We start from the raw sequence: 108,996 nt of genomic DNA, 5'->3' as shown, positions 1-108,996 counted from the left end.
AAATAAAACATTAAAAAAAAAAATTAAAAAAAAAAAAAAAAAAGAAACTACAGACACAGAAGCTCTGAAAACTGGGTAAAAGTTACCCTTTTGTAAGAGACATTTACATTTACAAGGGAAGTCTCTGTTTGAAAGAATGTCTCCCTCTCTGTACCAGGAAGAGAAGGATGATTCTAAATTTCCAGAAACTGTCAGTGGAAAAGACCATTTACCCTTTAGTTAACTTACCCTGCATAACAGCCTTGTTCACTGTGCTTTTCCTGGTGACCTCACACGACTGCTTTACACACTCAACATCTTCTTTTGTCTTTAGCTATGGATGTCATTTTAATTGCTGGTTTGGGCCATTTCAGGGAGTTATTTAGTTTTCCTGGATCTCCCTCATGTCTATGGAAGGTATACATGTTTACTAAACATTTATTTGTTTTTCTCCTGTTCATCTGTCTTACTTTAGGGGGTATCTCAGCCAAGAACCTAGAAGAGTAGAGGGAAAATTATTTTTCTTCCTCCCGCTTTAGTTAAATATTTAAATTTTTTTAATTTTTTTTTAATTTTTAATGTTTTTTATTTATTTTTGAGAGTCAGAGAGAGAGAGACAGCGTGAGCAGGAGAGCGTCAGAGAGAGAGGGAGATACAGAACCCGAAGACAGGCTCCAGGCTCTGAGCTGGCAGTCAGCACAGAGCCCAACTAGGAGCTCGAACCCATGAACCATGAGATCATGACGAGTTGAAGTCGGACACCTAACCGACTGAGCCACCCAGGAGCCCCAAGTTAAACATTTTAAGGATTGAAAAAGGTAGTGTTTGAGAATAAGTCATGGTTTAGTGGACAATAAAATTAGGAAGAGTGGGGTCAAACTATTTTTATTTTATTTTATTATTATTTATTATTTTCTAATGTTTATTTACTTTTTGAGAGAGAGACTGAGCACAAGCAGTGACCCTTAGGAGGCAGAGAGAGAGGGAGACACAGAATCTGAAGCAGGCTCCAGGCTCTGAGTTGTCAGCACAGAGCCTGATGCGGGTCTCGAACTCACGGACCACAAGATCATGACCCGAGCTGAAGTCAGACGCTCAACTGACTGAGCCACCCAGGCATCCCTATTTTATTAAAAAAATTTTTTTCTTCTATTATTGTTTTTTTTAAACTTACATCCATGTTAGTTAACATATAGTGTAATAATGATTTCAGGAATAAAATTTAGTGACTCATCACTTACATATAACACCTAATGCTCAACCCAACAAGTGCCTTCCTTACTGCCCCTTGCCCATTTAGCCCATCTCCCTATCCAACACCCCTCCAGCAACCCTCAGTTTGTTCTCTGTGTTTAAGAGTCTCTTATGTTTTGTTCCCCTCCCTATTTTTGTATTATTTTTGTTTCCCTTTCTTTATGTTCATCTGTTTTGTATCTTAAATTCCACATATGAGTGAAGTCATATGATATTTATTTTTCTCTGACTTATTTTACTTAGCATAATACACTCTAGTTCCATCCATATTGTTGCAAATGGCAAGATTTCATTCTTTTTGATTGCTGAGTAATACTCCATTGTGTGTGTATGTATGTATGTGTGTGTGTGCACACATACACACACACACACACACACACACACCACATCTTCTTTATCCATCCATCAGTCAGTGGACCTTTGGGCTCTTTCCATACTTTGGCTATAGTTGATTGCGCTGGTGTAAACATTGGGGTGCGTGTGCCCCTTTGAAGCAGCACTCTTGTATCCCTTGGATAAATACTTAGTAGTTTTCGCTGCTGGGTTGTAGGGTAGTTCTGTTTGAGTGGGGTCAAATTTTAAAGGATGTTAAAAATCATATTACATATAGGGAATGTGAAGTAAAATTTAATAGTTGTTTCTCCCCTACCTTATTGTATGTTTACTTATATATTACAAGGAGAGAACATTTTTAAGAAATGGAATCCAAGGTTACTGTTATTAGGTTAGTGATAAAAGCTGTTTTGACCGGGAGTCTGCATATACAGCTCCTTTTTACGTAAGAAAGAACAGGTAAGTTTCCATATTCAAAGTTGAGCAGTTAAATATATTAAATATCAAAATGTATAATTATAAAATTAGTTTTGTGAAGCAAACCTTCAGATTTGACCTTTAGTGTTTATATGTTAGCTGTTCCGTTTACATAGTCAGTTCTTTTGCAAGTTATTAGTAAGATTGAGAAGTTTGATTCGAGGTGTTGTGATTTCCACGTTCTGTGGCGCAAGTTGACTGTCCTTGTGGCTACACTGTCACGGAGTTCCTGGGGACGGCAGCCAGCTGTGACCCCCTGAGCTAACGGAGATGCACAAACACTGCCGGGCGCTCCCTTAAATCCGTGTTATTGTTCTCTGCTTTTAGTTCCACCACCCAAGACCGTCAAACCCCCTGAGGATCAGCTGAAGTCTGAGAACCTCGAGGTGTCCAGTTCCTTCAACTATAATGTGCTGCAGCATCTCGGCCAGTTCCCCCCCCTCATGCCCAACAAGCAGATCGCGGAGTCGGCCAGCAGCAGTAGCCAGCAGGGCGCGGGGGGCAGCAAGCCTGCCATGTCCTATGCCAGCGCTTTGCGGGCCCCTCCCAAGCCCAGGCCCCAGCCCGAGCAGGCCAAGAAGAGTAGCGACCCTCTGTCTCTGTTCCAGGAACTTAGCCTGGGGAGCTCATCAGGCAGCAATGGCTTTTACTCCTATTTTAAATAATCACTTTTTTTCCCCCCTCAAGGGCGAATGTTTTGATTTCTGTTTGTATGAATAGAATTAAGATAGTTGGACTTCATCTGTAGATGCACAGTTCCCTTTGTTTTAATATTAAATATGTTCTCACTTAATTGCTTTGCTGCTAGACTTGCAACTAATTTTTTAAAAGTATATTCCATTATTTTGCATTTTTGACGTGAGTCTTTCGACAGCTTTTATGTAGAATAAAAATATTTTTAAATTTGTGTATTGTTACATATGTTTGCATCAAGCTAGCAGCTAAGAGTTAATTGTGAAACTATAAAAAAAAAAGAAAAAAAAACTTTGTCTAAAATGTATTTAAAAAGAAAAAAAATTGTAAGTAGCATTTACATTTATTCAATAATATTACCATATGCTGGGTTTCTGTACCAGAAATGGCCAGTTGATGTACAAATGTATGTTATTTTTGCTTAAATTCATTTAAAATTTTTTAAAATAAAGGGGCAGCATCTTCTAAATACTTTAAGTTTTATCAGTTTTTGTTTTTTTTTTTTTTGGTGACAAGATGCTGCATTCTAAAACTTTTATAGTTTTAGACTCTGTATGATGTGCTGTTGTAATCTCCATCCACTGTAGGATAGAGTCAAAGGCATTCTTTGCAGATGTATTTTGTATGCCACTGTTTTTTGTAACATGAAAAAACATTGGCATAGTTAGTTATTTTTTGGACAAGCTGTACTTCAAGCTTGTTTTTAACGTTAATTTGATAGTGAGTGTGTGTGTGTGTGTGTGTGTGTGTGTGTGTGTGTGTGTGGTTTTTTTTTTTTAAACAAATCATGAAGCTGAAAAATTTTTAGGATTGTTGGTGCTTAGTAGACTTGATAACTATTTTAAAAATGCGTGAATTTAGTAAAATCCTTTTTTTCTCACTATGCATGTGTAAATGTTTGTAATCTGGCTTTCTCCCCCTCCAGTGGTATAAAGAATTGTGCCGCTTTAAGGTTTGTTTTTCTTTTTCCCCCTCGAGTAAAAATTTTGGTACCTTATTTGATGTTTACATTAAAATGTGACATTACTCATGGCAATTCAGATATTTTGCTACCTGTTTTGTTTAAGGAACATCATTAAAAAGATAATGTTTGTCCAACATGTATCAAAATTCATCAAAATCTGGGGCAAAAAACTACCCTTGTTTTTCATGTCTTTGGATTCTTACAAAATAATCCCGCTGAACTTGTATACAAATACAAAATTTAAGTAGCCATCTTAAATATTCTACAGTCTAAAAATGGTTTTGAATGAACTTTGGGAGAATCCAAAGGAAAACATTTGCCCTCTTAAAACTTGTGATCTTGTAACTCCCTTGAAACAGCGCATGCCCTTATTGTTTTCCTGATTGAGTAGCTCTACTTTCTGTACTTCAGAGAGATCTTGAAACTACAGTATAACTTTTTGTTATTGTTGATTTGTTTTGTTTTGAAATAAGATAAAGTCTGGAACCATTGCTAGTGAACCAGTGAATCCTGATGACCCATTCAGACATAGTTTTCTGGAGGACTCCTTTTGAATAGGCCACCCTGTATTCACAGGACGGTTTTTGAAACGGGGTTGAAAAGTGGTCCCAGGGGTAAAGAAGACCCTCACATCTCTTCCGTGGCGGGAGTTTTACTGCTGTCGGCCAGCCACAGCCCCTGTAAGCCTTAGACAGTGTAGGAGAAGAGAATGCCTTTAGTTAAGGGTTCGCAAGCCTGCAGGAAGAGGAACAGCCCCTGTTTTCTTCGGTTCTGTCCTTCTGCTTAGAGCGAGGGCTGTGGGTCTCCCTGTGAGGCCGCGGCTGGAGGCCTGTGGGCTGGAGACGTGGTAATAGTTCGTATAAACCACAGCTGGAAAGCAGAGGCAGCAAGTTACAGCACCACATGTTCTCTGTGTGATGTCAGACCTTTAACTGTGTCACATTTTCCGCAACGTAACTGTAGTCACAAGGAGTTTTTGTATTTCGACTCTATGACGAAACTCGAGATAGAGCCCAAATTAAAATTAGATCTTCCTGATGGGAGGATGTCTGTGAAAAATCATTTTCCAACCATGATTCTTCTCCCCTGCAATGCAAGTCAGATAAATGTTTAAGAGCATTTTGAGACTATGAAGACAGACTTGGCATGTCAAGGCTTTTAGTTAATTCCTTGTCATGGAGTAATTGCCTGATTTTCTGTTTTCCATACTTGAACCTTTAAAAACAATATCAGTTTTAAATTATTTGTATTTATATTTAAAGAGGTCAGGTGCACACCCCACCACGTTATGTAAAGATACCGATGTTGGAAGCCTGGGAGAAGGAAGCTGCTAAGTTGTTGTGACGTCCCTGTTTTAAGAAGTTATTTACAAAAAACTAAAAATATTAGCTACTTATTAGTTCCCCGCTCTGCTGTGACCCAGTGTTCCTCATCTTCTAGTTCTTAACAGGGGAGCCAAGGATTTGGATATTGTTTCCATCTCCTGCCCTTTCAGATTCTGTTTCGAATGTGTGTGCTAACTCATTTACTCTTCCTCGGTGTTACTTCATGCCGTCTTTCCGGCCGGGCTTTGAATCTGTTATTTATGCGTAACATGGCCTGAAGGATCTGAGCAAGTCTTAACCGCAGGACTCGTAAGAAGGTTCTGACTCGTAAGTTTCTGTTGGGATGAGGCGTGGCTTCCGAGTACTGCTCCCGCTGCTTGGGTGGTACCACTCCCGCCGGCTGGGTGCTCCTTGGGTAGGAATTAGCAAGCGCCCACAAAGCAGACTGAGCAAACAACTGACATGCTAGATTCTCAACCTTAGTGTTCAGATGGAACTGCCTTTTTTTTTTTTTTTTTTTTTTTAAGAAAACTTGATGTTAGCTCTTGGATGATACCAAGTATTACCAGCTTCCTTTTCTTCCAGTACAGTTTTTTTTTTTTTTTTTTAACGCATCTCGCTTTTTACTTTCAGTGCTACTTGAGATTTGGTGGATAGAATTTATAGAGTATTTGTGCTAAAGTTTTTTTTTCTTTGCTGATCTAAAAATAATATTTTTAAGATTTGAAAAACCTCATTCAGTGTGACGTGGGTATTTTCTGGTGTTGCTTTTCAAAGGGGCTTTGGTTCCTATTTTGGCACATGCTTTGCCAAATTGTTACAGCAGAGCTTTGTTTCTGATTAATCAGTAGTTAATTATTGACCGTTTAAACTAACGTGACCTTAATTTTCCTTTCCTCAGACAGATAACGCTTTCTATCCAGGTCATTTTGTATATGTGAAATAACAAACTGCTCTGCGTGGTTTTTTTCATGAGAGATTCTAGAATAAGTTCAGGTTCGGTGTAAACATCAATTGGTCTTTGCAGTTCAAAGAATTGCAGAATAAGTAAAATAAGCAGAATTCCCACTGAATAAGCATTACCTAATTAAACATAGCAATCTCCAAGACCTATTTGTGAAAATAGTTCCCTTGTTTATGGAGGCGTTGAAATTGCTGAGAAAGCTAACTGAATTTCCTCACTTTGAGACAGTTAACATATAGTCTTATCTTGTTCTAGTGTAGTTACTTTACATGTTTAATATTTTTCATGTATCTGCATCTTGAGAGCAAAACCATAAGTATATGAGAATATATCTCTAGCTCCCTTGCTAGAGAGAGCCACCCTGGCCTGAGAGCCAGGGTGTGAACAGTTTCAAGACAAATTTTAGATTTCAGCTGTTGTTATTAAGAAAATCAGATTTACTGAAATAGTCATTTAAGAAGAGACACCTGTTATACTTAGATAATGTTTCACATTGGAGTTGTCCTTAAAAAGGTAATCCCAGAAAAAGTTTAAGAACACATGACTGAAACCTTAAATATACTGAAAGATATAAATTGCTGCCTTAAAATGTTGTTTAGGCTACTGTCCTTTTTTTTTTTTTCCTTCTAACCCCACAAAGGTAGTAATTTGTCCTTTATGATTTACCGTGATTTATCATCATTTCTTGTGAGCCGCCCCCCCCAACATAAGAGAACCCTTAATTTCTCCCACCACCCTTTGTGTCTTCCTAAATCTCAAAGCAAATGTATTAATAGATCTGGTTTTTCTCTCCCCTCTTTGCCACAAACTACCCAATAACTAGAAATCATGGATAACGTTCTACGATTTCTTGTTCAGACATAGTGACGTTGTTCTGTTATAAAGCTACCGACCGTCATGGCAGAGTAAAGGGCATGCCAGTCTTCCGAGTGCTCGTTCTACTAGGCGTCTCGCATTTCCCTTCTACTTGAAGTTGGATACTTATTTGCTGAGATTTTACTGTAAAGCTGCTAACTTCACACTTAACTACTTTCATACATCTGTTTAATTAGCAGTTTCAAGACCGTTGTTAAAAGGAGTGAATCTTACTAACATTTAACATTCTTCTAAGACACATTCAGAAAATGTATTGTTGTTACTTTAAACTAGAACATCAAACATTAAAAAAGTGAGACATTTTTAATGTAACGTTTGAGATTTTAGAAATGATGGAACATATCTACTTTGGAATAAACTTTAAGGAAACAGTCACAGAAGTTTCTAAATTTTTTTGAAGGGAGGTACCTGATAGAAGAATCAAGACTTAGTAATGTGAGCTGTGGTTAAATCCCAAACCCAGTTATACAGTAGTCTGAAGCTTCTAAAACTGAAGCGTGAAGAAAACCCAGAGACATTCATATACATATAGTTTCAGTAATCAGAGTATTAGACCAGACTTTATTTGCAATTTGTTCAACAGAGAGATTTTATTTTGATACAAATATTAAGCATAAAGCATAGTAAGTTTTATATAATTCTATGAGTTCGTTAAACAATATTATGGAATTTTCATTATGTTCTGAGGGTATCTTTGTAGCTCTTTCTACACCTCATATGGGAGGCCTCTTCTGTATTTTATTTTGCATGTGACTGCCTGCCTCAGAACTATGTCTAGGAGGGGAAATCAATATCGCTTCTTTAAAAGAAATTTGGTTTTTTGAAATGAAATTTTTCATTAATACTTTGGTGTTTGAGAAGTAAAAGGGGGTAGCAAATAGTTTCAACACAGAAGTCACCCAATAGCGTCTGTTTAAAACTATGTCCTGTTGTACGAGTTTAGAAGTTGGAGCAGGGGAGAGCAGTGGCTCTCAGACTTGAGCCAGCATCAGAATTTCCTGGGGGTCTCCCTGAACTCCGGACCGCCGGACCCCACCCCAGAGTTTCTGATCCCAGGCTGAAGCCTGAGCATTTGCATTTGCAGCAAATCTTCAGGCGATGCTGCTGCCGCTGCCGCAGGAACCACACACTTTGAGAGTCGCTGGTCTAGAGAAAGACGGAAGGTCTTTCCTAACTTGCATTTCTTTACTCAGTGTGAACAACTGGTCACTTGAGACATCTTAATAATTCTGATGCCACGAGTGGAACATTCATGGAGAAAGATCTCTAAGGAGTGACCAGAGCCTCTGGATTGGCCACCGCCACTGCCCCCCCTCCAACTGCCAACCCCCCCCAAAGGTCTGTGCATACTTGTCTATCTTAGGGTGCAGGCGCTCATTCCTTTCTCGGGTGAGTTTGGTTTTGGGTACCTTGCAGCCCGGGCTTTGTTCGGAAGCTGTGCTTAGACTTGGTCTTGATGTGTACACGTGGAGGTGAGAATTGTAAAAGGAAGCCATCAGAGCATCACGAGAGGCGCCACGTACAGGAGGCCCCATCTCAGGGTGGCAGTGGCATGGGGGATGGGAAACAGTAGGTAATCCCCAAGTGATGTGTTCGTAGTTCTTATGGCTTTTTTTGGTGGGGGTGGGAGGGTGGGGATGAAGGTAAGGGATTTGCTTTTCAAATGATGTGTTTCTCAGGTTGACAAAGTTATTTTGGATACTCTGCCATGCCGGCAGGTGTTAGGGGAGCCTGAAGCGTTGCATATGGCAGAAAATGGATAATTGTTTCTGATTACTTTGCTACTTTAAAAAAAAAAAATCCATATATGTTTGCAAAAACAGTCTAGGGGAAATCTCCCAGCTACACAGCATGAGTTATTCATAACCATAGGTGCACATGTATGAGCAAGTTATTTTTGAGAAAGAAACTGCCTATAATACGATAAATCTGACAAGTCTTTCTAAAATTCATATATTACTGTCATTGTTGTTAATGCTCTCCCCCACCCCCACCCCGGCCTGCAGCTTAAGGGGCACTGGGCTCTGCCTCTGGTTTTTAACTTGGCTCTGAATTAACTGAGATATTAGAAAGAGAAAAAATATTTTAAGGTAATAGATTATAGGACGGCTTAGATGTAGACGCACACGCGGAAAGTACCCTAGAGCGCACGGACTTCCTCCTTGAGAGGCTCGATGACCTTCAGTGGGGCTGTCTCTATGTTCAGCACAGGTTACTTTGTCCATTTCCGACTCACAGGGAGCTCTGGTTTATTTACATTTTGCTTTGCACGATGCCTTGGCTACGAAGACCGCTTTCTGCCTTTCAATAGGTCAGAGGGCTCTTGTGTCCAGGTTGAAGTCCCCACGTGTGGGTTCTGCCTGAGAATATTTCTCAGCCCTGCATCCCCCCATACGGAGGAAGGGTCTTGGATTTCCATATATCCAGGCCATGCCTGCTTCCCATCAGTCCATGTATGTGACATTGTACTGTATCCGCTCTCTGTGCCAGTCATCTGACCTGATTCTTTGAACCCATGAAGGTACTGGTTATATGTAGTAGCTGTATCCTAGGTAAAGATGGTGATTAAAATACCTCTCCTCTAAATTATAAAGGTAATGGGTTTTGCATTTTATTAAATGGGTCCTGTTATTAGCGACAGGTGGTTGTTGTTTTGTTTTAATGCTTCAAAAATACAGTTTTTGTTCAGCTAACTTCATACAATCACTTAGTAAATGCATACGGCGTCTTATTTTGTCAAGCCTTCTGAGAGGGAGGCTACATATGAGATGGTCTGTTTCCACCTCTTCAGAGGACCAGTTGTATAGCCATCAAATAATCATAATTTCTGGCGAGAGTATAATAATTATTTTTTCTTTTAACGATACCTCTTCTGAGAGGTTCTGATACCTAAAGAGTTTATCCTTAAAAGTAAAAATGACTTTGTACCATAAAATAACCCCAAAGCCACTCTCTAGGGTCTTTTTCTTTTCTTTTTCTTTTTTTTTTAAATCGTTTTCTAACCAGGTTTTGGAATTACTTTAGCTGCTTTGGTTCCTTAGAACAAATTTTTCCATTTGGGGGCGGGGGGGGGGGCTACAGTTCTTACATTGTGATCATTGTCTCAGTGAAGTTCTTTTGTCTTAAAAGATTCATGGTAACACAAAATGTATTTTACTGCTACAACTAAAATGTATTTATAATAAAATGCCTTTTTAATAATTTGGAGATGTGTTTATTACATGTGAGCCGCAATCCTCTGCTTCCTTTTACTTTTATGATCAAAGGTCTGACAGCAGTTAGGTATAGCTCTCTGCCTTTATTTGTGGTACTGATCAGTGAAACTAGCCCAAAGTAACAACTCCGTGTTAATTTGCAAAATTCAAACCAGTTTCTGGAAATCTGCAACTTCACTTAAATCTCTAAACCCCAGCAGCAGCAAAGGCCTAAAGGCCCAAGGTGTTACCCGCAGGGGGTCGGCGAGAAAAAAACGTGCCCTTCCTGAGCTGCCTTTCTACACAGATTTAGGAATCGGGAAAAATCACCAGAGTCCCTTGTCGATGCTGGGTTTGTGCAGCCCGGAATTTATTTCAGAACTTGTAAACCTAGTTTATGTCAATATACTATATGGGTATAGTAACACGCCACACAGTGGTGTGACAAGCATTAATTCAACGATCTCCCCCCCCACTCCCACCCCCAAAATGCTGGCTGTGCAGAACCTGGCCCTGAGTCAGGGTCTTATTTTTGTTGGGGAAATAATTCTTTGTATCGGCCATGATGCGATTTTGAGAAGCGTTAGCAGGTCACAGAATGTGTTGTGTGCCCCGGCTATTTTATTTTGAACATCCCATTAATGTGGCATCATAAATCTAACTTGAATATACTGTGCCTGAAGTTTGTAAATGGAAGCGGATAGGGCCATCATCCTTTCCCAAGGACGATGTATAATCCTTCCTTGTAGCAGTGAGTCCATTTTTAAGCCAAGGATCTTGCTTTCTTTGAGTCGAATTGATATGATGTGACATACATCATCTCTGGGTTTGGGAAAGAGAAACACTTCTTTACATAGAAATCAAATGGACTTGGAGGCCTCCTGGGCTGCCGTCTGCTCTACACGAAGTAACCCGGGCCCATCTTCAGTGGGAAAATGCAGATAAGACTGTCAGGTGCTCCTCCCCTTGCCGCACCGGTGCCGCACCCCCCCCCCCAAGGCATTTTTCTGAGACTGATATTAGTGTGAAAGTTCGTGAGAAAATATAATTTCATCCTAACTGCAAGGCGGGGCCGTTGTGAGTGGTGTGCCATTCAAGCACAAAGGTGGAAAGTTGGCCTAGGGCAGGGAGAGCGGGAATGGGCTGGTTACACTGCAGCATCCAAATAAATATCGCTGTGGTTGGTTTCAAGCGGCTGAAGACCCCCTTAGTCTGAAATGGACTCTGCCGCTTGACTTACCCAGTGTTGTCCAAATAAACCACTCCCCTAGTGGGAAAGGAAATCCATTCCTCAGGTTTGAGGAACCCTATCTTTAAAAAAGTATATATTTTTTTAATGTTTATTTATTTTAGAGAGAGAGAGACAGAGTATGAGCAGGGGAGGGGCAGAGAGAGACGGAGACACAATCTGAAGCAGGCTCCAGGCTCTGAGCTGTCGGCACAGAGCCCGAGGCGGGCCTCGAACTCACAAATGGTGAGATCATGGCCTGAGCTGAAGTCAGGCCCCTAACTGACGGAGCCCCCCAGGCGCCCCGAGGACCCCCATCTTGACTGCATTGCCTCTCAGTCCATCCTACCACCTGCAGCCAGAATTACTTTCCTGAAACAGAGCTAATCATGCCACTCTTCTGAGACGCCTTCAGTGGTTTCCCGTCACACCCTGAATTTCTTAGCTGGACGCGGGAGGCACCCCTCTTACCACCCCCCGACAAGTCTTGTTCCCAAGTATTACATACAGCAAGCTAAATCAGACCGCTTGCCATTCTTCCCTGGAGGAGTCCTTGACTTTTTGGGGGCATGCCTTCAGCACTCACACCTCCAACCCCAGGTTTACTTCGGGGATCTCTACTCACTATTGAAGGCTGTAAACTCCACCTCCCGTAGTCACTAGTTGGAATTAGCCCCTTTTCGCTCTGCATGCAATTAAGCCTTATACTTCTGTCATGGTTTGTGTATTACAGGTAGGAGCGTGTGAGTTTCTGGGTGGCAGAGATCATGTCCTATGAACTCTAAACCTACTGACCCTATGCCTTTTGCATAGCAGGCCCTCGGACGCTTGCTGAGCTGGCTGGCTCCCAGGCTTGGATTGATTGGATTGAGAGAGGAGCCTCAGACTTCCCCCTCCCCCTCCCCCTGACGTCCTTTGCCAGTGCTGGATGGCCAGTTGGCGACTGGGTAGGTGCATGGCCTAGAGCCGCAGGAGGAGGGAGCCGTCCTGTGCGGCCACGCCCCCACCGTCTCCGCACAGCTCCCCGAGCAGTGACAAAGCCTTACATTCCACCGGTATTTTGTGTCTTGCCAGGTATTACTGCTTAGATCCCTTAGATTGACAGCTTCACCGTGGTTATGTCAATTTTGATGGATGCTGCCTACTTCAGCACAGCCCCGTCTGCAGGCACATACCTACCATGCAGCGTTTCGGGAAAGCGATGAAATGGCCCTTTGTCAGAAGCCAGCTCTGGCTGATTGTTAATCCACAGAGGGAGGTAATTAAATTGAATAGAAGCTGCAGCCCGCAAAATCCATGGTATTCTCCCTCCTTAGCTCAGTAAAGTCGGTGCTCCGCAAATTGATTTGAACCACTGTTTCAGGAAACGGCTGCTAATCCCCAGCAGAAAGTGGCTCTGGTGAGGTGCTCAGAGGAGCCAGCCAAGGACTCTGGAAGGTGGGCGTGGCCGGCGGGTGCAGGGCACCCCGCTCCGTGCACCCCTGCAAAGGAAACCAGTGGTGAGATGCTGTTTGCTGACTAATCGGACAGAAAAATAATCGGAGCATCTGATGGCGAGCCTTCTGGATGTGAGCAGAGTGCCTGGGAGTTTGGAGACCTTGCAAGGGAAGCTTGGAAACGTTCTAATGAGTGTTGAGCATTTTGTCCCCTTTATGTACAAAAGCCACCAGGGAGCCACAAGGGAAGGGGCTGAAGTCACAGAGTGGGGGGCTTTTCTCCGTGCCCGCCCTTCCCACCCACCTGCTGGTCAGGTCTTTCATCCATTTGGAATCCAGACCCGTCCGTGTTGTCACGAAGCCAAACGCCCGCTCTAGGCTGAGGCTCTTTTTCTAAGAGAAAGTTTTGAGGATGCAATCCTTTTAGCTGTGTGACCCGGCTTAATGCTGGTTACATAACCCGAGACAAAAACGGAGGGTCGTTGGAAGGGGGGTAAGCTTTATCTGATGGATCAGACCTCCTCGGGGTGGCGCCATGGGCCTCTGAGGACCCACATAATTCCTACTGGGCTAGGTTCGCTAACAGGGAGGAAGATAAAACTATTTTGAAGAAAACGTTGTGATCTAGCGTAATTGAAAGTAGTTTTGAGCCTTCCAGCAAAGCACTTCTGGAAATCTGTTCTTGCGGACTGTCAGCTGGTGTGCTCTAGCCCAGAGAGTCGCCTCAGCTGGGAGATCTGTGACCATGTGCTCCGTTAGAGAGAGTCCAGCTCGCTGGGTCTCATGCATCACGAGCCGCTCTGGCTGCGGCCAGCCAAGGCCAGGGAGCCGGCTCGCCCAGGAGCCCTGTCAACCCCCCCTCGCTTCTAGAGGCCTTGCTGCACTCCCTGGCCGTTTCCCGCGGGGCCATCCTCTCCACCCGTCTCCTGCCTCCACTGCCTTCTAGCTCATGCACCTGCTCAATGCGCCAGTGGGTCCCCAGGGCACCGTGTGCTGGCTGCCGTGCGGAGGGTTTGGAGAAAGGACTGGTGTGGGGAAGGTTCTAGCTGCTGGGATAATTCTGAAGAAAATGCAGCCCTTCTCTTCAAAGGGTTTATAATCTGGCCAGGCACGAAGACATGATGAATCGCTTACGGTGGGGTAAGTAGCGGAAACATGAGCACAGCGTCAAGGGCACATGAAGGAGGGAAGCATGAATTTTGCATGAGGGGTTGAAGAACATGTCACCCTGCGATGTCTGAGCCGGGCTCCGCGGAATAAGTGGGACTTCAGCAGGCTCGGGAAAGGGCGCAGGCCACATGCCCCTTTGTGCAGGTCTGCAGCCAGACCCCACAGAAGTTCAGGGTTTTTTTTGTTTTTAATCTTTATTTTTGAGAGAGAGAGAGAGAGAGAGAGAGACAGCATGTGAGCGGGGGAGGGGCAGACAGAGAGGGAGACGCAGAATCCGAAACAGGCTCCAGGCTCCGGGCTAGTTGTCAACACAGAACCCGATGCGGGGCTCGAACTCACAAAACACGAGTTCATGACCTGAGCTGAAGTTGGACGATCAACCAACTGAGCCGCCCAGGCGCCCAACACAGCACTTCAGCTGTAAATCATCTGCCATCGAACTGCAAGTCCCTAAAGGACGGGGCCTCATTATGTCCTGGGTTAGCACAGTGCCCAGCATGCAGTGTTGATACTCAGTGAGGCAGACGGAGTAATGGTCCCCAAAGATGTCCACATTCAAGTCCTCGGAGCCTATGAACATATGCCCACGTCCGAATCCCTGGGACCTGATACATTTTGTGGATAAAGGGACTTTGCAGGATAAGTTAAGAGCCTTGAGACGGGGAGATTATCTTGGATTATCTGGACGGGCCCAGTGTCATCACAAAGGTCCTACCAAGAGGCAGGCAGGAAGGTCAAAGTCAGGGAAGTAGATGAGATGACAGAAAGAGAGGTCGGAAGGACGCACGGACCCAGGTAGGTGGGTGTCTCTGGGAACTTCACACCTGGAGCCTCCATGGGGAGCCATGTCTGCTCGCGCCTTGATCTTAGCCTTACAAAGATCATTTCAAACTTCTGACCTCCAGATCTGTCAGAGAATAAATCTGTGTTATTTTTACCACGAAGTTTGTGTGATTTGTTACAGCATCAAAAGGAAGAAAATATAATCAAAAGCATGTATTTGCTTGAGGGAAGGACATCCCTTGTGTAAAAGATGTGAACGGGCTTGGCGTGTTTGGAAAACCTTTTCTCTCGGTGGCCAGTGCGCAGGACACAAGTGGCAGAGAGAGGGAAGCAGAGGCTGGCCGCGGGGGGCACCGGGGGGCAGCAGGGGAGCAAGACCGGGGTGCGGGTTTGGGAATCATTTCAAAGCAGAATCTGTGAGGGGTGGCTCGGTGAGCGAGCCGGGAGTCAGTCCACAAACCTATAGCAATTGATGGCTTGAGCGAACAGGCGGATAAGGTGCCATTAAAATGAGGGAACAGAAAGCCCAGAATAGGTTTGGATAAGAAGTCAGAGGTCGGGTCCGGACTTAGGTTTCTGGGGTGGTCTGGGACGTCTGGGGTGCAGGCAGGCGCCTGTGGGAACTGACACCCACAACGGAAGACGGGCTGGAGACGCAGGCTGGGATGCAAGTCACAGGTTTTAAGTTTATTTTTTGAGAGAGAGAGAGAGCAAGAGCCAGGGAAGTGCAGAGAGACAGAAAGAGAGAGAGAGGGAGAGAGAATCCCAAGCAGGCTCCACACCGTCAGCACAGAGCCAACGTAGGGCTCAAACTCACAGAATGTGAGCTCATGACCTGAGCCAAAACCAAGAATCAGATGCTTAACGTAATGAGCCACCCAGGCGCCCCAGGAGTGTCATGTCTTAGAAACTGCAATGTGAGATGGAGGAGCCAAAGATGCGGAAACGTGGAGACACCCAAGCTTAGGTGGTAAAAATAGGAACGTTGTAAAGAGAAAGAGAACGAAGAGAAAATGCGGGGAGTTTTACGAGGGAGCAGAGACCCAAAGTACAAAACGCTACTGAGAGGGTCTAGGAGAAGGTGGCCTCCAGGAGAGCATCTTGGGGGGTGCAAGTCTTGGGGGGGCGCAAGACGGACGCCATGGCTGGAGGTGTGGGTGCAAAGCCAATCAGTGGTGACGAAGAATTATTTCAGGACACGCATGCGCCGACAGGAGGTGGGAGGCGAGGAGGAAGACCCGGTAGCAGGGACGCTTCCGGTCCTAATGCTGTCTAGCCACTCTCCCCACCTGCCATCCCTGAGCCTTCAGCTGTCTCTCCTCGGTGCCCCCAGGAGTCTGCCTTCGAGTACCACTTGCTTCCTCAAAAACCTTTCCTGGCCTTCCAGAAGATAAGCCATGGAAACTTTATTTTAAGGAGATTTTTCTTTCTTTCTTGAACTTTTCCGAGTAATGAATGCATGATTTGCTTCATGGAATGCAGCTGGGAAGGAATCTTAAAGATCATCTAATGAAGATTTCCAAGCATTGTAAGCAACAGAACCCCTTTCTCAAACGGTCTACAGTTAGAATCTAAATATATATATAATAAGTAAAGTCGGCATTTTACTTTTATAAATTCCTTTCGTGAATACAGTTGATAATGGCTTCTTGTAAACTCAATTCATTAGAGCAATCATGATATTCTGAAGAACACAAGCCTTTGAAATTCGAATGTCTGAAAGATACAGTCTCATACCTCAATATAACCCTGTTTTACTTACTTATTAAATTTTTTAAAATGTTTATTAACTTTTGAAAGAGAGACAGAGCATGAGTGGGGGAGGGGCAGAAAGACAGGAAGACACAGAACCCAAAGCAGGCTCCGGGCTCTGAGCTGTCAGCATAGAGCCTGACACGCAGCTTGAACTCACGAACCGGTAGATATGACCTGAGCCGAAGTCAGACACTTAACTGGCTGAGCCACCCAGGTGCCCTGATTTTATTTATTTTTTTTTAATGTTTAATATTGAGAGAGAGTGTGTGAGTAGGAGAGAGGCAGAGAGAGGGAGACAGAATGGAAAGCAGGCTCCAGGCTCTGAACTGTCAGCACAGAGCCGGACTCAGGACTGAAAATCATGGACTGCGAGATCACGACCCAAGCCAAAGTCAGACACTTAACCGACTGAGTCACCCAGGCGCCCCAACCCTATTTTATTTTGTTTGGGTTGGACAATAAGAGCAAACATTGTGACTTATGAAGACAAACAGTGGTATACTCACTGGTACCATTTGGTGTGAGCAGACTTGCATAAATTTGAGTTTACAAACAAAAGTCCTAATCCCTAAAGCACAGACAAGAAATTGAAATGCATGCCGGGAAATGTATGAAGAGCCATTGTGTTACGATCTCCCTAGGAGGAAGTTACAGCCCCAGTTTTAAGTCTAACATGCTGCTAACATGATGCACAGAACATAGATCAGTGCATGTTAGTTTAGTTCCAGTTAAACTGGAGTCCAGTATCTGTGCAGCTCGCCAACGACCTTCCAGAACCACGCATTGGTCTCTTCAGGAAGCTGGGACCCAGCAAGATTGAACCCATATTACACGGCAAGACAGCGTACAGCTCAGTTTCGGGGAGGAGAAAAGAATGTGGTTCTGATTTTTTGCTTCACTGCTTACTAGCTGTGTGACCCTGGGTTACTCAACCTCGCTGACTCAGTTTCTTCATCTGTTAAATGGGGATAACAGTGGCTAACATTCAGGGTTGTTGTGAGCCTTAAGGGAGAAAACACACGTCAGGTGCTTGACTCGGCTTAACTGCCCGCATTATCACTCAAGTGAATTTTACAGTGAGTTTTTTTTTTTTTTTAATTTTTTTTAATGTTTTATTTATTTCTAGGAGAGAGACAGCATGAGTAGGGGAGGGTCAGAGAGAGAGGGAGTCACAGACTCTGAAACAGGCTCCAGGCTCTGAGCTGGCAGTCAGCACAGAGCCCGACGCGGGGCTCGAACCCACGAACCGCGAGATCATGACCTAAGCGAAAGTCGGAAGCTTAACCAACTAAGCCACCCAGGCGCCCCTACAGTGAGTTTTTAAATGCGTAAGTCATGTTTCCTGAGGTGAGGGTCCATACAATGTGTAGCCCCAGAGAACAGTAGGGGACTCTGGTCCAACATGAGCTAGTCAACTGTTTGCTGGTGAGGAAACTGAGGCTCTGAGAAAGTCCACAGCTGCCCTGGTCTAGAATTCCCCATCACACCCCAGGTCTGGCACATAGTAGGGCCTCAGAGATGAAGGTAATTGAGGGTATACCTTGGCATGGGAAACTGAACTCAGCGCCCTCATCAATTCAAGTGGAATCCTCTAGTGACTGGCAACCCCCTGGGGTCTTTACCCCACTCAGAAACCTGCATTCATTGCTTCCCTCAAAGCAATTTATTGTCCCTCCTTCCCTCCATGCTGCCTCCCTTAAGGCACCTACTGTGCATTGGGCCTCCAGTCCGGCAGTGGATGCGCCAGCCAGCTCTGCTCTTCGCGCGCTTTCAGCCTGTGTTGGAAGCAGACCTTGAGCGGGGCAATGAGAAGAGTGATGTGTGTCAACATAGCCTTTGCCATCGAGGCCACGGGGGCTCCTTGGGTGGAGGGACGGAGCCAGGTCTCTTGGGTCTTGAGACATCTATCTGAAGAAGGCGAGAAGGAGAAGCCTCTTTCAACCAGATCTCCCGTGTCTGCCTGCAGCGGGAAGTCACACTTCAGTGAAACCCACACAACTGTCGTTCTCTGGTGTTCCTGGAGCCCAGCTCCAGTTTCCTCCCCCTTAGACCCAGGAGATTATACACGGCTGCATCCCTGCCTCTCGGATGCTTCCAGCTAAACTTCATCCTTGACTTCATGAGCTTCATTAGGGCTTTGAAACGCTTAGCGCCTGGTGGCCCCAAGGCTCTTGGAAATTTGCCTGTAACCATAGCACTCTGGGGCCGTGAGGTGGGAAGGGTGTCTGCTGTTTAAAGTGGTGACTTGGGAATTTGTTTTTGAGCTCCCTAAGCTCCGAGCCCAGGACTCTCAGGTCGCGGCTGTGAATCCCCCATTCTCCATTCCTTCGTGGGGGTTACCAGGGCCACTTGGTGGGTGAAAAGAGAGGCAAGCCTATGGGCACCTGGGTGGCTCAGTTGGTTGAGTGTCCATCTCTGGCTCAGGTCATGATCTCACGGTTCGTGGGTTCGAGCCCCACATCGGGCTCTGGACTAACAGCTCAGAGCCGGGAGCCTGTCTTCGGATTCTGTGTCTCCCTCTTTCTCTGACCCTCCCTTCTCTGCTCATGCTGTCTCACTCTCTCTCAAAAATAAATAAAACATTTTAAAAAATTAAAAAAAAAAAGAGAGGCAAGCCTAAACCCAAATCAACACACATTTGCAAGAGGCCATCGGGTCTTTCCTGTTCGGGCCGAAGGAGAGAGTATCGCCCCTTGTAATGGCAATTATCTCAACTTTCCTCACCACGCAGGAATCACACCTTGTTGGTGGGGGTGGGGTGGGGATTAATTTATGGCCTCGGCGCTGCCAAGGAAAAACACCATGAAATATGGGCTAGAGGGGACCATGGCCAGCTGCACCCTCAACACCAGTAACCGGTGTAATAGATGTGTTCCATATCGTGGGTTTATGAGTACCTTATCTCTACTCCAGATCTCTTCTGAAAGTGAGCAGGGTATACATTAGGGATGAAGTTGTAAGTAAAATATTTGATCAAAATGGGACAAGTCATAGTGGTGGAGAAAACATTGCGGTGGGATGTGACCAAAATCCATTTTATTGGGGCAGCCAGGAAAAAAGGAGTCACACAGACATCCTTGAAAGTTTTAGTCTCAAGGAGGGGCTAGTAAGAACCAAGCCACTGGCCAGGACCTACTTACTGTGTGTTAGCCAATGAGGGTGAGATGTCTCTGTGCCCCCCTGGCCGCCTAGTCACTGGGCAGAGGTCAGACTGACTGGCAAAGGGCCCCCTGGTTAGACGGGGGCGGGGGGGTGGCCAGCAGCCTTGGTTCTCAGTCCTGTTCCGATGCCAGTGAACCAGGTCGCAGGAAGCAAGCCTTTCCCTGCCCTTCAGGTTTCTTTGTACGCTGGGGACAGTTGTGGTTATTTGCCACCTCCATGCCAAGCCAGAGGAGCATGACACGACAGGAAAAATCAATAATACGGTCCTGTCTTCATGTAAAATGTCGATATTGTGCTCATCATGGATATTTTGCAATAATTTTGATTTAAAAAATGTCACACTTGGGGCGCCTGGGTGGCTTAGTTGGTTAAGCGCCCGACTCTTGATCTGGGCTCAGGTCATGATCTCGCGATTCATGAATTCGAGCCCCACGTCGGGCTCTGCCCTGACAGTGCGGAGCCTGCTTGGGATTCTCTGTCTCCCTCTCTCTCAGCCCCTCCCTCCACCCTCTCTCTCAAAATCAATAAGTAAACATTAAAGAGTTTTTGTAAATGTCACACTTAGTATACGTCCAGAAGAATTGCAAACAGAGTCCCCAGAGCCCCAAAGACATACTTGAACGTCCATGTTCCCAGCAGCATTCCACAGTAGCCAAAAGGTGGAAACACCCAAGCATCCATTAACGGATGAATGGATAAGCAAACCATGATACGGTCCTACAGTGGAGTATTACTTAGCCTTAAAGAGGGAGGAGGATCTGACACAGGCTACAACATCGAGAACCTTGAGGACATTATGCTAAGTGAGATAAACCAGACAGAAAAGGACAGATACTGTAGGGTCCCGCTTACACGAGGTCCCTAGAGTAGCCAAATTCATAGAGACAGGAGAGTGGTGGTTGGCGGTTGCCAGTGGCTCGGGGGAGGGGCGATGCAGAGTTGCTTGGCGGGGACAGAGTTTCATTTTGGGACAATGAAAAGAGTTCGGAGATGGGTTGCCTAACGCTGTGAATGGATTCAACATTATCGACCTTAAAAAGGGTTAAGATGGTACATTTCATGCTGTGTGTATTTTACCACAATTAAGGAAAAACATCTCACTTTCAAATATGTATCTCGATGACGGAATTGCTAGTCCTGGCTCCTCGTGGAATCCAGTGAATTCTAAAAAGCTGAGAGAGTGAAGGTGTTAGGAAATCTTGGCCCGGCAGCCGTTAAATTCACACCCACCCAGGCAAGGACTCAGGACCCCCCGCCCCGTGTGGCTGCTTCATTTTCAGGCCCTGGGGGCGTGGCCTGGCTGCGCCCTGGCTCCCAGGTCCAGGGGATGCCCTGAATCGCCACCAGACCTAAGCAGAGCAAGACTGACCAAGTGCCCATTCCGGACCGCGTTCCGGGCAAGCGTAGGTCCGTGGAGAAAAAGTTGGTGTCTTTCATTGGCTTGGTTGATCTGTTTCTCTTGGCATGAGGCTCTGTTTTGCTTGATGGCGGTATGTTTTTCTCCACAGCAGCAGCGGGAGCAGATGCGGTAATGACAGGCTCTCTGGCAGCTACCCTCTGACCCTTTTGTCTGCAAAGTAGTTTTGGCCACACCTGTCTCTCTCAAAAGAGTTCAAATTCTGCGAAGACATAGGATTCTGTGCAGTTGCGATTGCACTCAGACGTGGTCCCTGGTGCAGAAAACACAGGCACCCACGTGGGAATATAAAATGCCCGGCAGTCTAACTCTGGTAAAAGGAATAATAATGATGATGATGATAAGACAACAGCACTGACTTCCAACATGGGAGTTTGCAGGATGGGGTCATCTATCTGTCTTCCTTCCTACTCGTAAACCGTGGCCGCTGGCTGGCCCAGACTTTCATTTTCCTATTCTCCTACCTGGAGCACACTTATCCCGGGTTCTGGCTTTTGTCTCTTTGGGACAGTGTCCTGCTGGTGGCTGTAGGACGTCAGCTGTGTGGACTCTTTGACAGCTCACCTGCCAGCCTCCCTTCTCTGCGGCTCCCAGGCTTTTGCTCTGTGACATTTATGTCACCCTGCTCACTTTGACCCTTCTGCTTTCACAACCATGTACCAGACATTTGCATTGTCCCTGGCTGGAAAGGAGGCTGGGCTGTGCCCTCTGTCCCCAGGGCTCCTCAGCCACGCCTGCAAGTCCAGCCCAAACCCCCGAGATGATAGAGAAGAATCTTTTTTTGTTTTAATTTTTAAAAAGGTTTTATTTCTTTTTGACACACACACACACACACACACACACACACACACAGAGTGTGAGCGGGGGAGGGTCAGAGAGAGAGAGGGAGACACAGAATCCGGAGCAGGCTCCAGGCTCTGAGCTGTCAGCACAGAGTCCGATGCGGGGCTTGAACCCACAAACCGTGAGATCGTGACCTGAGACGAAGTCAACTGACGGAGCCTCCCAAGTGCCCCTGAGAAGAATTTTGACAAGCCCACCACGGCCACCACCCAGATGCCCCCAGACTCACACTTCTTGCTTTTAAATTGTTCTAAACAACGAACGAGTCTCTTTCCTCTCACGCGACAGACGGGAACAGATTGGGGTTAACGGACTCACTGACGAGCGTAGTTACTCCAGAACAGGGCTCCACAAACTTTTCTCATCAAGGCCCGGGGGGTGCGAGCCAGTCTGCCACAGTTCATCCTGGACCCTTCCCTATTGTTAAAGTCGATGACTGATTACAATCTGCCCCTGCCACCTGAGTGACTTTATTTTTCTTTGACAGTTTCAATAAAACTTTATTTTCAGACACTGAAATTGAAATACTTTCCAAATGTAAAATATTCTTCTTTTGATTTTTAAAAGCCATTTAAAATTGTAAAAAAAAAAAAACCCCAAAACCAAAAACACCACTGTTCTTAGCTTGTGGCCCGGCTGACAACAGGTGGTGGGCGAGGTCAGGCCCACAGGCTGTAGTTTGCAAGCCCTGCTACAGAAGAATTAGCGCAACAGACTTCCGGTGCCAGTTTGGGGCACGGAGCACGTGGATCCTCTTTGCCAACTGTGTCTGACTTAACGTTTCTGAGTGCTGGGTAAATATGGTGGGATTCTGGAAGGTTGAAGAGCGCCATTTAATGACATTCCGCGTAATCCTAAGTGTCTAACTGCTAAGCCCGGCTTCCTGACGTTCCTTGTAACAAAAATCCAGGGTCTGAAATCAGACACGTGTGGTTGTGGAGTTCGGCTGCTGTGTTAGCACTTGGATGCCAGCGTGCCCGGGCTCTGGAAATAACCCCTCCTTATTTTGAACACCCTCGCCTAGTCAGATGGTCTCTGGTTTCTCCCAAAGAAGATCTCAGGGTCCAGAGATCCAAGCTGGAATTCAGAACCTCTAAGTTTTATTGGTAAACAGGACCTCATCGCCCTCTCCAGCTCTCTGCAAAAGTCCCTGACATGCCCCCGGGGGGTGGGGAATGGTGGGGACTTGCTTTCCTTTCTCCTTCAGGGTCATGGGGCCCCTGGGGCGTGGTCAGGAATCCAAGCAATTTCTGTGCAAGGTGCAAGGAAAAAAATACGTGTTCAAAGAGCTTTTATTTCAAACCACAGTCAGGTTCCACGCAGTTAAAAAAAAAAGTGCTCCTCGGGCATCTTGGAAACCCAGGAGGGGACGTTCAGTTCACTGGAAAGGGTGTATCTTGTCCCAGAGAAGGAGGGGGTGGTTGGCCCTGGGGCCAAAGCCCAGAATTGGTAAATGAGCACAGGGCGTCCCTACGGGGCTAACAGAGGGCAACTGGGCCCAGCTTATCAAAGACACCTGGCTCAGTGGGGACAACTGTGACCTCCAGGGGAAGGTCTCCCTCACCTGTGCACCTGCGAGCCTTGCCTGCCTGCCTCCCTCCCACGTGGGCAAGTCAGGGTCAGGTCCACTCGCTGGATTCCCGGGGGGAGCCTGTCACAGCCCAGAGAAGGGCTCAGAGAGAGCAGCAGCGGCGGCGGCTGTCGTGGGGTAGGTGGGACCGGGGAGAGGGGAAGCTCCCGCCTCCTGTCTAGAACGTTCTGGGCCAGGCTCGGCTTCCCGAGGGGAAAGCCCCGATTGGGGGGGGGGGGTCCTGGAGGGCTAGTGCTCGGGCTCGGCGTCCATGCAGGACTCCCAGGGGTTCTGGGGCATTCGAGGCAGGGAGAAGAGCAGCAGGGCCAGGCCGCCGAGGAAGAGGAGGATGAAGGCAGAGCAGGCGCAGGCGAAGGACCAGGAGTAGTAGTACTCGATCCAGACGGTGTGCTCGCTGTCGATCATGCGCTTCACCGACTGCCGCGTGACCTCCACCGACACGAAGATGCACAGACCTGCGGGCCGAGGCTGGCCTTCAGGGCCCCCTGCCCAGACCGCCCCCTCCCCGGGCCCAGCGGCCGCGCCTCTTCCCTCGCTCGCTGCGCTAGCAAAGCGCGGGGCAGTCACTACCCCCCCTCCCCCCACACTGTGCCAGACGCACGGAGGCTGAGCGCTGCCCAGGGTCGCGGAAAGCAGGGTGCCGCCCCCCAGCCCCAGCCGCACCCCCCCCCCCTCCCGCGCTACCTGCGAACGCGTAGAACATGGACGCCGGCCTCAGCAGGTAATCCCGCTTCTTCCTGAAGGACAGAAGCGCGCAGCTGGTCCCCATGATGATGAAGCCGAGGCTGAAGACGGCGATGGCGGCAGCCGAGATGCTGTACTCTGCGGGACAGGAGGGCAGGTGCGGCGCGGCGGCTCAGCGGCGGCTGGAGGGGTGGGGGTGGAGGGCGCAGTGCCGCGCGCCCTTGCGCCCATTTCACTGGAGAGCACACTGAGGTTCCCAGGCGAAACCCTTCTCCCAGAGTCACGCGGAGGGTCAGGGGCTGGGCCGGGATGGCAACAAACCTTCCCTTCCCACGCCCTGTGTGGGGCCCTGCGCTGCGGGTCCCAACCCCCGGGGGAGGGAGGGGAACAGAGGCCTGCGAAGCCGGCGGGAGCCATGTGGCCGGAGACCTTTCTGGAACGGAAAGCTTCCTGCGAGCCATGGGGCAGAGGGCTTTGGGTGGTCTGGCCTGGGACACCAAGCGGCCGCGGGAAGCGTGGCTTGTCTCAGGGCCGCGCGCGTGATCGTGTGCGTGTGTGCGTGCGCGCAGTGTGTGGCACGTGGGGATCTTGTGTGCGAGCTCACACGCCGTGCAAGGGGTCTTCGCGCACGTGCCGAGGTGCTTCCGGGAAGGCCCCCGGGGCGCACATGCTCCCGGACCCCCAGGCGTCCCCCCCCACCCCCCGCGTCCCTGCTGTCCTGATGCCCCGGGGGTGACAGGGGGGCCAGGGCGGGAATCAGCTGCGCCACCAGCCCTGAAAACCCGTGCAGGGGCTCTGAGGACTCGTTCCAGTTCCCCGTCGCTCCCGCCTCCCTCGGCCTGGTGGGAAGATGTACTCCTTCTGCGGGCGGGTGTGGGGCACCGGGAACCGCCTCTGCGCCGCCGCTCCCAAGCCCGGATGGATGGAAGCTCAGGACCGAGGCCCCTGGCGCTGCGCTCCCGGGGGTGGGGGGAGAGGGGGCGGGGGACAAGGGGAGCTCGATCCTGACGCGTCAGGATGAACTCCTTGCCATCCAGGTACCAGATAAGGGAATCCTTTGTGCCCAATGATTTTCTGGCTCCGCAGCCTGTGACAGAGATCGCCCTCCCCTCCCCTCCCCTCCCTGATTTCCCCCAGAGGCTCACCTTTCTGAGTAGTGACTTCGAAGATCTCCGAGGTCTCGCCTGGGTTAAAATGCCTGAAGTAGGAACAGTTTTTCTCTGCAAAGGAGGGAGGCGGCCTGTGAGTTGAGAGATGGGGCCTGCAGCCCGGCCAGAGGCTCCAGGAAAAGAGGGCGGTCAAGGTCGATTTCACCTTGAATCGGGGCTGAAACACTTGAATCGGGGCTGTTTCTCGGACCCTTAGACCAAAATTTCAGTAGGGGAAGGGGGTTAAGAAGCCGTCTTGGGGCGTCTGGGTGGCGCAGTCGGTTAAGTGTCCAACTCTCCCTCCTCGGGTCATGATCTCGGGTTGGTGAGTTTGAGCCCCGCTGACAGTGCAGAGCCTGCTTGGGATTCTCTCTCTGCCCCTTCCCTGCTTGTGTGCTCTCTCTCTCTCAGAATAAATAAACTTAATTTAAACTTATTTTTTTTTTTTTAAAGAAGCCAAGAGATCTTCAGGAAGCAAAGGCTGACCCTGACAATTGGGCATATAGTACTGTGGGTACTCAGCCCATTAGACAGATGGGATAACTGAGGTTCAGCGCTCGGTTTGTCAGGGGGTACAGGGAAGACCATCAACAAAGGGCCAAATGGTGGTTCTCACCTGGGGCTCATTCTGCCCCCCAGGAGACATGGGGCAAAGTCTGGAGACATTTTTGGTGTTACAACTGGCAGGCGTGCTAGTAGGTAGAGAGAAGCCAGGAATACTGCTCAACGGCCTACAGCTTTGGACAGCCTTGCACAACATAGAATTGACCCGCCCCAGTATATCAATAGGGTGAGGCGGAGAAAGCCTGGTCACACCAAAATCTAGGGCTGTGTTTTCTGTCACTATCCAGGTCCATTCTGACACACTGGGACTGATGGGGAAGGATGTTTTTCAAAAGCTTTCCAGAAGATTCTGATGCTCCGCCACTTTGGGAAGCCCTGTTCCCTTAAAATGCCCCACAAAGAGCCTTTCTGAGTAGGTCATCTGGATGGACTTGGGTGCAGCATAGAGACCTCCATTCAAGGGCCAAATGTGACCATATGTCTTTTCATCGGGCCCTTGACACCATGGCCCAGACAACACTTCCTGGCGAGCTGTTTGTTCTACATCATAATGTCAGAAAAGCCACAGAAGATTTGTGAACAGTGGGACCGAAAATCTGGATTTGATGGTGGGGGGCCAGGGGAAGGACCCAGAACAAAGAAATTCATGCTGGTTTTAAATACAATTTCAGGCATAATTTCTCTTCCATTTTTCTCCTTTAATTTCTCTTGTAACTTGACATACTTTAAAACCAAATGAGTTCTTCTCGCTTGTTGAAAACAGTTCAATGTTCTTTACTCCTTCTTTAGGAAGTAGGTGAATGGTTTTTTTAAAAAAATAGTTTCTTAAAAAAAATCAAATTGGGTTGCTTTTTATTTGTGGGATGTCCTTCATTGCTTTCTTTTTCCTGTGGGTCCGTGGCCCCTTCACTCCTAGTTTAGATGGTGTCTAGTATGTGCATTCATTTCTTCCCTTTTGGGCTACATGTAAATTACGAGAATACGATTATTGATGTCTGTTCCTTGTGGAAGTGAACTTGAGGTGTTTCCAAAGTCCTAGCTTTCATTGGGATGCAGGCTTTCTTCTGTCTGACCTAAATCATCTTATTGCCACTTAAGCCTATGGCCTCCCACTCTTTCCCCCAACCCCCAACATCAGGGTTATTGCTACTCCCTGGCGGAGAAAGGAAATGACCCCTGGAGATGAGCCTGTTTTAGCAGCAGTAAATGTTCTGAGAGGTAAACAGCCTTCTCTTTGAGCTTCTATATTTAAATCACTTTCCTTTCGAGTGAGAGCGGAGTTACCTGGGGTGTCTAACTGCCGGCGGTGATGTCAGAATTAATGCTGCGTTTTTCTCTCTCACAGCTTCCGGTGCTATTTTAAAACACAATGCAACCCTCTTCTATTTGTTAGATTATTAGCTATAGATGCTCTTGAATCACTGCTTCAGAATGGCTCGTGCTATGTCGTAAGTCTCCATGTGTCTCCCTCTGGACAAAGGAACATTTCTGTTTCGTTCTTTAAGGGGGCAGTTTCGGTTGTCATTGAAAACCCTCTGAAAAGAATTGACTGAATTCAAGTGTGTTTCACGGTCAGCTGCTTCCCTGACCACTCGCAATCTGAGTTAAAAGCCTTGGGAGCAGAGGGCTGTGAGATAAAGGCCTGTCGGAGCCTGGCTGGAGTGTAGTTCTCTGGCGGTTCTGGGCCACTGAGGCAACTCTTTCATAGGTCCTGTTTGCGTATCAGCCTCCACCGGGTCACCGCCAGGCTCCGCTCTTGACAGACAGACCACTGCCTGCAGAAACCCTCTTAGCTCAGCCCCAGAGTGGGGCGCTGGCTGGGGAGACCAGCCTGTGCATTTTCTAGGGGAGATTTCCTCCTTCAGTGGCCCAAGTGCACGCCTCCCTCATTAAATGATGTCGTGTGCAGGGACGGAGGGTCCCCAGGGAGTGGGGTTCCCGCTCGGGGCATCTGGAAGTCTCAGCTTCTCTCTGATATAGCGGAGCCCAGGGCTTGAGAATGGGTGGGCCAGCCCTGTCCCCTCCCTTGAACTTAGCACACGAGGAAGGCCAGTGCCTTCTACCCTGAATCCAGGGGTCATGTCTGCTCCAGGACCCCATGGCTGTCCACGGGAGTCAGCAAGCCCCTTTGTGGTCCCTGATGACTGCAGCAGGGGTGGGGGGACGCGAGACCCAAGAGTCACTCTGGGACACGTCCGGCACCAACAAGACACTTGTCCAGGAAAGACCAAGCGGGGCATCTGCCTGTGTCACTCGGGAAATGCCCAGGGCCCTGTTGAGGGGGCAGATTCTGCGCCTGCCCCTTTGTCTGGGTGCTTTGGGTAAACAGAGCATTGAGAGCAACTTGGAAAGGAAAGACATCAGAGAGGGGCTCTGGGTGGGCCACATAGTCACGGGTGAGGGGCTTGGAGGAGAGGGGCAGTGGCAGCTCTGTGACAACTGTGCAGGTTCTGACCTGCCTTTCTGGTACCCCTCCCTGCCTTTCCCCCGGCTCCCATCCCAACAATGCAGTGCTCAGGGCTTACAGCTCTAGAAGCAAGTGCTCTGGGTCCAGCCAGGGGAGATGGCAATGTCAGGGTGACGATCTGGGGCCAATAATTAGGAACTCTGGGTTCCTCCAACCTCTTTTGTCTCTGCAAATGGCTTATGGTGATTTTAATATTTGTCTTTCTGGGGGCGCCTGGGGGACTCAGTCAGTTAAGTGAGTGACTCTTGATTTTGGCCAGGTCATGATCTCTTGGTTCGTGAGTTCAAGTCCCACATCAGGCTCTGCGCTGATAGTGCAGAGCCTGCTTGGGATTCTCTCTCTCTTACCCCTCTCTCTACCCTTCCCCGCTCGCAGTCTTTCTCTCTCTTCCTTCCCCCTGAAAAAATAAACTTAAACTGTATTTCTGTTTCTCTGTATTTCAGAAATGTCTGTCATGAAAAGTCATAAAACTCAGTGGTCTAAAAAGTTAAATGGGGGAGGTGGCTCCTGGGTGTCTCAGTCAGTTGAGCATCTGACTTCAGTTCAGGTCATGATCTCACGGCTTGTGAGTTCGAGCCCCACATTGGGCTCTGTGCTGACAGTTCAGAGCCTGGAGCCTGCTTCAGATTCTGTGTCCCTTTCTCACTCTGCCCCGCCCTTGCTCGTGCTCTCTGTTTTTCTCTCTCTCAAGGATAAATAAAACATTAAAAAAGAAAGTTAAATGAGTTATTCCTTTAAAAATGTGGTGAATTCAGCTATTGAGCTTGACTGGGGTTGGACTATTCTGGCTAACCAAACACTCTGGGTAAAGGAGTGACTACACAGAACTATATCTAACTGTGCCAATTTCAAAGAACCGGAACAGAAGGCACATTCAACTCCAACCTGAACTTGAGTTAATGCAGATATTTCCCTGATTGTTGGGCTAACTTACACGGTTATGGGATGCTTCTGGGTTATCACTGAGAATGTATCAGTGTACCCATGGCTGGCTGATGTACACGTTAATATATTAAAAAATATCTTGTTAATTGATACAAAACCAAGAGAACTAGTGATTTCGGGGTTGGAAAAATATTTCACTTGTTACTTGCATCAATGCCAGGGCTGTCTTGACCCTTTTTGTAAGAGAAGTTCTGGATGCTCCTGGCAGTGGTTTCTCTGTGCTCTGTCTCTCCCTGCCCCTCTGATGGAAGACTTTTATCAAATGGGTTGGACAAATCCCCAAGACCCAACCCTAGAGTGTCAGAGCATTGCTTTTCTATGGGATGGGGGGAAGTCTAGTTGTAGCCTGGGTCTCCAGCATGGGCTCATGTGGATGGGAAAGAAGGCGCCTGAAATCCTTGGGGTCTGTACCATCATGTTTTCATGTGGCTCCAGTCCCTGCACCAAGTGCTGGAAGAGAAGATGGGCCATAAGGCAGAGGGGTCCTGTGGCAGTCTGTTATCTTAGCCTAAAGAGACAGGGCCCGAGAGAAATAACATTCTACCTAGTCCAAGGTCAGGGGATGACCCCTCTGGGATGATTCACTTGGGCTTTCAGGCAGTCAGCCTCTCCTGACATGGGGGGAGACCTTATTGTCATTCTAAAGGCATTGGAATTGACCTCAGATATCAATCGTGTACATGACAGTCTTTCTAAAACTCTTTGGGTCAGCAGAAAAACCAAATTAGACAATTTATGATCCTTAGAGCCGCCAGCAATCAATGGCCGAATGGGACCTTGAAAAGTGTCCTCTCTTGAACCAGCTCCTGGTCCAGCTTCTTCTAAACCATGCCATGTCAAAGGTTGGCCTCTTCTGTGTTTGTCTGAATCAGCAGCTTTGAGGAGCTGTGTTTGTATGTACAGTGGGCAGTATTGTATGGGAGTGGACTGGAGAGGCTTGAGTGTTGAACCTCTACTTGTGAGATGGTTAGCTTTGGGAAGGCCACTCTGAGCCTCGGTTTTCCCACCTGTAGAATGATAATCACCTGTAGAATGACAGCGTCCTTACTGGGTTGTTGTAAAGTAGTATAATGTAGTGACCAAGAAGGTGAATTCTAGGGCTGTGATCTCTGGCTACTCTGCCATGGTAATTGTGTGACCTTGGTCAAGTTACTCAACCTGCCTGTGCCTCATTTTCTTTACTGTTAGATGAGATGATAATAGTGTAGACCTTATAGAGGATTTTGTGAGGGTTAGATGACTGTATATATATTTATATTTGTTGTCCCACTGCCTTATGGCCTCCATGATTTCTGGGAAAATATCAGCTGTAAGTCTTACTAAGGATCTCTTGTATGCGAAAAGTCATTTCTTTCTCCTTCCAGGATTCTGTGTCTTTATCTTTTAGCAGTTCTGATTATGATGTGTCTAGGTGTGGATTTATCCTACAGGAACTGATTAAGCTTTGTGGGTTTGTAGATTAATGTTTTTCGTCAAATTTGGAAACTTTTCAGCCATTATTTTTCATACATCCTTCCTGCTCCTTTCTCTCTCTCTCTCTCTCTCTCTCTCTCTCTGTCTCCTCTCCTTCTAGGACCACCATTCTGTGTATATTGGTTCATCTGATACTATTCCACGTATCTCTGAGGCTCTGTTCATTTTTCTTCATTCTTTTTCTTTTCTTGTCTGTTCTTCACACCAGCTAATCTCAACTGATCTGTCTTCAAGTTCACTTATTCCTTTTTGTGCCTGCTCAGATCAGCTATTGAACCTGCTATTGAGTTTTCCATTTCAATTATTGTAGTTTTCAACTTTAGAATTTCTGTTGGGTCCTTTTAAAACGATTTCTATCTCGTTATTGATATTCTTTGTTTCATGAGACATCATTCTCATCTTTAGTTCTTCAGGCTTTGTTTTGTTGTTGTTCTTTGAGTGTATCTAAAATAGCTGATTTAAAGTCTTTAAGTGCAGTATCTGGCTTTCTTAAGGATCTGTTGACTGGTTTTATCCCCCCTGTATATGGACCATACTTTTTTATTTCTTTGCATGTCTTGTGAATTTTTTTTAATTTAAAATTTAAATTTAGGAGCACCTGAATGGCTCAGTCAGTTAAGCGACTGAATCTTGATTCTGGCTCAACCTCTCTTTGATCTGTGAGTTCCAGCCCCACATCAGGCTCTGCAATGACAGTGCAGAGCCTGCTTGGTATTCTCTCTCTCTCCCTCTCTCTCTCTGTCCCTCCCCTGCTCCTGCTTGTGCTCTCCCTCTCTCTCAAAATAAATAAATAAACATCAAAAAAATAAAATAAAATTTAAATTTAAAGCTGGAAAATGTGAATAATATAATGAGCAACTCTGGAAATCAGAGTCCCCCCACCCCATGCCTGCTTCCGCAGGGTTTGCTCTCGTTTGCTCTTTGTTACTGTTTGTTTAGTGAATTCTCTTAATTAACTTTGTAAAGTCTGCATTCTTTGTCACGTGTGAACACCGAAATCTCTGCTCAGTTAGCTTGGCAGTCAACTCACGTTGGGTAAAATGCCTGGAACTGGTACATCTCCCAGTCTTCACTGAGGGGCTAAGCAGAGAGCTAAGCATTCCACCAAGCAGCCTCCATCTCTGCCTTAGCCTTCCCTTCCTGCTTACCCACAGCCTCACGATCAGCCCGAGGTGAGCGCCGAGGACCCTTTCAGGGCTTTCCTGTGCACCATACAGTGCTGTGCATGCACGTGGCCTTCTAAATTCTCAGGAATAGGATGGAGCTTTCCAAACCACCTCTGGATATCTCATTCTCCAGTTTTTTGCTTAGCCGATTGTTTGCCCTAACTGGGGTCTACTGTCCTAGGAAGTTATGCTATTAAACAATTGTTTTCTAGTTGTTTTTGACAAATGTCCCCTTGGAAAAAGACTGTTTGCACCTGATGAGCTCAGCATCAGGTCAAGTAAAGACAGCCTTGCAAGGGGGTCTTCCAGGGAACCAGCAGACAGATCCAATAGCGACAGTTCTCTAGGAATGAGATCCATCCTGTCTGTCCCCTCTGGGGGTTTCCAGGCTGCCCAATTTTCAGTTTGTGAGCTGTTGGTTTTCAAGGCTATGACAGGGTTGGGGAGTCGGGGGACAGTAATAGAGCAGGTTAAAGTGCCACAAAACTCACCACTCTAACTGAGATTCACCTATTTTTCTTGAACGAGCACTTGCTGGATTGCTACGAGATTGGTTCATTTCCAGCATTCTGAGAAAGTTTATTCTGACCATTTGGGCCAAAGTTCTCCTTGTATTTATGGAGAAGAGGATTTTTGGAGATTCTTAGTCTGTCATTTCTTCTGATGTCATTCAAAATTAAACTATGAGGGCACCTGGGTGGCTCAATCGGTTGAGCGTCTGACTTCAACTTAGGTCATGATCTCACAGTTCATGAGTTCGAGCCCTGCATTGGGCTCTCTGCTCTTAGCTCAGAGCCTGCATCGGATCCTCAGGCCCCCCTCTCTCTCTGCCCTTCCCCCACTCATGTTCTCTTTCTCTCTCTCTCTCTCTCTCTCAAATAAATAAACATAAAATTTTTTTTTACAAAGTTAAAATATGGAAGGCACTTAAAACAATACTTGGCAGATGGTGTGATATTCGTGTTTGTGGTTATTATTATTGCTATTAATAATAATTGAGAGAACATATATGAGCTCTAGTCCTCTTTCTAGAAAAGAGCAATCCCACAGAAAAGGTGGGTGGGGAAAGAAAAAGATGTCCATCTGCAGAGAAAGGAGAAGGGAGAAAGCAGGAACATACTTCAGAAGCTTGTTGGGGAAGGGCCTGGCTCACAAGTGTGGGAGGTAGGGTTCCCTCGGGCCAGAGCAAGGAGGCATAGAGATAGACCCTGCCTTGTCAGGCTCAAGGCCAAACCATGCCTGCTGGTCCTCTACTAGTTTGTCTCTTCCTTGTATGGACTTGCCTCGCCTCCCTGCTCATCTGCTCTGTAAATTAACCAGACTTTAAGAGGTAGGGCCTCTGAGGACAGATGGACAGGACCATAACATGCATTCCCATGCATGGCCCGTAGAGAATCGGCCTCGCCCTGCCCTGCCCTGCGCTGCCCTGCGCTGCCCTGCGCTGCCTGGAGAATTGGCTGGATGATGCATCTGTTTACGGGTGTGCTCGGCCGTGGCTGAGGAACGTGGGCATGCGGGCCTTGCAATACCCATCAAGCACATGTCCACGTCTGTTAAAGAAGTCAGCCCCGGGGCTCAGTGTTTCTAAGACAGCTGGGTATTTACAAGTCTTCTGAGTATCTAGGGGGTGTGAACAAGGCAGAGGTTTCCCAGAGCCAGCAGGAGGGGAAGGAGGAGGCAAAGGAGAAGTGGGGGAATGGGGTTTGGGCTCCTCTGTCCCACACACAGCTTGCAAGGCTTCCGGGGACTTAGCCGTGACTTCCTTGAAAAGCAGGGTTCGGCGAACACCCAGTCTGATGGCAGACGGAAGACTTCTGAAAACCAGGTGGGACACCGCATTCAGCCTGGCCCATTGCCCCCTTAGAGTGATATTTGGAAGCCCTGGAAGGGACTGATGCTGCTGAGCCCAAGCACCAAGCACAAGTTACAATATCCTTTGTTGCCCCCGTGGCCACTGGGGCGTCGTGGGCAGTGTGTGACTGGAGCCCAGACCTTCGATTCTCCGCACAAGGCACTTTGCTCAGCATGTGCTGTTCGCCATGAATGCAGGAGGCCCCACATTTGCGGAGCAGACTGGTCCCCCTAATACCAGGTATTCTTCACAAGGAGCTGCCCTTTGATGAGAACTTGAGGAGTGCGCCTAAGCCACAGCGGGAGGAAAGGTTTCCCAGCCCTGAAGGGGTCTGAGCTAAGAGGGGATGTGCAAGAGCGATGGTGCCGACAAGAAGCGGGTGGCTCATCTACAACCAGGTACCGCCTTACAGGTGCGTGACCAGTGCAGCCAGCCAAGGCCCCGCACACAGAAGGGACTCCATGCCTCACTGCCGCCATCTTGAAATTCTTAAAAACCATTACAAGGAGCCCCACGTTTTCATTTTGCACTACGCCCTGTACATGCTGTGGCCGATCCTGCCTCACACCCAGCCTGGAGGCTGGGGAGTGACGTGCCAACCGCACGTGTCCCTTCAGCACGAGGCTGTAGGGCCACTGAGCCCGTCTGTGCAGGGGGACAGCAGGGCCACGCACACCCAGAAGAGGGGCCGCCTCGGGGGCCGGGAGCCTCTGGTCTGGTAGATCCACGGATTCCTTCATGAGCCTCGGGTCCCACCTGTGCAGCCCTTTGCTCTGGGTGAAAAGTCCGAGGCCTCAGCAAGACGGAAGTAGCTAAAGACAAACGCCCTCATTTTATAAGTCGTCTCTGGCCTCCAGTGGGACACATGTGATTCGGATCTCTTCCCTGGGCACGGGGGGGGGGGGGGCCGCTCTTCCTGGGCTTTCCCACGGACACCCTTTCCAGGGGGATGAGGGAGGGCAGGAGGCGGGCGCGGGGTCAGAGAGTGGATACGTTACCCCCAGGCAGGGAGATGGGTCCGCAGGTCTTGTCCTTGCTGTCCGTCATGACAATACGCTTGATGCAGATCCGCCAGAGGCCGAAGTGGGCCGCCTCGCAGGTGGCGTTGTGGTGCTCCACCTCGGGGCTCAGCACCGCCCAGTGGTCAGTCACCACGGCCACCATGGCCAGCACGACGCCCACCAGGATGCAGAAGAGGGTCGCGCGGACCTTCGGTGCTTTGGTCTGGGACATGGCGGTGGCGGGGGAGCGGGCACCCTCGGCACGGTCCGGTGGCGGTGTCTCCTGGGCAGGTGGCAGCCAGGCCGGGGAGGTGGCGGCGATTATCGAGCTGGGGCTGGACGCTAAGTTTAGTGTGTCCGGCTGAGCCAGAGGGGGCTGGCCTTGGGGCTGAGGGACACCAGACGGGACTGAGCAGCTGTCCAGACGTGTCAGGGGCCTGAGGGAGGCTTCTATTAATGCACTTCTCGGGCATGTCACCAAGGATAGCTTCTCCTCAGGTTTCAGGACTTTCTTTCCCCCCTGGGACCAGAAATACCTTCAGGAGAGGCAAGGAAAGACGGCTCTAGATATTGACTCAAGACCTCCATGATTGGCAGCCCCGAATACCTGAGCTAGAGGCAGCGAGGGGCAGGCCACAGTGGGAACCTGCTTGCTCTGGGCTGCAGGATAAGGGGACATTGTGGGTGAGGGCAGGGGACCCTGGGGACACAGGTGCCACAGCCTTGTGCTCTCATACTGGGCAGACCAGTCACCAGTGGGGGAGGGGGGATGAGTGGGTCCTTGTCCTGGGAGTCTGGAGGACCCCGGACCCTGCCCAGGGACACCTTGGGGATCCCACCTCCCAGGCTTTAGCCTCAAACCCTCTCCCATCCCCAACCTGCTGGAGGATTTCAGGTGTTTCCTGGGCCTGGCATTGCCCAGCGCTGTGCCCGGATGAAAACGGTGATTCCTTTTCGGCTTTCCTCCCATCCCCCCTGCTGGGCCCAGAAGAAAAGCTCTGTTTGGGGTTGGCAAGTCTTCAACACCTTTCCAATACTCGCCAGCCAGAGAATGGCTCAGAGAGGACAGAGATTCCGGCGGAACCTGACTGCAGTTTTGTTTTTACCGTCTTAGTTTTACTTCTATTAAAGATTTCATTGACGAATGAACTTCTATTAAAGATTTCATTGACAAAGTAAATGTATTTCAGTACAAAAGGACAGAAGTAGATTGTTCTACAGCTGAAGACTGAGAGGCTGATGGGTGTGTGAATACAGCAGAGGAAAGCTGGGCCGGCCCATGAGCCTCCTCCCCCGTCCTGCGTTCTGCACCCCTTCTTTCTCGGTTTACCAGTTGCCTCTTTTGGGGCCTCTCCAAGAGCCTGATGTATGGCCAGAAATAGACCCCTGAGCTGAGCAGGGTTTGGAGCTTCAAAATCCCGGCCTCAGGTTGAGGTAGCTTACGGAAGTACTCTGCCTGTGTGTGGAGAAACACGGAGGCGTCCAGCCTAGGAGTCACAGACTGTGAACGGTGATGCCCATCATGGGAACAGCCCATCTTCTGTGAGTGTTTGCCCTCTATCTATCATGTGCTGGGCTGAGCCTTTCCATGACACTGTATTTAAGCTTCACACCACTCCATAAGGTGAGTGCAAGGATCACATCCATTTTACAGGTAAGGATACAGAAGCAACTTGCCCAAGGTCACGCAGCTGGTAAACGGGGAAGCCAGAGTCCAAACTCAGAAGCAATGGTTGGAGCCAGGAGGAATGGTCAAAATCTATTGCAATTACAGGGGAGCAAAAGCATCCTTTTCCTCTGCCCTTCCAAGTTCTTGGCTCGGGCTCCCGTAACAACAGAAACACCTAGAGGGGTGCCTGGGTGGCTCGGTTTGTTGAGCGTCCGTCTTCAGCTCGGGTCATGATCTCGCATTATGCGAGTTTGAGCCCCGCGTTGGGCTCTGTGCTGACAGCTCAGAGCCTGGAGCCTGCTTCAGATTCTGTGTCTCCCTCTCTTTCTGCTCCTCCCCTGCTCACGCTCTTTCTTTCTCTCTCTCTCTGAAAAATGAATAAATGTAAAAAAAAAAAAAAACCACACAAACTTATTTCCTAGAAGTTTTCCATGACATGTGAGCCTTGGCATGGGAAACGAAGACCCTCAAAATGGTTAAATCTGAGTGTGTTTATGCTGGTGGGAAGAGGAGCAGAAAGCGGTGGAAAACTATCATAGGAAAATGGAAGGCTAGGAACTAAGAGTGGTAAACTAGGGAAGCAGCCAAGTCTATTCATTTAGATAGATCTCTATTGGGGTCTTGGGGAGACGGGAACTCCTTTCCCCTGGGTTCATGAAGGGCATCTCCCACATGAGGGTCTTGTGAGTGGCTTCAGGGCAGACCGGTGGGTCCTGGCCCGTTCCTCAAATCCCTTCCACCTAAAATATTCAGTAGGCTGGGGAGCCGTAATTTGGAGTAATGTGTCCTGAGAGGAGGGAGCCGCAGCCTCGGAAGAGGGTGCGCGGAGCCAGGACTGCCCTGCGAACAAGCCCAGAGCTGAGGCCTCGCTCCTGCCTGCAGCAGTTAGAGCTCACCTCCCAGGCTGCAGACCAGCCTCCCATCCAGGTTATAACCTCCTGAGAGCTTCTCCCTCCTCTGTGCTCCCCTTCCCTCCCTGCCCCCTGCCTGTGTCCCCCGGTGGGGGCTGGCCCCCTGACTTTCTGTGTCCAGCTTTCTGTGTCCAGGCAGGCGGGCCCTTTCCAGGGCACCCAGAGCACCTAAAGCAGAGGCCTGGCACAGGACCCCGGCCCCTCACACGACCCGTGGGCCCCACTTCAAGCGCCAGGCACCTGGGGTCCCCCCTGGGGGGGTGGGGTAACCTGAGGCAGACCCACTGTGTGCCAGGTGCACAAGTGAAGCAGCAGTCGGCGGGCAAGAAGAAGGTTCCGGTGGTTTAAGACAGAATATCTAGAAAGAAGCACTGTATTACTACTTAGTTTCAGCACTACCGGTAGATCGGAAGTCGTTTGAAGAAACAGCGATGTATTTCGAATTTCCTGGTGCGGTGGGGGTGGGCACCCTGAGTTCTCCAGTGCGGGAGCCGCCAAAGGCCTTGGGAAGGGCGCTGAGTGGGGCCTGGCCCATGGGGTCCACTCAGCATCACCAGCAACAACAGACCGCACTGCAGGCCCATCACGGGGCCGGGTTGCACCTTCCCTCAGTGGGGGTGTTGAGCGGGGGCAGGCCTGAGCAGCATGGGGGGCAGAGCATGAAAGATGGACGGCCTCTTCCTTTTGAAGTCCTCTTGGTGTGAATCTGCCACGATGTGGGTGACTGCAGGGGTGTGTGAGTGAGTCTCTCCCCCCCCCCGCCCCGTGCCTAAAAGCTCCTTCACATAGACCTTTTCTGCTCTTCAAGGCCACTGCTAGGCTGCCTGTGCGGCTCTCCGGAACCTTGCCGGGCCAGGGAAGGGGCTCCATGGATGCCGATGTTTGGTGGGGACCCCGGGCTGGGGGACGCCGGCACCCTCTGCGGGGACCCTCTCCGTTCCAGGGCGTGGGAAGGAGGGCTTCCCGGCAGCGGGACCCAGCCTGCCAGGGACCAGAGCCTGCTCGACCCAGCCGGGCTCCCCGGGACTCATCAGCCTCTCTAAGCCGCCCTCCCATGTCTATAAATGAGGGCAATGCCGGCTGTCCGGGGAGCTGGCAGCCGTCAGATAATGCTCTTTACTGGCTTAGCCCGTGTTAGGTGCTGTGGACAGAATTATGTACCCTGCTAAATTCTCATGTTGAAATCCAAACCCCAATGTGACGGTATCTGGAGGTGGGACCTTCGGGCAGTGATTAGTTTCGATGAGGTCAGGAGAATGGGGCCGCCGTGATGGGATTAGTGTCCTTCAAAGACGGGAGACCAGAGGGCTTGTTCTGTCATTTTCTCTGCCACATGAGGACCCAGCGAGAAGGTAAAACCCAGGAAGAGGGCTGTTCCTAGAACCCTGTTCTAAGTCTTCTAGCCTCCAGAACCATGCGAAAATAAATTTCTTTTTTGTTTTTTTAAATGTTTATTTATTTTTGAGAGAGAAAGAGAGACAGTGCATGCACAAGCAGGGGAGGGGCAGAGAGAGAGGGAGACGCAGGATCCCAAGCAGGCTCCAAGCCATCAGCACAGAGCCGGATGTGGGGCTCGAACCCACGAACTGTGAGATGGTGACCTGAGCCAAAGTCGGGCTAACTGCGCCGCCCAGGCGCCCTGAGAAAATAAAGTTCTGTTGTTTAAGTCAGTCTATGGTATTTCATTACAGTGGCCTGAGCTAACGTAGGCAGCTGATTTGGGGTGGCTCGTGCTATTATTATTACTGTTTACAGAACACAGATGGGCCGGCTTTCTCTGATAGGCTCTAAGCTTCTGGACAGTGAGACCCTCTATTATGGACGCATTCTGGGTGCCCTCAGAGGACATCCCCAGATCTGAGCCCAGAGTGGGATCCTCACAGATGTTTATTGAGTGACTGATGGCTGGCTGGCTGGACAGATGGACTGAAAGAAGAAAGCGACAGAAGCTCAAATAATTTGCCCCACCAGATGGTCCAGAGGACCAGAGGACTTTTCTATGTGGCTTGAGGCCACAGGGACATTAGAAATGGCAGCTGGACAGACCCAGGACAGCTCACAGCAATGGCTAATTTACCTCAAGGCGCTGAGGGACACCCTAGGAGAGCATCATCATTGTTTCTGTGGCCAAGTTCAAAAGGAAGCAGCATCCTGCCAGCCAACATTTGCCACAATCTTTGGATGTGCCGCACTCAGCTAATCGGGAGTTTTGTCTCTATTTTACTCATCCAGATGAACCAGTTTTCATTTGTCCCAAATGACTGCTCTTTTCCCAAGAAGGCCAGAGAAGGAAAATATCTCCCAGAGGTGGACCTCATTGGGAGCTGGGGCCACGGCACGTCTGGGAGGGGCTGAATAAGTCCTCTTCGGCAATGTGCTGATCCAATTGTGAGCTCAGCCTTAATTAGGCTGCGAAATGGCCTTGGGCGTTTGATCTTAAGATACTATAAAAAAAGCACGGTGTCACCCAATGGGTCCAACCTTTTTATACCCACTTCATCTGCCTCCCTGCACCATTCAACTCAGACCCTTTGTTGCATCAGGCTTGCTGCCCCCGATTCCATCCTGTGAGCCCAGGGGACCCCCGAACTCTGCCGTCCTCGAGACCTGCGATCGCTCCATTCTGACCTCTGCTTTGGTCATCATGTCTCCCCTGACTCTCCTTTATACGGACACTTGTGATGACTCCGGGCCACCCAGATAATCCAGGGAAAGCCCCCCATCCCAAGATCCTTACTTTAATTACATCTGCAAAGTCCCTTTTACCATGTGAAGTGACATTGGCAGGTTCCAGGGATTAGGACTCAGGCATCCTTGGAGGCCATTATCTGCCCACAGATGCATCGATTTACAATTTGTTTGGTTTTCTCTGGCCTCTAGCTTGCAGCTCGGGTGCAGGAGAAGATGGAAGGTGAGATTAAGAGGGCCGGGGTCTTCCAGGAGGGAAAAGCTAGAAGGCAACGGGGGGCGTCAGCAAGGATGAGCTTCAGTGGTGACTCTTGATGGTCCTGCAACTAGGAAGGTCAATGTAATGGGAGAATTTGGAGAGGTCAAGGCCCTGGGGGGCTTGATGAGGTTTGAGAACAGGTGGAGCGGTGGTAAGGCAGTGAAGGGGCTGGAGCAGTGGCAGCTGTGGTCAGAGGGGGGATGCTGTCCCTTTAGGTGACAGTGGTGGGCAGTCCAGGGTGGAGCCAAGATCCAACTTGGAGACAAATGGAGGCGAGAAGGCCGGAGAGCTGTGAGGCCAGGGAGTGGGGGGGTGGTTGGCCCCACAGATGCGGGTGGTGCAGAGGTGCAGGGCTTGGGGTGCAGAGGTGAAGCCTCTGAGAAACACGAAGAGGTGGCCAGGAAGGTGTTTGAGAGACAACAGTGATGAGAAGGGGCTCAGGGTGGTTGACCCCCGGCCCTCAGAGAAGGCTCCGCCCCAGGAGAGTGGAGCAATGATGGTTTGCAGGTGCCAGCACGGCCCCTCCCCCTTGCTATGTCAAGTTCAAGGATATGAGTTCATGACCTTCTCTGACCACAGACTTCTGTTCCTGAGGCTGTACTGGCAGTTTTGTTGGAAGCTGCAAGTTTAAAAGTACCTGCATCCAGTGTACCTGCCCCGGTCTTCCTGAGGTGCCTCGGGTTCTTTCTCCCTTTGCAGCCCCACACCTCTTGGGACAGAGCATGGGGCCGAGCAGCCAGGAATGTTACGTTGGGAACCTGGGCAGGGAGCCCCAGCGGAAGAAGGGACAACTGTCACCAGGAGGACCAGGGGAAGACATATCCTTAGGAAAGAGGTTGGTTTTATGTGTCCCAGGAGGTGGAAATTTGGGGGGTTCCAAAGGGCACAGTGGAGATGGAGGGTGGCTGAGAGCCCAGCAAGGTACTGGAGAGCCTGGGCGGGGTGGGGGACTGGCGGTGGGGGAGGGGAGAGTGCATCTTCCAAAAGTGGCCACAGAAGCATTTCCGGGTCCACATATACTTCCGAACCTTATCACTTCCTCATGAACAAGTGCAATCTCTTTCCTCTATCCTTGAAGTCAAGCAGGCTTTTGACAGTCTTCACCCTCAAGGTGCAGCTGAAGTAATGCTGTGTGACTTCTGAGGCTTCTACCTTTCTCTCTTGCTCCAGGGACACTGGCCCTTGGGCCCATCCACCATGCTGTGAGGAACCTCAGGCCACCCAGAGAAGCCATGTGTAGACATTCAGGCTGCAAACTGCAGCTACAGTCTTTGTCAATTGCCCACGTCAACTGCCAGACATGTGAGCAAATTAGCCTCCTGATGATTCCAGCCTCTAACCCTCAAGTGTTCCAGCCAAGGCCCCAGCCACTGTGGAGCAGAGATTAGCCATCCTGATCCTGTCTCTGTCAAGCAGAGATAAGAATCCATGACCATATTTAACGGTTGTTTAACGCCCCTGAGTTCTGATGCAATTTGTTACTCAGCCCTACTGACTGATGCGCTCAGAGGGTGGAAGGAATTCCATTCAGTTTGGCTGAGGGTGCTTAAATGTGGGGCACTTTCAAGAGGAACTTGGCATGAAGCTGCTTACTAGCTCCTGGGGAGGCGAGGCCGTTATCATCTCAGCGCAGACACCCAGGTGTGTATGTAGACAAAATCCTGAGTCTATTTCAGGGACAAGGAACTTACCTTTTCATTAGCCTCTAGGATAAATCTGAGCCAGAAGTTCATGGTGAGAACTCACTGGATCTTCACCAAATATATCCTGAGAATCCCAGCCCTGTGGCCCCATTCAGACACCACAAAAGTTCTAGGGAGCAAATAAGTGATGCTCGGCACTAGGACACTAGTTAGATAGCTGGTAGCATTTCTGTCTATGCAGCCATTATAGATTGCGCCTTTGAGAAATAGGTAAAGATATGGGAAGATTCCCATGGTGAAGAATGGTGACCAGAGGCAGGGGACTAAGCCTCATCCCAACAGACACTGGGGTACACCTGGGTCAGTGTCGTGGGTAGTGGGATTTTGGCTGATAGTGTTTTCTTCCTTAACTTCTCTGTATTTTTAGGTTTTTTTTTAAGGTAAAATGGAGGGGCACCCAGGTGGCTCAGTCGGTTAAGAGTCCGACTTCGGCTCAGGTCATGATCTTGCGGTTCGTGGGTTTGAGCCCCGCATTGGGTTCTCTGCTGGTGGCTCAGAGCCTGGAGCCTGCTTCAGATTCTGTCTCCCTCTCTCTCTGCCCCTCCCCCACTCATGCTCTGTCTCTCTCTGTCTCAAAAATAAATAAACTATAAAAAAGATTTAAAGGTAAAATGGAATACTCTTAGAATTAGGAAACCGTAGTATCATTTGTTTTAAAAAGGACCTGGCTCTTTGCAATTTAATTTGTGGATTTTGGCGACCCCTCGGGGGTTAGTGTGTCTGAGAAAATGTATCGGGGGACAAAGGTCAGGAAATAGGTCCTTCCAAGGTCCTTTGCCTGAAGTTGTAAGCACAAGGAAAAAAAAAAAGCACTTGTAACCCTCTTTCATCACAGGCTGCAAGTTTAAAAATATCTGTATCAGGTGGGCCTGCCCCATCTCCGCCTTTGGATTGTGAGGTCCCTGAGAGCCTCTCCTGCCCTCCGTCCCTCACCCCACCCCTCACATCTAGGGCTGGGCAGCCGGGGCGCTATATTAGGAACCAGTACAGGGAGTTGAAGTCACGTGGGGGCTCTGAGCTCCCTGCAGGGAGGCCTCCCTTCCCCGCCCCCCAGGCCTCTCATCTGTGCCAGCCCCACACTAAGGACCCAGACCTTCCCGTGCAGCCCAGCACCCAGGGCACCTGAAAGTGGTCAGGACTGGGCTCTTGCAGCCTGCAGAGCCTGCATGGAACTGGGAAGGCCCCAGTAAGGTTGGGGGGACGTGCTGAGAAGGCAGAAGCCGTGGGGCAGCTGTGACCACTTCCACCCGGTGGCCTGGAGACCAGAGGGTGGAGATGAATGGGCAGCTGGGGCAGGAGCCCTCCCTGGGGAGCACTGCCCCGTGTTGGATCAGCGGGGCGACAGGTTTCTCACAAACCAAACCCTCAGCACGCCACCTCCAACGGCTGTTTTAGAACAGTCCATCTGGAAACTCCTTATGTGTTGTTAGTCAGCAAACACTCCTGAAAGCTCACTCTTCATGCTCGTTGCTGAGCTCGGATATTTACGGACGTTTCCTTAAGGTCAAGTTTTATTCATTCTCCCAACAGCCCTTGGGCGAGCGGAAGTGCCACCTCCTCATCTGACTGAGGAGGGAACGGGAGCTCCGGGAGGTTGGGGGACTTGCCCGGTGCTCCTGGTCCGTGAATTGGTATTTCTGGCTCAGGGCCACGTCCCTGCAGCCGCCAGCAGGGGTGCGGGCAGAGGGCGCCGCAGGTGTGGAGTCCCAGCCTCGAGCCGGGCCAGGTTTCTAGGCTTGATCTCCGGTTACCTGTTTGGTTGAATTCAGTTAGCCTCTTGCCCCCAAACCCAGGCACCCCCGCCCCCACCCTGGCCAGGTGGCCGTTTTCCCATTTCTTCCTTCAGCAACCAATTTCTGTTTCCAAAACTTCTGGCTCAAAAGCAAAGAGGAAAAAGGCAAAAATCAGAAGGAGTTGCAGGGACAGGCAATCCTGGAAATAAACAAGTGAGTTTTCCTAGCACGTTACAGCCTAGATGCAAGTATCAGGAGGCCGTGTGGGATCCTGCACCAGTGACCTTGACCTTTAGTGCCTTAGTCTCCCTCACTGTAAAGTCAGGCCAACGCATAGGTTTTCAGCCTCGGCATTAGTGATGTTTGGGGCCAGGTCGTTCTTGGCGGGTGGGGTGAAGGAGCTGTGTGTGTCATAGTGTGTTTAGCAACGTCCCTGGCCTCCCCCCTGCTAGATGCCGGGAGCAGCCCCCTTCCACGCTGTGACAACCAACAATGTCTCTCGACCTTGGCAAGGGTCCCCGGGAGAATGAAATCACCCCTGCTTGAGAACCACTGGGCTAGTACCATCTCCCTTTCACAAGTGCTCTGAACATCCTCAAAAAGTATTCTTCCGATTCTACCCTAATCCCTCCCTCCTTCTTTTGGCTTATCCCTCCCCTGGGATGAGTACATCAAATGGGATGATTCCTACGGCACCTACCACTCCCGCTGGCCACGATGTCCAGTGATTCTGCTTCTTGTTCAGCTCAGGGCACAAGTTCAAGCCTATTCCTCCAAATCTACAGAGAAGGGAGCGTAGACCGATTTTACGGATGGGGCATCTGGAGCAGAGAGGAGGCCAGACATCCCGCCAGAGCTGGAGAGGGCTCAGGCCGCACCGGGAGATGCAGTCCCAGACCGAGCCTTGGCACTCCCGAGAGCATTGGTGGGTGATGGGGGAGGGAAGAAAGGGGGAAACTGAGGGACATAGCCCAGGGAACTGAGACTGGCCAGCTCTTCCCTAAACTGTTTTCCTTTCCTCCTGGGCTAGACTACGTTTCCCATCTTCCCTTGCTCTTAGAGATGTGACTGTGTTATTGGATTCTGGCCAATGGCATATGAGCAGAAGGGAAAGTCACAACTTCCTGATCCATTAAAACTCCCCACAAGACTCCCCTACTCTCATGAGTGATCACCTGTCCTCTGTCTTTCCCACTGGCCCCGTGGATGTCAATGCCAGGGCACCTCGGAAGCCTCTATTGAAGAAGAATGAGCTTCCACGACACGGTCCTGTAGCTCTGAATGAGGCCGTGGAGCACAGGACACCCCCACCCTCCACCCCGTCGACTGGACTTTATATGAGTGAGAAGCAAGCTTCTATTGCATTAAGCCATCTAGGACCGGGGGGTGGGGGGGTTGCTGGTTATGCGTTTCGCCTATTCTGAGTAGCATCAGTGAAGGGAAGGATGGGGGCTTCTGGGCTGGAGGGGGGCTTGGAGCGGCATTTTGGGTAGGGAGTGAGAACATTTGCTTCTGTATCAGTTCTTGTGGATCTAACCCTGCAAATTAGGGAGACCGAGTTTTTACTTGACAGAAATTCGTGACCACGTGAGCCCCACATTGGAGGCCGGGCCCTGCCCGGACCGCCATGGGATTCTTGTGCTGAGACAGAGTTTCCTGAGGGCTAAGAATAAACAGGAGACAGAGCAGGTCTGGCACGCGGGGCTGGTGCCGGGCAGCACTGGCTCGGGCTGGCAGAGCCTTCAGTCTGGAGCCTGGCAGAGGGTCAGTTGGTGGGGGTGCAGGGCTGAGCTCACCGGGCCCTGGCACCTGGTGGCTCAGCGCATCTGGGACATCAGTTCCCCCACATACCCATCCCAGGCGGGAGGAAGGGGGCTAAAAAGCCAGGGGTGAAAGTTCAGAGAGGCTGGGAACGGTTCCTGCAGCCACACGAGCGGGGACGTGGCCTCCCTTTGCTGGAACCAGGAAAGGCCTTCTGGACGCTCAGAGTTTGGTGCCTCCGGCTTCCAGGAGGAGCAGCAGACCCTGTGATGCTCAAGAGGAAAACTCGAGGTCTTGGGAATGTGTAGTTGGATGTACGTGTCCCCTGGACTGTAGCTCGGGCAGAAGTGGCGGAGGACACCAATCATCCCTCGTAATGCCTCCCAAGAGGGTAGAGGTGGCATCCAGCCAGTGCCCCCCGCGCAGGGGTGAACCTGCTGCATTACAGCAGGCATCCACTGTGGCCCGCGGGGGCCTGTCACAGTGTCAGCCCTGTCCTGCCCGGAGGGGCCACCCGGTCCCTCTCTCTGGCTCCTCCTGGCGGCTGGGGGCAGTGGCAGCCAGCTGCTGGGCCTGAGATCCGATGGCTTGGCTCCATTTGGCCTCTGGTTGGAGCCACGCTCTCTGGTCCAGCTTTACCAGTCATTTTGGTACTTGGCCTTTTTTACTTATTAATCATTTCAGAATTTGGAGGGGAAGGGAGGCTGACTTGTTAGAAACCCCGCCAGGCAGTTTAGGGCCTCTGAGCCTCTGGCTCTGCCTGGCTGCTTCCCGCCCAGCAGGTTCTGAAGGCAGGGCTGGCTTGCTCATCTGCCCAGGTGCCCGCGTCACACCAGGGGTGGCCTATCCAGCTTCCAGCCCATCTGTCAAAAGACACCTTGACGGTACCACTCAGCCGTCTGAAACCAGCTGGCGGTGCCAGGGAGGCGGCTGGTGACCTGGACGAAAGCCGGAGAAGCCCACCTTGGCCAGTACAGGGTCCACCCTCCCTCCTTCTTCTCCTGGAAGAAGTGTCCCCCAGAAGGGACACCATTTGCCCTAAGTGCCCACAACGCCTCAAAGGGAGCTCTACCCCTTCCCGCCCTACATCAAGAAGAGAACATTTTAAAAAGGTTTTTATTTAATTAAAAAAAAGACAGAACTAACAACCCCAAACCAGTAGTAGGTACAGGAATCACAGGTGCTTAACTGGCGAAACACACAGGGGCTGGTTGGGGAGGGTGGTGGGAAGGGAGGAGGTGGGCACAGGCCACTGCGTCCCCCTCCGCAGGGTCTCAGACTGACAGGTGGCAGGGAGCTAGCTCCGCCCACTTCCCCAGGCGTCCCTGGCTGAGGGGCGTGAGCAGGAGGGGCACACCAGGCAGGGGGTCCAGGAGCCTGGGGCGGGGTGGGGAGAAAGGCTATGAAGACCAGGGGCTCTGAGGTTGTTCTGTTCCCTGCTCTCCTGTCCTTCCTTGTTGCTTCTTTCTACGCTTTCTTGGTCCCTAGAGTGGGCCCCACATTCTCTGCCTGGGACTGGGCGAGAGGTAGGATTCATTGGAACAACAGCTTTCTCCATGAAATGATAGAAACTTCCAGGGCAGCAGGTGTGGAGGTGACTTATGTGGAAGAAACAGCACGGCTGCCTTGCTTTGGGAAGTGACAGAAGAGTCTGGGGACCTTGCTGGGTGATGGGTTCCCAGAGGTTGCCCCCTTTCCTTCGAGCCTGGTAAGATGGTGTCACAGGTAGGGGATTGGGGCGCCCAGGGCGGTCAGGGCAGGGGTGGGGGCGGGACGGGATGGGGTTGGACCCCAGCAGGGCAGGCCACGAGCCTGACGCTCCAGCACTCACTGCTGCACATGCTTGGACAAACCACCACACAAAGCCAACCTCAATGGGAGGAAGGGGTTTCGAGCAAGCGCAAAGGGTCCCCGGCACACCGCGCCTCAGCTGGCCGGCGTTCCCGGGCAGTCAGGTGAGGGGTCCCCGGAGCGATGTTCTCTCTGGGGGTGAAGGATGATGGTGATGACCATGACCCAGATCTCGACTCCTAGGGGCTGAGTCCGCCCAGGGGGGTCGGCGAGCAGGTGGCTGAGGTAAGAATTCACTTGTCACTTCTAAGGATGACAGCTACCGGGCCCACAGACGACCGCTCGAGATCGGATGACCAAGTCTCAAAAAGTAAGAAAGGATTTTGTCTTTAGAAAGCACGTGTTTTTTATAAAAGAGGGTGAGCTCCCTGTTCCGGAAAGTTTTTCTTCAGAACCCACATACGCTTCCGTGTTCTCCACTTGCATCGGGACGGGAAGAGAAGGTTGTGGTTGGAAGAAAACGTCCAGTGTGGAACCGAGGAGGCAGATGCTGAGATGTCCCTCTCGTGACGAGGAAGGAAAGCACAGCGTGGCCTTTTCATCCAAACTGCCCGACCTCCCTCGCCTGAGCCCTTCAGAGAGGTGGCAGGATAAATGACAATATTGGGTGTGGGGGAGGGGCTGCTGCTGCCGTCATTAAGACGAAGAACTGAGGGTAACTCGCTCCCCTGGCCTTTACTTGCGATCGTCATGATTAATAACCACTTAGGAAATGGATGTTTGTTCTGATGTGTTGGCCGCCGTTCACCCTCGGGTCTCCCTTTCTTGAACAGAAGTTCAGGCTCCTGTCACCCAACGCCGGTGGTGATGGAGGTCTGCCCCTTCTGCTCCCCGAGGAAGGACAGAGCTGCTCTGAGGAGGGTCAGTGTGGGGAGGGACACAGCAAGAGGCCATATGGACACTGTCCTTCAGACCCATGGAAACTTCCAGACTCTGGTCTCCTCAGGTTGAGGGAAGCCGGCCCCAGGATAGCACAAAGGCCAAAGCACCAGTTGGCCACAGGGCTTTCTCCTCAGGATCACTGTTATTTCAACAACTGGGCACTGCCAGAGAGAAAGAGAGAGAGAGAGATAGAGAGAGGGCAAGAAACAGACAGGAACGGGGCACGTTTCGGCTTCCTTGTTTCCTGCTCACAGACACAGCAGCTGACCAGTGTCCAAAGGTCCCCATGTGCCTGGTGAATCTCTCCCGGTGGCCCCTCAACCCAGGCAGGGAGGGAGGGAGGGCTCTGAAAGCCCATTCTTCTGGCAAGAATTATTTCCAAGAGGAGATAATGGCTCAATTTTGCTTTCCCAGGTTGGTTAAGGCCATGCAGCCTCCGGAGATTTCAGAATCCTGGGCCATCAGACGCCCCCTCGGGGGGATAAAGTCAGCCTTCAGCTTCCAATTCCCGTCCCCCCGAGCTTCACCCCAAGCCAGCCCACGACACTTTCTGGAGACGAGGGAGGGTTGGGTTTTGGCTTCAGTCCATTGTTGGTCCATCCTAAGGGTCAGATGCCCTCCTGTGGGATCGAGACCGCTGTTCTGGGGAGAGGCCGGTGCTGAGAGGGGGGGGGCTCACACAGGGGTGGTCCGCCGGTTCAGCATGGTGACGTGCAAGCCTTCCTTCAGCTCCTGCTGGAAGAAGTCGTGCAGCTGCAGGAAGCCAGGCTCCTGGTCGGGGCCGTAGCTGGCGGCGGTGGTCACCTTCAGGGGCTCCCTGGACAGCGTGTACATGGACAGCTCGCCCATGGGGATGGCCCCTGCGATCTTGAGGCCCACCGGAGACGCCGCCCTGGACGGAGAGGCCTCGGTGGACCTCGAGCTAGACCTTGAGCGTCGTCGCCGGTACCGATAGCTCGGCATCCTGGCGTAGGGAGACGAGGAGGGAGCCTTGAGGAACTCCCGTTTGGTCTTAAATCTCAACTCTTTGTTTTTCTCAATGTAAATGTTCACAGCCAGGACACCCACGGTCTCGGCCACAATGAAGGACAGGGCTCCAAAGTAAAATGACCAGCCGTAGTTGTAATGGTTTTTTTTGTCTTCGTCACGCTTGTCGCTTGGGTCGCCGGTGTTGCTGGAAATGTAGACGATGATGCCTATGATGTTACTGAGGCCTGAAAGAGAGGCAGGAGACGGGGTGGGAGGGAGGGAGGCAGACGTTAGACCCACAGCTGGACAAAGGACAGGACGGCGGAGGAGAGGCTGTGTCCACCCTCCCTTGGATAAGTATTGCTTTACTCTGGTTGCTAACTTTTCTCTTAAGTAACTGGTTTTGAATGGGTAACAAAGTAAAAGTTCAGATGAGGTGTCCAGTAAACCACGGGCACTTAGCTACCCAGTTCCCCCCCTGAGGGTGGTTACTATTATCTTCTTTCTTGTTTTATTTATTTTTTAATTTTTTAACGTTTTTATTTATTATTGAGAGACAGAGAGAGACAGAGCGTGAGCAGGGGAGGGACAGAGAGAGGGGGAGACACAGAATCCGAAGTAGGCTCCAGGTTCTGAGCTCTCAGCACAGAGCCCGATGCGGGGCTTCAGCTCACAAACCGTGAGATCATGACCTGAGCCAAAGTCAGAGGCTTAACTGACTGAGCCGCCCAGGCGCCCCTGTTCTTTCTTATATCATTGTGATATCTAGTCTCTCTCCCTCCTGCCCTCTCTATTGCTCTCTCTCTCTCTCTCTCTGTCTCTCTCTCATATATACACACACATCTCTTTTTCTCCTTGCACAATACTCTTTGTCCCTTTGCTTTTTCACTTAAGAGTCCACCTGGCAGACGGTTCTGTGTCAGGCCACAGAGAGCTGTCTTGTCTTTCTTGGTGCACAGAGCACCCGCTGCGTGGGCGTCTAACCAGGCCTCTGCTGTGGACGTCAGGTGGCTGCCAGCCCTCCGTTGGGACATGGTTGCCAGGGACCTCCTTGTGTCCACACCATTCCACACACGCACGAGTACAACTATGGGGGGTATCCACAGCCTCTAATTGATATCCAAGTGCTGGACCTTTGCTGGTCTGAGAGGTGAGACACAGCCACCTGCTGTCCTTACTTACTTTAATCTTATTTTAAGTGAGTCAGCAGAGCCAAGCTGCCTGGATTTGAATCCTGGTTCAGCCAGGGCCCTGGACACCGTAGCTGCTCCAGGGACCGAAAACATCTGCATGTGGCCTTGTATGGCTCCCTCTGGGGAGACGGGCCACGGCAGAGAGCACCTTTGGAGGCGGACAGCCGTGGGCACAGCCTGTGTTTTTGCCACCATATGGCTTCAGGGAAGCCACCTGGGCCACTTGGGCCACCTCCTCAAAATCTGGGATGAGGTGGCTGTGCTCACTGAGCCCTGGAACTGTGGCGGCAGTACGTGGTGGCTGGTGTCAGTGCAAATCTGGGGGCTCCAAGGAGGAGAGAGAATGGGGGGTGCTGCCTTCCTCCCACCTCTGGGCCTGAAGGGGACAAGAAAGAAAAGGAGGGGGACCTGGCCAAGAAGAGGCCCCGACACTCGGGCACTTCTTGCTAACACACACACATACATGCACACCGCACACCCTTGACACACATACAGCCCCTTCCGGGAAACACACACACACACACACACACAATCTATTGCTCTGGGAGGACACAAAAGTGGGAAGTGACGTAGAGGCAGGACCATAAGAATCTGGCTGACAGCTTTTGAACCAGTCCCTTCACTGCTTTGGTCCTGGAGTCACCCTCCGTCTCTGAGAGAGACCGCAAGGAGGGGACAAGACGGGGCGGGCGCGTGAGGCGACCCCCCCCCCCGCCCCGCCCAGCAGAGGACGCTTGACCACCAACCACCACCATGGTCCTGGGATGCTCGTTATCACCCTCACGGGACTGCTGGGCCATCGTAGGAGGCGGAGACCAGGCCGCCTAAGGGCCGCCCCGCCAGGCTGGGGTAAGACAAAAGGTGCTTAGAAAGCAAAAACACGGACAAGGCAGGGCAAGGAGCTTTGTTAACAACTGAGGAAAGGATTACTCAACTTGGTGACATATCTCGAAGTTACTTACTAGGACGTCAGGCATGTCCTGTTTTTCCTGACAGGGTCCCCTGTTGCAAGTTTATCGGAGACCCAGGCAGGAAAACCCGAGTTCTCTGCGGGACCATGTCTACGCAACCTGCCAGCACTGGTCCGCTGTGAGGCCCGCTTCCGGCCTGGACTCCCCGCACATTGGCAGTGGTGACACATGCACTGAAGCCTCTCCAGCGGGGCTCGGAGGAGGGACAGTGTCAAGTCACTCTGGACCAGTTAGGAGGGCCTGTGTCACTGTCACCCGGAGCTCTGTGGGTTCTCTCTGGGTCGCAGCGAGGGTGGCTCTGCGGTGCACCCTTCTCGGTTCTGCACCCCCTTCACCCTTCGCTCAGCTCCTTCAGGTCTTGGCTTCCTCTGAGTACGTCCTGCTCTCCCCCCCCCCCCCCCCCATGCAGCCAGGCTTATAAGGCACCGGCACTTTGCACACTTGGTCCTATTTATTTTCTTGGTTGGCATGCAATTCACATAGCACGAGCTAACCCTCCCAAGTGCACAATTCAGTGGCATTTAGAACATCTGCAGTGTTGTGCACCACCACCTCCATCTAGTTCCGGAACAGGTTCACCACCCCAGAGAGGAGCCCCTTGTGCCTGTTGAGCAGCCTCCCCCCACCCAGACGTTTGAAATCCATGAGGAACAATGACTTTGGGTCCGCTTCCCCGCCCCGGGCGCCCCGGGACGCGCACCCTGGGCGGGCGGAACAGACCGGGCGACTCACCTGCAGCCACGAAGAGGATGCCGGCACTCAGGACGATGTTGTTCTTGCGGCTGTAGAACCTCCCGGCGCCGATGCAGAGCCCGCCGAGCAGCAGCAGGATGGTGCTGAGGATGGGGAAGACGCTGGAGGCGCGCACGATGCCTGGGCCGGGAGGGAGACAGAGCAGGGGGCGCTGAGGGCGGCCGCCATCGGGCTTGGCAGCCAGCGGTGGCCAGGAGCCCTGAAGCCCGGGGCCCTCCTCCTCCTGACTTTGAAGGTTCCTTCCCAGAAGGCCCTGCAGACCACAGCGGGTCGGGAGCTGGCCCTGTGCCGGCAGCTTGACGGCACTCAAGCCACGGCTGGGGCCTGGAGTCACGTGTGCCCACAAGGCTCTCCCTGGGTGTGAACCCCACGTCTGCAGCCAGAAGGCAGGAGAGCCCCTCTCTCCATGGTATCGGGGAGTCACAACACCAGCCCTGAAAACGTTGGTCTGTCTTTCATTTAGACGCCGCCACCTCACCCTGAGCCTCTCACGGCTTCGGACTCTAAGGAATGTCTGGAAGGCTGGGAAGTGGTGTCCGTGAGAGGCAGCTCTAATGGGTGGTTGAGGACACAGCCCTTGGCCTCAGGTGGGTCTGGGTCTGCTCTGGGACAGGCTGGCTCTGTGGCTCGGGTCAAGTTGCTTCACCTAATGCTGAGCCTCCCCATTTGTGGAAAGCAGCTGGTAGTAGGGACCTCCCTCCTTCGGTTGGTTTTGTACGTGTAAGGGGCTCCCCACGGGGCCTGGCCATAGCATGCACTTCCTGAGCGACAGCCTTGATCTCCAGGGCCATCATTGCTATCATCGCGCCCCCTACCCCCTGGCCCGGGGTCAGATAAGGGCCTCCTGAGGTCACAGAGGAGGCAGTGGCTCAACACAGTGGGACGTGTGTGGACTCAATGTCCAGCCAAGCTGGATTTGCACACTCACTCTGCCGCTGACCAGAGCGGCTAACTTCTGACGTCAGGTCCCCTCTCTTTTTTTTTTTAAGAAGTTTTTGAATTTATTTTGAGAGAGAGAGAGAGAGTGAGAGAGTGAGCATGTGCTCATGAGCTGGGGAGAGGCAGAGAGAGAATCCTGAGCAGGCTCCGCGCTATCAGCACAGAGCTCGACATGGGGCTCACACTCAACCTGTGAGATCGCGACCTGAGCTGAAATCGTGTTGGCTGCTTACGTGACGGAGCCACCCAGGTGCCCCAAGTCTCCTGTTTCATAACCTGGGGAGATTAGTGATACCCATCCGTAGGGGCTGAATTGCAGCCCACTCCCCAGGAGATATGACCAAGTCCTAACCCCAGGAATCTCTGAATGAAACTTAATTTGGAAAAGAGGTGTTTTGCAGATATGACGACATTAAAGATCTCAAGAGGACACCATCCTACATCAGGGTAGGTCCTAAATCCAATGACAAGTGCCCTTGTGGGCAGAGGAAGAGACACGGGCAGGGGAGAAGCTGTGTGAAGACAGAGGCAGAGGCAGGAGGGATCCCTCACCCCTAATCCTAAACCCCACGTCAAGAAGTATGAGGAGCCGACAGGCGCTGCTGGAGACAAGGACTGATTCTCCCCCTGGCTCTGTGGAGGGAGCCTGGCCCTGCCAATGGCCCATTGAAGACTCAAGCGTCCACACCGCAAGAGAGTAACTTCACAGTACATTCCCGTGGTTTCAAGCCACCCAGTGTGAGGTGCTGTATCATGGCGGCCCTACGAAAAGAATACACTTTCTGCACTTGGGGCTTTGGGGATGTGGATCCCCCTTCCTTCACATCTGGCTGGAAGGGCCAGGAGGAAGGGAAGTGGGGCATCAGGAGGAGCCCTGAGCTCAGCCTTCCTGATGCGCCTGCAGGTCCCCCAGCCCAGTGGAAATCCTGGCACCATGGACCCTTGGTGGCCCCGGCAGGGGACAGAGTCGGGGAGCCCTGGCAGGCACCGACTCCTGAGCCAGCTGAGCCAGTTTGTGGCCTTTCAGCCTCTGAAGGCAGCGTTTGTCTCCTTTCTTGTAAGCTCCCCAGTGTGCCCCACTTCACAGAGGGGGCTTTGTTGGGGATATTAAATAAAGCTCTTCTCTCCAGCACCCCCTCCTCCCCGCTCTGCCTTCTTACAGCCGCAGGCTCCGGGAGGAGGTTTCCCGTGGACTTTGGAAACGTGCCTCGGACACACACTGGCCAGAAGACTGGGGCTCAGCTCCCCCTGGCTGCCCTCGTTCTGCAGGCGGGTCAGAGGGGCTGGGGAGAAGGGGGCCCAGGGCCTCTAAGGTCGCTGAGGTCAGACCCGGCTCAGAGCCACCCATCCTGCCCAGGTAAGTATGAGTGTGCCTCTCCTTCGCCACGCAGGCTCCTCCCAGAGCTCCGGGTGTGCACAAGCCAGCTGGGGTTGCCGTAGACAGTGGTGCAGGCCGGGTCTTGTGCCGACCCGAGGGACGAGCAAGGCTGAGGCCCGGGCCATGCCTCAAGGCCAGATCAAGCCCTGGAGAGAAGCTGTGTCTTGTCTGGATGGGTACCTCCTTCTCACTCACCCGCAGGCACACGGGGCCCTCCCTGCAGCCCTGACGTCCCTACCGCGGGGCTCGGCACAGAAATCGACTACTTGATGGGAAATGCGGAACCCGGAAAGGGGACCCCAGGAACCAGGGTCGGATGGATTGGAACCCCGGGGGCCAGAAGGGCCAGTGGAAAAGACATGGCAGAGTGTGTGTCGGGGCGGAGGTGTGACCCCTCAGACCTCACACCTGCCCGTGGATCGACCAACCAGTGGGGGCTCTGCCAGAGCCCCAGGGTGGGGAGCAAGCGCCCCTGACAGTGATGTAACTCAAGGCACAAGCCTGGTTTCTCTGGAAGACTTCAGAATGCATGGTCGGGAGGTTGACCTTGTTCTTTTTTTTTTTCTTCCTCAGTTTTTTTTTTAATTTATTTTTTATTTATTTCTAGGAGAGAGAGAGAGACAGCATGAGCAGGGGAGGGTCAGAGAGAGAGGGAGACACAGACTCTGAAACAGGCTCCAGGCTCTGAGCTGGCAGTCAGCACAGAGCCCGACATGGGGCTCAAACCCACGAACTGCGAGATCATGACCTAAGCGAAAGTTGGACGCTTAACCCACTAAGCCACCCAGGCGCCCCGACCTTGTTCTTGAATTGTTGAAGATAGGGTGTGAGAAGCACAGCCTTGGACCTGTCAGGGTTGATAGCCCACGCCCGGATGGCTAAGCTGCCACTCCCACAGGCAAACACCATGGAACTTTCCGTGACCTTCTCTGACCTCCCTGTTCTCCACTGAAACGTCGGCTCCGGGGCGGCGGAGCTCCGTCTCACTGCAGCGCCGCACATGCTTATTACAGTGTCTGGCATGTAGTAGGCCAGTCATGACTTTTTGTTAAATGGGTGAATAAATGAACCCTTAGGACCCCGTATCTCTCTCTCCTGTGCTTGTGCATATTCTGGGGATCACACTTCTCTGGGGACCAGTGGCCCAAATACTGGGAATCAGGGGGAAGGCAATGGTGACCGCGAGCTTGGCCTGTCTCAGGACGTTGCCTGCTCCCACTGGCTGAAGCTCATGGGTACCTGCACGCCGAGTCTCACGTTGGGGCCAGCTCCCTGTTTCGGGCAAGCCCCTGAGTGGAAACACTCCCCTTGCTGGAGAGCTAGCTCTGCCCTCCACCCCAGTTCAGTCAGCAGCTGGAGCTACCGGCCCAAAGCCATCATCCCTCCTCTTCCTGGGTCACCCCTCCTCTTCCTGGGGCATCTCTGGGCTTGTGAATGACCCCCCCGGCCCCGCCCACAGAGCGCACTTGAGGAGGGCGCTCCCGTCCCAAATGAGCTTTAGTCTGTGCTGTCCCCATCAATTTGGGAAAATCGCTGCTGGGCCCCTCCCCGCCCTCACGCCCCCCAATCTCAGGCACCACAGGTGGGATCTGAGGGCGGTGGGAGCCCGAAGCCAGAGGGGAGAGTGTGCTGCACATCCCTGATTCTGCATCCTGCCCTGGGCCCCGGGAGGCACGTCCACGCAGGGGATCCCTGGGCCCCCTTGCCTCTGGCTCTGGGGGGAGCGCACGGGGGAGCGCCCAGGGGAGCGTGGCTCCCTGAGCCTCCTTCCTGCAGGCTGCGGTGAGTGGCTGCCTCCCTCCTACAAGCCCCAGCTTCTGCCAGGCAGGCCTGTTCTCACGGCTTCCCTTCTCCAGGCTCCCAAGCCTGCCCTCCTCACCTGCTCAGGCCCAAGAGTGCAGGGGGGAGGGGGGGGGCGCCCTGTGGCTGGCAGCCCTGCCGCTGTCTCCACCCCCTGCACAGTGTCCTTAACCCTGACTTCACTTTGTAAATAGTGCTTCACTAAACACCCTCCCTTCACCGCGTCTGAGCATGCCGTCTGCTTCCTGCTGGACCCTCAGAAAGCTGCATCGTCTGACCTCTGGGCTGATGGTCATGAGCCACCCCAGCTGGGCTGAGCGCCAGGGTCGCCCCAGATGGCTGTGCAGGCTGTGCACTGTACAACCCAAAGAGTGTCATTTATACCGTAGTCTAGATGAGCGGCCTTCTTTGAGCAGTGCATAAGCCGCATAGCCATTTGTGGCAGCTCTCGGGAATATCATTTGCTTGCCTCTGTGTTGGCCCCCAGGAAGCAGAAAGAAAGGACAGGCAGGAGGAAGAGGAGATGAGGGAGGAGGGTTGGAAGGCAGATCTGGCCAAATGTTTTCAGGTTCCGGGTCTGGCCAGAGCCTCCTGACACCTCCCCGGTGCACTGCTGTACCGTTTCACCAGATGACTCACAACCCAAATCCTTTCTCTTAGAAGAAAATGATCCACAAGCAGGTGCAGAGTGAACTGTACTTCTCTGAGGACGCTGCTATCGATTCTCCATAAATGAAGCCGGGCCGAGCCCCCCAGGGTGATGCCGTGAGCAGCTGCGTGTGTGTGTGTTTTGGCTCATGGGGAAGGGGGAGTGGCCTCAAACGGTGCTGTGCTTCCATTTCCGGGCACCTTCTCTGGCTGCAGCCCCAGCCTTCTTCCTGGGCGGTATTCATAGGCCCAGGGATGAGATCCGGATTTCGGGTGTCGGACGGGTTTGTCCTCGCCCAGTATATGCTGTGACCTCCAGTCTGGGGGTCACCCAAACCACAGGACAGGAACAGACGCGGTGGCTCCCCATCAGGCAGTCTGATTTTTCAAGAACAGAATGCTGGGGACGTGCGGGGTGTGTGTGGCAGGTCCAGGGCCTGGAGGGCAATGTGCTTGGGGTGTCACGGCCCCCTAGGGATGCTTGGCTCGGACAAGCCTACGTCATTAACCTCCTTGCCCCGGGCCCAATGGCAGCGATCGGCAACTCTGCAACTAGCCATGACCAGCAGACCTGGCAAGCAGAATGCCCACACCATCATCTGCACCAGCTTGGCCTCAGTCTCCCCGGGCACGAGCCTGTCCCCCAAGTAACCCCACTGGGGTCCCCAGCATGTCAGGGCAGCGTTGCACATAAGTCTGTCCTCCAAACTGACACTTCTGAATCAGGAAGGGACAGAAAGAGCATCCAAGGAACAGCACCCCTTCACCCCTACAGAGCCTGTCTTTCCTCCATCTGCCCCCCCTCCCCCCGCCTTCCACACAGACAGCGAAAGCGAATGATGCTTGGCACTTACGAAGGAGATACTCCGAGCTGTCATGGTCGTAATCATTGTCCTCTGGGAAGTGATTGATCCGGAAGCAGCGGCCTTTATAGATCCCTGGGGAGAACGGGAGAAAAAGAACATTGTAAGCGTTCCGTGTGCTCACACACCCACTGACTCCAGACCCATGTGCTGCGTGTGCGCCAGGTTCTGGGCAGGCCCTGGGCACGGAGAGAGGAGAAATCTCCATCCCGGCATCCCTGGTCTGATGTGGGGATGGGCACACACAGAGGAGCACCAAAGGAGGCAGGAAGGCCCTAGAAGTGACCATGGTCCCCGTCTGGACGTCTGTAAGCGTGAAAAGCACACCATCGGTCACCAGCCAGGGACAAGAGGTGTCAAGCAAGACATGCGATCCCCTGTCCAAGGCGACTGTAGAGCCATCTTAAAAAATGACAAAGAATTTGCCCCTGAGAACAGGTGGAGGGGACTTCTGGGGGGAGGAGGAAGTCGAGGAAAGGCAGGGCTGGGGTCAGAGCCTGGGGAGCGGCAGGAAGTTTGGTGGCTGGACTCAGAAGGCCCCACGCAGGGAGTGGGGGGCGGGGCTGGGCCCCGTGTGCGGCAGGTAGGGGTCTGGTCAGGGGAGCTGGGATGAAATCTGCCCCCGTGGTGTCTGTGTGTCCTTCCTCTCTCTTAAACACAGTTGTAAATCCCCCCTGAGGTATGCACCGAATCTGCACAGTTGGCAACATGATTCTGATCCCCTCACTCGATCGAGGTGATGGAGGGAAGAGAACGTGCAGCCAGAGAAACTTCCAGAAAGGCCAGGACCACCCCCTGCCCTTTTCTGAGATGTAGCCTCCACAGAGTGGGAGGCAGGACATCCTGGGTAATTTCTTAATCGCAGGGGAGAAGCCGGTCATCGCTTCTAGAAGCTTCTAGAAGCCTGCTCCCCTGGCATCTGCTCCCCTGTAGTCTGGAAGCGTCCGGCACAGAAGCGGGCACGGGCAGGGAGCGAGGCACACGGGGAGTCAGGTCCTGCCCCGCCAGCCACCCCCTCATGCCCGACCCAGCCTTTCCTCTTCAGCAAGGAGTGCATCCTGACACGCCGCGTGGCTGGGGTTAGGGCTGTTTCCACCAGGGGCCATTTCTTGTTCTGCAGCTGCCGCCCGGTGTCCTGCTGGCCTCCCCCAGCCCAGCCTCACCTCTCGGTTGGAAGCAAAATGTCAGAAGCGGGGCCTGCACCATACTGGCATCCGTCTCCCCACTTCCGACTGAGAGAGCTCAGGGCACACGGCTCTCCTGCCTGTCGGCCGATTAGCTAGCCTGCCAGCTGCCTCCCCAGACCTTCCCCTCCGTCGGTTCCCTTAGCTGCCTCCTCCAGAAAGCCAGGGTGCTGGGGGAAGACCCCTGCCTCCTGAAGGCCCACCGGCCCTGACACCACTGGTGGGTGGGCCAGGTTTGGTCAGGGAACGGTGAGAGGCAGACTGTGGGTCTCAGCGGAGATGCCCCCAGTGGGATGTGCTTCGACGGTGTTCTCCTTGCCAGGCCAAGCAAGAACAACCTCATCTCCTCATCTGGAAAATGGGCACAACCACAATCCCTTTATCTCCTGGGGATCTTAGAATCGCAAGAGGCAACACCTGAAAGGCACTAGATGATTCTTGGCCTCTGATGACGGCTCAGGGACGCTTCGCTGGCTGGCGCTGGACCCAGAAATCACCTACCCTCTGCTCCCTCCCCTGTGGGTCTTTCGTCTTCCCTGAGTGCCTGGGGGTGGTGGGGAGTCATGAGAGGTTGGGAGTGACAGGAAACAGCACGAGGGTGCACTGGTGGTGTCGGCGGGGGAGCGGGGGCCGGAAAGCAGGAGACACGGAAGGCAGAGTGGGCCAGCCACGCTCTGCCTTCGCTCCTGGCTCCCACACCCCAGATTCAAGACGTCTGTGGAATTCCAGAGCAAGGGTTTTCCAGACGTGGGTGAGGGCCAGGCGGAGCTCTTGACTGGTCCTCCCTCTCCCCACAGTGTTTTGGGGCCACCTTACGGGTCTAAACAAAACTACCAAGTCACACACATGCTTGTTGGAACAAGTCAAATAGTTAGGGGCTGACATGAAAAATAAATAATCTCTCTTCAGACTCATTTTCCAGAGGCCAACCAGCCTGCTGTGTATCTTCCCACATCTCCCTGTGCACACCTACACAGGTACATGTATGTGAGCCCCCCCTTTCCTAAGTTTACTTATTTTGAGAGAGAGAGAGAAAGAGAGAGAGAATCCCAAGCAGGCTTGTCAGTGCAGAGCCGGACGCAGGGCTCATACTCACAAACTGTGAGATCACGACCTGAGCCGAAACCGAGTGGGATGCTTAACCGGCTGAGCCACCCAGGTGTCTCCCTCATTTTTTTGTTTAAAAATTTTTTTTGTTTTTTTTTTTTATGTTTATTTTTGAGGGGGGAGGAGGGCAGAGACACAGAATCTGAAGCAGGCTCTAGGCTCTGGGCTGTCAGCACAGTGCCTGACGCAGGGATGGAACTCACAGACCACGAGATCATGACCTGAGCCAAAGTCAGACGCTCAACCGACTGAGCCACCCAGGTGCCCCTCCCTCATGTTTTTAAGTAAACTTTTTACTTGGAGATAATGGTAGACGTAGGGCAGTTCTAAGAAGGAATTCATGAACCCTCTACCCAGTTTCCCTCAATGGTTACATGTAGCAAAATCATACTATCCTAACTAACCAGGATGCTGACGTTGCTACTGTCAAGTTAAAGAACACTTCTACCACCTGGAAGGTCCCTCGTGTTGCTCACACCCACCTTCCTGCTGCCCCCTGGTCCATCCCTGACCCACGGCAACCGCTAAGGTGTTCTCCATTTGTACAGGGCCGTCACTGCAAGAATGTTCTTTCCATAAATGGAATCGTAGAGCATATAACCTTTGGGATTGACTCTTTTCACCTAGCATTATTCTCCCCAGATTCATCCAGGTTATTATGTGTATAAACAGTTTGTTTCTTTTCTTTCTTTCTTTTTTCTTTCTCTTTTATTTATTTTTGATAGCGATAGAGAGAGCAAGCAGGGGAGGGGCATTGAAAGAGGGAGACAGAATCTCAAGCAGGCTCTGCACTGCGATGTGGGGCTCCAGCTCCTGAACGGTGAGATCATGACCTGAGACGAAATCGAGAGTCAGATGCTTAACCGACTGAGCCACCCAGGCGCCCCCACAGTTTGTTTCATTTTATTGAACAGCAATATTCCACGGCATGAATGTACCACGGTTGGTGACATCTGATTGTTCCCAGTGATTACACCTCTGATGTCCAGATATTTCTAATAATGTTGCTATGAACATTCACGAAAAGTTCTGGGGTGAACCTAAGTTTTCATTTCTCTGGGATAAATGCCCAGGAGTACAACTGCTGAGGTTGGTTTTATAACGGACTGATAAATGGATTTCAAGGATGGCTATATCCCTATTTTTTTTTTAAACAGAATTATTCACCACACTTCACTCCACAACTTACTTTTTTCATTTAGCAATATGTACAAACATCTTTCCAGACCAGAACCTATAGATTTGACTTAAAACAAAACTTTTGCCTATTAAAAATATTTTTTAATGTTTATTTATTTTTATTATTTTTTTATTTCTTTATTTCTAGGAGAGAGAGAAAGACAGCATGAGCAGGGGAGGGTCAGAGAGAGAGGGAGTCACAGACTGAAACTGGCTCCAGGCTCTGAGCTGGCAGTCAGCACAGAGCCCGACGTGGGGCTCGAACCCACGAACCGCGAGATCATGACCTAAGCGAAAGTCGGACGCTTAACCAACTAAGCCACCCAGTGCCCCTTAATGTTTATTAATGAGAGAGCACAAGCAGGGGTGGGGCCGAGATAGAGAGGGAGACACAGAATCCAAAGCAGGCTCCAGGCTCTGAGCTGTCAGCACAGAGCCAGATGTGGGGCTCGAACTCACCAACTGTGAGACCATGACCTGAGCTGAGGTCGGACACTTAACCGACTGAGCCAACCAGGTGCCCCAACTTTTGTCTGTTTTTAATAAAAAACAATAGGTTGATACTAATCCAACAGTGGCTGAAAATCCTAGAGAGAAATAGCATAGAGTCTGGGGGCGAAAACTTGCTCCGACACTGATAATGTGAGAGAGAAAGATGCTTCTGCAGAAATGAGGCAAGAAATATATTTCTATATTCCATCGGAAAGCAAAACTCAGGGTTTGAACTGTCGGCTTGCATACAGACACCTTTGTTCCAGATGCCCCTTCAACATATTTTGCTAAACGCACACTCTACATTTTATGAGGGATATTTTATATTTGATAGAAATTGTAAGTAGAACTGTGTATTGCCTGTTATTTAAAACACATTCTTTTTAGTTGCTGCCTAGCCATCCAGAGTTATGGAGTATCCATTCAGCTCTACCGTAGAATCATGCACTGTAGACCCCGCTGCATACAACTGTGCTCGGAGATACATTGAATACATGCCTGTAGGGCTGCTCACTCTTCCTCTAATGGATTCCTTCCCCTTCCTTTCCTCTCTCCTCCCCTCCTTCCACACCTAGCTCTTATGCACAGGCTGAAGGAAGGGGCATCACTGTGGGTTGAATTATCCCCCCCCCCCCCCAGGAAGGATGTGTTGAAGTACTATGAAGTTACAGAGGCTCTAAGATGCTCACACGGGGTTGTGCTGTGCGGGAGAGAGTGCAAGGGGCCTCATTCACTCATCTGGCAGAGCGCAGCCTTCCAGGAAGGTGACAGTACCCTCCTCACAGCTCTGTTCCATCTGCCTGCTCCTCAGTCAGCTCTGGGAGCCATGGGCAAAGGCGAGCAAGTCACGGTTACTAGGGCAAGGAGTTGTCTCGTGTGCAGCAGTGAAACACACACAGTCTCACAGGCTCAGGCTTCCAAAGCAACTTTGCTGGTCATCTGGTGCATGGTCCCCTTTGGGGCCCCGAATCCTCTTCCCGGTATCTCTCATTTTGGTGGCTGCCAGCCACAGGGACCTCACTACCTCCCAAGGCATTCCTTTAAAAAAATTGTTTTTAAGACATTTATTCCTTTTTGAGAGACAGAGACAGAGGCAGAGTATGAGCAGGGAAGGGGCAGAGAGAGTCAGACACAGAATCCAAATCAGGCTCTGGACTCTGAGCTGTCAGCACAGAGCCTGATGCGGGGCTTAGACTCACGAACCGCAAGATCATGACCTGAGCCGAAGTCAGATGCTTAACCAACTGAGCCACCCAGGTGCCCCACCAAGGCATCCCGTTTTTAAACAGCTTTAGCGTTGAAGTTCCTGAAAGATCATCTGCCTTTATAAAACTCCATCCACCGGCCGTTTATAATCCCTGGGAATAAGAGAATCCCTCTATCATGGGCGGACCCCTCAAATCATTGAAGGGAAGAATTGTGTCAGACAGGATGGAAGCAAAACTACTTTTCTGGCTGCCTGGGATGTGCGGGTGAGGCCCAAAGCTGAGGACAAGGTGCTAGACACCCCCCCCTCCCCCGGCCACATCTTATTAACAGGCAGGAAGCCTAACCCCGCTCCCAGTCTAAAAAAGGGGGGCTGTGGAGAAGAAGGCACCCCCTGTCTTTAGTATGTGGACAGTGAAAGAGATTGCTCCTTGCCCCAGAGTCAAGAATTTGGGCATTTCCCCTGAATGAATGTCTTCTCCAGATCAAACATCTTCAATTCCTTCGATCGTTTCTTCACTGATGGTTCCAAGAGACTTCTCCGGCCTGGCCCCCTGCTCTGGGTCAGCTTCCAACTCTCGGTGTCCAGCTCCCACCACCAAACCCAATGTTTCAGGGTACAGCAGAGCTGTCCCCTCCTCTCCTCTGGACTCTATGCTTCTGTTAATGGGATCTCATGTCACCTCAGGCTCCTCAAGAACTGGCTCACGTTTCCCCAACCTGTTTTTGTTGAGTGGAGTGTCTATTCCTAAGGACTTCACATTTATCACTGTCAAATTTAATTTTGTTTGTGTTGGCCCAAGGCATTTGATAGGGAGAAAACTAATGGCTGATGTGAGAGATAAGAGAGAAAGCCATTTCCAATCCACGTCACACGCATTCTCTCTCTGTGAGCAGGCTATTTGCCATGTTATGTATTAAGTGATATTTAGGGTACTTAATTATGAGATCCTGGATAGGCCACACTGCAGAAATCCTGAGGCACTCCTGGGCTGGCTGGCCCATTCTTCCAGAGTCATGGTGGCCCTCTCCTTCCTGAGGGTCAGGAAAACCACTGGTGTGAAGAGACTTTGTTAGCCATGTGGCCGCAGGTGAGTTATTTCTTCATCTATAAAACTCAAGAACTAGGCTCAGGGAGGCTCCCCTGCTCTGAGATCCTAGGACTCCTTTGTGCAGAAAAGATATGGGAGTTCGTGCCTCTGTTAATATAGCCATTCGTCTATGGCCCTCATAAACCACTTCTGTGAAAGGTATTCCTAAAGGCAAAGGAAACATCTGGAAAGAAATATGGTTAAAATGTTCAGAGTTTTACTTCTGGGTGATAGGGTTATGAGTGAATTAAAGCTTGCTTCTTTACATTTCCTACAACGTCTGAAAATAAGCCAATAGGGCTTACTGAAAGGAAGATAAAGAAATGGAATTCTGATTCCTAGTGAAAACGTGACGGCGCTTCTGGCCACAGATGCGCTCAGATGTGGCAGCAGGTGAGTGAGGTGGGGGCCACGGGGGTGGGAGGCACCGTCGTCTCCCATTGGTGACTATGTCCCCGTTGCCCTCTTTCTAAGCTGTGCCCCCCTCTGCAGCTAGGGTGACCGGCCCCCACGACTTGGGGGGGTCCTGGGAGAGTAGGATCTCAGTGCTGAAACCAGAGAAAGTCCCAGGCAGCGCAGGAAGAATCGGGCACCGTGTGACTCATTTCCGGAATGCTGGCATCTGACGGAAGCCTCCACCACGGGCCACCTCAGGGGCCTCTCGTAATTGGGGGGATCCTGGACAGAAGAATGGTACAGCGTGACAATAATAGCAGTGATCATGCCTGGGTTCCTTTATTGCTTGCAAAGCATTTCCAGAAGTCTGACTTCATCCGATCCTCACCAACACTCAGCAACGGACACCTGCTGAGGACACAGACACCCTTTGCCCCGCCTCCTTCCTACCTGTCTGCCCGGTTCTTACTCCAACCATTCACAGAGGCAGGAGCCAGCTCTGGGCAGGCGCCGCCTGCTGATACCTCCATTCCGCTGCACTAATGATTTCCTGCTTGTCGCCCAGGGCACTGGGTACACTGCCTGGGGGAGCTGCACTTGGACAGCTGGAAGATCGAGGGGTGAGGGTGAGGGTCCCCCTCCCCACCCCAGGGTAACCCCACCCCGGGGAGCAGGAGGCTGGGAGCTGGTGCACCAGTGTGTCCGTCCACCATCCTTGGGGTCCATCCTACCTGCTTCTGGTCCCAACAGGACCCAGCCAAGTGGTGGTGGCCTCAGGGACGCCCCAGGCCCTGGCTCTCCCTCTATCTCCGTTTCGCCCTCCCCAGCCATCCCCCATGCCTTCTCCCCGGGACCGCCGCCCAGGCTCGACCCCTGGCATTCGCACCCTGGGCACCTTCCGTCTGCCTTTGTGGTCTTGCTCCTTTGCAGACGGAAGAACGAGCCGCCCTGCGGAGGCCCAGTTCTGAGTGACCAGGCACTCGACCTTAGCTGGAAAGTCTTCTTTGCTCCCTTTTAAAGAAGAGGCTCGGGGCACGCCTGGGGCGCACGTGGCAGAGCCGCGGCCCCCGGAATCCACCTTCTTGGCGCCCCAGCCCTGCTGCTACCTTTCCAAGGCCCCCGAGCAGGCGCAGTGCCAGCCACCGGCCTGCTGCCCCGGGACAGATCAGGACTTGCAGCCACATAGCAACCAAGAGCCTTGAAGCTGGGGTAGCTTCAAGGACACAGTTTCCTGACACCGAGCCTGAGGCGATGGCATCTCCAGGCCCTGGAAAAGGCGGCCCTGGCTCAGCAGGACTTATGGGAGGCAGGGAGAAGGGACGCGACATGGTGGCAGGACCCCTTTGGGCTCAAAGGCAGGATGACCGTGAACGTACAGCAGAAGGGGCGAGCGGAAGGGGGTGCCGAGTGGGGCTTCGTCGCACCACTCATCCCTCCATGGCATTTTCACTGAGCACCCTCTGCTGTGCCCGGCGTGTTCCAGGGGCTGAAGCTGCAAGGTCTCAGGCAACGTCCTCACCCTCACGGAGCAGGGTCCGGGGGCGCCCACGGCACAAGGAGAGACATGACTCTAGTATCATTTCCGGCGGTGATGGGGGCGGGAAGGCAGAGGGAGGGGTCACAGGCTCTTTAGAGTGTAGGCTTCTGTCCCAAAGTTACGGCTGGGCTCAAAGCTGCGGTCGGGGGGCTCGGGTGTGGGGCCCTAGATGTCCCTGCAGAGCCGCTCAGACACGAGATAGCATAGCACCCTCATCCCCATCGCCCCGCCCTCCTGGGTCAACACGAGGTGTAGAAAAAGCCCAGAGGAGGCGCCGCTGCTGACTGGAGGCTGGAGGAGGAGGAGGGGTGAGGGTGGGACCCAGGCGGGACCCAGGCGGGACCCACCTGTGGGCCAAAACATTCCAGCAGAGCCCGCTAAGTCATCTTTATGCTTTGGAAGATAATCGAACAGCATTTGCTTTTCTAAATAGCTATCAATCGACTTTACAATAATTGGAAGTGACGGTCTCCTAACTGGTCCCAATGAGGGAGGTTTCGCCCCACTGAACACTGTGGATTGGCTCATCACGTGCCAGTCACAGCCCCCGGGCCATGGGCCAGAGGGACCAAGTCCTTACATGAGAGTGGCTCGTGTGGGAGAAGCTCGGGGGGGGGGGTGCCTGCGCCTTCCCATCCTCGTTGATTTCCACTGGGAGTCCAGTGTTTTCCCAGAGCTGCTTCTCTGTCGGGTGCCCCCAGCCCGGACCCTAATTCCCATGGGAAAGGGCGGGAGGGGCTTGTAGGATAAAAGTGCTGTACGTTTTCAGGAGGATACAGGCCTTTCCAGAAAGGACCTTGTGAAGGAAGCGGAGAACGGAGGTGGGGCAAAGTGTGGCCAAGTTGATGGGTGGGTAGGTGGGAAGAGTATTATCCTCATGGTAAGAATAGCAGCAAGGATTTACTTAGCACCTATTATATGCCAGGCACTAATTTAAGCACTTGTCGTTTATTAACTCAGTCCATCTTCGTCCTAACCCTGCGAAGTAGATAGGATAAGTAATACCATTTGCTATTATCCTAGCTGGGATTCGAACCAGGGCCACCAGGCTTCAGAGTCCATGTCCCTACCTCCCTCAGTCTGGATCCCTGTAGACGTATCACCTTGATTTCTGCCTTCAGCTTCACACAGTGTTTTCTGGCTGCAAGTCTGTCTCCAAATTTACCCTTTTCTTTAAAAAAATTTTTTCTTTAATGTTTGTTTATTTTTGGGAGGGGGAGGGGTAGAGAGAAAGAGAGAGAGAGAGAGAGAGAGAGAATCTGAAGCAGGCTCCAGGCTCTGAGCTGTCAGCACAGAGTCTGACGCAGGGCTTGAACACACGAATCGTAAGATCATGACCTGAGCAGAAGTCAGACACTTAACCAACTGAACCGCCCAGACGCCCCACATTTCCCCTCTTCATAAGGATGTAAGTCATATGGTTTAGGGCCTGTGCTAATGACCCCATTTTGACTTGATTATCTCTGTAAAGATCCTACCTCCAAATAAGGCCCGAGGTCCTGGGGTTAAGACTTTGACATAAGAACCTGAATTCTCCTACCCCTCAAGCTCTTGGCACTCCCCGCTTCAGCTCCCTTGAGTCCCCCCTCCCCCAGACTTCTCTCATCATTCTTCCACCTCCACGCCTCTATCTCCAGAGAGCCCTCTTGATGGCTGTGATGCCCCACTTGGCACGCTCGGTGTCCTCCCACACGCTGGCCTCTCTCCAGCTGCAGCGAGGCAGGCTGTTGGGAAACTACTCCTGGAGAGAAACCACAGGCTTGAAGAGGCAGCGTGGGCCGGGCCGGGCTTTCCTGGGGGTGCCCCAGCTCCCCAGCTTGTGAGCAACTCTCCGTGAGCCCCTGTTAAGCCACCATGACTTTCAGTTTCTTCATCCAACTTATGTCCAGGGAGCACTCTATCGAGGACCTGACCTAGGCTGCCGAGCAGAAGACAGGAATGCTCTTCCTCATCCAGAAAATGGAGAAATATTTTTCTATCTTTCAGAGCCAAAGTGAGGCCCAACGAGACCCATGTTGGAAAAAGCACTTTGAGAAGGACACGTCTTAGTGATGTCCTGAGGGCCAATATATAGTTTCTTGGGGGTGTCTTCAGACTGACCCGAGCCCTTCACATCCACTTGATGGCCAAGTGCTTGGGATTCAGAGCCTGGCCAGTCTCCTTGGACATCACGACACCTACTGCCACTGCCTGGGCCCCATTTCACACATGCTTGTCCTTTCCATCGCTTAGAGCCATTGTGGGTGCCTCCTTGAGCCTACAGGATCTGTTCAGGATCTTTCCTTCGATAGATGGTCCATTCATTTGGCCCTTTGCCCGCCCTTTCTTGTAACTCAGCATTCATTCATTGATGCCAGGCCCCGTGGGAGCCCAAAGACGTGGCAAGAACTTGCAGCCCCGTTGGGGAGATGAATGCATACGTCACCTTAAAGCAAGTGAGCCGGTGACACGGGCTATGAGGAAAGTTGGGGGAGAGGGGTTCATGGAGTTTTGAAGAATTGAAGAGAAACGCCGGATGGGGTGTCTGGGACAGTTTCAGGGAGTGAGCTTCTGGAATAAGGCACACATGGGTGAGGAGAAACTGAGGCTGAAAAAGGGAGATGGGGCTGTAGCCATGGAGGTGTCTGCATCACCCGGGGAGGGGACGGGGTTTCATGCCGTTGGCTCCGAGGCACCACTGGAGCCCCCTCATGACTAACTAAGCCCGAGTCCCTGGAGGCTCTGCGTGGCTGTGATTTTATTCCCAGCCTGGCTGGGTGTAGGATGACCTGTTAGGTCTGTGCCCCGGCCCAGGGCCCCCTTGGGGGGTCTTGTTTGCATCCCAGAGGAGCCCAGCTGCCTGGGAGATTGCAGGCTCTGCTCCCCTGGGATTAACAAGCTCCCTTCGTCGCTCCCCTCACATTGACGCGCCTTGTGAGGAGGGATGCGTTTAAACTCTGGCTCAGACTCGCAGCTTCCCTCCCTGTGGCCGCTGCCGGGAGTGTGGGGCGGGGAGGCTGGTGGGGGACATGGGGCCCCTGTCTGCCTCATCCCTCACCCACTGTCAGCCACAGGGAGACAGCCACGTTGAGGAGGGATGGGTTCCAACAGAGAAGGATGGATTGCACCGTGGCAGCAACTTGGACCCCAGGCCTCCTCCCTCATCTGCACAACCAGATGGCGGGGGACCTGGGGCTCTGTCTCCAAGACGCTTCCTCCTCCCCATCTAGTAGCAGGTGAGGTGAGTTGCGAGGTCCGAAAGGGTGTTTCCCTGCAATAGCGGAGTCTGGAGCCAGGCTAGTGGAGCGTTGGTGAGAGAAGTCACTTTGGCCATCAGCAACAGAAGGAAGATGGCATCTGTTTCAATGGGGCTAGACTCCCGTCCAGTGCCTGTTGAGGCTCTGCTTCGAGCTCCTTCCTCCAGGCAGCGGGGCTCCCACAGAGGACTCTATTTGTGCCCTCACACTCTGTCTCTGTAAACCAGGGACCCGGAGAGCAGAGTCACTCTGGTAAACTGAGGCAGCTCTTTAGGACCAGGATTCTTGCACAGCTGGGCAGTGCCTCGGGGTGGTGGGGGAGACAGGGACAGAAAGGGCGGGCCATGTGCCTGGCACTAAGCCCGTCCAGAGGCTCTCATGTACCTCCGGAGAGCACCTGCGGGGGCGCCTTTCTCTGGGATGGGTCCCTCACACAGAGTTCTCCCCAGTGGCCACGCCGATGGCTCTGCCCCCAGCCAGGAGTCCTGGACACACAGCTGGCCCAAGAGCTGTACCTTTCAGAAGCTCTTTTGAGAGTCTGGATTTTGGATCAAAAGCAGAGGAGACCTGGGGGCCAAGGGACATGGGGGCGTTCACGAACAGGGTGTTCTCAGTGACTCGCTGTTAAATTTCTTCAATCCCTTGGGCCCTCCACATCCAATAAAGTCCTCTCTGGGGAGGCAGCCAGAAGAAGCTGGTTTCTGTGGCTACAACCAAGAGAATCCCAACCCCCAACCAACTGCACCTTCATCAGGGGAAAGAGATTCCAGCCCAGTTCATTCCTCGGGGTAAGTGTGCATTACTTTGACAAGACAGGAAAATGAGCGCAGGCTCCTGGGAGACCAGAGAGCCCGAGGGACAGGACGGACATTGTGTCGGCAGACAGGAATGCCGAATGCCGGTCCCCACACTGTCAGGTGGAAGCCGTGTGTCCTGTGAACTTCGGCCTCTTGAGGCCTCAGTCCCCTGGGAGAACCCCCATCGGGCCAGTTAATTATATAGCATCTCTATGTCCTCATCTCTAAACTGGGGTTACCCATGGAACTCACACACTTGCCGTGAGGAATAAGGAAAGGAGACCTTGTGAGGCCAGCATGGTTCCCCATAAATGGTGTCTCCTCCATCCCGATAAAAAAGGGCCTCCTACCTACCAGTGGCCAATAAATTGAGCCCTCGAACAAAGGGCCTCCCCCATACTTCTTTTGTGAGGACTCCAGAGATGGCTCCGGGCCCCCCCAGGCCCCACCCTGACCCCGCACTCTCGCCCTCGAGAGTGAGCCTGGCCTCCCTCACACGCCATCCCGCATCTTTCACATCACTCAGTGAGTTCTTCAAGAACCAAGCGCCAGCCTCACGCCTCCTCCGACCCTTCGCTCCAGGGCGGGCCATGATTTTCCAGGCTTCCTGCCGAGATTCATAATTGAACAGAGCCAGGGAGACCTCCCCAACCAATAGCTCATTTTCTCTCCTGACACAGGGAAATGGGTGTTCAGTTACTGTCTTGTGATTTTTCTACTTGTATCGGCTTGGTAACTGCTGCCCGGATGAAATCTCAGTACCGAGGTACAGTGTCTTCTTCTCTTTCTTTTAATGAGGAGCAAATACGGGGCTCCAAGGGGGTGAAACAGCTCTCTGCAGATTCCGTCGGTTTGCCTCTGCAGATTTCTGGAAAGTTATGCTCCAATAACCTGAGAGTTTTAATTGAAGGGCCTGGGTGAGGGAAGGAGAACCACAGTGTGGAATTGTAAACTTCTAGAAGGGACTGTCGGGACCATCCACTTCATCTCATACACTGGACACATTAAGAACCTGAAGCCCACGGAGGCGAAGGGCTGTTTCCACGGTGATGGGCCGGTTGGTGACGGGCAAGCCTAGAACTCTGGTCTCTTGACTCTGAGTTCAGTGCTCTTTTGCCCATTCCCCGCTGCCTGCAAGATTCTCAACCAGGAGCGATTTTGCCCCCCAGGGGACAATGTCTGGAGACAGCTTTGATTGTTATAATTTGGGGGAGCTCAGTGCCACTGGAACTAGTGGGTGGAGGCCAGGGAGGCGATTACGCTCTTATGATGCAGAAGGCGGCCCCTGCGTCAAAGAATGATCCTTCCCAGTCAGCGATGCCAAGGCTCATCATGAACACAGAGCTGGGTCGTTCCTTCTCAAGTCCACGGCAGACATTGCTAATCAATCACAGTCCTTTTCTCCCCTGATCACAGTCTACTTTCTTCTCAACATAGGGCTCCAGGCACTACTAATTTTTTCTAGTTTTTTTTTTTTTTTAATGTTTATTCACTTTTGAGAGACAGAGAGAGATAGAGCGAGAACGGGGAGGGGCAGAGAGAGAGGGAGACACAGAATCCGAAGCAGGCTCCAGGCTCCGCACTGTCGGCACAGAGCCCGAGGCAGGACCTGAACCCGTGAACCGTGAGATCATGACCTGAGCCGAAGTCGGACGCTTAACGGACTGAGTCACCCAGGTGCCCCTTCCATGCACTACTATTGATCACCTCGTGGCCAGAGACCACAGAGATGGTAGGTGATGAGATGGTTCGGCTTGGGTGCTAGTCCTGGCTCTGTCACACTCTGGGCCTGAATTCACTTCTCTGTGCCTCATTTTTACCATCTGTGAAATGGGATCATAAATGGGGGAATCTTCAGAGAGCTGTTGAGGGGAGTAAACAAGTTAATGCAGTCTTCAAATGCTGCTGCGCCAGGAACACTGGAAGGGTTTAAAACACGTGAGCTGTGTTTATTACAATCAGCTCTGCTCTAGTGATAAAGAGACAGCGGTCGCACTAGGAGAAGGCGTCAGGCCAGGTTAATCTCCTATCAGGACTGACACGGATTCTTTCTTCTTGGCATATATCTGTGATACTGCAGGTTTCAAAATGAACAAAACCTTCCTGACTTGGTGACTCTGGTTCCTCCTAGCCCCATTATCGATAGACTAAGAAGGGCTGGCCTCAGTTAAGCACCGGCCCCCTGCAAAGCCCTGTGCTAAGCTCTTCCCATTTTTTTCTCACTAAAGCCTTGAAATAACCTATGGAGTAGGAGCTCCTATGAACCTATTTTACAGACAAGGAAGCCAAGGTTCTGAGACGACGAGTAACTGCCGGAGGTAACAGAGCCCTAAGCAGCCAAGCCAGGACTCTGCTCCTGTCTGACTCTGGAACCGAGTTCTCACCATGGTGCCGCCCCGCCTCCCTGTGCTGTGTGAGAACAGGGCAAGGGGCAGAGGAAAGAAGGGAGGCAGAGAGATAGCCGGTGTCCTGGAGGGCACACAGCTGCCAGGTCACCGGCAATTTTTTATTAATGTTTATTTATTTTTGAGAGGGTGGGGGTGGGGCAGAGAGAGAGGGAGACACAGAATCCGAAGCAGGCTCCGGGCTCCGAGCTGTCAGCACAGAGCCCGACGTGGGGCTCGAACCCACAAACCACCAGACAATGACCTGAGCCAAAACCAATGCTTAACTGATCGAGCCACCCAGTGCCCCTCACCACCATTTTCTGATGGCGCAGGCAGGCAGGTCTGTGGGGCAGGCTGCCCAGAGCACACTGAGCATCCTAGGTGCTGGGGGCACAGTACTCCTGGGTTGCCAGAAGCCAGATTCAAACCCAATTCTTAAGAGCCTTCTCACAGCCTCCAGTGCCTGTGGTCCAGAGCATCAGGTTGAAATTCTCCCCCACAGGCTGGAACCCTGGTGTTTCCAGGTTACTCGGTCAGGACCCAGCAAGTCGTGGGCATAGACAGGACTCAGAGTGCCTGGCACCATCAGCCATACCTGGTGGCACCAGACATCCTGCCTGGCAGCTTTCCAGGAAGGGCTTCTATTTTTGGATCCCGTACCTTACATTCTCTTTGGAGCCAGAGAGAGCATGTCAGCTCCATCCCCCCATGAGGGTCCCTCAAGTCCTGGAAGAGCAGCCCAGTGTTCACAGCCATCCAGGTCTCCTCAGTTCAGGTCCACACCCATCCCGAGAGCCTGCCCTGTGCCAGGCTGGGCACCGGGCTGTGACGGGGAGTGACCAGAATCTCTCAACTCTGAGTGGGCACCCAGGGTGCCCGGGAGTCTGTAGCAGAGTCAGGGAAGCTGACTGACCCTGCACTGTCCCCTGAAGGAGGAACCAGCAAGGGGAAAGACAGGGTGGACACAGCAGACAGAGGGGCCCGCACTGCCGAGGCCCTTGGGGAGGTCAGGGCGAGTCTGGGGGGGTACGCGGAGGCTCACGTATGTGGCTGGCGGTGGCGGCTACGGGGAGGAGCCGGTAGGCGGTTGGGCCTGGAGCTGCCTGAAACAGTGAAGTGCACAACCAGCTACCGGCTGTAATCAGGTTGCTTTATAGGGAGGCCTGTCCCTCTCCAGGGTTGGGGGGCAGAGTGGAGGCAGGGAGGCAGCTGGAATCCAGGCACTGGGACAGGAGCCTCACTCGAGGTCACCCGCTGACTTGGGGCAGAGAAGAAGGATTCCCCGAGGCTAATCTATGCCCCCATTCTTTTTTTTTTTTTTAATGTTTTATTTATTTCTGAAAGAGAGACAGCGTGAGCAGGGGAGGGTCAGAGAGAGAGAGGGAGACACAGAATCCGAAACAGGCTCCAGGCTCTGAGCTGGCTGTCAGCCCAGAGCCCGATGCGGGGCTCGAACCCACGAACCGTGAGATCATCACCTGAGCCGACGCTTAACCAACTGAGCCACCCAGGCGCCCCTCTATGCCCCCATTCTTATCCGTTTTCAGACCACCCATCTGTCCCCTCTGGAAAACAGCCCTGGCTTGGCAGCCCTGGTCCCCAGCCTTCCCTGGTCCTCCCCAGTCCGTCTGGGAGGCCATGCTCACAACCTGTCCAGAGCAGGGGACCCACACCCTTGGCCTTTCTGGCCCCAAGTCCTTTAATTCCCAGGCACAGCTCAATGGGCCTCAGCTTCCTCCAGGAAGTTGGGAGCTGAGGCCTGGGGCTTTCATTTGCATGGAAAAGAAAAATAAAATATAAAAGCCAGCTTCCCTTCCTTGGAGGGCTCCCCAGGGCCCACGAGTGGGGTGTTGCTAGGCTGGGGGGGAGCTCCAGGCTGCCTGTGAGCTAGTTGCTCACTGTGATGGAGAACCCTCCCCCCTCCTCTTTCCCCCCCGAGAAAGAGAAGAGAATGACTGTCATTGTGAGTCAAGCAGACCGTTTATGGGGAGGATAAAAGTTGATGGGAAGCCGTACCCCAGCTTCTTAGCACTGAGCAAGAGAAATGCTGGGAAAAGTCACAAAGAGAGAGAAGAGCCCCCAGCATGCAACGGGATTCTGCCCGCACGGAGCCCAGGGCAAGGCCGGGTGGAGGCCGGATGGAGGCAAGTAGCAAGGAGCCATGTTCGTCACCTGATTAGAAGACACTCAGTGTTGGCACATCACCACTTTCATGAAACCTTCAGGAGCTTCTAAATCTATCACCAATCATCCCTTCCCAGGTGGACTGAAAGCCAGTTGGGGCGGAGCGGGGAGCCCTCTTTCCAAGCAAAGCCCGCTCTCCGGAGGCTGCCCCGCCCGGCAGCCTGAACTTGGAGGATCCTCTATCTAACGGTGGGCAGGTCCCTGTCAGTTTGCAGAGATGGGCGAGGGACACAGGACCAACGTCTGCAGAGGGGAGCCCCTCTGGGGTCCTGCACCTCCTCCCGCGCTACCAGCATTGCTACACTAATGACCATTCACCACGAGGAGCCAGTGCTTGCGGAGGATCTCAGTGCCCCAAGCGCTTTAGGATTTAACTCATTTAGTCCCCCTGTAATCCGGTCGTGTGGGTGCTGCTATCATCAACTCCATTTTCCAGATGAAACAAACTGAGGCCCTGGGAGGTTAAGTGACTTGCCCGGGGCTGCCTGAATCATAATTGCAGAGCTGGGATTAGCTCCCTGCCCATGATCCTTCAGAGACTGAGCGCCTCCAGACCCGGCTTTACCACCATTACAGACTGTCAGTGTGATGTACGTAGATATAGGCACTTGCTGGCAATGCGGGGGCGGAGGGAGTCCTAATCCATCTGGTGGAATGTTCCATGAGCTCCCTGGGCCATCTCAGGAGCACCTCCTTTGCACCACCTGCCTCCTGTCCCATGCTGGGTCCCCAAAGGGACCAACCAACACGGTGGCTGTGTGCTGAAGAGCTCGGCCGGGAGGCAAGGCAGAGCCTGGGCGAAGGGAAGGATGTGCGGAGTGTCCGCAGATGAGATGGACTTGGAAACAGAGCCCGAGGCAGGCAGTGGGACCGGGGTGGAGGTGGGGGGGGGGAGCGGGTCCTGCTGCCGAAAAGGAGCTGCCTGCCTGGCGAGGGGGTGGGGGACACTCCACGCACTCTCCTAACTTCCCTCTGACTGTCCTCATCGTCTTCCATGGACTCCTCCCGCAAGGGGTGTCCACTTTCTGTCTGCACTCATGTCCTGTCTGTCCTATCCGCACATGCCTGGTGACCTCCCACTCTCTGCAGACTGTGACCCCCCCACCCCGTCCACATCTTCTCTGGTTCCAGACTCAGTGACCAGCTGCGCAGGGGACACCCCCACCTGGACAGCATGGCTCACAGTTAAAACTCTCATCCCGCCCTTGGTGGCCCTCTGCCTGCTCCCGCTGTCTTCTTGTCCCCACCCTCTGGGGGGTCCTCACTGGAAGGCGCCTCTCTCCTCCCTCTTCTCCCCCCTGCCTGCATTTCATCCAGCAGCCGGTCTTGCCACACTCTACTGCCTAATGATGCTTCGGACCCATCCCTCCCCTCCATCCACATCACCTGCCTTCGTTTGGGTTTGCATGTCTTTTAACTGGTATCTCTGTCACTGCCTCCCTCAAAATCACCTGCTGGGGTGATCTGGAGACACAGGACTGACCACAGTGCCATCGGTGACTCTCTACTTCCTGGAGGATAAAGTTTGGGCGTGCCGGCCATCATGGGCTGGTTGCATTGACCGGGAGTCTCCCCCTGGCCCCGTCCTCCGACACTGAACTGCGTGCAGGGCTCCTCCCTGGAGGTTTGCTCTTCTAAACCATCTTCTGGTTCTGGTTTCCCCCTTCTCTGGCGTTTTCCTCCACGCTCTCACCTTGTGAACTTCCAAAATTCATCAGGGCAGCTGCCTCCCCTTCCAAGAAGCCTTCCTGGATCCGCTTTCACCTTCTTTTTTTTGAGTACACCTTATGCTCTGTGCACACCTCTATCATTGCAACTTCCTGCCTTAGCTTGAGATCGTGTCTCTTCCCTGAGCTGGCGGGCCAGGTCTTGAGATGTCCCTTTGAATCTTGAGGTCCTTGTCCAGTCTGCCTGATCCATGGTGGTTGGATGGCACTGAACTTCTTTCTCCAAAGGGAGTTCCCGTGGGACTGGGGATGTGGGGGGAGGGGTCACTGCTCTCTCCTGGCCCCCTGGTTCCACGCACCCCCCCCCCCCCAGCAAGTGAAAATTCCCAGAAAAGGCACAGAATGCCCAATGACAAAGCTCAAAGGCGTTGACGGGTCTAGCAGAGCCTCTGTTCTCGGGATGCCAATGAAACCTACTGCTGTCATCAACTCTCCCAGGTCAACACATCTTGGAAGCATGAGCCGATTGTAATATGATAGATACAACCGACCTAGAGGCGGGTCCTTGGGCGACTGAGAACAGCAGCTGGGGACCCAGTGTGACCGGCTGCCATACAAGTTCCATTTTGGCCAAGTCTTACAACCAAAGTAAAGACTGCTACCTCGCAAACAGGCGGAAGGGATAGCAACGAAAGGGGAAACCCAGAGGGACTGCCTGGACCCCCTTTTCAACACCACACACACGGCCATAAATTCCTGGTTGGGATGGTTCAGAAGAAGTGGCGGCCAATCCCAGAGAAGATGGCAGCAAACCGAGGTGTGGGCTCACGAGCCCTCGCAGGGTGGGCACCTGGACCAGTCTGAGCCCTGGACCAGTCATCTGTCCCTTCCGACACTTGTCCCCCGCCCCCCCTTTCTGAGCCAGAGCTAAAAAGTCTGCTTGGCCACCCTGAGAAGCCGCTGCCACATGATGGCAAAGCTTTCATTATTCAGTAAGCCATTTTTCCTCCCTGCTGAAATCTGGATCCAGACATAGGAATAGCCTTCAGTTCCCCGGCAGAACCTCTCCCTGTCTGCGGACAGACGCTCAGGACACCATCTCCAGGGCTCCAAACCACAGCCAGAAAAGGAGGCTTGTCCAGGTGCCGTGACCTGGGTCAGTGGAGCAAGCCATGCCAGGAGCCAGCACCATGTCCGCGGAAGCCCAAATATTTTACCTCTAATGGCTCTGAGTTATAGGCTTTATACCTTTAGATACCAGAATAAACTTGACTTGAAATTGGCCCAGGGGAAATCTGTTAAAGAGAAATAAAGAGGTTGGACGGGTCTATCGCACTGTGCAAGGTGGCGCTCTCCACCCACGTCCACGAGGCCATGGATTTGTGGGTCATTCTGGTGGCCAATTGTTCCAGCCCTCCTCACATCAATGCCATGGCCCCCCGTTCCTTACCCTTCCCCCATCCTGGACGTATCACTCTTTCACTCACAACCTGCCCATCAGCCAGCCTCCAAGCAGGAAGGAAGGGGCAGCTGAGAGTGACTCTGTGTGGGCACCATGCCACGCTGTGCTTGTGTTTACTGCTTATCCCCATTTTACAGAGGAGGAAATTGAGGCTCCAAAAGGCCCAAAAGGCAGGGTAGGGGGCCAGGATTTGAACTCAATTATCTGGTTCCAAAGTGCAAGCTGTTTACTTACATGACACCCCACTTAGTGGTCAGCAGGACTGGGTCACTTGGGGGCCAACTGGCAGTCAGCTGAGTCTGTGATGGGCTCTTCATATCTGGCGAATCGCCCAACCCCTCTGTGCCTCGCTTCTCTGCTCCGAACGTCCAGAAAAGCCACAGGACCTGCCCCTGAGGTGAGGAACAGGTAAAGCACGAGGGGCCCTTGGCACTGTGCCTGGTGTGCCTTCTCCCCGTATCTGCCCTTATCGGAAAAACACTTTACCAATTTCAGCCCCCGACTCAAGACACTGATGTACTTGAATGACCGGACATGTCAACCTGTGCGTGTGCGGACAGGCATGTGGGTGGGACAGCAATGGGGTGCACCTGTCACAGGGGCCCAGATCAGCCCCAGCAGGAGTGAGAAAGCTTCCTCCTGCCCCCACCTGCATAGGCTTCACTTGAGCTGACGAGCACTTTGGGGGTGGAGCGGCAGGCAGGAGCCACACGGAGCGGGGTGGGTCACAAGCCCCCGGAATCCAGCAGCCTTTCGTGCCAGCCTCTGAGCCCACATCTCCAGCTGAGCCCTAATTCACAGGGCCGCTGCCAACGCTCATTAATAAATGAGAGCGAGCCTCTCGGCAAATGTCGAGCCCTGATGTGGCGCCAGACCACCCCCGCTGCGGGGCCTCGGTCAGGTCCGTGAGGCCAGGCGGGTGGCCTGCAGGCTCCCTCGTGGGCGGGCACGGGATCCCTGACAGCCAATCTGAGCCCAGGTGGGAATGCTGGAGGCAGAGGTGGGTGTTCCCTCTGGGATTGCCTTTGGGGAGCTCAGAGGTTTTGGGGGGGCTCTGATTGACAGCTAGCTGGGGGCTGAAAGGTCAGCCCGAGTAGTGTGTTTTCCAGCTGTCTGGGGAGCCAGAGACTAAAGTAAGCAAAGGAAAGATAAGGCGGGGGGACCCCCTACCTGGCCCGGGGAGAGTGAGGTTACAGGGCCAGCAGGCTGGCTTTAGCTAAGAGGGATCCTCAGTTCTCCCCCTAAAGACCAGCTCTGAGTCAGTGCCTGAAGCTCGCCGTCTCTGTCCACACAGCTTGATTCAGGGAGGCCTGCCGGCGGAAGCAGGCCACCCACAGTGGTGTGCGGGACATTCTGGGGCCCCTCCGCCTCTCAGTGTCCCCCACAGACAGGGGCCCCTTCTTCCTGAGAAGTCCTGCGTGGGTGATGCCTACAGCCCTCTCCGGAACAGGTCCAGATTCTGCTGGGCCCTGAAGTTTGCACAGCTAGACAGGTGCCCCTAAAGAAAAAGGACACACAAAATGAGGCGAAGGAAGGAGCTGTGCAAGGGAGGGACCTGAAGGTGCTCGCGCGCCATCTGCCGTGGGGCTGACCCAGGCAGGGAGCGGGGGGCCGGGCCCCACGGGCTGGGCTTGTTCAGAGACAGAAATGGGAGCACCGTAGCCCCCTCCTCCTCTGTTACCTTCTTAAGTAGCCTCCTGCCAGACCGATGATCTTTACATCTCCGGAGAGCCCTGGAATGCCTCAGAGGGGCTCCCACGGGTGGTTCCTACCTGACTCCCCCCCCCCCCCCGTGGGAGGCAGTCTGCTTCAACCTGTGTTCTTTTAAATGTTTGTTTTTGAGAGAGACAGAGAGAGAGACAGAGAGAGAGAATATGAGCATTGGAGGGGCAGAGAGAGAGGGAAGCACAGAATCGGAAGCAGGCTCCAGGCTCTGAGCTGTCAGCAGAGTCTCATATGGGGCTCGAACTCATGAATCGTGAGCCGAAGTCAGATGCTTAGCCGACTGAGCCACCCAGGTGCCCCTCAAGCTGTGTTCTAATACTAATACCCTCTGTCTGAGAAAGGTGGACATGGTGGCGGACAGGGCCGGGTCCCTTTCGCGCAGTTGGGAGAACTTTCTTGTTTGACATAATCCCCCGTGCCTGGGAGAACTGGAGTGAGGCTGCACGAACGAATGAATGGTCGAACGAACGAATGAATGAATGAATGGCTGGATGAGGTTAAGGTTTCATGTGGAAGACCACATCCGAAGTAACTGTTGAAGGATGGATGGAGTTGGGTGGGCAGTGCCTCCCTCTGCGGAGGGCCCCTTGGCATCCCAGCGTGGGAGGGAGGCTGGGAATGTTGGGCAGACAGTGGAATTTCAACCTGGAATCCTCTTAAAGGGCAGAGAAAGCTCAGCCTACAGCTCCGTACCTCTGCTTTCTGCACGCTTTGACGCCAGGGCCAGCTCTGGTCCCCAGCGGGCAAGATGCTTTCCTGATTGTTCACCAACCCAAGAATCATCAGCATGGGCTTCAAGCTGCCAGGTCACATCCAGGGCTGATCCTTGGGGGCTGTGTAGGGAGGCGCATTCCCCGTGTGAGCGAGGACACCTGGCCTGTACGAGGTTCTTAGGGTGGTGATGACAGAACACGCTGAAGGTGCCAAATGGACCAGCGAGTGATCTCACAAGAGGAAAGACATCTGCCCCCAACCTGCACACTCCCTGCTGCTCAGCTCAGCACAGGAGGGGGAGGCCGCCCTTCCTAGGGGATCTGGCCTCTGGCGGGGGAACGGCCCTCACACCGTATGCCGAGGAAGACCTTTCCAAAGCGTTTTTTGTTCTTTCGGTTTGGGGATCTTATTTCATCTCCACCTTCCACCGGGCAAGGCTGCAGTGAGTGTTCCCACTCCAGACAAGGCGAGGGGGGCAGCAGAAACGGTGAGGCCAGGGGGCGCCTGGGTGGCTTAGTCGGTTAAGCGTCCGACTTTCACTTGGGTCATGATCTCGCGGTTCGTGGGTTCGAGCCCCGCGTCGGGCTCTGTGCTGACTGCCAGCTCAGAGCCTGGAGCCTGTTTCAGTCTGTGACTCCCTCTCTCTGTGATCCTCCCCTGCTCACGCTGTCTCTCTCTCTCTCCTAGAAATAAATAAAAAATATTAAAAAAAAAAAAAAAAAGAAGTACTGNNCTGTGACTCCCTCTCTCTCTGACCCTCCCCTGCTCATGCTGTCTCTCTCTCTCTCTCCTAGAAATAAATAAAAAAATATTAAAAAAAAAAAAAAAAAGAAACGGTGAGGCCAGAGGGGAGGCTGGAGCTCAGCCATGCCTGCTGTGGCTCCAGGTCCAGGCGCCTCCACCGCCCAGGCCACGTTTTCCGCTGTGACCGACTGAACGACACTTTGCAAAGGGAAGGGAGGGAGCTCACTTACCAGGCTCCTAGCAACTGCCATGCTTGACGGTTTAACTGATCTAATCCTCAGAACAGCCCATCTGAGTCTGGTATTATTGTCCATCCTTGATAAATAAGGAGACCCAGAATTCGAGGGCGGGGAAGAAAATTCTCCAAGCTCACACCCCACGTCAGGGACACAGCCAGGACTCCCAAGTCAAGTTCAGGTGAACCTGGTAGGCAGAATCCTGACACGGTTCCTGAAATCCCCACCCCCTGGTGTGCTCCCCTCCAGTGTGGGAGGAAGCTGTGAATTTGATGATGAGCTTCCATTATATAAGACCCCACTCTGGCAGGTTGGAGGGGGAGAAGCAGAGAGACGTTCCTGCTGGCTGGGAAGAAAGCAGAGCGCCATGTTGTGAACCGTCAGTGGGGCCAGGTGGCAATAAGTGTGGGCCAACGGGCCCCTGGCTGGTGGCTAGCAAGAGACCAGGGCTTCATCGTACGTGGAAACCAATTCCGCTAACAACCAGTGAGCCTGGAAGAGAACCCCATGCTCCAGAAAGCCTAGCTGACACCTTGATTGCAACCTAGGGAGGCCCGAGCAGAGGATACGGCCAAACTGGCCTGCACTCCCAATCCACGGGAACTGTGAGATCATAAATCCTTGTTGTTCTCAGCCCCTAAGCGTGTAGCTAATTTGTTAAGAAAAGCCTAGAAAGCTAATACATTTCTCATCTAAACAAGTCCATGTGGCCTTCAGTAAGCTCAGTCTGGTCTTGAAAATAGCCATTGACCCAGAAAGAAATAAAAATATTCATGTTGCCTTGGAAAATGATTTCAGCTCTCTGAGAATCAGTTTCCCCAGTTTTAAACGAGAACAGTTAACGGTGCCGACGTCATGGGGTTGGTGGGGGTGGGAGGGTTCAATGAGACGAGGCATATTCTTTTTTAGCCTACAGAGTGAGCTGACAAAGTCACATTTCTTTTATTTCAGGTTACCCGCTCTTGGGAGTGTGACGTGAGAAACATTTCAGGGGGCTGGCTGATTCGGTGGCCATGAGCAGGGTGGAATTAATTTCCCTGGATTCGTTTCCGAAGCCCTCTGTGATGAAGCACAACAAACGAGATGACTTAAAACCAAAGAGACTGATTCTCTCACAGTCCTGGAGGCCAGAGGTCCAAACTCAAAGTATCAACAGGGCTCTACGTTCTGGAAGAGAGCGAGGGAAGAGTCTTCTTCGTGCCTTTCTCGTCGCTTCTGGAGATTTGCCTGCAACCCTCAGCGTGCCTTGGCTTGTAGCTGCGTCACTTCGGGCTCTCCCTCCAGCTTCACGGGACCTTCTCCCTGTGTGCCTCGTCTTCTTCCAAGGACCCATGGATGTGGCTCACATCACACCCCCATGGTGAAGACCCTGGTAGTAAAAGGCCCTTGACTTCCTCTCTTCTTACCAACTCTCCAGCCTCTTCAATGCCTTGCATATGACGGAACCAGAAATGTGAAGCTTCCGCCAATGAATTTCTGCAACGTTCTGGCCTGAGGGAGGTTCCCCCGCCCTCCCTCCCCTCAATGATGTCCTGTATCCCTTGGGACTCTCTGGGCAGGAGCAGAGACCATGCGCAGTTCTCCTGCTGTCTGAGTGGCAAGATGCAAGAGGCGAAGGGGTGACGGAGGTGGCAGGGGGTAAGGGGGCAGGGGCCCTGGCGGGAGGCCAGGCTACGCGCCGTCTCGACGGGCAGATGCCGCAAAGTCCCTCACGATGGAGCTGGATTTCTAAGGAAAACAGTAGAAGCTGCTTCCTCACTTCAAAGAAAAACTGGCGCTGCAGATTCTGGGGCTTTCTCTCTTCCCGGCTCCTCCATCCTCTCTCTCACTGAGGGCAGTGGAGGAGTAAGGTGCATCTGTCCAGTGGCTCAGATGAGCAGGTCGACCGAGTCACTCTGACCCCTGATGCCTGTGCTACAGTGTGGCTCTTCCACCACAGCAACCGGAGGGCACGGGCTGCAGACATCCATGGGCGGCAACACTGCTCTCTCTCTCTCGGTGCAGAGCTGCGACATGCACGGACCGGGGCGTGTCCAATCGCACCAGGCAGGTGCCACACGTGGACCAACGGTAAACACTGCTCACCACCTATGCCGGCAGCAATTACCCCTGCATCCCAGGGAACTACACTTCCCAGGCTCCTTTGCCCGTGGTTTTCTGGTAGTTTTGGCCAATAGGGGCTCTGATGGAACATGAGAAGGTGCAAGGAAGGGAGAAGTCAGGGTATTTCTCCCTCTCTTCCTCGGACGGTGTTAGTGGCGGTTACTGTATCTCCTCTGGGGGTCCAGCTCCTTCTGGAAAGTCCTTCTCTTTGTGGTCCCAGTCTGGTCCATGACCTAAGCACTTGCTGGACAGGCTGGCCTCTGGTAAAACCATTTCCTTGTGTTTTCATTTCACTGCAGGGGTGGAAGGGGTTTCCCCTGTTGCTCACGTCTGGATGCCTCACGATCCCCCCCCCCCACCCCCCCGTTTGGCTTCTCAGCTCTTCTATCACCTGGGAAATCAACTCTCTTTATTAAATTTCCTCAGTCTGAAAGACATAGGGTTGCTTTTGTTTTTCCTGGATGGACCCTGACTGATAGAGTAACAATAACACCCATTTATTAGACACTTAGAATGTGCCAGCGACTCTTCCAGGCAGTATCTCCTTGAATTCTCACAGGGGTAGAGGATGAGGATGATATAGTGATTCCATTTTGCAGACAAAGAAAATGAGGCTCAGAGAACTTAGTTAACTTGCCCAAGGAGAATCCTCCATTGGAACCCAGCTGTAATGGAAAGAATGCAAGCTTTGGGGAAAATCTCATTTAACCCCTCTGAGCTCAGGGAAGTTCCCTAAGCCTGTTTCCTAGTTCTAGAACATTTTCTTTTTTTTTTAAAACGTTTTTTATTTATTTCTGAGAGAGAGAGAGAGAGACAGCATGAGCAGGGGAGGATCAGAGAGAGAGGGAGACACAGAATCTGAAGCAGGCTTCAGGCTCTGAGCTGTCAGCACAGAGCCCGACACAGGGCTCGAACCCATGAACTGTGAGATCATGACCTGAGCTGAAGTCGGACACTTAACCGACTGAGCCACCCAGGCGCCCCTAGTTCTAGAACATTTTCATCACCCTAAGTGGAAACCCCACACCCACTAAGCAGTCACTTCCATCCCCCTCTCCCCTGAGCCCCTGGCAATCATTAATCTGCTTCCTTTTCCATGAATAGGTTAGACATTTCCTATAAATGGAAGAATATAATACGAGGCTGTTAAGGGTTGAATTGTGTCCCCCGCTTCCCCGAATTCATATGTTGAAGTTCTAACACCCCAGAACCTCAGAATATGACCTTATTTGGAAAGAGCCATTGCAAAGGTAGTTAAGAAGGCCTTTAGGGTGGGCCCCAATTTGATAAGGGGAAAATTTTGACACAGCCACATGCACACAGGGAGCAGGCCATGGGGAGATGAAGACCGAGATCTACAAGCTAAGGAACACCACAGATTGCCAGAGGAGAAGCACAGAACAGTCTCCCTCACGTTGTCAGAAGGAACCAATCCAGCCACACCTTGATCTTGGACCCTGGTCTTCTGTGCTGAGAGATGACTAGTTTCTGGTGTTCAAGCCTCCCAGTGTGTGGAACTTGGTTATGGCGGCTGTGGCTTTTGTGGCTGGCTTTTCTGATGTCACATAATGTTTCAGGGCTCACCCATATTGTAGTAGCGTGGCTGGTCTCCATATTCTGGGTCAGTCAGGGCTTAGCTCTAGAGTGTTGATAGCAAGGGGTCTGTAGACAGTAAGAGGGCAGCAATGTTCTCTCTCCCATGGGACACAGACATGACTAGGGTAGGGGCGCCCAGCTGCCATGTGTGAACTTTCCAGAAACATAGCTGAGGCCACACCTACGGGATTTTGGGGTACAGAGCTACCGACATCTTGCTGAGGAAACGTATCAGCCTGTGTGGCTCCTCTCACTGCCCCAGAGATGTTCCCGGCTCTCACCTGCCTCCAGGGGCTGGGGGTTGCCTCTCAGTGTGGAGGGTGAGTGTGGTGTCCAGAGCCCGACTGCCTACGTGCACATCCCAGTGCCAGCCCTGCCGCCTACGGGCCCTGCCAGTTGTGACAGTGACTTCAACTCGCTGTGCCTCAGTCTCCTCATCTGCAAAATGGGGATCATCAAATGGTGAAAGAATCAGCTAAGACACCAGAGCCTTAGTAAAGTCTGGTCCAACCTGTAAAGGCCTCGCTATTCCCCACGTGTGCCTGTGCTCTGGCCCAGAACTGTCTTGGTGGCCTCATCACAAAGTCTGATGTTCCTCCCAAGTGTCCTGCCTGCCCGGGTGACACACCATTCGCCCAGCACGCCACCCCCTGCTGTGATGGGTTCCCCTCTGCGTCCGCACATCCAGTCTGTCTCCATGATGGATCTCACGTCCACGCTCTCTGCTCCACCCTATCGTCCTATTCAGAGACCATCATCCTGGTCTGGACTTTTCCAGTCTTTTCCTATCAGGTCTCCCTGCCTCCAGCCATACTCCATCCACTCCATCCTCTGCATCCTCTGTGGTAGGGCCACAGTGAGCTCTCAAGACGCAAGTCAGAATCTGGATGCCACCCCCAGCGGAGCCCTTAATGGGCAGCTCTTGCCAGGAGGGCCAAGTGCGGGCTCCGGAGCACAGCATGCAGGACTCTAGCTTCCGGCCATGACTCTCTCCCCCAGCTCCCAGCTCCCGGGGCTCCTCTCATACTGGGACTTTCGTTTCAGTGGTCCCAAATTTCTTCAGCGTTCCAGAAGACACCCCATGTTCTAACTCAGGACCGGGAACACGGTAGTCACTCAGTAACTACAGAATGCCCGTGTGCCTGTGCTGGTGCTCTGCTGAGATCCCTCTTCTTCTCATTCTCTTAATGAACTCACATTCATCCTTCAAAACGGGCTCAGATGACCTGTTGTCTAGAAAGACGCCTATGACCACACCCTATGGTGTGTGTCTTCCTCTCCCCACACCCTATGGTGAGGGTCTTCCTCTCCCCACCCTGTGTGACGACAGCTCCCTGAATACGCACTGATTCCACACTTCCACGAGGAATTCTAGTGCATTTGGCTGTCTCTCTGCCTCTCCCCTTCCTACTGGGCAGTAACTGCCTCTAAGAACAGGGCAGGACTCCCTTCTCCACCCAGGTCTTCAATAAAACGTCTGCTGAAGGATGAACAGAGGGGTGAACGAATGTGTGAATGAATGACGACTGTGCCTCTGTACGGTCAGTTTCCCCCTGACTGAAGACTTCTACATGATCTGCAAGACACAGCCAATGGCACCACCTCTGGGAAGCCTTCCCTGACTTCCTCAGGCTGATGGAGGTCAGGCCCCTCCCTCTGGGATTGATAGACCATGACAGGGATCCCAGCAGACCCGAGCGCAGTCCCCACACTGGTCCACATGGTAGCCAGGGGTACCCTGTTGGAACCGAGGGAAAAGCTTGCCAGCCTTCTGCCCTGAGCTCTCTAGTCCTTCCAAAGGTCAAGTCCTTACTGGCGGTCACAGTCCCCTCTCTGACCAACATCTCCTGCTCCCCAGTCTAGCCACTCTGGCGTCATAGAGGCTTGAGCAGGGCTGTGATGCTTGCTGTCCCCTCTGCCTTAAATGACTGTCCCCAAGACCTCTGCGCACCTCGCCCCCTCACCTCTTCCAGGCTGACTCAACTGCCTCCTCCCAGTGGGGCCCACTCTCTTGACTTTTCTTGCTAATTGTCTGGAGGGAATATAATCATTATGTGAACTGCTGTCTATTTTTCTCACCGCTGTGAAGGAAACGTAGCCCACCATCTAGAACACTGCTTGGTAAGTACTAGGCACTCAGTAGACGTTGCCAAATGAAGGGATAATCTTTGCGTGCCCAGGACTCAGTCTGGGGTCTGGTTTTTAAATTCTCAGGAAGTACTGGGGAGGCGACGAGGAAAAAACAAAAATTCTCAGTGAGTAGTTGAGGATTTGAATAGAGACTCGGAAATCTGGGGGGGGGGGGTGGCGGTGCGCCGGGGGAGCTGGGCCAGGATGGGGGCCGGAAGGCAGGGTAACCAGTGATCTCTCAAAGTCCCAGTTGCCTAGTCGAGAGAACAGTTTCAGAGAAGCAAAGTCACTCTTGGCCCTGGGGCCAGACCCTCCTCACCTAACACAGGCCAAGCTTCTGCTACCCTGAGGGTCAGCGTGCGTGCTGGGCGCAGGGGAGCCTCTCCATAAAGACGAGGCCTGTATGGGGTGAGTCGGGCGCTCAGCTCGCTGCCAGCACAGGCTCCGGCCCAATAACCAGGGCAGCCCTGGGGTGGGCACAGATTCTTCTCAGAGGAGGTGGGTACAGCGCCGTGACCCGAATAGCGCACAATGCAAGTTCAAGTCAAACTCCGCCTCCCCTGCCCTGCCGTCTGAGGCCGACAGGACCCACATCTCTGTGGGGTTGAGAGCGTTCCATGAGAGGCTCTGAGTCAGGGGGCGTGCACGGGCGGAAGGGCTCGTGGCCTCCGAGTCACGCAACCCACAGGCACGGGAACATCTCTTTCAGGCCCAAGCAGTGTTCCCAAAGGGCTGGGTGCAAACATAATTGCTGAATGAAAGAACAGATGAATGAATCACTGAGTCTCCAGAGCGCAGCAGGGGCTAGGTGCACATATTCCCAGGGGGTATTTATTTGCTGGATTCACTAGAACTGAAGAACACACAGGCCAGCAGGTGGGGATCAATGGAGGCTGGTAAGGGCTGGTGACAGGCCACCTGAGGGCTCTTTGTCACCTTGGACCTGTATTTGTTTTTTTTTTTTTTTTAAAGCTTATTTATTTATAAGAGGGGAGGGGACGGGAGAGAATGGGGGGAGGGGCAGCGAGAGAAGGAGACAAAAGATCTGAAGCAGGTTTGGTGCCGACAGCACCAAGATCACGAACCATGAGATCATGACCTGAGCCGAAGTCAGATGCTTAACCAACTGAGCCACCCAGCCGCCCCTGTTCTTAATTTTGATTGAGGATAATACACCGAGACCAATCCTGAGCGCAGCTCAATGAACATACGTCTACATTCATGGAACTTCCTTCCAGATCAAGGTACAGAACGTGGTCACACACACGCCTGGGGCTCCCTCTCGCCCCCTTCTTCAATTCTCGACAATGAGGAGGCACGTTGCCGACTTCCATCGCCCTGGATTAGTTTTGCCTGCATTTGAACTTGGTATGAATGGAAGCCTCCAGTCTGATCAAGGCTCTGTTTTTCTACCCTGCTTTTTGTGAGCCAGCCGTTGCCACGTGAATGCCAACAATCAGAATCTGTGCGTGAAAGTCTGCTGGCAGGTGGTGTCCTCTGCGAAACGTGGGCTGTGGGGCTTTGAAGCGCATGGTTAATGTCTCCTTCAAGGAGCTGTGTTGAGCAGAATGAGTTTTCACCTTCTTCGCCGAGAGCACCCAATCTTGAGAGCCGCCTTCGGCCTGACAGCAGAATCTTTCCTCCGCAGGCTGCATGAGTCAGACCCAGCGCTCTGCATCGTGCACTGCTCTGGTCACGACGTTGTGCCCACCTCTTCCGAGAAGCCTGCCGTGCCAGCCTGGCTTACAGCCAGCATGTGGCAAACACCGAGCTGCAGCTGGAAGACAGGTCCTGCTCTCTCTTGACAGCCAGCCCTCCTCCCCACTAGTGGCACAGCGGCCTGCATTTTGGCCCCTAGGCTCTTAGGCTCAGTTACAGACACTCTGGGATATTTACAGGACATAGAGCCATCCGACGCCTCCCCTTGGGAAGACGAGGCTGCTCTCTCCCTCGACATGCAGCAAGCATGGGACGGTTTTTCACACGGGGCTGTAGAAAGAGCTGGAAGTGAGTTTGGGGAAGCAGAGAGCAGGGCGCACATGTTGGCCTACGTTCAGGTCGGTGAGCCTGCCTTAGTCTCTCCACCCCCAGTAAGGGAAGTGTTACTCATGTAAAGAGATGAACTCCACGAAGTGCCCGCACATTAGAGGTTTTCAGAAGATGTAGCTACTGCTACCACGCATGGCTCAGCCATGAATGGGATGGGATGTGAGGCCAGACCATCTGATTGTGCATTCTGTTTTCACCAGTGTTGGCTCTGCGGCCTTGGGCAAGTTACTTCATTTCTTCTCCCCTCAGTTTCCCCATCAGTACAGTGAAAATAGTGATAGTATTTACTTCACAGTGAGGAGTAACTAAATCAATATATAGAAAGTGCCTTGTGGGCACCTGGGTGGCTAAGTTGGTTAAGCCCCTGACTCTTGATCTTGGCTCAGGTCATGATCTCATGGTTTGTGGGACTGAACTCCACATTGGGTTCCATGCTGACAGTGCAGGGCCTGCTTGGGACTCTCTCTCTCTCTCTCTCTCCCTCTACCACTCATTCTCTCTCTCCCTCTTCCACTCATTCTCTCTCTGTCCCTCCCGTTCAAAATAAATTAATAAACTTAAAAAAACTTCTAGAGATGCCTGAATGGCTCAGTCGGTTGGGCGCCTGACTTCAGCTCAGGTCGTGATCTCACGGTTTGTGAGTTCGAGTCCTGTTTAGGCTCTGTGCTGACAGCCTAGAGCCTGGAGCCTGCTTCAGATTCTGTGTCTCCCTCTCTGCCCCTCCCCAACCCGAGCTCTGTCTCTCTCTCTCTCTCTCTCTCTAAAATAAACAAACATTAAAAACATTCTTTTCTAAAGAGCTCGGGGCCATTCCTGGAACACAGTAAGCATCATGTGAGTGTGCTATGCACGCGCTCTTTTTTCCTATAATATGCCTGATTAACCAACAGTTCATTAAATAATTACTAAAGTAGTATTAAACCATGGCTATTATGGTGATGAGATGAGACAACATATGGAAAGTTCTGAAAATGATACATTTAGTGCCTGGTACACTCACTCTTATTATTATTATTTTTTAATTTGTAATTTGGATCCTACACGGAGAAGTAGGTGGGAGAGCATGGGATGGATAAGCAGGTGAGCGTGGAGGGTCCCAAGGGCACTGTCAAGGCAGGGAAGCGCTGGCCTGGACACCTATGTGCTCGTGGGCAGCACAGTACCCCCTCTGTGATAAGTGGGGAGGGTCTCTGCACCCCTCCCCTCCCAGGGTGCTCTGCACCAGCAGACAGGCCATGGGGGCATGTTGACCGAAAGCCAGAAACTGTCTAGAGAAAACAACGAGGTTTAAAAACAAGCAAAACAAACCAGAGGGGGGAAAAAAAAACCCAGGTAAATTTCCTTCCCGATCCTTCAGAGACGGGAGGATTGAGGGAGGACGTAAACACCACTTCCAAGAGCATGAAGGACTTTTAAGGGCGGAGATGAGTGCTTTGTTTTCAGCTCCGGGAAAGACTGAACGAGAAGGAACAAACATGACCATCAGAGGCACAGCGATTCTGATGAGGATCGGGGAAGAGCCGTCCAGTCTGAGGCTGGGCCTCTCAGCCTCGGGCCGCTGGGCTTGGGACCTCACGGTTGCCTCTACGCATCAGCTTGCACCCCCTTCTTAGCTAAGACCGCCGTGAACAGCTAAGGACGGCACTGATGAGCATCTGGCCACAAGGACCCCTGGGCGCTGGTATCGCCTGGCATTTGAAGGGTCAACTGACTCACTGCCCCAAAGAGCAAGGTGGTGCTGTACAGGTCACAGTGGGAATTGCCTTTCCTCTAGCACCTGCATGCAAAGACTTCTAATGAATTTACACGAACGGAATTGGCAACAGAAAATATCTGAGACAGAAGAACGCTTTATTTTAAAGCATTTTGAGGACTTCTTGGTGCAATGAGGCATGCCTAAACTTGCCATAGGGCAATTTTTCTGAAAAGGGAAGGGAAGGGAAAAGGAGGGGAGTGGAGGGGAGAGAAGAGGAGAGGAGGGAAGGGGAGGGGAGAGGAGAAGTGAGGGGAGGGAAGGAGGGGGGAGGAGAGAAGAGGAGAGAAAACAAAAGAAAAGAAGAGAAAAGAAAACAAAAGAAAAGGAAATTCTGTTCAAACATCACCAAATTCAGATTTTAAAAAGCCTTGGCCAGCCTGGCTCAGGCAGAAAAATTCTCCCAAAGGAACACTTCATGATATGGCTTTTATATGAAGCATATAGTTTTACATATGTGATAAAAGTTTGCCAGAGCATATATCTGGGCTTTATTTTCTTTTCGCTCACTTTTGTGGTCAGTTTGGGTACTTTTTATGGTATGAGATGGATTTCAAGGGATGGAAACCCGGTGTGTAAATTGTGCTTACAGGAACCAAAATTTCAGCTGTGGACAGCTCACGGAGGCTCTCATCCAGGAATCAATTTGGTTAGAAGTCATGGGGGGGGGCCGGGCTGTAATAAAACATGGACAAAAGGTGATTGGGCATGATGCCGGGAAGCACGCTCTGGGACGTGTTTAAGAATAAAGAGAACAAACACCATCGATGCTGAATGAACCCACATACCCATTCATCTGTCTGAAGGCTGGAGACTGGCCCTGGTGCTTTTTAAATTTAAATATCAGGTTTCTATATTCCCCTCCACCCCCTGCACCATAACAGAAAATTTGAAAATGCTAGAAGTAGGCAAAAGAAATCACACATAGTTCCCACGACCACTATTTTAACATTTTGGTGAATTTCCTTCCAATATCTTTTTTTTTTTCTGGCCTCAGAGAATACTCATGGCCCTAGTCACATCTATTTTGTACCAGATGACCTTTCCAGGTTCCACATCTATGGGTTTTTGACTCACTCAATTTGCTACTAAATAGGATTCTCCCCATGTTTAATAAACCTTCCAATAATCACAGACTTAAGATAATACATTTTTATCTAATAAATGTCTCAAGGACTTTCAAAAGTCTGCCTTGAACAGGAAGTAGGGGAGGGTATGTGCGCTTTAAATATGGTACATTGTAGGGCCATCTGGGTGGCTCAGTCAGTTAAGCCTCTGACTTTGGCTCAGGTCATGATCTCACGGTTCGTGAGTTCGAGCTCTGCGTCGGGCTCTGTGCTGACAGCTCAGAGCCTGGAGCCTGCTTCGGATTCTGTGTCTCCCTCTCTCTGCCCCTCCCCTGCTCATGCTTTTTCTCTCTCAAAAATAAATAAATTGTGGGGAAAAAATTAAATATGGCACACTGCAAAGGGAAAGGTGAAGAAATAGAAATATAAGGCAGAAAGCAAAGGAGGGAGGGGGTGGAGGGAGGGGGAGGGGGGAGGAGGGAGGGAGGGCTGGGGGCAGAGAAGAACAAAAGGCTTAGGCTTGGTGGGATGCTCAGAGAAGGGGACCCACAGGTTGGCGGAGTGGGTGTGGTGATAGTGGGGACAGTACGAGTGGCTGCAACCCAAACAGGGACGCTTGGGACACGGCCACCAAGTGGGGACGCTGACCCGTGTGAAGGCGGAGGCCAGGCCAGAGGCCAGGAGATGCCTCCCAGAGGGACCGAACCTCAGGGCCATGGGCCACAAGGGACCACCAAGGTAGAAGGACAGAGACCCTGCACGCGGTGAAGCAAAGGGGCTCTTCGCCCACCAGGCATCTGGCCTTGACTCACACGCAGGAATCCTTGGGCAGAAAGACAACAAAAGCTATTTTTCATGCAAGAGGAGTTGGACATCAGGAAAAATCAGAGCCCCTTTGTATGACATGCCAAATTGCTGAAGCGAGAAAATGTCTCGGGCGAGGGCTCAGATGCGAGCCGGGAACAGCACGCTCGCCCAAGGGAACCCGGCCGTCAATGTGCGCTTGTTATCGGCGCTTTTCAGAGCGAGGGCCGGAAGCGAGCGCGGGGCGCCCCCGCCCCCCCCACCGCGTGGCAGAGATGAGCTGGTGACACGGCCTTGGCTGGACTGTCTGGCCCCTGGAAGGGAGCCTGGGTGTCCTGAGATGTCCCCGGGGAATCTTCGGGGATCCGTGTTCTTTTCCTTGCTTGTGGTTTGGGCTGGGGGCTCGCCAGAATCCCTTTCCCTGAGACCCATCCTCATGGGTGCTGGTGTGGGGAGGGGGCACCCCTTCCCGTTGCCCCACGTGCAGGGCATTCTCCGGGTTAGTAAAGGACAATCACTACCAGGCACTGGCTCATCTCGGCTCCTGTGAGCAAATCTGCACTGAAGGTGTTGCTAACACCCCAATTTGCAGGCAAAGCAACTGAGGCTCACGGACGCCGTGAACTGACCGGCTGGCGGCCCCACAGCAAGCAGGAGGCAGAGCCTAGCTTCAAAGCCCACTCACCCCGGGATCTGAACCCTCCACCCCTACTATGCCCTGCTTCCTCTCCAAGAGGCCGCGTATAAGAGCGGCTGGGAATTTCGGGTCCGTTGTGAAGCAGATGTGTGTGTTATACCCTGCTGTATTTTCCTCTGAGTCCTCCTGCCGACCCGACCCTATGAGACAGGTCTCGTTAGCGCCCCCCCCAGAGGAGGACCCGACATCCGGTGTGCTCTGATGCTCCCTACACCTTGCCCTGTATGATCTTGTCTCCTGTGGGGTTCCCGGGAGCCAGAGGGTAAATGCCCCAAGGTCTCTCTGTACCCGCAGTGCGAGCCCGAAGCCAGGCACTGAGTGCACACCCCATAAATGCTTAACGGTGACAGAGTTTTAACGAGCACTGCCCTCCAGGGCTGCCCCTGCCTTTGAGCAGCATTGGTGGTGGCCCTTGGGGAAAAAAAACAAGACGTGAGGCCTGGTTCCAGCACCCACCTCCGCTCCCCACCCCAGCCGCCAATTTCAATGCCACCTCCGGACCCTCCAGCGCCAGCTTCCCTGTCCTGTTTTCCTCATCAAAGCCTCTTCGCAGGGCAGAAGGATGCTCAGGAGATGCTGTGTCATTTACGGGGTCCAGCGTGAAATGAAATATGCCGATTCCCCTTTTTCAAAAGTGATCAAGAATTTAAGGACGGTAACAGCAGAGCACTGAACACACAGATGAGCTCCAAGCACCCAAGTCCCCGGCCCTCGAATACAACTCTGGTGACAACAGTCATTTTACACCCTTTGCACATGACCTGTTACTGGGGTCTGGACTTTTCTAAGGTGGTCTTGATTTGAAGCTGTCTGGATCTCCCCCCTGCCCCACCAACTCCTCAGACAAGCTAGGAATGCCAAAATTTCAGGATCTCCATAACACCTCCAGTGTTGCCTCTTACAGCAAGAACAGAAAAACTGTTGCCTGCTTTTTAGCGAGTTTTGGTTCAGAAAATACAAATGCCAGCATGGCATTGGTCCCAGGAGGGTGGGGAACGAAGGCACCGAGGTTCAACATTCACAGCCTGACATCTCATCACAAGGGGGGGCGGGGGTTGTTTTCATCCATCCAGCAAATGATTTCCACATCTGTGTCTCTGGGTCCGCCCGACCTCATCCCTGCAGAGGGGTGGTCTTGCAGAGTGGGGTGGCCCCCCACCCTGTGCACTCAGCCCATCCGTGTCCAGCTCTCTTGTCTCCCGTCCCCCAAGACTACTTCACTGTGGTTGGGAATGGCTCCACTATCATTGTATCCCATTTTACAGATGAGAAAACTGAGGCTCTGAGACAAGGTTGCAGGGCATGCAGGATAGAGCAGGATTCAAAGGCATGTCTCTTTGACCACCCCTCGCCAGCCCCGTCCTATTAACCATCACGTGGACTGGTCCAGATACCACCTTCCATTCCTCTTTTCTTCTGGACAGTGAAGCTCCCGACAGGGGGTGTCAGAGCAGTGTGTGGGGCCAGCTCTGCAGGGTTTTGTACATCAGGGAATGAGCATGACTCAACCACAAGTGGGTTGTGGTCCCGCGGAAGGGTGTCAAGCTGGGGATTGATGTTGTCTGCTTATAATTTTACAGGATCTTTCTGGCTGGGTGTGAAGGGCTGGCATGGGGCGGGTAGCAGCGGAGAGAGCAGGGACACCGGTCAGGACCCTGCTTCGGGCGTCCAGGCACAAGATGACAGTGGTTGGGAGCCAGGTGGGGAGACGGAGTGGGGAAGCCGTAGGTGTGTGCTGGGGGGGAGGGCAGCGATTACGGGAAACGGGGTTTTATCTCGTCCCTCTGGTGGCCAGCGCCGTGCCGGGCGCAGATCGGGCTCCCAGGATGTGCTGGAGGCCGAGTTAAGCCCCGAGGGGGAAGGAGAGGAGCCGTGGGGAGGCTGGTCGCCAGCAGCCCACCTGACATGTGAGGCTACTGCCTGCCAAGGTGCCAGGGGGCAAAGAGGCCAAGCCAGGAATGTTTCCACGAGAGGCTGCCTGCGTCCTGTCCCCACGTCTCTTCTTCACATGACCCTGGAGGGGGGGGGGGCGCACCAACAGAAGGATGATACAGGGAAGAGGGAAGGAGGAGAAAGAAGGGAGGGAAGGACAGGTGTCATTTGCCAACTTGCCAGACAGGCGATCTGAGGCTCTAGGAGGTTGAAGCAGACGATCAGTGACAGACAGGTCTCCTGACCCTCATTCCAGTGTCCCCACAGCCCAGCGCCCTGTCCCTGACCATTGTAGCCCGGATCCCGCCACCCCGGCATTCACAGCTGAGGCCCCATTGCCTGCCAGGAGGTGGGAAGCAGGGACGCTCAGCCTGGGTGGCTGCCATCCCCGCCCCGGGCACCGCCTTGATGCTAGACCCTATTCCAACTCCTAACTGAGATCCCTCGGGTTCTGATCTCATGGTTCACAGAAGCCACTCGGAGCGGCTCTGCCTCTGCAAGGTGGTGGCGCCACACCATGCTCTCCACTGGCCCGAACTACCCCGGGGAGGCTCAGCGTCTTCCACTTCCAGACCCTGGGGGCCGCCGTGCGGACCCGAGACCTCGCTCAAATCGGCTGCAAACTTTTATCTTCTGGGAACATCTCCAAGGTTCAGGACGCATGGAAATAGGGAGAAGGCAGTCCCTCCTTGAATATCTACAAGATGCCAGGCACTTTGGCAGTTATTTTGCACAAACCTTCTGCGCAGAACCCTTCGATGGATTTCCCATACAACCTTTGCAACGATCCCAGGGGCTAATCTGTCTCACCGCGAAGACGCTGGCGTTTAGAGAGGTTCGCTATGACTAGCCTCTAGTTTCGAGGTTGTCTGATGACTGGCGGAGTCTGGACTCAAACCCAGGTCCGTGTGACTTCAGGGCTGGCTGACCAATGCTGCCACTTCCGTGTGGACCAGTGGTAGCCGGAAGGGTGAGCTGGGATGAGCGGCCAGCCCTGCCCCCCTCCCCGGGGGGCCAGGAGGTGACAGAGAGGATGATGGCTGGTGAACCGGGGAGGCCGACCCGCTTCAGTTCATCAGTTTCCCCCCTGGCTCTGGAGATGGGCTTGAGTCAGATTCCCCGTGGCCATTCCACACTCTCAGAGACGGGACGGGGGCTGGGAGGAGGAGGGACACCTGGAGAGCAGGCTCGCCTACCTCTACCTCTGTAGGCTTGGCATGGTAAGACCCAGGATTGCTGGGTGGATGCTGCGACAGGCAACCCAGCCGCCTCGCTGAGGGTCTGCAACACTCCGAGGTGGGGGAGGGCAGGGATGGGTAGGGGAAGGGTGAGAGCGGCTTCAGTTAAAAATCCGAAGCCCGGGGCGCCTGGGTGGCTCAGTTGGTTGGGCGTCTGACTTTGGCTCAGGTCATGATTTCACCGTTCGTGGGTTCGAGCCCCGAGTCAGGCTCTGCACTAACAGCGCAGAGACTGCTTTGGATCATCTGTGTGTGTGTGTGTGTCTCTCTCTCTCTCTGCTCCTCCCCAGCTTGCACCCTCTCTCTCTCAGAAAAAATATTGAAAAAAAAAGTTATAAAATCCGGAGCTCTACAAGCCAGTGTAATCTACAATCTCTGTGGCTGGAGGCATAAGTGCACCAAGAGGCCCAGGATGGAGCTGGGGCTGGATAGAAGTCGGAGGCGGGGGACGGCAGTGGGGTGACAGAGAGACCCTGATGTTTGGCGGAGCAAAAGCAATCAGAGGACTCTTTTGACCCAGGACCCCAACAGGGCAGCTCCCAGGCCCCGTCCCGGCTGCAGGGAAGCGGGAGGACAGGGGGAAGCTGGATGCCAAGGCCAGGCGTGGCCAAGTACGGAGTCACGGTCTGCCATCTTGGAGCCGGGGTCACGTGGGGGAGGCGCTGTCTACTTTGCAAAATCCCTGCAGCTTCCCTCAGAGGGTCATCTGGATCCCGGCTCTGTCCTGACACTGCAGAGCGCCCTGGAAATGCAAAGGGACACGGCTGTCTAGCCCCTGCCCACGTGGCTACCAGGTGAAGGATGACCTTCAGGTCTCCTCACAGCCCCTGCTTACTGGAGGCTGACGGCTACATTCATCCGGCTCCTGGCCTACGCTCAGGAACCTGGCAGAATACAGAGGCCACAGGCAGGCCCTGAGTTCCTCAAATGGTGTCCCAACGAGCACAGTGTTTGGGGAACATCTACTCCATAGGTGTGTGCTGGCTACTTTCACATCTGCTGCCTCATGATCTTCTTTTCTGGACACATGAACGACTCAGAGAGGTTAAGTAACCTGCCTGAAGCTGCACAGCTACCTCGGAAAGCTGGGATTTGAACTCAAGTCCTCTCTCCCCCAAACCTGGCTTCCTGCCTCCACCCCATGCTGCCTTTTCAACAGAGTCTATTATAATGCGATAGAAGGCGACACAGAATACATTTCTCCCAGGCCTCTGGATCCGAGACCATCTGGCTTCCCCTCAGCAGTGATTCCCTTCATTATGTGCACACTGGGCACCTTGCATCTGGTCACGCTCTCCTCTCTGTCCCCAGCCCCAGGAAGCTCGGAGACAAGCATGTGGCCCATCTCCAGCAACACGGCCGGCCTTTGCAGCGTGCGTTTCGTGTGCTCAGTCGGACTCCACCATCACCTTACTTTCCTGCTCTTACTTCTATATCTGTCGTAGTGCCTTGCCTACTTTGCTTTTTTTTTTATCTTGTCTGTTTCTTCCTTTCTTTCTTTTTTGCTTGGAGGAAGAAGAACTAACTGGAGTAGAATCACGTGATGTCATTTTCACAGCTTTGAGGAGTTTTTCATACGGAGAAATTGATACGTGGGGAAAAGAACATCTCTCCTCTGGCACGGGTCCTGACTTGCAGCTCAGGAGAGAAGTTCTCTCGCAGCGCCGTGGGGGTGAGGGGCAAGAATCGCGGGGGGCTTGGGCATGGCCCTGGGGTCAGAGCCAGTCTGTTCTCTTGTTGAAGCTGCTCCGGCGATCTGGCCAGTGCACATGTGTCTCTGTTGCAGTGTGTGTTTGTGGGTTAACTGTGATGGAGCTGATGAGCTGTGGCAGAGAAAGTCCCGGAGGCAGTGAGTTCCCTTCGTCTTCCTGCGTTTCTGGCTGCTTTACCTGACGCTGTGCTGACAGCCTGTGGCCCAGCCTTTGCCCCGCTGCCAGCCTGAGGGAGGGCTGTGCCGAAGAAGCCCTAACCAGGCAGCCCCCACACCCTCTCCTGCTCCGGGGGCTGTTACATAGGAACGAGCCGTATGACCTTGGGTGAGTCACTTTGCCTCTCCAGCCTTGAGTTTCCTTTGCTTCTTTGCCTGCAGAGCATGACGATCAGGGCACACGAGCAGTTCCCATCCCCAGTGTGGACACAGGCTGGGGTGTCATGGGCAAGGTGAGGCAGGTCACCTGCAATTCATTAATCTTAGGAAGAGAACCGAAGTGTGCATCACTCATGCCACGGGTCACCTAAAGCAGATGCCAGGTCACCCTGCCAGTAGGGTAGGCTCCCTCCACATTTGTTTTCTCAAAGGAAAGAGAAATGGGTGGAGCTTCTGCCAGCCGCCAGGAGTTGGGTCTGCCCCTCCCCCCCCCATGATGCTTCGTAGAGCAGTGGTTCTCTATAGGGGGTTGATTTTGCTTTCCTCCCACACCCCCTCCCCACACATGCCCAGGGGACATTTGGCAACTTCTGGAAGTATTTTTGATTGTCACAGCTTGGTGGCGAGGGGCGGAGTGGGGGGGACGCTTCTAGTAGGTAGAAGCCAGAGAAGCTGTGAAACATTCCACAACACGCCAGACGGCCCCAACGGGGGATGATCCAGCCCCAAATGTCGGGGTGTTCGGGTTGAGAAACCCTGCCCGGGCGTGAGGGGCGGCTGACGATGAAGCGAAGCCCGTGGGGCGGTGATGACACATCACGGTCCCTCCTGAGATGCCCTCCTCGGTACTTTCCAACATGACTTCTGGAGGCGGGCCTGTTGCATGGTAGTGCCAAAACGTGGAACCCCTAGGGGTACGTGCTTGGTGCCCTTTCCCGATCCTGGTCCTTCCTCTGGAAGCAGCAGCACTGTCTCGGAGCTGCCGTAGCCCCACATCCAGGCAGTCTTCCTGGATTCCTCACCTCCTCCTCCCCATCATTCTCTCCACTTCTCCCTGTCTCTGCTGCTGCCACTTGACCCCAGGCCGCCAGTCTGGTTCCCCCACAACAATGGCCAGGTTGGTCTCCTGGTAGCCTCCCCTGCCTTCCAGAATCTTCACTCTCCACATGAGGCCAGAAGATCTTCTTTTTTTATTCTTATTTTTTAATGTTTATTTATTTTTGAGAGAGAGAGAGGGAATGTGAGCACGGTAAGGACAGAGAGAGAGGGAGACACAGATTCCGAAGCAGGCTCCAGGCTCCGAGCTGTCAGCACAGAGCCCGATGCGGGGCTCGAACCCACGAACTGTGAGATCATGACCTGAGCCGAAGTCAGATGCCTAACCGACGGAGCCACCCAGGCGCCCCCAGAGGGTCTTCTGAAATCATAAATCGGATCACTTTACTCCCCTGCCCAAAACTCCCCGAGCTCTGATCCTAGTCTTGACCTGGAGGCCTTCCTGAGCCCCCCGCCCCCCTCCCCCCATGGTGATGGAGCCCCGCCCAGCATTTCCTGCCTCAGGGCCTCAGCTTGCCTTTTCCTCTTCCAGGAAGGTCTTCCCCCAGTCCTCCCAACAGCTCCTTCTGTCCCCTTGACTGGCCGCCGCCCTCCCCGGCCCCTCCCAGCACACCCTCACTCTGTTTCCATCCTAACCTCACCAGCACCTGGAAGTGTCAGCTCCCCCAGAGCAGAGACCGAGTCCGTCCTGTCCACGGCTGTGACCAAGAGCCTCATACATGTGACACGGAGCAGGTGCTCCGTGAGCATGTGTGGAACAAATGAATTAATGGATGAGTGAATGAATGAATGAATGGAGGCATGTCCTGCAGATAGGTAACTTATAGCTCTTATGTGTGTGTCTTAGGAGAAAAACGGTGGAGAGCCACTGAACTAAGGAACCTCAAAGTTCTTCAGCCTGGAGGCTGGGGGGAGGGGGTCGTCTGGGACTTGTGTAGCAGAAAGTGAGAAATGAGACGAATATTCTAGATCACCCAGGTCCTACCTTCAGGTGAGGAGACAGAGGCCCACCAGGCTCTCTTACAAAGCTCCGTTTGGCTATGCTGTTCTTTGCCTCCCTTTATTTGAGACCCTGCTGCTGATGACCCGACGTCTCTTCCTCCCCTGCCCTTCTGTGACTATGTCCCCAAAGTCCCAAGTCCCCCCATCTGAGGAGAGGGACCCCAGAGATTTATTTTAAAGAGCTCGCGGCTTCCTACTGAGCCTTTCCGAAGCCCCTCACATGGGGATCGTCCAAAGCGGGCTCTATGGTGAGGTCATTAAATCAGACCACCAAGATCCCCAGTGTCTTCTCGCTGAGTTCACTGGGTCTAGTTAAAAGGATATGGTTTTCTCTTACAAGAAGAGAGGAAGCAGTGAGGAACAAAGCAGAGCATTAAGGGAAGGTGAACAAGAGAAGGGACTGCCAGGGCTCCTTCCTGTATGATTAAAGGGTGAGCACCAGCTGGGGAGCAGGGTCAGGAATGCTGACGTTCCCCCCAAATTCGTATGTTGAGGCTCTAACCCCACCCCCACCCCTGTGGTATTTGGAGGTGGGGCTTGGGGCGGGGGAGTGACTAGGTTTAGATGAGATCTTGAGGATGGAGTCCTCATGATGGGGTTAGTGCCTTTATTAGGAGAGAGCAGAGAGCTAGCACTCTGGCCTGAGGGCAGAAGGACTTGGGGACCATCTGCAATCCGGAAAGCCTGACCTCAGGCTCTCACCAGGAGCGAAACCGGCTGGCACCTTGACCTTGGGCTTCTAGCCTCCAGAACTCTAAGAAATAAATGTTGCTTAAGCCACTGGGTTAATCATACTTTGTTACAGCAGCCTGAGCTGACTAAGACAGCCCCTTCCCAAATCTGCCTGGTTGGTGCAAAGGACCCCCTCTGGCTGGTGCAAAGCCAGGCGCATCGGTCCAGCCTCGACTGTGATCCAGACAGAAGACATTCTGTGATGCTCAGGCGCTGTGATCGTCTTCAGCCTCCTCTCCCACATCTATGAAAGGCAGATAATTAATATTTACCTCGAAGCGCTGTTGTCAATTACAGGAACTAATGTAGTCCTGCACAAAGGTCTGCACTCAGTGGTGGCTGTTAGTATCAACACCGGAGGGCAAAGGACAGCCCTGGGGAGAGGTGAGCAGCCAGGGGAGGCCTGCTCTGGCGGCTCTCACCTGCCCCCGCCTCACTGGACAGGCTGCCTGGGAGTTGCTGCCAGAGAAAATGAAAGCAAACAGACAGGAAAAGTTCCCAGCCTGGTGCCTGGGGTGCAGTGGGTGTGGAAAGGGCGTTATTTGAATCAAAACCTCTCTGAAGAGTCCTGTGTTGGGAGCAGTTTAAGGCCAGCACCTGCCTGGAAAGGGTTCCAAGGGTCCTGGGGGAGGAAGCCCCGTCCCCAGGCCGCTGGGCAGCTGGGCGGGGCCTCGGCAGGCGAGAGCCGCTGAGAGTCACCTGTGGCTGTCCTCTCTCCCCCCTGGGCCCTGGGTGCAGTACTAATGGTTTCTTTTCCTCTGTGTGCCGTGATGGGAATTCAGTCTGGGGACACTGATGTGAGAGATGCCGCCCAGGTGAGGGAGGTGGACATGATTGGGACATAGGACCCTCTGCCTTCAGGGTCCAGAATCTCTCTGCACCTCCTCCCCTCCCCCTCCCCGCCCTCCCCCAGCCAATGCCCAAGACAGAGCCGGCACAAAGCAGACACGGGGGTCAGCCCTGGTGCCAGGGCTGCCACAGTCAGGCTCTGACAGAGCTGTGGGGGTCCTGGGCGCAGCTCCCTGGGGAGCTGGGGAGGGGAGGGGCAGGGCTGAGGCTGAACTCTGCCAGGACCAGTTATTCCGGGCCCAGGGCTCTCCTGATGGCGGGGCAGTGTCTGGGTCCCTCATGGACCCTGGCCTCCAGCGGCCCCAGTGAACACTCCGGAGCTAACAGGGGGCATGGGGGCTTGGGCATGCTGACACAAGTGGCTGCCCTGTGGGGTGACAGTCCCCTCCCCTCCCGTGTTTCCACGAGGTCTTCTCCATAACGCTTGCTTCCATTCTGTACCTTGCCCGATCACAACATGCATTAGAGCTTGAACAAATGCTGCTTGGTGATACCTTTGATAGAAAAGTCCGCAAAGATTTATGACTCTTTTCCTATGTCCCCCAGCCTGGGGCTGAGTGTCACCAAAGACACAGAGAAAGTATGAGGTGGGGTTTGGGTAAGGGTGGGAGCGGGAGGCTGATTGCGAGGGGGATGGGCTAGTCCAGAACGTGGTGGAAGAAGAGAAAGAGACAGAGACAGAAAAAGACAAGAGAGAAGAGAAGACAAAAGGAGGGGAGGGGAGAGGAGAAGGGGAGAAGGGAGGAGAGGGGACGGGAGAGGAGAAGAGGGAAGGGAAAAGAAGAGAAGGGAAGGGGAGGGGAAGGGAGGGGAGTGGAGGGATGGGAGGGAAGGAAAGGGAGAGTATGTTATACAATTTGGGCATCACTTGTACATTTTCTCTTCTCAATGCCTCATGCTGCTGGCGGCCCAACCTCAGAGCTGGGCTCCACTGGGTAGTCAAGTACTTGGTTCTATTTTTAATGGCAACCTAGAAGCTGTTTGGGAAAGGGCAGGATGACATGGTGGGAAGAGCTTTGTAGTGAGACAAAGGCTCAAATCTAGCCCAGCAGCCTCCTACCTGGGTACCTCTGGGTAAGTGCCTAGCCCTCTCTGAGCCTCGGTACCCTCGGCTGCAGATGGGGGTGAAGACAGCACCCTCTCAGGGCCGTTGTGAATGTGCCAAGTAGTAGCATGCACATGCTCAGCACTCTTGAGTATTTGGACTTGTCCAAGAGAGGGTCAAAGGGGTGAGACCTAGCTCTGGGGGAGCAGAGAGAGGCTGGTGCGATGTCAGCCCTGCTGAGGCCTTAAACCCACAGAGGGTTGGGCTCTCCAGGCCCTGCAACATCATTTGTGGGAAACGACCAGGAAACTGAGCCCTCTGTTTGTGCGTTGCCAGCAAGCCCTTCGGAGTCCCACGGTCACAACCAGTGCTTTGTTAGCTGCCTGCTGCAGTATTTCCAGTTTTCAGCTCAGAGGTTTGATCTTTTCATTCCCCCCCCCCCCCCCCCCTGTGTAAAGCTTGGGGGTACTTTGCTAGAGAACAGGTAGAAGTCGTGCAGTTGACACACAAAGGCAACAGTGAGGTGACCAGGTCTCCAGGGAGCGGGTCGGGATCACTGGGCTGCCCGGACCCCATCTGGCTGACAGGTGGAGTCATTGGAGATCTCAGGTGACTGTGCTTTTAGGAGATAAGCTGGTAGTTTCCACCCAGGCCGAGGGACTGTCACGATAGAGCCAGCGAAAACAAGGAGTCCTGAACCAGCTCTCCCAGCCCTGGGGATTGGTCCCAGGGTGTTCTAGCCTTCGGATGTGGCCTGGTTTGGGCCTCAGAACCCCTGAGCTTGGGGCGGGGTGGGGGGTGACAGAGCCAGCTCAGTTCTTACGGTGAAGTCCCCCAGATGGCAATTCCCCACCCTCCCTCCGCCAGCGGAGCCAGCTGCCCAGATCGGCTTGGGGCTCTCTTGATGAACACCGAATGCAAACGCTCGAGGCAGCTGGCAAGATGCTAAGTGCAGCATCAATCCTAATTAGGATGAGGAATTAATAAAGGAGGCATTCCAGCCACTCTGCAGAGGCTGGGATGGCCGCCGAGGAGGAGTTCAGTCTTCACCGGGAGACTGGAAGGCCTGGGGTCCGCATGTGCATTTGGGAGGTGACAGTGACACGGCTCTCTGCGCCACGCAGAGCCTGTGAGGTAGAACGTGGGGGCTCTGCGGCCCCTGCTCTGTGTCTAATTCAGGTGCTGTGGCAGGTAGTGACGTGGGCACATTCTCCAGATGAGAAGAGTAGGTGTTCGTGATCTGAACAAGTGCACACCCAAAATGATGTTTTTCAAAAGAAAGAGGAAGGTGTGATCGCGGGCCCACTGATCCTTTGTGTGGCTGTGTTTGGCAAACTACTGATTGCACATGCCCGATCCTCCAAGACTCCACTTAGCCCTGGCATTAAACTCCAAATTGCAAAGAGCAAGGCAGCCTCGTTTGGGAGAGGATGTGGGGGGCGGAGGTGGGCAGGATTCTTGTGAGTGCAGCCTAGGAGAGAGAGAGGAAAGGGAGCAAGTTCACCCTCGCCCAGCCGACTCCGCTTTACAAAGCCTCTTTTTAGATGCCTCCAAACGCGGCCAGGAAAAGGGCCATCTCTTGATGAGCTCCCTACAAGATCCAACCCCGTGAACTATTCGCAGGGGCCGTAGCTGCAGTAAGGAAGGCTAGGTGTGTGGGAGAACTCCCCGAATAACCGAGGGGCGGAGTTAACGCACGGGAAAAGAAAGAGGAAACTCTGTCCAAGGATATCTGAAAGGAACGCTCCGCCAACTTCCCCCATCCTTTCTCCGATCTGAAAGCCAAGCCCGAGCGGCAGACCCGTGCGCAACCTGGCTGGGACCAGACCGCCCCTCCACAGCCACCTGTTAGTTCCGGGCCCGCAGCAGGGCGGGTGGGAGGCGCTGAAGTCGGGCGCATTGCCGTTGGAGGCGTCCGGGCCCCTCCCGCGGAGGGAGCGGTCCCCACAGTCCCGGGACACCCAATCCCGGCCCCCGGAGGCATTCCAACCTCACATCACCTACTACTCGGCTTCCTCGCGCATCTGGGGGGCGCAGCGCCCCGCCCCTCTTGCCCCGACGGGGCGGCCACGCCCCTCCCAGGCAGTTCTGGGCCCCCGGGTAGCCCCCGCGCACTCCAGTGTCCGGCCGAGGTCTCCCGCAGCCTCCCTGCCGAGGGACCGCGAGCGAGGGCTTGCTCCCCTAGTCGGGCGGTGGGGGGCCTCGGTGACGCACCCCTCCCCTCCCCGCCGAGCAGGGAGGAGCGGGCCGGGGCCCCGTAGAAGAGTCGGCGGAGGAGCAGGGTCTCGGCGGCGTCAGGATCCCGCGACTGGTTTCGCCCCGAGCTCGGAGCCCAGCCCCCACCCCCACCCCTCGGCCCCGGCCTGGAGCTAGCGTGGAGCTGCCCCGGCGCTCCCCGCCCCCGGCCGGCCCCGCCCCAGGATGGCCAGTTCCCATAGCAATCGCACAGACACCGGTTGCCAAGCAACCCCTCCCCCTCCTCCCTCCCCTCCTCCCCGGTCGGCTCCCCCCAACCCCAGCCTCCTCCCGCCCCCACGCCATCCTCCACCTCCCCCGGGGGCTCCGGCGCGGCCCCCCGGGATCGCTCCGGTCTCGGGCCGCACGCGCGCGCGTGTGAGTTTCGGTGTGTTTCATTGTGTCTGTGTGCGAGGGGGTGTGCGTGTGCGTGGAGAGTTTGTGGGATCGGCTGAAGGGACCCCAAGCTGGTGCACAGCTGGCCGCGAGGGGACCCGCCCGCTCGCTTCGGCTCCTTTGTGTGTCGCGCGGAGCCAGTGCCGCGCCCACCCCCTTCCCGGCCGGCACCCCCGGGCAGGGTGTGCGTGCGTGCGTGTGTGTGTGTGTGTGTGTGTGTGTGTGTTGGGGGGGGTGGGTGCCGGGGCCGACCATACCTTCGATGCAGCACACCCGCCACAGCCCCGAGTGGGTGAGGTCGCCGCGGGCGCGGCGGGGCGCGGGCCCGTCGTCCATGGTCAGGTTGGTGCCGTTGCAGATGTGCGCGCTGGAGTAGAGCCAGTAGTCGGTGCCGATGGCGATGGCCATGAGCGAGAAGGCGGCGAAGGCTCCGGCCGTGGTCAGCAGCATCTGCAGCCCGCGGTCGCATCGCACCATGGTGGGCGCCTCATAGTCCGCCGCCCGCCGGCCCGGCCCGCCGCGCCCGCCCGCCCTCCTCCCTCCGCGCGCCGCTCCGGGGGCGCCCGGGCTGGGGGGCCGAGGGCCGGGGGGCGGCGCCGCGCTGCGCGCTCCGACCCCGCGCCCCGGGCGTGCCTGCGCTCGGGCCCCGCCGGGGCTCAAACTCCGAGGCGCGGCGGCGAGTGAGGGCTGCGCGGGCCGCCCGGCGGGCTGGCGGCGGAGGCCGGGGGCTCCTCCCTCTCGGCCCGCCCTCCCGCCTCGGCCCGCGCCTCCGCCCCGCGCCCTCCGCGCCTCCGCCCGCCGCCGCCGCCGCCGCCGCGCTCCGGGCCCGCGCCCCGCTCCTCGCGGCGCCGCCCCTCGCGCCTCGGCCCCCGCCCGGGTCTGCGCTCCCCGCTCTGCGCCTCTCCCCGGCCCGGATCGTCTCTTCCCCCGCTCCCCTGCGCTCTCCGCGCTCGCACGCGCGCTCTCCTCCTCTCCCAGGGTTCATTCACATTATTAGAGCGAAGGAAGCCGAGGCGCGGGTTCCCGGGGAGGACGGAAGGGAAACAGCGTTGCCAGCCACCTCGCTTACTCAACCCAGGACACCCAGCCTTCCCTTTGATGGCCCTGGGGACTCTTGCATTTGTGGAGTGGTGTGTGCGTGCGCGGGTGGCGGCCCTCCCCCGCCCCCCATGCATATCTGTGCCTTCACCTGGCGATGGATTGTGTAGGCGCAGTTCGGCAGTGGGAGTGTGCAAGTCAGATTTCCAGAAGCCCCAGATGTGGGTCACCGCTGAGAGACATTACAGGCCAAGCCAGGCCCCCGGCCACTTCCCATCCCCCGCCCAGGTGTCTCCTACCCCCCACCAGCTCCTCCAGGGGACACAGACTTTGGGGCTGAGGGACAAGAGAGGTGTCAGCCAGAGGTCATTTGGGAAGAACACAGGAACCCTGTTTTGCAGAGGGGTGATGAGGTCGTGCTTGAAGAGGGGGCTCCCCTCCACGATCACATTTCTCATGGTCTATTATTACCCTGAGTCCAGGAACACCCCAGTAGTATCGGATTCTAACACCCCAGCCCCCAGCCATTTCCCTCTTTCTTCTAGCTCTCTCTTGAATACCTTTATTTCTTTTTGCTTTTCCCTGTACTCGAGCTTAACTGGCTTTCCCTCACCTCCGTCCTTTTATTGCCAGCCTGCGCCTCAAGCCCTGATGGCTTCACTTAATTGCCTTTGCTGCTGGCATGGTCCCAACCTGGACACACTGCCTTCTCCTCGGAGCCAATCCAGGCTCTTTCTCCTTCAAAACCCAGTTCCAAACTCTTCCCTCCAGGAGATCCTCAGAGACCAGCGCCTGGATGTCCTGGGTGCCTTTAATTCATCCCTCCCCAAAGCTCATGTTGTTGACATCCTTGAGGGCTGTCCTGGACCCTCAGGAAAGGGAATGAAGTAGACCCAAAGCTGCTATTCTTGCAGGATGCAGTTTAAATTTCACCCCCTTACTAACACCTGCCCTGGCCCCCGCTACCTAAGGAAAATGACCTCTTGCTGGCATTACTGGCCTCTCTTCCATGAGACTGTAAGCCTTTCTCATGTCTGACATATCTGGTAAGTAAGCGCTGAAGAAATGTTTGCAGAGTGAGGGGTGTTTCTTGTCCCCTGGAAAATGATAGTCTAACTGGGGGTAAATAGAGCATATAAATAAAGAAGATCCAAGATAGTGTAGCCCCAGGACCAGACTGGCTGCAGTAATTCATATTTGTGACACTTTCTCCTGCCTTTGGGGTATCTTTTCATGCCTCCCCCAAACTCTCAGAGGACATGAGCTGTCGCCTCAATTTTACTATCACTCACCGGCCACCTGATCTGGGGTTCTGTACACAGCAGGTGCCCACTTATGCCTGAAGGTACACACCAGGTATGAGATAGCTCAGTCTAGCTCAAAACAAGGCTGCCCTCCTCTCTCCCTAATATCCACATATCCACAAGGATCCATTCTGGGTTCTGTTCTCAGAAGCACCCAGAAAGGTAGATCTCAAGCTTTTCCTTTCTTCTTCTTTTCCTTCTTCATCTTCGTCCTCTTCCTCTTCTGCTTTTTCTTTCTCTTCTTCCTCTTCCTTTTCTCCTTCTTCTTAGAAGCCCGACATAAACAAACCCGGTCTCCCACCAGTTAGCCATGTAAGTAAGAGCTGGCGTTGGTCTGCTTAAATAGAGGACCCAGAGTACCTTTACTCACCCACTTGCACCACCCCTGCAACCCCCAAGGCACCCCTGTGGCCTAGGGTCCCACAAGACATGGTGTGTAAACCAGCATCCTCGGCCAGCTTCTGGGCCCCTCGGGGACGTCCCTTGTACCCCATCCTGCTTGCAGTCTTCCTCAGGGACCTCAAGGGAAACAATGGAACTAAGATAAATGGATCTTATTGATCTGCAGGGTGAAGCAGTGGGTGAGCAGCTTCCCTCAATCTGCTCTTAGGTCTGGGAGGTGACACACGGTTGGTGGGGCAAGTGGTCCTCACCTCACGTGAATCCCGCAGAAACAACAGAAATCTTCATTCAGCAGAGCCCAGCTGGACTAGCTCCTACCTAGTCCAGAGAGGAGAGTGGGAGGAGAGGAGAGTGGAGACAGCCCTGGATCAGGAGCCAAGATGGCGAGATGCTGGCTCCAACACTGACTAGCAGGTGATCTTGGACACGCAGGAGCCACCTGGGAGAATGACACCCCTCCAGTCCCTGCTTTCAGAGTGGTTTTGAGGGTCAAAAAAAAAGTAGCCTTGCGCATTGTATACACTTAGCGACCATTTGTGGAATCGGTGGTAAGTGCTCCCTATTCTACTTTTTTTTGGAGCTGGTGAGCCAGACACTGTCTAGCGGATGTATATTATTACATCATCTCTTAGTCTCACTGTT

The 108,996-nt window shown here is 53.1% G+C and overlaps 3 protein-coding genes across 7 annotated transcripts in view; 1 reads left to right on the top strand and 2 right to left on the bottom strand.

Annotated features, from left to right (window-relative positions):
• HELZ (helicase with zinc finger) overlaps nt 1-7,240 on the top strand; it is a 160,751-nt gene extending 153,511 nt beyond the window's left edge. For all 5 annotated transcript variants that reach the window (XM_039235929.1, XM_039235931.1, XM_039235927.1 and 2 more), the window contains one exon: nt 2,371-7,240. In XM_039235929.1, coding sequence (XP_039091860.1) covers nt 2,371-2,708 — 338 coding nt within the window. In that variant the 3' untranslated portion in view covers nt 2,709-7,240. The remainder of the gene's footprint in view (nt 1-2,370) is intronic.
• Nucleotides 7,241-23,672: 16,432 nt separating this feature from the next.
• Nucleotides 23,673-34,976, bottom strand: CACNG1 (calcium voltage-gated channel auxiliary subunit gamma 1). The gene is made up of 4 exons (XM_039235894.1): nt 34,742-34,976; nt 25,274-25,348; nt 24,129-24,266; nt 23,673-23,899 (listed from the first exon to the last, which is right to left on the bottom strand). Exons 1-4 carry the CDS (start codon nt 34,974-34,976, stop codon nt 23,673-23,675), a joined length of 675 nt encoding a protein of 224 aa, XP_039091825.1.
• Nucleotides 34,977-46,566: 11,590 nt separating this feature from the next.
• Nucleotides 46,567-106,087, bottom strand: CACNG4 (calcium voltage-gated channel auxiliary subunit gamma 4). The gene is made up of 4 exons (XM_039235976.1): nt 105,868-106,087; nt 57,707-57,790; nt 52,067-52,207; nt 46,567-49,415 (listed from the first exon to the last, which is right to left on the bottom strand). The coding sequence occupies exons 1-4, from the start codon at nt 106,085-106,087 to the stop codon at nt 48,877-48,879; spliced, it is 984 nt and encodes a 327-aa protein (XP_039091907.1). The 3' UTR covers nt 46,567-48,876.
• Between the last annotated feature and the right edge of the window lie 2,909 nt (nt 106,088-108,996).

The sequence above is a fragment of the Hyaena hyaena genome, unplaced genomic scaffold (assembly GCF_003009895.1).
Source record: "Hyaena hyaena isolate Hyena2069 unplaced genomic scaffold, ASM300989v1 scaffold_104, whole genome shotgun sequence".
Classification (NCBI taxonomy): Eukaryota; Metazoa; Chordata; class Mammalia; order Carnivora; family Hyaenidae; genus Hyaena; species Hyaena hyaena.
Note: the sequence above shows the minus strand (reverse complement) of the source record. Positions and strands in the feature narration are given on the sequence as shown.

Excerpts from the sequence above, each read along its gene's own strand:
- CACNG1 (XM_039235894.1), bottom strand. The coding sequence starts at position 34,976 with ATGTCCCAGACCAAAGCACCGAAGGTCCGCGCGACCCTCTTCTGCATC. Across the intron at positions 25,349-34,741 it reads ACCCATCTCCCTGCCTGGGG|AGAAAAACTGTTCCTACTTC; the intron begins GTAACGTATCCA and ends CCTCCTTTGCAG. Across the intron at positions 23,900-24,128 it reads CATGTTCTACGCGTTCGCAG|GTCTGTGCATCTTCGTGTCG; the intron begins GTAGCGCGGGAG and ends CTCGGCCCGCAG.
- CACNG4 (XM_039235976.1), bottom strand. The coding sequence starts at position 106,087 with ATGGTGCGATGCGACCGCGGGCTGCAGATGCTGCTGACCACGGCCGGA. Across the intron at positions 57,791-105,867 it reads GCGGGTGTGCTGCATCGAAG|GGATCTATAAAGGCCGCTGC; the intron begins GTATGGTCGGCC and ends CGTTCTCCCCAG. Across the intron at positions 52,208-57,706 it reads CAGCTCGGAGTATCTCCTTC|GCATCGTGCGCGCCTCCAGC; the intron begins GTAAGTGCCAAG and ends CTCCCGGCCCAG.